General features: G+C 36.8%; 1 protein-coding gene across 1 annotated transcript; it reads right to left on the reverse strand.

Annotated features, from left to right (window-relative positions):
- Window positions 1-362: 362 nt before the first annotated feature.
- On the reverse strand, window positions 363-91,801 carry LOC762753 (collagen alpha-1(I) chain). Its single transcript, XM_030997448.1, has 47 exons — window positions 91,156-91,801; window positions 80,318-80,465; window positions 79,585-79,749; window positions 69,504-69,702; window positions 66,133-66,231; window positions 62,500-62,982; window positions 55,451-55,576; window positions 54,112-54,207; window positions 52,658-52,768; window positions 47,069-47,122; window positions 46,164-46,262; window positions 45,442-45,486; window positions 44,665-44,763; window positions 44,012-44,065; window positions 43,172-43,270; window positions 39,396-39,494; window positions 38,122-38,229; window positions 36,826-36,879; window positions 35,188-35,286; window positions 34,095-34,145; window positions 33,479-33,631; window positions 31,168-31,221; window positions 29,327-29,380; window positions 28,945-29,088; window positions 28,274-28,327; window positions 27,588-27,641; window positions 26,878-26,985; window positions 26,144-26,251; window positions 25,394-25,501; window positions 24,280-24,441; window positions 22,999-23,052; window positions 22,413-22,466; window positions 21,517-21,627; window positions 20,525-20,632; window positions 19,114-19,218; window positions 18,382-18,486; window positions 16,628-16,684; window positions 16,099-16,155; window positions 14,575-14,679; window positions 13,730-13,783; window positions 12,222-12,266; window positions 11,094-11,159; window positions 10,408-10,768; window positions 8,710-8,819; window positions 7,777-7,913; window positions 7,020-7,164; window positions 363-5,600 (listed from the first exon to the last, which is right to left on the reverse strand). The coding sequence occupies exons 1-47, from the start codon at window positions 91,304-91,306 to the stop codon at window positions 5,454-5,456; spliced, it is 5,259 nt and encodes a 1,752-aa protein (XP_030853308.1). The 5' UTR covers window positions 91,307-91,801; the 3' UTR covers window positions 363-5,453.
- Between the last annotated feature and the right edge of the window lie 10,365 nt (window positions 91,802-102,166).

Genomic DNA, 102,166 nt, shown 5'->3' on the forward strand with positions numbered 1-102,166 from the left:
TAGGAATAGCTCTGTGGTGACTCCTTGAGTAGGCAAATAGTTTGTCTCCAGCACAAGAGTTTAGATAGAGGTTCCAGGACTTTGTTTCACATCTTTAGTCCTGATAAGTACATAATCTTTATCCAAGTTTTCACATTATTCACATATTCAATATGAATGACAGGCCTAATGTTGATTTATTATCTCTTTGTAATACTATCCCTCCTTTTTGTTTATAATTTTTTACATTTTAACTACATGCACGATTTCTTATACAAACATTAAAAGTGGGTTGAATTTCTGAAGGCATTTAGCTACATTAGTACTTAGTCAACTCTTCATAATTATATTCCATTCAAATAAGACTCTTAATGCATTGCATGTACAATAAATCAAAATATATTTATTTTCCTTGAAACAGTGTACTGCATAAAGTGACTGACATTGTTCTTAATCGGTAACAAACATAGAAAGTAAATGCAAAAGAAGGCAATTCATTGGCAAGAACTTGGGGAAGGGGTTTGGATGCTGTACATAATTTAGGGTTATTTACCATTTTTACAATTCATAAAAAGGAGAATATAGATATGCACAGTAATTTTACATAACTTAGCACTATCGAAAAGCAACAATTTTCATATTCATTACAAGCTAAAAGAAATATTTCTACAAGAATTCACTATTACAGACCAATCTACCATGCATATGATTCACAAAGGTACCTTTTTATCACAGGACTAATATTACAGTATATACACACATATACATGTCAAATGTTCATCATCTTATGCTACTGCTAAATTTAGAAACTAGTCTACATCATACCCATAGCCAAACAAAAAGAACAACTTCAAAATTACACAAAATTTGAGCACCGAATATAATCTTATTTTTTCTTTTACGGCTATAAATAAACATTTAGAAGTACACAGACTTGGTGTTTTCGGCACTCGGCAGTTTATGGCAAAACAAAAGTTTTTAAGTAGTTTTACCATTTAAAGCAGTCTGTTTGTGAACTTTCTCTCTATCCTCCATAAGGACAAGAAGCATGCTGACATGATAATGAACAAGGAATCACTTTACCAGAGTGGGATTACTTTCTTCTTTCCTACAGAATTTCATTTTGGTTTAAAATATCATGAACAGTACATTTTGAAACCAGTAAAGCCAATCAAATTTCAATCAAATTGTGTTTAAATCAAGCAATTTTAACTCAAATGATCATTTTAACCCACAATGGGATGATTTTCAAAATGCTCATTTTAAAACAATGTAGAAATAAATCCTGCAAATATTCCTCACCTCACTAGCCACCTGTGGAAGCTATTAATATGTATCCATTTTTTAACCATAACATCTCCTCTTTTTCTACATCAAATTTTGATTCAATTTCTTCCTTCTTTTAAACATCATGAAAACAACGAGATGGCACAACATCAGGTGAATTCCTTTATGTTACTGATTCCATATTTGGATAAGGACTAGAAAAAACGATCTCAATCTATATAGTTTCTTACATGTGCTAAACAAGTGAAGTGGGTACTGACCAGTATTACAATGTATTGAATTGTCCATAATAATAAGTCAATGTGGTATAATATACTTTGAACCTACCGGTAATATCTATGACTGCTGATCCAAAGACTCACTTCAGTTTTTTTTAAATGTCATACTTGGGACAAAATTTACTTTCACATTTCGTCAATATATTGTATTCTCTTTTAGCGGAGTTATCGTATGTAGTATGTAAAACAAATGAAATGGCAAACATATTACACGTATGTCTGAAAGAGAAGGCCATATTTTCAATGAATGTATTTAAAACTATTTCTGTGGAAATCACTTGAAAAGGATTTTCATTTCATGGAAGACACAAATGAAAACCACAGCTATACATACATGTATGTTCTGGTATTTCATCACTGATGACCGCATGGGGATTCCCCCAATCAAACTATTTCTTCACAGAGGTCAAAGTTCTCAGCGATATTATTTCCTTTTCTGCTTTAAAGGTAATGTTACATTTTTGGAATTTACTGTACTTAAAGTAGACATTCAAAGAAAATCACAAATACGGGCCATAGTGAATCACAAGAAACTAAGGCCTGGGAATATACGTGCGCTTCTTCTTCAGAAGAAAAAATTGCAATTTTTTTTATCAGGCACCCATCCTCCATAAGCAAACAACATCCTAGAACTAATGAACAGATTTTCAGTGCAATTATTTCTCGATAATAAGAGTTTGATTGATTTGAAACATGAATATATTTCACACTATTTTAAAAGGGAAGTGATGCTGATTCTGATAACCTTTTGCTAAGAAACATTCAGGGCAAGGATAAATGATTGAACAATAAACTTGGAACTTGAATTAAAGCCCACTGAACGTTTGAAATGCTAAGCACGCGTTAGTATATGCAGCTGAATGTACAATGGCGTCTTTCGTACAAGCCATAGTGAAGCTATAACTGATTCCTTTATTTTTATATAACGCTGCAGTTTTCATCAAAATAAAACCATGTTGAAATTTATAGTGAGGGAACAGATCAAACAGTTACATGTTATGACGCTGACGAAGTAAGAGAAATAGGTGAAGAGGAGATGACGAAATAGGCACTGAAAATGTGTGCATTATTATGGGACATTGTCTGCTTATGCTAATTTGGTCCATTACGTGACATCACAAATGATCAGAGAGCTCTTCAAGTGTGAAAGTGGGTGGAATTTGTTTAAATTGATAATCAATATTCGGTAGTTTGAATGTTTCAGTCGGGGAATTTGTATAACCTTGTTCAATCTAATCTTCCTGTATGCAATGATACAAATTAAATCAATATTTAAAATCAATAAATGTCTTCTTTAAAAAAGAGAGGAAATAATCAATTAGGAAATGTTCACTGAGCACTGCGTATGAATCATAGTATTATATGGGTACGTTTTGACCTGCAAATCTAAACAAAATAACGAAAACTTACTCAAAACCACATACTGCATATTGAAATGGACCAATACAACTATTTATGCACAAAATACTGAAGACGGCACAGTCATAATTGATCTTAAATCCTGAAAAATAAATATGATTGGCCTGATCTATCAAAATTGGAAATGAAACAGTCTTTTGTGTGTGTGGTTGGGGGGGGGGGGGGGGGGGAGGGGGGTGAGAATGAAGTTTTGAAAATGGAAACTTGTTATTTTCACTGAAACCGACAAGTGCTTTATTTGCCGCTGTTTTTCTTTCTTCTTCTGAAATAGAATGTACAATGTAAATAATGTCAACAATGCCGCTACAATCAATATGAAGCATGATATATCCTGAAAGAAATATTTATTCTGACCTTTGCAACATAAAAAGAGTAAAACAAGGATCATATACCTGAATGAAACTTCAGCCAAGCAAATCTTTTACATTCATGATCTACAAGTAGCGTGTACTCTGAATATCAATCGTTGATGCACAAGATGAAACACAAGTGAAAGAAGGCTAGTATCTGGTCTGGAATCAACAAACATCCTGGTTTGAAAAATAATTGAAAATGAAATGTTTAGAAAAAGTAGAGAATACTGGTAAAAACCCAAGGAATGTGATCAAACAATAGTTCTAGTCTGAAAATTATAACCAATATATAATTACAAAGTAATTTTCATGTACATATAGTATAAAAATTATGTATATAACAAGTATGAGTTACTACTACAATAGCAGAACATTTTTGTTCTGTTTGAAGAAAACATTAAAGAAAAATATTTAAGTAGCGGTTTCGTCTTTATACAAGCTAGAGACTGAATGGGGCAGATGAGGGAGAAAGGGGTAGCACTTTACATGCATTTTATTTCATTTGAAAGCTCTTCACATTTTTATTTAATTTGAAGGATCTACACACACAACTAATGCTATGTGCACATCAATTCCTTTAAATGTTTATGTGTGCGATTTGATTTGTTCATATAACAATATATTTGTTATACTGTATATTAGTGAAATATGTATCTTTATTTTGCCCTGCGTCTACCAGTAATTTGGCTTTGTCCTGGACCATCGTGGCTCTGTTGTTGAACACGATTCACCAATAAAGTGATGTGTGAGAAAATTATTAAAATACAGGATTTTGGCTAAGTGAACAATACATGTAATTCTGGTCAATAGATTCCCATGATAATTCTACCACCGGGCACAAAAATAACAGATACAAATCAAAATCAATCAGATAAATTGGCACAAAGGGTGCAGGCCGGATCAAAAAATGATTTTTGTTCCCAGGATTTAAAGAACAGTCAATACTACGGTAAGTGAGATCTATCATCTTGGCATTGGAATTTATAAGTATTTGTTTTAATTTTTAGCCAGAGCTCTTTTAGAATTTCCCAGGGCTTATCACCATTCCCAAGTTTCTGGGAATGTTTCTCAATTTGTTTTTTGTTAAAAACATTAATCAAAGTTTGTAAAACATGTTCACATGTCCACTATGTAGATGTAAGTGGGTATTTATTTCTTCACCTTGCTCATTCACTTTACAGTGATCCTATCCTCTCTCCCTTTAATCTTGATTCGTTCCCCTTTCCTTCTCTTCCCTCTATCCACACTTTCTCTATGACCTTTGCCCTCTTCCACTCTTTTGTGTTTTACAGTCAAGATATATGAGTAGACTTCTTCAAATAATGCAGTTGAATAGTCAAGATCTTTTAAAAATCTTTAATTTTGATTCCTTGTTTTTACACTAAATTGTTTTTGTTCATGCTTTTCATATTTCACATGTTCAATCGGTGAGTCAGTGGAATTATGTAATTTTATGTTATTAAAAGTCACACTGTCTAACATAATTATGACAATTTTTGTATTTTAAATGTGTCGTTGAGGTATGAAAGAGTTTGTTGATACATCTTTAGGCAATTATACAAAATTATAAAGTATATGTTGCTCTTTATCTGTTTTGTTGTTGTTGTTGTATATATCTACAAATATGAGCTTGGCTTTGGCACACTGAAATATTCCTTTGTAGTTTACACTGCTGCACAGATAAGAAGGATTGGGGTTTCAATCGATGACATTTATCATAAAATACAATACACAGAAGAAGAAACACAATCTCATACAAACACATTCACAAGATATCTCCTACATTTAAAATATACAAATAAAACATTAACATGACACTCCTCAAGTCCAGGATTTCAACTACAAAGATAATCTTAAGATGACAACAAGATTTTTTAAAGCTGAGCCAAAATTTTATCCCGATGAAAAGAAATGAATTCCTCTTCAGACCAATGCATGACGAAATTTCACTCCTCCAAAAACATCAGTACGTCAGTCATTCATGAGGTATAAAGTCAGCTGAAATGTTTGTAGCTAAGGTCCAGTCACATAGATTGTTCCATAAGAGCACACCAATGCGATCCATCTTAAAACTCTGGTGAATTTAATCTGCCAGGAAAGTCAGTTCTTCTTTGGGTGTGGTCCATAGTGACCTTGCTCATAAGAAACATACCGGTCCCACAGTAAACCCGAATCTCTGGCCACGCCCTCCATATCCTCGAGGAGCAAAATCTTTGATGGGTAGCTGCGAGGGGTCACTGGACCTCAGAGTGAAAATGGACTTCTTCAGCTTTTTGAATAGTGACTGGAATGAGATAATAACAAGGGAAACAATAAGAAAACGTTTATTATATAGCGCACAACACAATATGATATAATGTCCCCCTATGTGCTTCCAAACACATTTGGACATAACCACCCTTTAGCTCCAAATAGCCATAATCAGCAAACAGTGCATTTCAATGAGTAAACCCAGCCAGGTACCCATTTTACAGTTGGCTTGTTTGGTCTGCTAAGATATAAACTAAATGACACTTAAAGTAGATATTCATTGATTTTAAAAACTAACTTTATTTTCATTATTGCAAAGTTGAAACTTTGATTCGACAATGTTATCAAAATTCAATGCTTGGAAACATTCAAAGTATTGATTATTATAAATTACAAAACGCTTAGGCGAGGCGTCAAAAATATCGATACCAGCAGGCTGCCGCCTCACGTATTGGCGCATCGAGGCTGCAATTACGGCCGAAGCCTGGCTGGGGCAATTATTTTTCTTTTGTTAGCCCAGCCGGCTTGCGCCAGGCTGGGATCTGAGGCTCGGTTTCCATTCGAAAGGCGGCAGCCGGCGTATGCTTTTGAACGCCATTTCCTACCGCCAGCGGTAGCCGGCTGAACTAATTTTAAAAATGCAGCCAGGACGCACAAGTGCAGTTAGCTGCCGCTGGCTGGTATATTTATTTTTGACGCCTCGCCTTAAATACAGCCCCGGCATAGCACCTGAAGAGCTCTCTGAACGCTGCTGAGATGTGTGAGATCACAGTATGGACATGACTTGCACAAGCAGACGATGTCCCATGACATCTCACACATTTTCAGTGCCTGTGTATTCATCTTCTCTCGAGTTCCTCCTCTTACTTCACTACCGTCACGATAAATGTATAATCTATTACCTCACTCTAATCCCCGCGCATGGTTTTATTTTGATGACAAATGCAGCGATACAAAAATAAAGGAATGTGTCGCTTGTAAACAAAATAAGACACCATTGTATATTCAGCTGCACACACCGGGGCATGTTCGGCGTTTCAAGAGGGAACAAATGCCGTCCTTAAAATGATTCCGGGGGTTTTCAATTTGAAAGTCTGGTTTCTTTGATTGTTAATTAACCCCTCTCCTGTGTATTTACAAGCAAAAGATTTTAAATGACACTTGCTTGAAATCTTTATCACTGAACAGTATACAACTCACATTTGCACACAAGAAAAAGCATGTTATAAAAGTAGCGGAGATAGTTGATAGTGAAGAACCACAGCCTACTAAATTCTAAAGTTTGATAGAAGCCTAACTACATGTCATCTGATTGAAGCCAGAAGAGCATTAACTCATATACTTCAATGATGAGTTAACACCATTCTGCCTCCAAACAGATGATGTTATGATTACCCCAACCAATCAAAGTTTTCAGTATCACAAAATAATTTGTTTCACTTTAGAATCTTACCTTACATCCATCTTTGGGCACGACATATCCCGGCATACCATGTTCTATTATATCATCATTCTGACCTCTGAACTGTATCGAGTCGTCATAGTTACGAGCCTTATCATTGTAGTATGCAGGAACTCTAAGGCAGTTGAACGTGAATCTGAAATTGATGTGTAAATGTAGATGAAAAAATATCAGCAAATTTCTATTTATCTATATATATCTATATATTTTTCTATCTATCTACCTATAATAATACAAAATAATAATAATACATTACATTTATAATGTTTTAATACCAATGTTTCTAAGCGCAAGAAAAAGAAGAAAAGAAAAGGAAGGAAAGTGAAAGACATACCAAAGTAACATATTGAATTACAATCTATCTATCTATCTATCTATATCAATGTCCCATAGCTTGGGAGCTGATGGGGTGATAGTGTGATAGGATCTTGAGACACAAGTTCTTTAGCTGCTCTCATTAGCTGCTGCTCATGGTCCACAATCTAAAGATAGTAATTGCATTATATTTAACTCTCTTTTAAATATCAACAGCTACTTTCTTTAATTTCTTTTCAATAAACTTAAACAAAAAATATCCAACATGTCTTTTTCAACATAAGATAAAGCATAACCCAGTTACTGACAAAGACACTATTGGTACAAATAAAAGTAATACCAAGGAGAATCAGTAGTCAAACTTTAGTACAGATTCACTATCAATGGCTAAGATATTTTGGAAGTGTGCTAAATCCTCTACTTCATGACTTACAGTTGTGTTGCTGTGTTACTCTTCATATGTAAGAATCTTAGCTGGACAACGCTGGCTTCATATTCTATCTCAAAGCCAGCATTCCAGTCTGAGAACCAGTCGCTGTCGGGGGAAGCCACCCAACTAGAAGGATCTGTCTGTCATGATCAGAAGAAGAAAATATTAAGCAAATTGATGTAATTGAGGAAGAATATAGAAAGGTAACGATACATAAAACAAAGACCTGGTCAAAAACAGGTGTAAATAAATAAAATAAGCACGATAGATTTTCTTCATCATGAGCAAGACGCAAAAAATTGTTATTGATATGATGAAACTCAGGTTTTAAGAAGAATAGATTAAAAAATAACAAGATGGGTAGAAGGGATGATGACACAATGGAAATACATGAGTAAAACAACAGACAATGAAAAGATAAGGAAAAGATGAAGGACAAATGATGAATGAATAAGAAACGAAAAAGCTAATTAATGTCATGTTAAATTTCATGTTATTTGTGAAGTTTTAGTGCCACCTTGTGACGTCCACTCGTTGGGTCAATCCTTTTTGTGTGGCTATGTTCAGCCTTCGTTTTCATTAGCACTCTCCTACCCTGGTTCTTTGATTTGTCTAAATTAAAGAGCTTTAAGGTTTACTTAGGCTGGCGTAATCTCCTTACATGCGAGGTAGCAACATTATGGAAGAAGGGATGAATAAAAGAAGAAAAGATGGATGGACTTCACATGACAAATTTATGACAATCGACAAGGGTTTCATGCTATTACAAAGAGAAGATGAAAATTTCATGGAGAATAGATAAAAAATAGATGAATAAAAGATCAATGGTAGACAAAGAATGGAATTAAAAACTCTATGATAAAAAGAGAATCTTTAAACTGAAACATGTTTTTAAAAGTCTCTACAGAGTAAGATAAACATGTGAGGTTGACTTACTGCAGCTGCAGCTGTAGCGTTGAGACAGGTCAGCCCACCTTGCACAAACTTACAGTTGGCTTGGAATTTATCGTTTGGTGCACCTCCATTCGTGTCTAACCAGTACAAACCTGTATCACAGATAAACAGTCATTTCATAATGATAATACTACTAACTAGCACTTAGTGCCCTCTAAATAGTACAACTATAGCACAGCATTTACAAAATAAATAATATGTGATATTTAGTTTAACTTAAAATAAGTACAAATTAAAGGAATTAAATTAAAAAAAGGGGTTTAACTTCTCTGGGAAGAGATAGATCTGTTTTCAAGACTGTCTTCAATTGGTCTGTGGAGTTTGATGACGTGATGAAAGAATGGATATTATACAGTAGGCTTACGGTTGCACCATGTGAGAGAGAGAGGGGGGGGGGGGATTGGGGAGTCCTGAAGAGGACCATCAGTAATCTTTCTTTCTTGAGTGTGTGTGTAATCCTGAAAAGGACTGTTGATAGTCGCACCGGTTGGAGAGGATGGGAAGTAGGAATGGCTCGAAATTTTGAAGAGGTTGACTATCCATCATCAGGATAGCAGCCAGCATCTAAGAATGGATATTGTTCTATTCGTAGGATGCTCTTAGTGTTACAGTATATGTGCAATCCCCAGCTTTGCTACTGGTCTTTGGAAGGATAAGGAGTCTTAGAAGAGTGGAGATGTACGGCAATCTTCTTCACGCACGCCAGCTATTCTCCACTCCTGATGCCGGATAGTCAACCAGTTCTCCTTAGAACTATAAGCTAAGAAAGATAACCAACAGTCTTTTTCAAGACTACACAAACAGTCCTTTTCAGGACTACACACCCTCAAGAAATATTACAGTCCTTTTCAGGACTCCTTAATCAAGCCAAAGCCTACTGTATATCTACATCACCATGCAAGCCGACACTTACAAGCAGCATCTAATCTTCAATCTATACTAGCATTCGATCATGGAAGGCTTTAATAACAAAGAGTAGGATTTTGAAGAGAATTCTTGAGGGTTAAATGTCATATATCAGGCATTTGTTTTCCACTATCCATATTTGTTAGGATTATCATACCTCAAACAAAATCATGTAGAAACAGGATGTGGAACAAAGCAGTTCATGGAATTTTTTAAAGTAAGATAATTTTCATTGAAGATAAACTTGTATAAGGTAACAATGACAGAATATTTTTGAGGTTATGCAAAGATATCTTTAAAAATCCTATCAAAACAGTGATTCAAAATTTGTTTTGGGGTAATTTGGTCAAAGGATAGAGTTGAGTACAAGATTGTAGTTTGGAATTATATTTGTTTTAGAATTGATGGCAGAGATGGAATGTGAGATTTCATGGATGCAGTTCTACATGGGTGTGGTCATGTTTTGGATCCAATTAACATCTAGCAAATATTGGCAATACTAGCAGAAGTAGGAAATAGGAGCAATGTACATAATTGTGTTTGAAGCACTTGCATGAAGATATCAACTTGGAGTCGGACAAAGATTTAGATTGAATGTAGGCCAGATAAACAATTAGCCCATGATCTGCAATCCAAAAAACATAACAGGTCCATTTCAGGCAAACAAAAGGGGAAAGAGAAGAATCAAACAGAATGTGGGGGAGAGACAGAGAGAGAGACAGACAGGGAAAGAGGAAGACTGAGAGAGGACTAAGGAGTGACAACATCATTTACCATCTTCTGAATCTGGATAATCCATCAGGATTTCTTTGCATGAGACTGCAGGTGCATTCCTGGTACCCCTTGGCGCCTCAATCTCTTCCTCAATCTCCCTAATGATATCAGTGATCACTTCAGGGGTAGGCGTAGGTGCCTGGGTGGTTGGGGGTAACGGGGTGGTAGGTGCTGGAGTCGTGGTCAGGGGTAATGTAGTAGGGGCAGCAGTGGTGGTTGTAGTCTTCTTTTTCTTCTTTTTCTTTTTCACTGTAGTTGTCTCTCTCATTGTTGTTGTGGGTGGAGTCGTCGTAGGGGGTGGCGTTGTTGTCGTGGTGCGTCGCTTCTTTTTAACTGTCGTGGATTCCCGAGTGGTAGGAGCCTTTAAGAGAATAAAAATGAAATGATTAAGGAACATATGTGAACCGTACCTAATACCCTGGCTATGTACATTTAGATGATGACATGGAACCTTTCCTTCATGATGGCAATATAGTTCATATCTTGGAAAATTGATAAAAGACAACAGTAAACATATATCACCTCTCTTGTTTCTACATAAACACTAAGGGCTTCAAAAAGTTTGATGGCATACTACTATATCTCAAAATATCTGTATGCTACTGCTGCTACATACGATCAAGAGATGAAACCACTTATAAACCAGAAATGAATAGAAAGACACGCAGGGAGAGGGTTCTACTCACCAATGTTGGAGGAGGAGCACGAGTAGGGGCAGCTGGACCCGGTGGGCCTGGGGGACCAGGAGGGCCCTGATAGAAAGAGAAAGTGCAAAGATAAATTTACTAACGTAATAATAATAATAATATTTCGTCCTTATATAGCGCATTTCAGGACCGCAGGCCCTCTCAATGCGCTTTACAGATATATATTATTACCCCGGTCATCGGATTCAAGCTTACTCGCACCAAGGTATGCACATTCTCCACTCCCTGGTGAGCATTCCAGCCAGTCGCCATTTTACAAGCGCCATTGCTTATCAAACCACATTAGCTTTCGCATCCTACCAAGTACCCATTTAACACCTAGGTGGAGAGTGGCAAATGTAGATCGATGTCTTGCCAAAGGATATTAGTGCCGCAGTGGGACTTGAACCATGGACCTTGTGATCCACAGTTCGCAGACATATCCACTCGACCACGACACCTCTACTAATGACAAAATACATCAAACCTTGCCTGATTTCTGCTGGAAAGGATGTAGGTAACTGGTGGATGGAAAACAATATTCTAAAATATACTTAAATGTATGCTATAATGTTTCTAAATTGGTATAATCTTTGGTGTTTTGATATATTTCATCATGTAATTTTCTACAAATTCAGGAATTTCTTTCTTACAAATATAAAGCAAATTTAATATTGCTCGAATCAAATTTCTGTCAAGTTTCTTATTACACAAGACGAGCTGTCATTAACCTTGAATAGAGTGTTCTTTCAGATAATATTATTTAAAATGTTGTGAACTCATGATCATATTATGTCAGAAAATATTTCTTCTAAAAAAACTAGCGTGATAATCATTTGCACTTTGATGACTTTAGGCAGTGAAACAGGATCAATTTACTTTGTTTCTCAATATCTAAGGGCTGTGAGATTTATCTCTTAAAGGCACTATGTTCCATTTAGTGAAGAACAAAATATGGTGAAATCTATGTAAAAAACAGGAAAAGGGAAAGTTCCCTTGTAATAAGTGGAGCCCTGTTTTACCTAAGTTTGTAATTTTGTGGTTATTCAATTGTTTTGCAATATCAAGGTATTGCCCTCAATAATCCCTGTAAAAACATCACAAACTGATTTGTTTGTTTTCACTTACTGTTCTTCCTTTTGGTCCCAAAGCACCTTTGTATCCTTTTGGCCCCTAAAAGATATGATGTAGTCACAAAAATCATTAAAATACAGGCAATACTGAAAATTATACAATAACACTGACCTTCATTTAGATTCTGTCTTTACATAATATACAGTTGAAGACTATAACCAAAAATAGAAATAATAATAATAATAACAATAATAATGATAATAATAATAATAATAATAATAATAATATTAATAATAATAATAGCCTAATAGTCCACTCCAAATTTTATTAAACCGAAACGGAAATTCTTTTTTGCCCAATTGATCGTGAGCCCGGCAGCCATTGAGCAGCGCCAGATCGACGTTGCTCTATCCCTTACTGTTGAACGCCTAACAAGGTAGCAACAACTCCCATCTTTTAACGTCGTTTGGTATGACGCGGCCGAGGTTCGAACCCACGACCTCCCGGTTGTGAGGCGGACGCTCTACTGACTGAGCCAACACTCCGAATAGATAACACAAAATAAAAATACACAAGGCAACAAAAACTGCAGTTTTCTTTGTGGATTTCTTTTTTTTTTCTCCCTCCTTTTCAATTTCTGTAACTCTGTTAGATCTTCTTAAAAACATCAATGCAGAAGGCATTTTAGACTATCCTATCCAAAATCTATAACCAGTCAAGCGTAGAGAATGTGTGGGATAATACTGTTATTATTTTCAGTTTATCATTCATAAGATATTGTGATAACAAATACTTTACCTCTAGCTCCCTCCACATTATATAACACATTATCATTATGTTTTGTATATCCTGTCCATTTTATATTAATATATGTACCTTTAAAAGAAGGGCTACTCTGATTAATTCAGTTCAATTCATTTTATTTTGCAATATAAAAATCAAAATATACAAAGTAACAGTAACTATATTTACAAAGGTTATTATGTGGGGCTTTCCATGAGGGTTGCAAAAAACCTGTGAATTTGGATCGCCCAATAGACTAAATTACAGCACTTTATCAATTTCCTACTGAAAATAATCAGGGTTACATAGAATTGCTGCATCAAAAATAAGTATACTTTCAGTACATGGAGCTTTATAGGTAGAAAAAGTTTGACTCCTTCAAAACATCATAATTTACGAAAATTAAATAATTGGGCTACAAATTATTAATATACCAGTATATTTTTTCAGCACATAAATCAATTCATGAAAGGATGAGATCATTACCTCCATCTTACATACGACATCACACAGAAACTAGCTGGAGATAGGACTTTCACTATAACTGCATCTAAATATTGAAATAGGCTACCTTTAATACTCAGGCAATCACAATCTGTCTCTTCTTTCAAAAAGGGACTTTAAAACATTTCTTTTTTGTAATCCAGATTTTTAGGATTCTGTAAGTTTCATTTTCATTTTCATTTTTTTGCAGGATTCTTCTTGTTGTAAGCGCTTTGGGCCACTCTGGGAAAAGCGCAGTATATAAATAATAACAATAATAATAATAATTAACTCACCCTTCGACCATCTCTTCCTGGTTTACCTCTGGGTCCTGCATTACTCTGGCTACCCTGCACATTCAAGCATCAAGAAGGTCATCTTATTACATAGTTTTAACACTTTGGTTGCTTTCCTCGCCTCTATGCACAGTTGCTCATTTGCCACACATGCCTTTATGCACAATACACCATGCACCGATTGAAGGAAGGATTGCTTTGTGCAACACAATGGCTTTGATAAACTTCCCATTTCAGTCTTGATTAGCTCCATGACAATCTTTTTAATACTGGTATAGATTAATCTTGCACTGGAAACATTTAAATGATCTTTAAACCTTAGGTTTTACATGATTAATACAATGTGGCACAGGGAGGAAATTTGTGTGGCATATAAAGATTTAAGCTATTTTAGTTCTATACATGTCGACTGCTTTTGTCAGGAAAACACTATAGTAAAATTCCAATGTATCCTCCTATCATGCATCTCACAACAGTTATGAAAACAGTAAATACCTTTAAAGTAAGATCAATGTTACAGGCTGGTACAATTAAACCTGTATAAAAGACCACTCCAAGGAGACAAGAAAAGTGGTCTTTATAGGCAGGTGGTCTTTACATACAGGTTCCTTTATTATAATTGTTTCAATGAGAAACTATGCTCAAGTGAAATGAAAAATATGGTCTTCATAGACAGGTGGTCTTTCTATACAGGTGTATGCTACATGCATTGCATGTTTGACTGTAGTTTTCCTGGAAGCATCAGTTATCTGTGTTGAAGATACTTACATGCACCAGGCCTATCATCTACTCAACAAACAATAATAGGCATTTAATGAGATGAGGAACATCAAGAAGAGACTTACCTTTTCTCCTTTGATACCATCAATGCCAATGCTTCCCTTGAACCCTTGTGAACCTTTGGGGCCCTGTGGGCCTGGTGTAGGGGGTCCTGGGTCACCTCTCTCACCCTGTTAGGAAAGAAGCAAAAGACAGATCATAATCAAATTTGCATTAACACAATAATGATGGATCATTATAATAATGAATACATAGCACCATACCATGATATTTCCATCAGATATTACATAAAACTTGACTTCCTACATGTAGCGTCATTCAAGGATAGGAATAGAATATTACATCATTTTCTATGCATACTACATAATATAGTATAACTCTGAATATTTATATAATACAGACTGGCCTTGAGGGAGATACCACATATATTTCCCAAACTAGACTCATATTGCCCCTAGTCAAAGACGAGGGCAATATGGGTCTTGTGAGGGAAATATATGTGGTATCTCCCGAAAGTTAAGCCAGTCAATATTGTTATTATTATCTAAATCAGACATCAGCAAATACATACATGACAATCTCATAGAACTGAACAAACTTTGTCAAACCAGCACTGTGCATCCAGCTGCTTGATAAATTTTTTGATACACTGCAAACAGTGTACCCAATTTGGTGTGATTATTACGTCACAATAGAGTGCGCGCAAAGTGTGCCGGTTCTCGTACGCATAATAGATGCGCAATGAAAATGACAAAATACGGCGCGGTGAATATGGCCTTATATTTCATGCTTTTTTAACGCGTAAAGTCCATAGGCTTTTTCATGAAAGGTAAATATGGTCTCATATTCCCCGATTAGCCCTTTTATGATTACAAACGAGTGTAATATGATTTTGTAAAACCACTGCTCAGATGTCTGATCTGGGTAATAATTATATAATATTGACTGGCCTTGAGGGAGATACCACATATATTACCCAAACTAGACTTATATTGCCCAGAGTCAAAGACGAGGGCAATATAGGTCTTGTGAGGGCAATATATATGGTATGTCCCGAAAGTTAAGCTAGTCAATATTGTTATTGTTATCTAAATCAGACATCTAGAGCAAATATATAAATCAACCATGACAATCTCAAAGAACTGAACAAACTTTGTCAAACCAGCACTGTGCATCCAGTGCTTGACAAAATTTTCAATACACTGCAAACAGTGTGCGCGCAAAGTGTGCAGGTTCTCGTACGCATAATAGATGTGTAATGAAAATGACAAAATACTGCGCGGTCAATATGAGACTATATTTACTTTTTTTAAGAGTAATGTCCATAGGCTTTTTTATGGGAGGGTAATATGGTCTTATATGTACTGATTAGCTCTTTAAGATTATAACAAGTGTAAATTGATTTTGTAAAACCAGATGTTTGATACAGGTAATAATTGTCCTTATTTGGTGGCAGCAGTGGGATATTACTTCTGAAGATAAGAAGCCGACTAATATTAAAAGGAAATTGACTGCACAGCAATTGTCACAACAACATGTGTCATACAACCCAATTTGGCCCAGCTACCTTACTTCTTCTTCCGCCTTACCTTGACTGTGCCTGGTGGGCCAGGGGGACCTGGGGGTCCAGGAGGACCAGGAGGACCCTGAATAATGGAGTGTGAACAAAGCATTCATACTATTAAAAATAAACTAGAAGAAATTGTGGAAATGGTTATGAGATCTATATCAGGGCTCCATTTTAAAACTTACTTTGTGGAATCTGAAGCACAAAATTGGACATATGCAAGCACCGGAAGTTATAATTTGTAATCATTACTACTAGTATACACACTATATTTTGTTATTTTCCATTGTTATCATTTGTCCTGATTTATGTTTGTTGAGAATGTGACATATTAAAGCTTACATCTAAAAGTATTCAACAAAGGCCCTAATTCAACCAGTCCATCTTTCATTCTTGATATACAAAAAACGAATAAAACACATCAAATTTACAAGGGGTATGCTCAATTTGGTGTTTAACTGAAGATGTATTTCTTGTAAAGTACACAGATTTATGAAACCAATCAACTGCAGTTCACAAAAGAAAAGCTTCAAAAACTGAAAAAGTATTACCAGTGGTCCTGTTCTTTTGCCTGGTGGTCCTGGTCTACCTGGTGAGCCTGGAGGTCCCTACACACACAAAAAAAAAGGAAAATCAAGATGAAATAAAATTATAATCAGTGTCAAAATTAAATTTATGATGCATTTTTTCTTCTGTAGCTTTATCGTCAGATTATCAGGCAGGTGTAACAGAGGGTCATTCTGCTGAAGAATCTACTTCACATGTCGCTAGGTTCTCTGAAATTGACAACATTTCTGAAGATGGGGTCTGAAATTTGATTTATATGTCATATCCAAACAAATTCTGCTTGCGTGACTATCTTCCAGTGTGGTTACTGTAGGAGATCATCAACACATTTCTGCTCTATATCGTTCCCTACGTGCCTTAAAGATACTATGTCCCTTTTGCAGCCAACATCAAATTATGTAGAACTTTGTAGGAATTACGAATATGTCATGTATGTCTTATCTGTGAAATTTAAATGTTAGCAGTGTCCTAATATTGAAATTATGCGAGGAAACCAGTTTACTTACTAGACTTCACTGTCAGACACTATTGAGTGACTGACTGGCTTTTTTCTTCTTTGGTAACAACATACATAAAATGAGCTGTAAACGGTACATGAGCAATTGCCAACATCAATAACCCACTTCTTGTAATGGCCAAAATAAAACTGATTGAATCTTTGCGCAGCACAAAACGTACGACCCTTTGGTTCGATGGTCTGAAAATCAGACTATTATTTACTGGCTCTATAGCTCTTAAGTCGATTCGACAACTAATAGTTGTTTTTTCCCACTTTAAGACATTTTCAAGTTCTAAATTAGTATTATCTTTCAAATGCCGTTGGAATTTAACCTTTTCATTTTTTGGGCCTGTAAAAGGGACACAGTACCTTTAAGGTGGCTATTGTCACGCGCCTAATCAAAGCATCTAACTTGGATCGAGATAACTTAAAGAACTATCAACCCGTGTTCAATCTACCTTTCCTGTCGAAGTTAATTAAAAAAGCTGATTTTCAGTCATCTTATCAACATCATAGCACCGAGACTAAATGCACTGTTAAAAGTCACAAAAATAATATCCTACAGGCTATGGACAGGAGACATGGTGAATTTATCTGGATCTCTTAGCCATGTTTGATGCAAAGTAGATGCAAAGTAGCATGTAAACTATCAACTCCACGGTCCTATGATTACATTGTTCTGCAAGGGTCCGTGGTAGGGCGACGTCTCTTTTGCATGTACACTTATTCAATACCAGATGTAATCAAGCAGTAGATGGTTATGTGCATTTTCATTCATATGCAGAAGATGTGACACTCTCAAGTTTTGCAGATCCTAAAATGATGGGATCTGCGAGCCAAGCTCTTCTTTCACTATCAAGATGAAACGGATGGTTTGGGATGATTACCATTGCTATTATAATTTTGAAATCCCCTCTTGTCATTGGTGAGAACCCTGATGAGCATTATACCTAACCCTAAACCCTTATCACAAAAATAAAGCCCACAGCATAGGTTGGCGGTGGTGTACCAGATAATCTCTCCTCTTTTTCACCCCTTTGAACCCTGAATCTGGCTACTGAGGAGCCAGCCAGGGGGCCAGGGAGTCTTTGTTCTCTCTTGCAAGGTCCCATGTTTTCCTACAAATAAGAGTAACTGATCAGCAATGGTGTATCTTAATCTATTGCTTACAAGAACCAGGTGGTCCCTGTATCAATCACATGGCAATAAGAAGATTCAGTAGTCAATGGGTTAACTTACCTGCAGTCCATTATCTCCTCTATCGCCCCTATAGCCCCTAGATCCAGGCACTGACGGTCCAGGGGGTCCAAAGGGTCCTTGTTCCCCCCGGGGTCCCATGTTTCCCTACGGATGATAAGACAATAGGAACAGGTGTTTTTAAAGAATGTAAACAGTTAACATATTTGTTCACTGACAAGTAAAAAAAAACAGTATAATTATAGCTAGTTTTGTTATTCAGATATTTCAGTGGCAAAATTTGGAAGACAAAAAAAATGAAACCTAAAACAAGGAACAAATATGTCTTTCAGAACATTTTCCCATTGCAGCTACTTATTTGCTCAATTGTTTCCCCAAGCATTTTATGACAGATTTATGTCTTGTATAAATATTTTTTGATGAAAAGTTGTATCCAAGGGTCTCTTTCACCCTCATATAAAATAAAAGTGATTTCTGAGTAGACTAGTACTAGACTATTGGTACGCATTGGTATGCATAGAATAAGGTTTGCATGGTATCCAAGTTCGACTGTGGTTACGTGCGTAGGGTTTTCCGTTATTTGTTATTTTCTTCATACTCTTTGACCATTAAATGCATAGAATGCCAAGTAAACGCTTTTTAAGGTTGATTTTATTTCATTCATCATAAAACTATACACAAAAGTTTGTTGTTGTTGATTATAGTAACCTTTAAAGCCCAAACACAGAATCACTGCACATACAAGAAAGAAGAAGATAAAGGAAATCTTTAAACCTTTTCTCCTTTAAATCCATCAATACCAGGAGGGCCGGGTGTTCCATCGAATGCATCATCAGTCTCACCCCTAGGACCACGTTCACCTGGTATACCTTGTAAGCCCTGCCATGGAAAGATTACAATCACAATAATAATAATAAGAAGAAGAAGAATATTTAGCTTTTATATAGCGCTTAATACAAATGTCTCTAAGTGCTTTACAAATATATTATTACAATAAAATCAGCAACTACCAAAAAGTGGTATCAAAAAGAACTAAGAACTCTGGGTCAGTGTACAATAAGTGGATTTACCGAATAAATGTTTGATTCAATATTATTGTACTGCTAAAGTCTAACAAATTAATCGTCAGATTTTTTAAATTTCAAAGTCATATATAAAACTTTGAACCTCTTACATATACTTCACAAAGATATTGTCTATATCAGGTATATTCCATTTATATATTTTGGTTGGGTGATGGTTTGCAAATGCCTGACACTAAATATATCTCACAATTCTTCTTACCTAGTCTCCCCATAAATCTACCGAACTACTATGTAAGACTTTTGTCTTTCCAAAATATGCTTGACTCTATTGGAACTATAAAGTCCCTTTACTTGGTCTCTTAAAGTCTTAACAATTGTTTTGTAAGACAGTCATATCTTTTTAAAAACTAAGAAAATACTTCTGAACAACTATTCCACAGAGGTTTCATCTTCCTCAGGTTAACAAATTTTATTTTGCATTTGTTGGGGTATGGCTTTCAGAAGAATGCTGAGGGATTCCATGGACCAATAGAGTGAGAATAAAGTGAGTTAATGTGAAAAGAAGATTGATCCTCAAGATATGGATTAAGCATATAGGAATTGTGGGACATCTGATACAAAGGAGGTTAGAGAATCTGCACAAGAAAGATCACAGGAAAGAGACATTAAGGAAGATGAGTTATATATGTATGCTGCATCGTCTGCAGAGACAGCTTGAGGACAACTATAGAGGAGTGAAAGACCAGGGGGCTGTTTCACAAAGACTAAGATCGACTTTAAGTTGGACTTAACTACAGTATGGCAGGCCATCATTCATTCCACTGGTTGCTCTAATGGTCTCTCAATTATGATCTTTAGATAATATTTTTCATTCAATAATGAACTATCAAAAAAGGTAAATTCTGTAGATTTGTGACCACGATTTGTACGTCCCTTGAGAAAAAAATGCCAGCAAATGGTGAGAGCAAACAGTGGCATAAACGGCCTGACCTAAAGTTGATTTTAGTCTTTGTGAAACACTCCCCTGAGAATGGAGCTCCTGGTGAAGGCTGGAAACAGAGAGTTGCAGAATAACATGATCACTAAAGTCAACAGATATGGCATCTAGAAAGAAGGTAATGGTTTGCATATGTCTGATGATATGTTAAAACTCTTCCTACCTGGTCTCCTTTTTCACCTTTGGCACCATCTGCTCCAACCCCTCCTTTCTCCCCATCTACACCCGGCACTCCCTGCACTCCACGGCGACCTCGAAAGCCCCGCAGTCCCTGCCTCCAAGAAAAAACAACATTTGCCTTGAACTAATCAAATCAACATCATCAAGGCACATAGAGAGACTATAGCTCATGATTCATTGTAGAAATTCATCTTTAATCTTATAATCATCATTATTACATAACACACAATATAACCTTTCCACTATAAATTTAATGATTGTCTTTCTCTTTCATCAGGTTCCAATCACTTGGGGGGGGGGGGGGGAAGGGGTGAAATAAAATACAAGAAAACTTGATAAATTGTAAATGGGGGAACTGCATCTTACAATTCCGGTGTGAAATATTTGGGAAGAAAACAAGGATATAAGATGGCGTAATATGTAATTATGGCAGGGACGGCACTTACACTTACCCATGCAGCCTGGATCCCCCACTGAACAGTGTTACTACACATTTGGGACCAGTTTCACACAGCCTTTTTTCAATGACAAATGACAAAAATCAGTGACAAATTTGCTTATAACCAATCAGAAGCAAGGATTTCAGTAGCTTATAACAAAAACTGTCATTTGTCACTGATGACAAGTTTCTGTGAAACGCCCCCCGGATCTGCTTCCTTAGCCGGGATGATATCAAACCTTCACATCATACTAACCAAAGGGCCTCTATCGCCCCTTCTACCAGGGTATCAAACCTTCACATCATACTAACCAAAGGGCCTCTGTTACCCCTTCTACCAGGGTATCAAACCTTCACATTATACTAACCAAAGGGCCTCTATTGCCCCTTCTACCTGGGTATCAAACCTTCACATTATACTAACCAAAGGGCCTCTATTGCCCCTTCTCCCAGGGTATCAAACCTTCACATTATACTAACCAAAGGGCCTCTATTGCCCCTTCCACCTGGGTATCAAACCTTCACATTATACTAACCAAAGGGCCTCTATTGCCCCTTCTCCCAGGGTATCCATAGGCTCCAGGCTTGCCAGGTGTGCCCTTGTCTCCCTTGTCCCCTTTCTCTCCTGTTCTACCCCTTTTCCTTCCCTGCAAAACAAGTTGAAAATAACAAATTTTGAAGATGCTTTTTTGTGTGGGTAATACATGTACTATAGATACATAAATGTTAGATGTAGGAACCTATACAATAGATAATTCTCTCAGTCCTCTCCTTAAAATTCCTCTTAAAAATAAACAGATTTTGATGATTATCTTTTTTGTAATACGAACTGTTACATAAAGGAAGAATTACAGGAGAGAATTATGTCAGTTCACCTAAATCTGATTTATATACACGGGCCTGTAAACTACTCAAATTTAATTCTGATGCTGGGCTTAAGCTTTTGTGAAAAAATAGGTGTATCGAAGGACGTTATTCTTAGGTTTTCGACCAAGGGTTGGTTTAACCGAATTAGTAGAATGCAGATCATAGTCCCTAGAAGGATGATGGCTTTAAATGTTATGAAGTTTCATGGTAAAGATATTTCTCAGGAAATAAGTTTTTGCTCTCACTCTAAAACTTTGAGATAATGAAACAAATGAGTCAGAAATATGTCTGAATCAAAAGGGATATTAACTTTCCACATCTGCTTCAATCCAGGGTTGGATCCCTGCTCAGGGCATTATTAATTACGTCCATTAGCAAGGTGTGTTACCCAAATGTATCCCTCTCAATCCAGGTGTGCCTAGAGTCATCAGGAAAAGCAGACTTCATACTCATGAGGCTACCCTAGGTAGACAAGACCATACCAGTATATCATCATCATCATTATTCATTACAGAATTGTAGAATCTGAGAAAAATCAGATTTCTTTAAGAAAACAAGTACTTACTCTTAGTCCCAGTGCTCCAGGCCTGCCAGGAAGACCTAGTTCACCATCTTCACCCTGAAAAAAAAAAACATCATTTTTTTTCAAATCTCTTCTTTACTACCAACTCCAAACAGCCGGATACCAGACATAAATCTGACCAAACAAAAATTGCTGTACCCCAATGGCAGAGTTGGTTTGACATGTAACTGAGGTATTACAAGGAAGACTTGCATTCTAAGCATCATGAACATATAGAGTTGAATTCCTTTCATTTAGCTCACAGTATCTTCTTTCATTTAACAGATCTTCTTTCATCCACTTTTGAAAGTTCACTTCATGATTATAGTATGATTATTTTTTATTATTTAGATGTAGTATATCACTGCATATAATTTCATTGTCTTTCATTTAGTATGATCATATTTACTTCATTTCATGATAATTCTTTTCACCCTGTCTTATTGATCATTTTTATGCAATACTATATTAAACCAAACTAATTTCAATTTCATTTTATTATCATTCTGCCCTGTCCCATCCAGCTAGATCCAGTCTTGTCTAGTTTTAATTCAGTAAAATTCAGCCACATAAAAAAAAGAGCATTCACCTTGTATCCAGCGATACCATTTAGTCCAGGATTTCCATCAATGCCAGGTTCTCCCTTGAAATATATAAAGAAACGAAGATAATCAAATGAAGTAATTTATCCTAGTAATCTTACATATTAGCACCAAACCATATTTACCGAATATGATTTCAAAGAAAACTATATCAATGTGGTCTTTTCTTACTGGTTATCTTACACAATTTGCTACAAACAAGCACTATTCCATCACTACTGTTCCATCTCTATTTAAAAGAAAACTATATCATTGTGGTGTTATAAACAATAACAAGAAATACATCCAAATCAAAATATAATCAAAGTTTCGGTTCAGTATAAAGGTTCACAAATTTTATAGAAAAGTATACAGAAAAAGCCACTCTCACATGACCATTTTGACTTAAGTCATTAATACAAATGTAGATTCACAAATTACTTTTGAGTAAATTGAAAATTAATTAATTATTTCACTTCTGACAAAATGGTCTGGTCTTGTTCCTTACTTATTCAAAGCTGTGTGGAAAAATTCATGGTGATCAATTGCTCTGTAACTGAAATGTTGAGGAGGAAGCCAATCCCCGTCCACAACAAAAATCTCAATAAAAGTCTCAAGGTTAAAGTTTGATATCAGGAATACATTAGGCCTGTTTTCATTAGCTCAAGATTGCCAAATAACCTGCTATTTCCAGACTCGAGATATAATACCAAAGCTCAAAATTGCGTCTTCACCAGACCAATATGCTCATCACAAACTAGCTCGAAAAATAAACCCAAGATTGGCACATACGCACTTCAGAGACCGATTGTATGACCAGCACGCAGAATTAGCATTTTACCCGTGCTGTAAAAGATGTGTACAAGTACATGCGGCAGACCGCATGTGCTACGCGTCCCATCGTACACACATGTACAGTTTATTTACAAACACGGAAAACCGAAAATCATTGTGCATAGTGGGATCAAGAAATTGACTCCGTACTTCGGTCCGATGAAGATGGGTGCAAATTAGCCAGCTATTTTGGAAACAAGACCAAGATTTCTCGGGATATTATCTTGACCAAATATTCCGTTAAGGGATAGTTAAAATAGTGGGTTATTTGCCAATCTCGAGCTGATGATGACAGGCCTATTGTATAAGACAAAGAAGTCTGAAAATGGCAGCAAAAAAGAGCAGCCTAATCTTATACATTGCACGAAGTTTCCTGCAGGTTCCCTGCAGTAAGTTAGTAGACTGTGCTAGTACTGGTGGTACAAGCTAGAGCAGATGAAGAGAAACTGACTCACCAGTTCACCTTTGGGTCCTTGAGGGCCCTCCTCTCCCAGAAAGCCCTCCTCTCCTCCTATACCTACATCTCCTTTGGGCCCTCGAGGACCTGGTGGCCCAGGATAGCCTGGGACCCCCTGTGGTCCAGGGTAACCTTCATAGCCATCTGGACCCATCCTGCCCTTCAGAAATGTAAACATGGGATATGCATAGCAACATTGAAAGAAAAAAATACAATTGTAAGCTAGTTAGAGCCACAAAAAGGAGCTGAGCTTTGAAAGGAGATAAGTGACAGAATCTCATATTCACACAACAGATTAACCTGCATTAGCTGAGACACAAATAGGGATTTTCAATAAAACTGACTTTCCAACCTCCATCATATTACAGCTTTTCTGCATCATCGACATGTATGGAGATTAGTCAAAAGAAAATTCTCACAATCAACAGTTGCCCAGGTGTCATTTACCCTTTCTGTTGGGCAATGCTATTGGGCAACCCCAAATTTATGCCATTTGTAGTCCAATTTGTCGCTGTTTTCATGAAGTGACGGTAGTGAAAAAAATTGCATTCACTTTGCATTATGATTTTCCTCGCTACCGTCACTTCGTGAAAACAAGGACGAATTGATAACTAATAGAGTTTTTAAAACAGACAATGCCATTCATTGTTCTGTGAGTACTATCTCAATACCTTTTTAAGGACTAATGAAAATTGAATTTGACAATCTTATAAATTATCAACTTGTCCATGTAGCAATAAACATGATTGAAAGAAAGTTGAGCTGATGATCTGGTTAATCAGTATTAAGGCCCATAAGTAGGTTAACAGGTGAGTAAAACAAGTAAATGCAATTTCATGCATCTGTTTGTATGTTGTTTTTATTTCCGTATAATAAAATCTGATACAAATACATATAAAATAATCATACAGAGAAAAAGGGACCGTATACGGCTGGTAGCCCATATATGTATAAAAATGGGTGTGAAACACAAAGTTCACTTCCCTTCACACAAGGAGTAAGGGTGAGCAAAAGTAAAATGTGCTTGCCATTATGGGACTAAATTGCCTATGGTAAAGAGAGATTTAATTTCAAACAAGGATTTGAGATGAACAAGGTAATAGATATTTCACCTTAGGTCCCTCGGGCCCTTCAGGTCCATATGGTCCAGGGTAGCCCAAGAAGCCCTTCTTTCCCACAGCTCCAGGTGCCCCTATCTCTCCTTGGATGCCCCTTTTGCCCTGTGGAGAGAAAAGAACATAATATGCTTTGCATCTTTGCGTCAGCCAGGGTTCTACAAAAAATGCTACCAAAACATTAGCTCTGCAGTCATTTCCATCACTAAACTCATTCTAAATTTGTCATCCCTGGAATGGCTTTAATATCTAATTCTAAAGCTAAACACAATAATAAGTAGATACATTGATTTATTGAGGTAAATCGTAATCTAAAAACCAATCACAATATTAAACCTTTGCCTTTGGCAAATCTCCAGCCCTCAGCTGTAGAATTATCTCATTCTGTCATTAGTCATTGTAGTTCTGTTAAAAGCAGGAAAACTGTATGAAAATACAGAATTATTATTATTATAATTATCGTTAAGTATTGGCATCACCTGCGCCTGGGGGGGGGGGGGGGGCGAAAAGCAACTTGCATCTCATTGCGTAAACTTAATTCTAAATTAGCTTTGTTATGTCACATTATCAACAAAATGGAGATACCCATGTCATTCTGAGAAAATATACGTTATGCTATGTTTATACTCTCTCATACACTAGCTTCGGTGGGGAATCTTGTAGATTAATAGGCAAAAATACAATACATCTCTCAGAAAACTACAGTTATTTCGAGGGTGAGGTTTCTTTTAAGGAGTCAATTCTTACTCTTGGGCCTCTTTCTCCCAGAGGACCTGCTGGCCCTATTGGTCCAAGGCTGCCCTTTTCACCTTTCGGCCCCTCTGGTCCCGGTAGTCCTCTGAAGCCAAATCTACCCTGGAAAATAAGTAGAACAGAAGTGAAAATGAAATTCATCTGCTATACCTCAGAACCAAATACATGGGCTCAGCTTGACCTGGCAATTTTCTAAACTTTCATCATACACACACTCATACATGTACGTATGGTGAGCACATGGTTACAACATAGTTTCTTGACCTCCCACTGAGGTGCATGCATGTGTGGTCACCAAACTACATGCTGGTATCAAACTCCACCCACAAAGCTAGAGAAACTTTCTGATTGGTCACTGATTTTGATCAGCTCATCTTTGCTTTGTTTCCATGAGTGTGTGTGTGTTACACAAATCCACATTCATACGACAATGATAAATGCAAAGGCATGTTTAAACTTTAAACACGTCACAAATCAAGCCATTTTCACCGCAACTTGACCTCAATTGTTTACGGTTACTATGGCAGGTTTGTCATGATATCAGATGAGGAACAATAAGATATTTTGATGCTGTTTGTTACCGGTCCCTGTTTACTGAGTTGACCCGATTTGTGCCATAGTCCGGCTTGCAATGTACTCTGCTCTTAACTTATATTCCCAGTAGCTATTCTAAAATCTGCAAAAATCAGTAGAACTTGGGAAATAAGAGAGAATATGCTCTGACTTACCCTTCCTCCAGCTCTGCCCCCAAGGCCAAAGGTTCCATTCCCACCTAAGCCTCCTGAGGTTCCTTGAATTCCCACAGATCCAAGCATCCCTCTCCTTCCTCGCAAACCCTTGATGGGAAATTTTAATACAATTATGAAATTACTGAGAGTATATAGGGAAAAGAGAAAATTATTTGGTTATTTTTCTAAAAAAAAATTCTTCAAATTTGAGCATTTCATCTATTATCATACTACAAGATGTGATACATACATCTACTACAAAATCATTATAAGTATGACATACATGTACCGGTATGTATAAAACTAAAAACTTTTGCATTGGTGTATGGTGCAGGTCGTGGTTTTGTGATGCCCGGGATCTGTGACAATCAGAAAAAATTTGGAGAGGCATAAATCACAAAGAAGGAAAGAGGGAAAAAAGTAAATAAAGAATTGAGCAATCATGACATGAAAATTAGGTACAAAATGACGAATTAATTAGCTTGCGAAAACATTCACATTTTCTGTCGAACATCCGAACCAGGCCTTTGCGTTCGGTTTGGTTCGGCTTGATTCGAAAGTGCTATGTTCTGCGAACTTCCGTTGGTTCGGCGGATCGGCTACAGCACTAGGATTAGGTTTGGGATTAGATCCAGGATTGTAGTTAGCATCTGATTCTTGGTCAACATAATACCATCAACATCCTCATCACCATGACAACTGGCACTTACCCTGGTACCCAGCTCACCAGCAGGGCCTGGAGATCCTTCATCACCTTTAGGTCCCTAGTAACAATGAACATCACATAAAAACATCATTCAGTCAATAATAAGAATATCATGATTACAAGCTATTTTTCATATACATGTACGACCCTTTGATCTTTGACCTCATGACCCCAAAATCATATCACTTCATTGGCCTAGCAAGATACATAAATGCCTTGAGTTTGATGGTAATGCGTCTATTGGTTCTAATGATAATGTGGATCACAAGCTATTTTTGCACACATAATGAGCTCTGCGACCTTTGACCTCAAAATCTAATCCGTTCATTGGCTTTGCAAGACACATACATGACCCAAGTTTGGCGGGAATCCATCAATCGGTTCTTCATTGTAGAGGCATAAAAAGTCTTTGTAGCCAGGTGCATGATCTTTGATCTCTATGCACAAGTTTTATTTGATATATGGATGTCAAGACTTAGAGACTATTTTCTTGCAAAGAATATTAATTGAGATATGTGTCTATAGATGAACTTTATATAATAGGGAACCATTTCATAAAATTTACTTAGATTAACAACTGCTAGAATTCTATTTATGAAATCCAATCCATGTGTATGTTACAGTGAATAAATCAAATACAAATTGCAATAACTCTGCTCAGTGCCAATCAAATTAGGCTAATTGACATACCGGTAATCCACGGGATCCGGGGTCTCCAATTGTTCCATCATTTCCTGCATCTCCCTGAAAGGAAAAGAGATTGAGAGAGAAAGAGAAAGAGAAAAGTGACAAGATCAAATAGCTAATGAACAAGGGCAATAGCAACCCCATCATTCGCCCTTAGATCAGTCATAGGTCACATGATGCTATACTCCATGATAATCTGAATTTTATTTTCTCATTACTCTGAATTTATGACTAGGTGCTTGTACAACGAAAGCTTCTCTTATGAAGCTCTTCCTTGTTTGTTCACAACATTGCATGTTATGTTTAAAAGTGTGCATAATTCAATTCAATTCAATTCACTCCAAATATATTCGGCAAAAGATAAAAATCAAAATGAAATCATTATAAATACCGGGATTGCTAAAATAAGTTAAAAACTTGTAAACAAGCAACCCCAAACATAAAAACATACAGATACAATACAATACAATAATAAAAACATGACTATTTGAAAGGGGTGTACTTTCCAAAGAACAAATGTCCTTTGTTAAGACATCTTTACCCAGGTATAGCTAAATGGGTATGTGGTAAGAAGAAATTCCTTTAATACTGGCACGTCTCATCATGGTAGCTCAGCCAGGGTAATAAAAGGTATACCCTTGGTAAACAAGACATTATTCTATTTGTATTATTACCTTCACTCCATTGCCGCCTCTTTCCCCCTTGAGGCCCATTTCACCCGACGGTCCCTGAAAGCCAATATCTCCTGGTGGTCCCCGAGGGCCAAGGGGTCCTGGAATGCCTGCCTCCCCTTGCTCCCCTGTTTCTCCTTTAGGACCCTGTGTACAGAAACATACTCACATTATTAATAGGTCTTTGGAATCACCTATACCTGGGAGGGAGAAAGCAAAATGAATCACTGTGTCTCTCCTCCAAGTACGAAAATTAGTCACTTTATAATAAGAGATGAAACACAACTAGATGAAATGAATACAAGCTGTTTTTTCTTGAAATGTAATTCTATTCATAAGAACTCACGATTAGTTTGAAATAAAATGATCATAATATCAGACTCACTGCCAATCCAGTAACTCCCCGCTCTCCAATGGGTCCAGGGTCACCTTTCCTTCCCTGAAAGAATTCGAAAAATAGCAAGAAGCAAAAGTAAGAATAAAGAAATATACTTGGAGAAGTTTACAATTGGAAATATCACACTACAAATAGAATATTCAAAGTGTTGCAGGCATATGAAATGTGTTTAATCATTATAAATTTTTCTAAAGTTTTATTTACTCTGTGCATATGATATTTTCTATTTTATCTCCTATTGATATTATAAGAAATTTGAGAGTCCTGAATATAACAAGAAAAGCGATAAGCTGTTGTAGTTTCTGCCGGTTAATTCATATGTCAAAAGTGGTCATTTCAGACTTCATACGAGACTAGCAGCACCAATTTGTCAAAGATGGCATTAAAAAAGCACACAACTAAAGATGCATGATAATCACCATTTACTAGAGTCATCCTACATATAAACATGACATTGTGGCAGCGGTGGGATATATAATAATAACCATTTACTAGTGTCATCCTACATATAAGCATGACATTGTGGCAGCGGTGGGATATATAATAATAACCATTTACTAGTGTCATCCTACATATAAGCATGACATTGTGGCAGCGGTTGGATATATAATAATAACCATTTACTAGTGTCATCCTACATATAAACATGACATTGTGGCAGCGTGGGATATATAATAATAACCATTTACTAGTGTCATCCTACATATAAACATGACATTGTGGCAGCGGTGGGATATATAATAATAACCATTTACTAGTGTCATCCTACATATGAACACGACATTGTGGCAGCGGTGGGATGTATAATAATAACCATTTACTAGTGTCATCCTACATATAAACATGACATTGTGGCAGTGGTGGGATGTATAATAATAACCATTTACTAGTGTCATCCTACATATGAACACGACATTGTGGCAGCGGTGGGATGTATAATAATAACCATTTACTAGTGTCATCCTACATATGAACACGACATTGTGGCAGTGGTGGGATGTATAATAATAACCATTTACTAGTGTCATCCTACATATAAACATGACATTGTGGCAGTGGTGGGATGTATAATAATAACCATTTACTAGTGTCATCCTACATATAAACATGACATTGTGGCAGTGGTGGGATGTATAATAATAACCATTTACTAGTGTCATCCTACATATAAACATGATATCGTGGCAGCGGTGGGATATATAATAATCATCATTTACTAGTGTCATCCTACATATAAACACGACATTGTGGCAGTGGTGGGATATATAATAATAACCATTTACTAGTGTCATCCTACATATAAACATGACATTGTGGCAGCAGTGGGATATATAATAATAACCATTTACTAGTGTCATCCTACATATAAACATGACATTGTGGCAGCGGTGGGATATATAATAATTGTCATTTACTAGTGTCATTCTTAATCTGAACATAACATGTGGCAGTCATGGGATGTGTACTATTTGTCATTTACCAATGCCATATTCTTCATAGAAACATAACAAGATGGCAGCTATACTTAATATTGTCATCCTTCATCTAATCACATGGTGGCAGTGTTGGAATGTCAAATAATTGTCACCTTATTCATTAAATACTGATTTGTCTCATTCCCATAAGATTTTTTCCAGGTTTCAGTGTAATCCTACTTCAAAACATAGCACGGTGCCAGCAGTGTATACTAATTGTCGTTTACCAGTGTCATCCTACATCCAAACATAACCTGGTGGCAGAAGTAGGATGTATAGTAACAACTGTTTGTTATCAGTTGCATCCCCTATTTAGGCATGACACATGGCAGAAGTTAAATTATGAAAGCTTACCTGTAGTCCAGGAGGTCCCGGGATTCCTGCAGCTCCACCAGCTGCCTCAACCCCCTGGGAAAAAAAAACACAAAAGAGGACAAACTACATCAACCTCATCCTTTTTTTTAGGAATTGGCTCACACAGATCGACAGTCAAAGAATTCAACTCAATAAAAAGGTTGTTTGCAAATCAATCAGAACTGTTAATTTGTAAATTTGTTTATTTCAAAATATCAACACTATCAATTCATCAGGTCCATCATGATCGTGATAGCCGCATCAGAGGAGGTGTGGCACTCTTTGTTTGTGACGATATGAATGCTACTCGAGTCTTTGATGACATTGTACCACCACACCTTGAAGTTCTGTGAGTCGAGGTTGAAGTCATCTTCAAGGGAACCATGGAAAAGTAATATTTTTGCTGGTGTTGTTTACTGTCCGCCAAGATCTCCTTACCAAGAGGAACTTTGTACTCACATCATCAACTTGGTTGATACGATCTGCATGATGTTAGACAGTGCCACTTTCCTAATAATGGGAGACGTCAATGACCTCAAGACTCCGCTTATTGAGCATGCATACTTTACTACGCCAGATAGTTACTAAACCCACCAGAGGAAATGCAGTTCTGGACAAAGTTCTTACAGACATGGAGGTGACTATCACGACCCTGTGATGAAGGGCGATCAGATGGTTATTTCGCTAAAACCAAGAAAAGGTCACAGCACGTGACATACAAATTTCCATTGTCCGTCAACGAAATGATAAAGAATGGGTCAAAAATTATATAAAAATTGGCCCTGTTATCTTGCTGATCATGATCAACGACGCTGCCTTAACTACAGAGAAAAAATGAAAGCATGTTGATGACTTGACTATCGCTTAATAAGTTGTCCACAAATCAGACTCGGGTCATCTTCAATCTTGTGTAGATGCATCAGAATGGAGCCTGTTTAATTCAATGAAAACAAAGGCTGAAAAATGCAAAGTGATGCATGTCAGTTTCCTACGTAATGGCCCACCTCCACCCTTGATTACCAAAGTTCTTGAATCTGTATCATCACTCCACCTCCTCAGTGTTACCATTCAGTCAAACCTTAAGTGGGATGTGTAAGTTGAACAACTCATCCAACGTGCATCCGGACACCTCTACAACTTTTGTAAATTGAAAAGGAATGAGTATCAAACACTGATCTTGTGCTCATGTTAACCATGTTTATCCGGCCTTTGATGGAATTTTGTGCACTGGTTTGGAGCAGTGGCTTGAAAACTTATCAGTCCAACAATATAGAGCAAGAACAATGTAGGGCGCTTAGGATGATCTCGTACCCTGATCAGCATCACTATAAGAAATGGGAAGCATGATCTTTAGCATTCCATTCCTAATTACTACACATAGGAAATGACTTATTCACTACCTTCGCGAAACCAATCCATGTCTCATTGCACCATCAAGACTTGCTCCCAACTGAATGGCAACATCTTTCGTGACCTGGACTTAGAAATTCTCATCTCATACACATTCCGCAAGCAAGTCAACGATATAAACAATCAAATGTCCCAACTCTTGCCAAACTTATTAATTCCATGTCACAGTGCCATTTATTGCCATTGGTATTATACTCATTGTTTTATATATGTTAAAGGTTCCTTTTTTGTTATCATTATTTTAACAATGGATATGTTACAAAATTGATATGCTCTGCTTCTGTAATCAAATGCTCTGTTTCTGCTAATGTGAAAATTAATGAATAAATAATGGAATTTGTGCAATATAGGTCGATATAAGACATGCATACATTTTCTCACTTAAACAATTTTGTTAAGACTTCTAAGATCCAATAGATTCCCATAATATATATTTTACTACCAATTGGTCATTTACTCTTAATATCACAAGTTTCCTTTATGATTGTATTACAAAACATATAGTTTCTGTCTCATTTCTCTTTAATCCAACATTGCGCTTTGATTGGCAAATAGTTATGTATCTTGGAATTTTCAGTTTAAAAAAATATCTTTTGCTTCTGTTTTGCAAAATCGTTTTGTTGACTTGTATGAATGTGTGTTCAGTTTTTGAGGTGTAATGACTGCGTAATTTAACTTCTTCTTGATTTTCTTGGTTTTTTAATCGATGATCCTATTTTATAGCCATTTTTACATGGTAGAGTACTTTGTGCAATTAGTCCCTGGACAACTACTTTGTATTCTTAATAAACCCCATGGAATTGAATAGAACATTATGTGGTGAAGTGTACCACTGCATTCAAAGCCAAAATTGTCTCAATTACATATTTTGCAATATAATGTGAAGTACAGCCCAACTTACCAATACTCCGGATGATCCATTCCTTCCAGGTTGTCCTGGTGTACCTGGTTCACCTGGTAAGCCCCTAGGCCCAGTCGGCGCCCTTTCACCATCTTCCCCTGCTGGTCCTCGCTGTCCTGGCTCTCCAATTAATCCCTTAGGCCCCGGAGGACCCTGGTATAAACACAAGTAAAGTCATAAGCATCTTTGAAACAGTCGCCTTTGCATTAAGTCTGACAGATGTCTTTTAAGAAAGTCTGTCCTGAAAATATCACAAGTTTGGTTCATAAAATCTGTCAAAAAAAACCCCATCATAATGACAATATTACAGCTACACAGACGTATGTTTAATTAAACTCTTGGTAAACTGAAAAGCACCTTGAAGGGAGTAGACTATCTATCCAATAAAGAGAATAGGGCATGCAAGGAACCCAAGTCCAACTTGGATTCCTTGTACTGAGTTTTATGTTACCCTTTCCTTCATACTCATTTACAATTAATCAGTATAAGGTTAATTTTTGCCTGGACTGATTTCACACATTCTACATCTATATGCACATAAATCATATTTTATATGATTAGTACCCTTCAACTTATAAGAACACATTAAAGACTTCAATCACTACCATGCACATACCGGTGGTCCTATGGCTGCAGCTCCTGGCTGTCCTGGAATACCTACATATCCCTAAAATGAAGCAAAAAAGAAAAGAAACGATGAAATATAAATATATCTCGGGTGGAAACCTGTTATTCCACACAAAAAAGCAATGGCCGATCCAAGATTCTTGGGTAGGAGGGGCACAAGTTTGGAAATTCTCTGATGAGCAACAACAACAAATGGGTCGTCATATTTCATGGGCGCCATTTCCCACTAATCCACAACAATCCCTGGATCTGACAATGAGATATTTTATTAAGATGCGACATAATGTGTCAAACAATGATCTAGCAATCTAGTAAAGCACATTATACGGACGTCAGTGTGTCCACTGTTGTAGACATTTGCAATTCTCTATTTGTTTTCGTTGTCTCTTACTATCCTCCTTTTAAATGTCGAAAAAACAGGATAGTGTGAATAAATGCTGTGAGCCCTGCATTTATATATGAAACGATATATGGAAATTTGCACAATAATTAATCAGCTACAGGACAGGTACTTGTGGGTACTACACGTAGAACTGTTCTTTTGCGAATGTCATTGGGCAAAATGTAGTGCAACAAAACATCATGTAGAGATATGTAGGTTGGGCATTATTGTGAAAGAAAGCTTGAGAAATGCAGAATCGGGATCGAATGATCATGGTATGGTATGAGGTTCATACACAAAAAGGCACTTCTCTAAAAGCAAGTTCTTACACTGCTATTTAAAGGATATGTCTCTTATATAGTGGGCTTGCGGATGCACCACGTGAGAGAGAGGGAAGATTGAGTCCTGCAAAAGAACTCTCAGTAATCTTTCTCGAGGGTGTGTAGTCCTGAAAAGGACTGTTGGTGTAGACTTGAAAAAGACTGTAAGTTATCTTTCTTATTATATAGTTCTAAGGAGAACTATAGCGCTTGGAGAGGATGGGTGGCAGGAGTGGCTCGACGTTTTGTATGTCTCTTTTGTGCACTCCACCTTCACTTACATATATTCATGGTAAGTGTTTCTTCATACACTTCTTTATATTAGTTTTACATAAATATAAAAAGAATTTAAGTTGATTCCATCTCCTAATCTGACTCACCGGTAGACCTGGGGATCCTCCCATGCCAGGTAAGCCGGGGAATCCCATATCACCATCTTGTCCAGGATGACCTGTCTGTCCATCATCGCCTGTATCACCCTAGTCAAAAGAGACAAAATACAGTTAAACCTGTCATAGTGGCCACCTCTGTATGAACATCCCCTGTCTAAAAGGGTAACCCATATTGGCTCTGACAGATGAGAGATGGAAAATAAAACAATAGGAAATACAGTCCAACCTGCATTGGACGCTATCAGTCTCCGAAAAAAGACCACCTGTCTATAGATGATGATTGTGCTAACAGCGGTGCAGTCAGCTTTCTGTCATAGAGTGGTGAAGTGTGACGTCATCAAAAATCTATTTTTAGAATTTCTCAAATTTTTCTTCATATTCCGAAAGAACACCAAAAATAATGTCCAAATGTAGAAAACCAATTGAATATGTTAAATATTGGCTGAGTTATGACCATCCGAATGAATATATGTCCTATGGGAACTCAGTGTTATATGGTCTGGCTCCTAACCATTAGGAGCCAGAACATATAACACTGAGTTCCTATGGGGAGTATCTTTATTCAGATGGTCATATCTCAGCCAATATTTAACATATTCAATTGGTTTTCGACATTTGGTCATTATTTTTGATGTTCTTTCGGAAAATGAAGAAAAAATTGAGAAATTCTAAAAATAGATTTTTATGACGTCACAGCTTCGGTACTCTATTGCCTAAAAACTACTGCAATATGGTTCGAAACCTATGGATGGCCATACTAGAGGCCAGTTCAAAAACATGAATAATCATATAGTGAATGACAAACACACACCCAAACACAGTGGTCACTTTATTTATATTGTATCTATTGGAGGTAGTACAGTTATCTGTCACAGTGGCCACATGTCTGCCGAAGGTCAACCATATTGTCTTCCTCTAGTATAGAATAGAGTAAATTCTGTCTTGGTGTCCACCTCTATATTAAGACCACTGTACTAAAGTGGTCATCTGTAGTCTCCTCTAAAAAGTAATTTTGATTTGTGTACATGTACAGCGCTTTGAAACTTTTGTCACAAGCGCTATATAAATTTGTCATATTATTATTTAGATGTATTGGGTAAAATCTGTCTTAGTGTCCACCTCTATATTAAGACCACTGTACTATAGTGGTCATCTGTAGTCTCCTCTAAGATGTATTGGCTAAAATCTGTCATAGTGGCCAACTCTATATTAATACCACCTGTATCCACCGTGTGGCCAACTCTACATAAAGACCACCTGTCTGTAGTGGTCATCCTCTAGGAGGAATGGAGTCAAATCTGTCATAGTGGTCATAGTGGTCATTTTAATAGTTAGTCATAGTTAGTCATAAAATTTAATTGAATACCAAAGTTGTCTGAACTATGTTATCTGAGCTAAAGACTGAGTAATATACAGTCAAACCTGCTTTAGTGACCACTTGTCTAAAAAGACCACCTGTCTACAAAGGCCACATTTGTTGTTTCCCTTGAAAATGGTTTCTCATTTATTCATGTACTAGAGGAGCCTGTCTACAAAGGCCACTTCTTGGGCAGTCGCTATAGACAGGTTTGACTGTACCAAGATTAAAGTACTAAATTGAATACTGGGTCTGGATTCCAACTTTACCTTTGGTCCAACTGTTCCTGCTCTTCCTCCGTCTCCTTCTTCCCCTTGCATTCCCTGTCAGGTGAGAAAATAGAAACTGAGCTTCAACATTCACAATACATATACCGCCTCATCTGTTGACCACTTCAAGAAATTACTCAAGTCACATATATTCTGCTAGAAAATACTTTAGCCTACATATATATATACTTAACTGATCTCTGAGAAGTGAATAACTTTTTGTTATAAGTGGCCCAAACATTGTGGAGCGGTGTGTGCAGCGCTTTGTAACCGCAAGGAAAAGGTGCGATGTCACATATCTTTTAGATTGGATATAGCAGAGGTGAAGTGGATTTATCATCTCAAGATTATGGACCTCTTCTCTATTCTAATCAACCTCCACAAGTCATTTTGCCCTGGTTCATCCAATAAATCTACGTACTCTACCTGTACCTAAAACAAAATGATCATTGGGAAATCAGTGGGAGCATTAATGTCTACAACTCCCTGGTTGTGGACTAGATTCCAGAAATCAATGAAAGATTGTGAGACTGTAGACGACTTTTATGAAAAAACTGAATTTCAAGAGTTTTCTCCTAAATATGTTTATATATGTATTATTGTATCACCTTCAGAGTATAGTTTTTTGGTCAAGAATCTATTAATTGTACAGGCATTGAGCACTATTTGGGTGGATATCTGGAAGGAAGAAATGTATTGAATGCAAGAGCGGCCCATATCACATATCATATGTAAATATAGCAACTAAAAGACACATTGCAGAATCACAATTATAAAACAATAGATCCAAGATTATAAACAGATAGTCTAGGTTAAATCGTCATAGATATTGCTATTATATCCAACTCTTTGGAACTTAAAACTATCTGTGTGGAAGTAAGTTGTAACATGGGTAAACCTCTTCATTGCATCTGTAACAAATATTTCAAACTTACTTATTGATGCATTACTCATTTTGGCAACATATAGCACAGTAGAACATTTTATTTAAAGATGAAATAAAACTAATGAGAACACTGGTGGCTCCAGCTTGGCAGATTGGGTATGGAAACAGCTAACTAATGTTACGGTCACAAAGGTTCGTACGAACGATAATATCATACGAATCTCCCTGTTTTTCCATTGTCTTTCCCGAATTTCCATTGTCTGAAAATTGTTTGTACGGCGTTCGTAGCAGTTCGTAATAGCATTAGTGACCTAGGCTTTAATGACCATAACCAGTAGGTACATGACTTCCTCCCCAATTAACCAAGCTTGCACAGCCAGGATAGAAATTGAACTGAAACAATAACTTACGTGATAACCTTTAGGTCCAGCAGGTCCACCGGTCCCTGGAAACCCCCTATGGCCAGCTTCTCCTATCGTACCCCTACTACCAGATCTACCTTTCGGGCCTAAATCACCCTGAGAGAGAGAAGCAACATCAAATCAATATTTAAATCATTCATGGGAAACAGTGATAGAAATAAAAATTACATAATTTCTAGACTAAGCCATGCAAACTGCAAGTCATGCATAACAAGAGGATGAATTATCTTTAAACGTTTTATATCTATGTAAACAGACTAGGGACCCGTTTCACAAAGCCTTTTTTCAATGACAAATGACAAAAATCAATGACAAATCTGCTGATAACCAATCAGAAGCAAGGATTTCAGTAGCTTATAACAAATAATGTCATTTGTCACTGATGACCAGTTTTGTGAAACGCCCCCAGGATTAAAAACTCATCTCCCTACTTTGGACCAAGAGTAAACAATCTTCTGTCCTGAAGTCTGGGGCCGTATTCTTAAAATGATGCTGTCTTCTATGTACATTGTCAGGACAAGTTGAAACTGTATGGAATAGCACTTATTGGTGCTTGTGCGAATGTCTTTCTTCTGTACATGCATGCACAAAGGCAGCTCAGTACAGAAATTTAATCAATGACCACCAGTACTCACCATACCTGGGACTACCAAACATGACGAGGGGCAAATAAGCTATAGTTCAATTATCTACACCAGGTAAACCCAAGTTAGTATTATGTTATAATTAACATTGTTATAACATGAGATATATTGTCTATTTGAGCCTCATGGCATATAAACTATGTCTAAAATAATATGAGTTGACACCCTTCTGGCTCCAACCAGACAATCCTAAGGCCTGTTTTCATCAGCTCGAGACTGCCAAACACCCCGCTATTTGAACTATCCCGATCGCAAATTATCCAGTTAATTTGCATCTTCATCAGCCCCAAAATGCAATTAGCGAGATATATTTGGTCAAGATAATCATCCCAAGATATCTTAGACTAGTTTGCAAAATATCCCGCTATTTGTCTGGTGCGTCTTCACCATGCAGCCCGAAGACTCGCATTATGCGAAAATGGTGAGCAAAATATCTCGAGCTAATTTCTCGAGCTCAAGGTTCAAGTTTCAAGGTCAAGTCTCGAGCTGATGAAGACGCGATATGAAACTTTGGGATTATTTCCAAAATCAGAAATAGCGGGCTATTTTGCAATCTCGAGCTAGCGAAGTCAGGCCTATAGATACAGAATACTAACTCCAATAGCAGCTTTTACTTACCGGCATTCCCAACAAACCCCTGATCCCGGGAGGGCCTCTGTTTCCATCCTCTCCTCTCTCCCCTTTGGATCCTGTATCTCCTGGGAGGCCCATCCTACCCTGAGGAGTAGACAGCCCTCATTATAACAGTTGGAGTCAAGCAACCAATTTTGTGTTGGTGGGGTGAAAACAAATTGTGACTTAAAGACCCACTGCACTACTTACAGCTACTTGCGCCCTTCATATATCAAACAATGCCTAATCGGTGCCTGTTGGTCCCCCATGATCCTCTTTTTCTTCTGTTAACTGAGAGCTGATTTGAGGAGATAACCACCTCACTGCCTCAGTGCCAGTGACTGGCATAGAGGTCTAATTTCCATGCCAAACTAGTTCAAAGGGGCTTTAAATGTTTTCATTTTCATGACAGCTACGTTTCAACATAAAAATCTTGTAACTCAAAATTTGTAACTAAAAAATTTAAATTTTACCAGACCTATATCAGTTTGGAACATAGTAAGAGCATTGACAATTTTGCGAAACTGTTAGCTTGCGACATTATTTTTGCTGACAAGAATTGCATGGGTTGCACATCAAATTTGTCCTGGCTATAAAATTATGAAAAAGATATTGAGTTACAAAGTTTTTATCACCACACTGACGATTTCCTAACAATATTATAATCAGTCAAACCTACCAAAGTATCCATCGATTTATAGAGGTGTGCTGTTTACAACAGTTACTAACAGGTTGAGCAAAAAGAGCTCTGCGTGCAATACAGATGAATTTAAATTAGTGCTGTAGCCGAACCGCCGAACCGAACGGAAGTTCGCCGAACATGGCACTTCCGAACCGAACCGAACCGAACCGAACACAAAGGCCTGGTTCGGATGTTCGGCAGAAAAATGTAAATGTTTTTGCAAGCTAATAAACTTGTCATTTTGTACCTAATTTTCATGTCATGATTGCTCATTTTGTATTTACTTTTTTCCCATTTTCCGCCTTTGTGATTTATGCCTATCCGGTGGTGGGCGCGACTTCACTAGCGCCATTTAAATCCCAAATCCTGACCACGCTACGTCGCGATCGCAAGTCATAAACATGTTCGTGATCAAAACAACCTCAGCTCAAATCCATTCAACAACAAAATTATATTTTAATTGTAACAATATCGGACAAATTTTACAATATAAATAATGAAATAAATATATATTATAGTATGGTATTTATTTATTCAGGAAAAATCAGGATTTTATATTTTTCCTATTGAAAATAAAAACTTATAAAAAACAGTTATTGACGAGCCTGCATGAGTCTCTATTCGAGATGGCAGCTTTCATGACTGTAATATTAGACAACAACCATCTCGGAAAATCTCTACAAAATATCATTTATTGACAAATTGAAAACATGATTCTTTTAAACTTGAAAATAAAACACGATTCAAGACGGAAATACGAACGTAAGTAGTATTTTTCTTCACAAATAATTACGTTTAGAGCAGTTTTTAATGTGAAATTCATGCTGGTCGGAAGCAGTGTGCAGAAGTCCTCCGTGCTGGTCGGGCCCGGCAGGCAGGCCGGCCCACCCAGTGCCGACCGCCGTGGCTATAACGCTGCTTGCTATTATATTACCGAACCCCGAACCGAACCAAGTTCGGGTGAAAAATTGCCGAACTCTGCCGAACCGAACCGGACACGAACATAGCGTCTGACTTACAGCACTAATTTAAATTCTAACACTAATCAACTTCAACCTTGGACAAAAAAATATTCCTATCACTAACCTCTAAAACAAACTTGAAATATAAAAACTGTAACACACACTCTTATTCATATCTCTGATGAATTTTGCTTCAGCTTCTGAATTATTAGCTTTAAAAAACTTTAATATATATATTCATTGACAATAAAAACATCTCGGAAGTGTTAAATAGTTATTTTACCTTAAACATGTACTAAAGGTAAACATTGTAAACATTTTAAACCCTGACGTATTCTAGGCTCATATGCAACAGCATTTTCAATAGTTTTATTGTATTATTACATGAGGAATGTTGAGCCGTACTATTTTCCGATTCCAAATGCCCTTTTTTACCGTGCCTCTGAAGTTTATTATATAAAGTTGAGAACCAACTATCTATGGTCTAGGCCCTTTAATGTAAAGAGTAACAATTAATTGTATTTCCCCATCTCCTTCAATTATTGTAAATTTACAATCAAATCTAAGTTTATGTTACAAATTCATATACATAGCATTGTTAGTTACATTCATGCTAAATCCCTGAAAATATCATTGATTAGAAGATTTGTAACTAATTCTCCGATAGAAAGTTTCACTTTTCACATGTTCAATTCATTCTTGCCCCAAACCTATTTTTTCACCTGTATATGGGCTCACATTATTTTAGAAAATTAGCAGACTTGACTCCAAATCCATTTTGGAAAGAGGTCCTTTTCGCTTGGTCAGACTTGGTCAAACTTCTTATTGACGACATTGCAAGTCAACCTCTCTGGAATAACCCCCACATTAAAATAAATGACAAAGTGGTATTTTGGGGGGCTTGGAATTTACGAGGAATACGTTTTGTGAATGACATCCTAAAAATAGATGGTTCTTTTTGTTCATATTTTGAGTTTCAACAGAGATTTGACATACAAACAAATTTCCTCCAGTACTATGGTCTTTGTAATGCAATTCGGTCAGGTTTTAAAATGACTACACATGTAGCTCCTAGTAAGGCCTTAGAACCTATCATTCCCGAAGCCGTGCACCTTGTGGTGAAAACAAATGTTGGTTGTTCACATATTTATCAGTCTTTGCTAAAAAACAAAGTAAAAGAATGTAAAGCCCTTACAAAGTGGAAAAGTTTTTTAGATTTTCAAGATGTACTTTGGGGTTCGTACTGTCAAATTCCATTTCAGTCAACAATAGATATCAACATGAGGTGGTTTCAAATCAAGATTTTAAATAGAATATTATATAGGAAGGACAGTTTGTTAAGATTTGGTGTAGTGGCTGACAAGAAGTGTACTTTTTGTAGTAACAATGATGAAACTATCATACATGTTTTTTGCTTTTGTAACTATTCTAATGAAGTATGGTCGAAGTTAGAGTTCTGGATATTTCGTAATACGGGGGAAAGGATCAAATTTACAAATCAAAATAAATTGTTTGGATTTTGCGGTAGCAACAATAATGCACTCAACTGTGTTCTGATGGTTGTAAGACAAGAAATATTTTCAGCTAAATTACGAAATCAACTACCATCATTTGATATAATTTTATCAGCTGTAAAACGTTATTATGAAATGGAAAAATATATATACCAAACAAATCTCAGAGAGAATAAACTGAAAAAGAAATGGTTTCACTTTAGAAAATATTTTGAGAGTGTTGGAAATGTGCTAACATAAACATGATCATGTATTTTATGTTTTTTTTTTTTTTTTTTTAATTATATATTTAAAGTACTAATTTTGTCATTTGTTTGTTTTTATCTGCCACAAAAGTTTTTGGCTGTGACGATTATTATCTGTGTCAAGCCATTATGTATGGAAATTATTTCTTTAGTTATTTGTATATGATATATGGATGTTCTGTATATGATGAAATTTGTTTTGAAAATAAAGAACCCTGTGGAAGGGGAAAAAAAAAATTTAAAAACAAATAAAAAATTGTTAGATACAATTAACTTCTGCAAGATTGGAGTAACAACAGATTTTAATGATTGATGATGAAGATGATCTTTGTGTTACGGGGCTCTTGCACGTTAAGTAGGGGGATGGGAGAATACTGACCGGGTTTCCTGGTCTACCGCCCTCTCCTGGAGGTCCGTCGTCTCCTGGTGGACCCTCAGGACCTCGGTCACCAGGCTGACCGTCCGATCCATTCCGACCCTATAGGAAAATATACACAAGGTGGACTGAGTTAATACCTCCATCACAGTTATGAAACTGACAATAGCCTGACTGATTCACGCAGCACCAAAAGTCTGGTACTTAATTCCATTCCAATTCTAACAAAATAGTCCCATAGGATTGTATTCATATAGGTGGACTAAGTTAGACTTGGATAAATTTTGTAGTCCACTGATTTATGGAACACCAAGTATCAGGTTCTTTATTCTTTTCTGACCCTAAAAGAAATATTCACATAGGGATATATTCATGAAGAGCCTAGAACTGAGTTAATAATTCTGACAACAGACCAACAACACATCAACCAAACAATTATGTTAACTCCAATGGCTAAATTTAGTGGTCATGTTGGTAGTTAGACTTAATAGGTTAATACCTGTATTACCTTAGACCCTGATGTATTGAGTGCCAAGTGTGAGGCACTTTATGTCACTCTAACATTAAAGGAAAAATCCCACAGGCTTGTATTCATAAAGGTGGGCTAAGTTTAGACCTTAATCAGGTTAGTCCACTGTTCATGAAAGGCCAAGAGTCAGGAATTGAACAAATTACTCTCATTAAGTAATGAAATTAAATAACATGGCTTTTTGTTGTTCACGTTTTGTAGTTATGGTAAGGTAGCTTAGTGAAATGTAGTAGAAGGTAAGACCATATGCCTTCCAACGCCCCCACAATGGATGGACTTGCATTACACCACTGGCTCAATTGTAGCAAACTTACTGGTGCACCAGGTCTTCCATCTGGACCAGGTAGGCCACCCTCTCCAGGCGGTCCCTGAAATAAGGCAGACAAACACACGCCCAAGTTACATAATAAATTCTGTACTAATAAGCTACCACAAATAAATAATTTGACATTGTCTTTCAACGATTCACATTTTCCTGAACTTGTTCTTGCTTATAAACAGAAATTCATAAATACCACATCTTGCAAAGATTTACATCTAATAAACTTTATGAAAACAGGTTCCTATTATAATTATCTACCACACGATCTCTTCCGTAAAGGTGTCATGATCGAGTGGATATGTCACCAGGCTGTGGATCATAAGGTCCGCAGTTCAAGTCCCGCCGCGGCACTAATGTCCTTTGGCAAGACATTGATCTACATTCCACTCTCCACCCAGATGCTAAATGGGTACCCGGTAGGATGCGAAAGCTAATGCGGTTAGATTAGCAATTGTGCGCTTGTAAAAATGACGCCTGGCTGGAATGCTCCCCAGGGAGTGGAGAATGTGCATACGTCGTTTGCGGGTGAGCCTGAATCCCATCACTGGGGTAATAATATATATCTGTAAAGCACTTTGAGAGGGCCTTCGGTCCTGAAAAGCGCTATATAAGAACAAACTGTTATTATTATTAAAAGAAACTTACAAAGACACCAGCTAGCCCTAATCCTCCTGGCTGTCCTGTATCCCCCATTTCTCCTGGTGGACCAGGGACTCCAGGTACGGCTCCTTCACCACTAGGACCCTGCATGAAGTACAATTCATGGAACAAAATCAATGCCAGTCTATTCAGGACCATACGAGTTGAACACGAAATATTATAAAGCAAAAGTAATACCATACTTTCTGATGGTTAGATCACCTATCCCACTGCTGCCACCACTTTAAAAGAAAAAATCATGTTCTGGTAAAGGTGAAGAAAAAAAAAAGCATTCTCATTATGTCATGGAGAAAGGCTTTTACAATTATACCAAGAAATAGAAATTTTAGACCCAAGTTTTGGTAGCTATATACCCAAATTTGTGTGTGATTTACAGCAAGATTCAAGTCAATTTGATTTTGTTTAATTCACAAAGAAAAAAGTTTGTCTTACGTGCCTTATTCATTTCTAATATTTTTTTGGTAAAAGCTTGCAACAAGATGGATGTTGCGAATGAGAAAAAGTTGGTTTTAGCCTGCCATCATATTTCATCAGAAAGGGCACATTAAGATTTTTATAAACACATATTTAAAACAATAACTATTTAAACAATATTTATATCTACTATGTGTCTTTTCTGTCGAAAAATTATTGAATAACCATCTGTCCTCACAATCAAATCATTTCTTTGGAGCAAGAAGGGCATTACATGATATGGGTTAATGCGTTTGCAGCTCCAAACAGATGATAATAATGTAACACAGTATTCACAATCTTGCTTACCATCGGACCAGGTGGTCCCCAGGCACCATGATCCCCTGGCATACCCTGCAGGTAGGTCAAAGGTTATTCATATAAGAGGAAAATACAGAGGATTTTAAGACTGACTGGACTCATCAAAATACAATACTACTGAATACATTTTTTTTTCTCCAAATTTTGTCTATATTTGGCATTAAATCTATTTTTTCTTCCAAATTTTGTCTATATAATACATAACATCTTTGTTTTCCCTCTATCACTGTATCTCATTAAATATCACTTATAATTTTGAGCGACAGCTTTCAACATATTCTTCTATTTAGAGGAAAGAATTCACAAATTTTTAAATAGTAGAAAACATAAAGAAATTAAAAAATGAACTGTTATATCTTTCCGTACAATGTATTATTCGACTTGATTTTACAGATTTCTTCCAAAATCTGTCAATGTAAAAATAAGAATGAGAACTTTTGTCATAAAGGATGGGAGCATCTTTTACATAGTAGAAGAAATAAAAGTATTTAATTAACACTTTGGTCAGTTAATGGTAAAGTGCTATAAATATGCATAAAATATTAATAATGGAAAGAAAATAATCTGTTAACAGTTATTAAGAAAAATAGAGCAACTACATACAGCAGTAAAATGGACAAGAAGGAAGAGAAAGAAGGGAGGAAGAACAAAGAAAGGAAAGAAAAAGAGAAGGAGGGCAAAATGGACTGAAAGAGGATCTCAGGAGTTACCGTTTGTCCTTGGAGGCCAATCTGTCCTCCCCCGCCTGGGTCACCTACAGGGCCTGGTGGTCCAGGGGGTCCAAGCTCTCCCTTCCATCCATCAAAGCCCTACAGGATCAGAAATTAAAATTGTGTAAAATATGGTATCAGAAGAAGAGAGATGTCTATCAAAGCTCATGCATAAAGTCTCAATTGTAACTCCTATAATGCTGTGCATTGTTTCTATCTGCCCAAATTGAAACATGGTATCTGATAACGGGAAACACAAACCAGTATAATTAGGTACTACTCAGAAAGCTCCTCCTCGATGACCCGTCACTAGGGGCACACAGAGTGTATTATATATTCTTCAAATTTTATTTTATATATTTATATATTCTTTCTGCAAGATGATTATAGACTCAGTTTGATCAACAATCTATGGCACTGCTTGCAAAAGATGTACACTACCTTCAAAAGGGGAAGGAATATCTTTTGTACTTCACTGATGTGCAAACCAGTTCTTATCTCCTATGTCTAGATTTCGATTACTTTTTCTCTCCCTCTACATCTGTATCCATTATTTCATTTTCCCATTTCCCTTTTTATTTTATTTCTCTCTCTCTGTCTCTACATTTCTATTTCTACTCTCTCTGTCTCTATCTCTTCATTTCTATTTATATTTCTCTCTATTTCTCTCTCTCTCTCTCTGTCTCTCTCTCTCTCTCTCTCCTTTTCTCTATTTTCTATTGCTATCTCTCTGTCTCTCTCCTTTTCTCCATTTTCTATTTCTATCTCTCTGTCTCTAAAACCATCAATTTCCTATTTCCAAACCCATTGCTTTATTGACTCAGTAGCTCCTGTAAAAAGCCTATAGGGGTGAGAGAATTCAGTAGCCATTAGGTTAAAGCTAGGAAGAGTCTCACTTTACTTACATCTGATCCTGGATTGCCATCATCTCCCCTTGGCCCTGGGGCTCCATCCCTTCCCTGTTCATACCAAGCAAAAATAAAAAATATTATGATGATGATGATTCACAGTATTCATATGTCACTTTATCTAAGGTCATTTTTACCCAAGCAAATTGAAAGTTAAGCAAAGTGGTAAAAGACAATGAAAAGGCCCACCGACCATCGATAACTTTTGTTCTGATAGACAAATAAAAACTGGCTTTCTAGTCCGACACAAAAATTTGAAAGGGGAAAACAAGATCAATTAATGTTTGTTTCATTGATGCAGCGAGAAATAATTGGAAGTAGAAATCACAATTACTTTTCCCTGCCTGTATAATTTTGAATTGTTATAATTGCAAATTTGAACCTTCAACATGCCCATAAGAGAATTTGTAAGTCATCCTGATCAAAAATTTAGTATATGAAGATAAGTGAAGCAGAGAAGATTATTCTTACTATTAAATGTCCTGTATTCACTGCATGATTGTTATTCAAAATCTATAGGAGGATTTATCTTTCAATTGGGTACTCCTGAAGAATATTGTTAACTATGCTAGGTACATGTAATACGTTATGATTACCTGAAATATTCAATTTCTTTCCTAGTCTAATGTTAATACAATTAATTTAACTAGAATGGCATTCAGTGTATGATGAGTGAGTTTGTGTCTGGTAACCATTACAAAATATTAGTCAGAGATTAAAAAAAAATATATAAAAAAATAATAATAAATAAAAGGTTAGAAATTTTATAGTGACTATCGGTTGAAGAGTGGGTATCCACATGCAACTGAGCACATAAGTATAAACAAAAAGAAAATATTGCATGCATTGTTATGCATTCATTCTAACAATTAAATAAATACATTAGATTACACTACAATCCTATGGTACTATAGCATTAAAAAGCTGTATTTCTAGTGCAATTTATGTGAAGAAACTGTTGGATAAGGTTTCTCTCTACTACATAAAACAACAAATTATAAGTGTCCATTTGACAAACTTGGGCGAGTATATAGTGCACTGTTTACTTTTCACATATTGGGTAAAAAACAGGTTTTACATCTCTTTATGTATTTTGAAATACAATGCACTCCTTCTCCAGAAAAAGATGTATTGCACGGCTGTCCTTGTTTTGGATCTATCAGAGACATGATAGAACTGTTAACTTTACCAGTCGTTGATGTAACAAAGCTAGAGAATGGTCAGAATGATTATGTACCTCAAAACAAAAATAGAAAATGCACAAGGTTAGAAACAATGTTATTGGTTATCTGAGAAGCACATCTGTATTCCTCTCAACTGCTTTAGATTATGAAGTAAAAGACGAAAGCTAGATGTTCATTCCAACCTCTGTCCTCTGATTCTAACCAAGTTTCAATACAATTACTTTTTGCTGTTCATACAGTGAGAGATCTCATCAAACCAGCAGATGGTAGATCGAGAGGATGTTCGCTCTCCGTAAAATAAGACACATTAAGATGTATTCACATATGCCACAGCAAACCACAGTGGTTTACCACAGTGGTTTACCACAGTGGTTTACCACAGGCTTTTAAAAAATACTTAAATGTACCACACTAAACATTTTTGTATCTTATAACGCACAGTTAAGTGAGTATACATAGGACAAATGTTGCGTGCAGCTACTTTTTTAAATCCCCACATGCCTTTCACTTACCACACAAACATACTATTACGGTATGTGAACAACCCTATACAGTGTCATATGAAACATGGTGAGAGATCTTGTATGTATGGACAGCAAAAAAGTAATCAAACTGAATCCTGTTTAATATCAGACTGTCTGAGGCTCCACAAACATAGCGCAAGGTTAGCACTGAGCAAGTGAACACAGACTTTGCCACTCTATAGAGTTCCCGCTACACAGCAAAGAAATATACTGTCCGTCCCATTAAATCATGTCATACTAATGATTTAAGACCTCCACATATTCCAGAATATAATTTGATTTCCAAGAAAGAAATAAGAAAAAATGCAAACATAGGTGGATAATGGAATGTGTCTTATATATGGATTTTTTTTAAAAATTAATAATTTTCAGATGTTTTCAGGTAATGTATACATAATTTTTTCAAATATTTCCCAAAAATTGAATGTGTCGAAAGGTAGAAATATGTAATAATCTTTTCATGTTTTTCAATTTAAAGGAAAATCATTACAAGAATAAATGGCAATAGTTTGCTTCTTAATGTGGGAAAGAAAAAAATATTTATACTATAAACATGGTTGAATATATGTTTACATATATTGAAGCAAATACCTGGTTAATGAACTAAAATATATTTTCTACGAGTAAATAAAGTATAGCACTACTACCATCCCCACTTCAACGTAAGAACTCCCAGTGGCAAAGTCCATGCAAGGGCTAAAAGTGAGCAAGCTATCTTCATTTCAAAGTAATACCACTTTCTGGCATTTTAATCTATATATCGCTAAACTCTCTGGGTTTAGAGGATGCATTTAAAACTGTTAAAAGCGTCTATGCCTGTCTCTGCAGTCACAAAAAGCCTTTTATGTCAACAACCAGATAAAACAACAACAAAAAGAGAAAAAATATAAATACTAACGAAACATGGATGACAGAATAAAGTGTACCATTTTTGTGTGTATGATCACAAATGAAATGTCTTCAAGTGTTATATAAGGGTCATACCTAAGCAGAGAATTTGAGCTTGTCTCAGCATTAGTATTTTTTGCAAGCTAATTAGAGAGATATTATATAACTATAGATCCAGAAGTCAGTAAGAAATGATCTTTTAATATAAGAGAGTTGCTCACTTCTATTCCTTCTTCACCTTTTTGCCCCCTTTCTCCTCTCATTCCTCTTAGGCCCTAGAAAAGAACAGAAAATCCATCTTACTGATTTCTGGTGTATTTCTAGATAATTGGAATAAATCATCATAATACCCCCCAAAAAGGATACAAAATAAGACCCTTACTACTCCAAGTAACTTCAGACAGACTTCATCACAGGGTATTTTTGAACCATTGGTCCAAATTAGGTCAGTCACTCTCAACTCCTCTTAACAAAAAGGAAAACAGATTTTGCAGTATGATCAAAAATAAAGTAAAGAGTTAAATCACAAACATTTTCACATCCTTGAAATTAAATAATTGTCTACCCAAGTAACATTAATTGTAAACCCTCTACAATAGGCATACAAATTCATTATAAGGTTAGGATACCGTAGGACAATATATATTTGTTGGAGATAAACTATATCAGTTCCTGCTACAGAAAAAAAATTACTTGTTTGTTGTCAAAATACAATGTATACAGCATGATCATTTGGGGGCATTTATATAAATAGCCACACTAATTCATCTCAAAGAGAATTTCCCCCTCATATATTTTCTATAAATGATAAAGGAAGAGTATCATGATATTTTCATCTGACGACGCCTCCATTTTCTACAATCTTCCCAACAGTGTTCTATTCCTTACCTTCACACTGACTTCAACATGAAATCGTACCTATGACATGGCAAGATTTTTTCTTCACATTACACACCTCTACTGTAAACAAAAATTCCCTGAAGGTCAAATAATGGGTTGACCTTTTGTCCTTCATGGTAAAAAATGAGCAGGTTCTGAGAGATCACTTTCATGCATACAGCTGCCCCAAGAATGTACAAGCGTATGTGCAATTATAACTGAAGATGCATATTACATCTTCCCTTTCTCTACTTTTAAACAAGGTTGAATAAATGTAAATCAAAATCTTTAATTATAGAAAAAAGGCCCAAATTCAAACACTTAGTCATGCTAGCTGCATGAGCAAATTTTGTATTCCTAATAGTACAACATTTTATTCACATAGATTATACAAGGGCAGTATCATAAAAACATTTTCTTATGATTGCGAGCAACTGAACACATTTGTCAAATGAAAAAATGGTTTTCCAATGAGTTGAAAGCAAACAAGTTCTATATTTGTTTACTTCCAGTTTATATTCCACTACACAGCATGAATGTTGCAGTAAATAAGACATAATATGACCCTCTTGGGGGTATACTTATTAGATCAACATGAAGGAAATGAAGTTCAAACAAATCATGGAAACTATGACTCACTGCATTCCTCACAATTGAGATCAAGACTACTTTTAAATGGCTGGATTTGTAACATTTTTCACCAATTTTGCAATAAATAACTATGTTCTGCATTTAAGCTACACCTTAATTTGTTTTCTTTTAAAATACTGATAGATAATAGAACACTATATGGTTGTCACCAACATGGTTTTATATCAAACCTGAAATCTCCACTTGAAAGAAATTGGGAAAAAATATAAACATTAAGGGCCTATTATTACACTGCACTTCCTAACCTTGTAACAAATTCCACAGAGTGCCAAGTTTGACTGTTTCCTTGCCCTGCATTGGATTCTATGCATAGAGTGACAATTTTGTTTGTTTCACCTTTCCCAACCTTGTAAAGGGTTCTGTAAAGTGCTATTTACATTTTTGTATACTTAACTTGTCATGGAGTAGCATTGAGAAATCATGACCATGGTCAAATCACCGTAAACACTCAAATTCCATCAAGTAGATTTCAAAACATCAGGTTGAATTTTGAGTCGACATAAATCTAATCAAGGTAAAAGGAATCGACGCATATCTGTATATGCACATCTTCCCATGCATCAGAATGCATCGATCCCTATCTCGCAACAAAATCATAAAGATAAGATATCTCCTCGACATAATTCTTTGGTCCACTGTTTCGGGCAGTATCTAGAAATTTCCTCATACTGCTGATGCCTGCTCTCTCACTCTCTCTCTCTCTCTCATGGATCCATGCTAAATCTGCTTTGTCATCCAGGTCCGGGTCTAGTTGGGAAGCAACAGCGCGGCTCTCTCGGGGGGTGGCCGGCTCGTTGCTTGCTCAATGGGATGACTTGTTGAATCCATTCACATGAAGATGGGGGAAGGATGGCTTGGATCAAGGGCCTGAATAATTCAGTCGCCCTCCTCTGCCGGGTTGGGCAGTGAAGAGGGGGCGATATCAGTGCCTCCCTAACACAGCTCTTTCTTGAAGGGGTTGGTGCATCACGGACATGAGAGGATTATCTTTACTTTTCTCTTTGGATTCTCAGGTCTTTCCCTTTCTCGGCTTGGCATTGGCCATGGGTGTATTTATATTGGGCCCTTTGTTTGACTTCAGCTTTGCATTTGCCGACTCGTCCTTCAAATTTGGCTTTTCATTCACCAAATTCTTCCCTTTTGAAGTCATTTTGGGTGTTGGAATAAAAAGGAAAAAGTCTGGAACTACACCACAGTAACATTACTGATTCAGCCAATTTGAAGTTCCCATATAAATGTATAGTGATTATAGATTGTAAAAAAATCATGACTTTCTTATTTTTTGTCCAATTTCGTTCATAGTTTGACCATTCTGCTTCACTCGTTTTCTCTTGAGGTTGGATTTCACTTTAACAAAAACATATTTTTACACTGATTTCTACACAACTCAAATGTGATCTGGAGTCAAAACTTCCTAAACCAGGTTTTAAGGTACAGCCTTTGAATAATGGACAACTTACCTGATTGCCCTGAGGTCCAGGAGCACCTATGTCCCCTTCAGGTCCAGGCTTGCCAGGTGGACCGGCTTCTCCTGGAGGACCAAGGGCCCCTGGTAGTCCAATACTTGCCATCTTGGTAGTTGGAAAAGAAAGGAACTATTGCAAACATTACCATTGTATTATCTTTCTCTATCCTACGACCGAGTGGGGGGGGGGGATGCCACACAATTTCATAAGAGTGAACTAGCTGTGCCCCTTTTAGACTATAATCCTGCTCGTTTTCAAAGCTTTCAAATGTTTCTTCTCTATACTTATGTACATGTAAGTCAGTTTAGAAGTTTGCACTTTTTACATTAAATGCTTGCCCTCTTGAACGACCATGACACATTTTACTCAACTGCTAAAATATGCATCTTGCAACTTCTCATCTTTTAAACCCCATGCACTTTTGAACTACATAGAATACCAAGCAAATCAACTGCCCTTCGTTCAAGAGTATGAAAGTTCAAACAATGAAGGAGTTTTCAAACTCAAGACCACTACATTTAAATTGCCAAAGGAAATGGTCCAATATATCGCCCCCGTAACAATTGCAGCACGACTACAAGCGGCCGCTCTCTCCTAGCCTAGTATTCATTGTGTGTATTTCTTGGTCACCGCGCAAGTGCGCAATGAATCTCTGTGTTAAATCCACACCTACCAACATTTAAAAATAAGAATTAGGAATTTCTAGCACGGTATGCCTTCGAAAATAAGAAATGTGTACAGCATTCGCACATGCAGCGGCAGTGTAACTGGCAATATGCGTTAAATCTGTTCAAAAAAGCGAAAACAAATTCGCTGCTCGATCATGCAAGCAATGCAGTAATTCAACGCACGCGATACTTGAACTCTCATATCGTGGCACATGATAAAACAAGCTCAATTTGGCTTTAGCAACAAAAAAAACAAAAAAAATGAAATTTCGAAAAATATTAACATTCTGAATTTTTAGGTCTTAAAAATCCGGAAAATCAGAATATTCCGGATTATTCTGAAGGGTTGGCAGGTATGTAAATCGTATACACAAATTCAGTCATAAATAACTAGATCCATATACTTTACAATGTCGTAAACACCCGAAAAATTTTCGGGTGCGAAACGGAGCCTAGGGACCATGTTTTTTGGGGTCGATTTTGTTTGGATGGATCATTAGCTGAAACTAGACGATTCACTTAACAATAGTGAAACATCATGAAACTTGTGAAATTGCAATCTATTTCCATTATGATTGCCACTATTTTTATTTTGTTTTCATTATGAAATAAAAGCTTATTTTGTGATTATTCTGGCCATGTTAACTGAATTTCGGAATATGAAAATTGTATAAGGAGCCCTTATTTTTTCACTGCACCAAATGACAAAATAACATAAGGTACGTTGCTAGGATTTGTCTCTAAAATAGTTCTTCTAATACAAAGATGTAGTGGTCTTACCCCACCAGCAATACCCTTTGGTCCCTCTGGTCCAGCTGGTCCAGGTACTCCTGGTCTTCCTGGTTCTCCACGTTGGCCAGGCAAACCTTTTATCGTCTGCAAAAAAATGAATGAATACATTCTCCTATATTCCTCCGCTCTAAATTCAGTATAGGGAATGGATGGAATTATTTGTGAAATATCACAATGACAACAGAAACCCTATAATTAAATGTCAACTAATAACTATGATCTTGACCTCTGTGACCTTTAATCTTTGACATATTTACTCCAAAATCCAATCAGATTGTCTTTCTATGATGGTGCATACCCGTACTATCATCAAGTTTAAAGTCTATATCTCAAGTGGCTCTCGATATTGCAATAATGATAAATGAGCGGGATGGACAAACAACTCCCCCCCCCCCCAAAAAAAAAAAAAAAACTCACAAAAAATATTGTCCTGTCTTGATTTTGGCAATGCCCTCCTAATCAATCTACCCCAGAATCTTCTGTCCAAACTCCAGAAGCTTCAAAACGCTGCAGCTCGTATTGTTTCTCTGACCACCAAGCGTACCCACATTTCCCCAGTTTTGCAGTTGCTACACTGGCTCCCAGTAAAAGATCGCATTGTTTTCAAAATTTTGTTGCTCACCTTTCATTGCGTTCACGGCTCTGCTCCTCAATACCTTATCTCTCTAATCCAAAACTACACTCCTGCAAGACCAGCTCTTCGCTCATCCACTTCCAATTTTCTTGTAACCCCCAAAATTACCAAAACGTGGGGGGAAAGATCATTTGCATACTCTAGTCCTAAATTATGGAATGGCCTTCCTGAAGACATCAAAAAATGTTTATCTTCTGATTCTTTCAAAACTCATCTCAAAACATTCCTTTTCAAGTCTTGATCGTTTTTCCTGTTTACACGCGCCTTGAGCACTCCACAGAGTGGATTTGGCGCGATATAAGTCACATTATTATTATTATTATTATTATTGTCTGCTGAGAGTGACAAAGGCATCAGCTTATATTCTTTAACAGAGTTTACACTATTCTGCCTCTCTATAATATATAGAGCTCTATCTATCCCGTTGTGACACTCAAGACGATTTGATACTGTATAAACCCCACTTTTTGCTGAGCCGCCAAGGCACGTATTTCCACCTGGCTGGAGAGTGGCAAATTTAGATAAACGTCTAGCCAAATGTCATTAGTGCCGGTCTGGGATTCAAGCCCCATATCTTGCCATCTACAGTACGTCCAGTGACTTATCCACTTGACAGCTACATCTCTTTGACATCGCCTAAGATGTTTGGTACACATGCGTTTAAAGGGACATATCAAACATTTGTGTACTCACTGGATATTCATCCCTGAGCTGCTCAAGAAGAAAGACCACAACCTCATTGTCATCGTTGTTCTGGAGGTAATCGATGAGACCATCAGGAACGCCAGGGAATCCCGTTTCTAAAATGGATATTCGATCCTTTCAGTCAAATGTAAGAGGAAGAGAGAGGATATAAACATAGAGAAGAAGAACAAAAATAGCATTATAACTTTCTTCCAGAACAACTCTTGTCTCTAACATGGCCATTCAGTCCTTTTAATAAAAGGTAAGAAGGGGAGAGAGAGATAGGGGGAGGGAGGCAAAAGAGATAGGGAGAGAGAGGGACAGCAATGGACAGAGAGAGTGTACGAAAAATTATCAGTTCCACTTACAGACATTCTTAACTCATCCTTCCAACAATCTAAGGTCCCATTCCAATTTAAGTACCTGTGCCTAAGTTATACCCACCTAGCATCTTGGATCTATGGCTAATAGCCATTACATGTTATTTTGCCAAGATAGCAGAATCTTTTATAGCCAAGTGGTTGTTAGAGCACAGCTATAGAGCTTAATTGCAATCAGTATGAAAATTCAAAAGGCTTTATCCACAATGGATTACCTCATTGGCTTGATTCATCTGAGGACTAGAGGACATTTCAAACATCTTGATGGCAATCAGTATGGAAATCAAAAAGGATTTATTGAGCTAGCATTCTTCATTCATGCATTCAAGTTTCATATATCAGTCAGACGAAATGACTATGTCAGAGAGCAATGTATACAGTGCGTCCCAGAAAAAATTTCTTTCATTTGATGCCACTCACATGGTGCATATTTCATGCGTGATTGATTAAAAGCAATTTGAAGAAAGGGTACCAAAAAGTCATTTGGCAAACGGTATCTGAATTTCAAAATCACATTTCCAGAAAGTTCATTTCTGCCCTTTCATATGACACCTCAATCAAGAACAAGGGAAACGCTCTCGACGGTCTCGTCTGCATTACGCAATTTGATATGATGAAAAATTGAGGTTGGAACATTATTTATAGGCAGGGTGGCCCATTAACAGGCCCCAAAAAATGAAATCCTCTGAATATAATCAGCATTTTGAAGTGAATATTGACCAAGAATCATCAGAAGAATATTTACTATTAATTGTACCAGGATTGATAACTTGAATGAAATATGAACAAATTAATACAAAAATAAAAAATTATTAATTCTCATATTAAGTTGTGAAAACATAATTCAAGTCTACTGACCTAAAATGACCTTTGACCTTGTGACCTGGAATCTGTTTCATATGATTTGTGATACTTGATAACCCTTGGGTACAAGTTTCATGGAATTTGAACAAAACTATTTTGAAAATATGCTAAAAATTTAAAATCTTGATGTTGATGCTACAACAAAGTCTAAGTTTGTTGACCTTAAATGACCTTTGAACTTAACTTAGTGACCTGAAATTCTACTCACATGATTTAGGATACTTGATAACCCTATAGCCTAAGTTTCATTGTCTAAGAACTCATACTTTAAAAATTATTCAAAAATTCAAAAGCTTAACCTTAGGTTAAGTTGCCGTCGCCATCACCGGAAAAGCGGCGCATATGTCTCGCTTTTTGCTACGCAGGCGAGACAAAAATATGCCAGGAATAACAAATTTCTGTTTGTTTTAAGTAATGCTTGCATTTCCATTATTTTATTAAATGAATTCGTTTTCACTGGCTGCCTGCCGTAGCAACAAACAACAAACTCTGTTTTGCTGACGATCAGCCATGCATGAAGTCTTTTGTCTTCTTTGTTGTTAGTGCAGACAGCCAGTGGAACAGATTTTTAATAAAATAAGTTTACCGGTATTCAGACTTCAACGTCTATTTCTGTTTTAACTAGTCAAATAATCATTGTATGTCCTTGTAGTATTTATAAATATTTTCTTATGTTCATTAGATGTGTGTATATTTATATAATGTGTTTGTAAAATACTGTGACACAGTTACTCTGGAATGTCATAAACACCCCAGATTTTTGCTCCCAGTGTAGGTGGCCCAATGACACTATTTGATGATTCCTGACCGTAGGGAAAATCCCCTATTATCCTTCAGATGGTATTCTTGTAAAAGTTAAAAGTCTTCAGAATTCAATTCCTAAGAGTACAGTACCCTTTGGCCCCGAATTAAACAGTAAACCTCGGCTTAAACTGGCTCTCAGTCTTTCTTGAACCAATGCTCTGTCTCCATTTTAAGTTCTATTGAATAGGTCGATTTTTACAAAAGCGATTTAAACAGATGTCTTGTTTGCTTTTTTACTAAATGCAAATGAATCTGACCACGGAGTAATTTCTGGTTAAAATTAGATTCGCCAGGAGACAGGGATAGGGACACTTTAACTCCATAACACAGAAAATTTTCAGTGCTTCACTTATTTTGCGTGTGGGGATTTCTAGGACAGAATGGGATAAGTTGCAGTAATCATAAAATCATGATACAGTGTGTATTTCATTGTTATCATACATCTTAACTTCCAACTATTTCCGGAAGTAACCAGTGAGGAAAATGCCATTTCTTTGGAAATGTCAAGGCAGGGGGTCATTGAAATCAGAGTACATGTACTCTGTGAGTTTAAAATTGGAAGGCTTGAATATTTTTGGGGGAGGGGGCTTGTGCCCTCAAACTCTTCTAGTGCAGCATTGACCTTAGGCAGATCTTTTATCTTAGTTTTGCTCGTTTCTTTCCGGGCTGATTTACGATGGTTATGCACACGCACTGCCAACAGATAGCTAATGGCTGCCCCAGCCCAAAAGGGACGCATCCATCATGAGGGAAACAGATGGAAGAGGGGTACGAAGGGGCCTGCCCTGAGCAAGAAAGGACTCGCTTTTCAAGGGGCGAGAAGACGCAAGAATTCCTTCTGTAATGGAATCCATGCTCGGCCTAAAGAACTTCACGAGGTGCCTCTGAAATGGCCACATCAGAAGTCTGCAATCTGGAAATACCTCCACCAGACTGGTGAAGTTGCCTAGAAACTTAAGCCAGCACTTAGCTCTCACTCTGCGAGAAAGACGCAGGGACCATGCAGCCAAGGAAATCGCTGGTAAAGTTTTAGGAGTGATGTCATGATGTCACTCTGAGACTTGTCGTGGCTCGGGCGAGCAACCTGGTTCGGGATGTATATCTCCGCACCCAAATACACTGGGGTACGGGTGGGGGACAGCTCTGATTTCTCCCATTAGACTATAAAACCTAGCTCCTGTGTATTCGGGAGCACCAGGTGCAACTGATTCTGAAGGACCGTCCCCAAATTCGCTATCAAGAGCCAGTCGTCTAGGTAAACAAGGAGACAGAGGCCGTGATTCCTCAGGAAAGGGACCAAAGCCGACACTATTTGGGTGAAAACCTGGGGGACCAGTCTAAGCCTGAAAGGCAGGGCATGAAACCTGAAGGTCTCGCCTTGGAAGGTGAGTCCCAGAATCCCGCGAGTGTGGATGGATTGGGATGTAAAAGTAAGCGTCCTTCAAATCAAGCGAGATGGCCCAGTCTGTTTGCTTGATTGTTGGCAGGATGGATATTAGTGTCTCCATTTGGAAGTGTTCCTGGGGGATGTAGGTATTGATGACTGACCTTCATGTTCAGGATCATCCTTAATTTCCCTAAGCGTTTGAGAATCACAAAAATCAGGGACAGGCACGTACAGATGAGAGTGGTTGTGCCGGAGGGGCTCTGGAAGACTTATGCAGAAGCCATCTCGCATAACGGTAACAGCTTCCCTAGCGGGAAGGTTAAACCGAGGCCACCTGCCTACTTTGTGTTCCACCGCTCAAGGCGGGCCATTAAAAGGCCTGTTTGGGTCTGGCCGGAGCGCCCCCCTCCCCCAACGTCTGAAGGAGAAACTACCGCAAGCAGGCCAATGGCCACCCCTGGGCTGTGAAGTGGTAGGTGCCGCCACAAGAGGTGCGGTTTGCAAGGATGAAGTTGCTTCGCCATCTCCGTCGCCTGTTTTCGCGAGTCAATCTTGCGCTGTAGGACAGTGGCGAAATGGCTCCCAAACAGATGCTCCCCCAAGTGGGGATAATATCCTGTCAAAAGGGAGGGGATATCCCTTTCAAGAACTCCTAAGGAGGAAAGTGCAAATTCTCTCCTGGAGTACATGGTCTCGATGATGGGCATCGAGCTGGGACTACAGAGTGGGTCTCAAAGTCACGCATCTGTCTGTCCTTGACCGTGTAGCCTCGGTGACGAAGTCTCAAACCCACATCGGAAATGTCAGGCAAGAATGAATTCGGTCAGAAAGCGTACTCCTTTGCAAAAGGAACGCTTCCTAGCAGCCCCATCAGATGTAGACGACTGTTCAGCTACGCCCTCGTAGGTAAGCTTGAAGTCGTCTGTCAGGGGGATTCTCATGGAGGGAGCCCCTTGTGTGAAGAGAAGGAAAGCTTCTCTCCTTACAGGAATTTATCTCTGCAATATAACTGAATTCTGTTTATTTGTATGAATATTTGGTATTTTTTAATGTTGATTTTTTATATATGTGCTTTTGAATATCAGACGACACGTAAGCAAATGTTATTAATATTTAAGCGAATTTATAAAGAACATGAAATGAAATGTTAATGTATATTTATGTACCTCCTTTCATTTGTAAGTTCTGGTATTTGAATATTCATTATTTACAGTTGCAACACATGTAAAAAATAACAATAGTATCATAAAAAATATATCATGAAAAGTATATGATATTATTACTACAATTAATTATTATTTACATGTAAACATATATCTAAAAATAAACCAGAGGTTGAGAAATTTGCATAATCTCAGGCGGTTCATCTCGGCAGGCAAGCAAAGAGTAGACACATCTGTTTTCTCGCTCAAGGCAAGTTATTGTCACGCCTAATTTCAGCTCCACAGGCCAACCTACATTAGGGAATATTTGGCAGTACCCGATTGGTTGATGGCAATTTCTGGAAAGTTCTGTGCCATGAGGCAGTGGCTACTATATTTTTTATTTTTCATCACAGTAGGATACAAACAAGAAATTGTCTATCAAAACAGATTTTATTCACTGAAACCCACCAAGAATGCAACATCAACTCTTTTGTGCAAAATCCTAAAAAAAAGGAGTCATATTTACTCATCCATATTGTTGCAAACTTGGCTACTCTGTTATTTGAAGGTCTCGGCAATAACAGTTATTTTCTAGGTGATTTAGAATTGATGAACTTTAAGGAGATTGTCCACTTTATCAAATGCATACAAATGCAACTTTCCCAAGGTATTAAATAGCTTCTAAACTTTAAAAACTATTCTGCTCTATTTTATACCTATTTTATATTTTTACTTAAATTCAGTTTCAAAGCACTGAAAATTGAAAATTTAGATGAAGTCAAGCCAAACTTCACTAAAATAATACATTATCTGCAATAATGAGAAATCCCACATAGGAAATAAAAAAGGAAAAATATAGATAATAATGAATGAGAAAGAAGCAAAAGCCAACGGATTCTAGAACGTACAAGAGTAACAAATCAATGTGAACTCAGGAAATTGGATACTTCACTGAATTTGAATGGCTAATGGACAAAGCTTCACTGAATCTGATTGGCTAATAGACATAGCTTCACTTTGCAGAGTTGTATATCTCACAGCAGGATCAAAATAATATCAAATCAGATCAACTTTTTTTCCTCCACAGAAATTTTGTCAACTACTATCTCAATTGTTTTTACAGGGCTTGATTCATAATTGCTGAATCAGGCAAATGGGTGTAAATTCAATGGGGACAAATTATTACATAGGAATGATTTTTATTTTCTTAGAAGAAGAAAAAACATTGGTAACTTTCATAAAAAAATAGAAAGAACATACCCATTAATTCCCCAATTCTCCTTAATCAGTATTCTGCCAGTTAACATTCCCATTCACAATTTGATGAACAAATTATGTGCATTTACATGTATATCTCCATGTATACTAGAATCTGTGGGAATAGACACTATATGACTAGATAGTTGCTGGGTATTGACATTGTAAGGTATTTCCTCTGAATAGAATGTAAGAGAACTGAGCAAGAGCAGGGATTGTGATTCTGAAGGGAATGACATTTGACACCATCACCTTGGTTAATAATCTGATTGACTTTTCTCAAGATTCTGGAAAACTCTTCAAGGAAGGGACCCCAGCTGTTATCGAACTGAATCACTGTAACCCTCGTGTCTCTCCTCCCGGTATAACTGATTGGGGGTGTACAGGTGGACCACTACAGACTTGGATTCCGTGAGAGCAATATATTCAAAAATATGATTGGGGTTTAAAGTTATCTTTATTTTCTTCATAATCCCTAACTGTTTACCTATATAATGGCAGGTTAAGTTTTTTTAGGTTAATTTTAGACATTCTAGCAAAACTCAAATTATTTCTTTTATTCAGGTGATTAGTATGACACTTTAAGACAAGGCAGAGATTCTAATTTTTTCTAAGAAAATGCATTCAAATGAAAAGCTCTTTTACAATTGTTTCTATCATTTTTCAAGTGGTAAATATCTTCCAGTTTTGATTTCTAAAATGATACCATTGTTTATCTAATGATGGATGGAAAGTAATTTTTTTTTGAAGATCAACCATACAATTAATATATGACCCTACTTAAAAATTTCACTAAGTGGCAAATCTCTTTATGAAATCCCTTTAAATCAGTGGAATTCATATCAGATTAAAAATTGATTCAATTAAAACCCACCAGCGAAATATTCTTCTTCTTTAAGTAATACACTGAAGAGAAATTGTACTTTACGGCTGTCATACTGACTTCTAATTATATTCGATATTGAATTGAAATGAACTATTTATTGCAGTACCAACTGGATCAAAATGAAATAAATTGAATTAAAATGAAACTCAATATCAAGAAAAGAAATCGCAAGTGAAATAAATTTCTTTTGAAAAAAAGAACAACAATAAACCTATTGATCAAAGATTTAGGGCAGAAATTATAGCATAAGTTCCTTGGGGGAGGGTAAAGTTGAAAAGTAATTTGCAATGGTATACCAGGGAGATGACTCCTCTCATCACCATGGGTATACTTACCGAAGTCATTGTCCCAGTGATAGGCAAAACAGGCATCGTCGTGGTGAAAATATCCTTTATATCCATTGTAACATCTTTTCCTGGTTCCGGTGTCAATTCTTTATCCACTATGGCGGTGGTCATGAAAGGCTTTGAGGTAGGCGTGTAGTAAGGTTCTATCACGGTGACAAGGACAGGTCCCACCGTGGGCTTTGCGGAAGGTTTCACCTCAGAATCTTTGGGAGTCGTAGGCTTCTCCTCTTCAGGCTCTAATGTTGTGGATTGCAATTCTGGCTTTAAGGAGACTTTAACGCCAGTGCTCTGTGTTGGTGTTGTCTTTTCTTCTGGTGTTTCAGGGGTTGGTAGTGGCTCTGGCTTCTTTGGTGTTGGTGCTGGTGTTGGGAGCTTAGGCTCTGTAGGTGTTGGGGTTGTTGGTTCAGATGTTGTAGGTTCTGGTGTTGTAGATACTGGTGTGGTCTCCACCTTCACAGTTGATGGTGGTGCCTGCATCATTGAATTGAAATGGTAATAAATAATCTTTGATCATAGTTCATACTTTACTAAAGTCCTAACTTTTCTATAGTACTCAATTTGACAAAAAGGTAGTTCTACTAGATCGAAAAAAAGAAGGTTTTGTGACATCAAAAGTCCAGGACAGGGGAGATCCAGAATCCTCTTTAACCCACACATAGCAGTTAAGTGTCACCTTTTAGTGACATTTCAGTTTTATCTTTTGATCCAGAATGCGCTGAATAACAAATTGAACATGAATGAAAAGTACAAAATCACTGAAAAGGTCGAGTCCACTTCTCTTGCAGTTCATTGTACCATTCCTGAATCTGAGCAAATTCAATTGACATAATCATTGAAGTCTCTAAACTGGCAATGGAGAAACAAATTTTAAGACTATTTTGGGGTACAAATTGGCATATTTGTTCTTGATTTTTTATATTTTTCATGCACATTGTATTCTGTAACGTACATTTTTTTATCTCAAAATATTGCATTATTTTCATATTTTCAATCGAGTTCACTGGACTGCAGCAGACACAGCGTAAAAAACAGCTGATCAAAGACGCATTTTACATTGGGAAGACTGCATGTGCGCATTACCAACCAAAACACGCCAAAACATCACTGAGCTTTTCAATCGGTGATGTTTCCGCACAAGTGAAAATGGGAGCGCAAAACATCTCAATTTGTTTAATGAGGTATTTGACAATATAAATGCGCCTTATATGTCATATTATATGATCTTATAAACCAACAGAAGTGTTAGAGTCATGGTGTATTGGTCTCATGGAGTCTTGATCAACTGGATAATGCCTGATTAAATTATCCTGATTAGAATATTTACTGACAGATTATACTTTTTCCAATTTCCTTTCAATATTTGACCCTATATCTGATCACATCATATTAAAATCTAGTGCTGCTCAGATTCAAATTGAATGTCACTAATTACATGTCATTCTTGACATATATCACACAAAACAGATGGCTTGTTATGGTATTTTAGCTATTAAAGGGGAGGAAACCAAGAGCAATCTACCTTTTCCTGGCCCCTGACATATAAATTGATGCTGACACGTAATATCTGAACATAACAATAGGTCAAAATTCTATTTGAGCTGCCTTAATTGAGTAGATCATTGCTTTCTCGTTCCATATGTTAATAATCATGCCACATAGAGTCGATTGAGCCTGGTTTACATATTAGTGTCAACATAGATAAAAGTCATTGTCTCCAAATGACTTCCACATAAGGCTGGAATATTTTTATTAACGACAGGGGTAGAATAAAGCACTGGTAAAGCAAAGAAATTGTGAGAAAAAATATTCAGGGGGGAGGCAGCAACACAATACATACTGGCACTGATTTAAAGGTATTTGTCTCAAGGGAAGATAAAATGCATTTTAAGAGCTATTGATATATGAGGTTTTGTTCTCTATCAATTGTTAAGGTTTTTGATTGATCTCTTTTCATCCATCTACATTTATGCCCTATATCTATTATTGTCTCCTTTCAAATTTTCTTCTTCATTTGGATTATCTTCATGTTCTTTTCATATTGGATAATTTTTATATATATGTAAATATTTGTTTCAAATATAATGCTTTCATGAAAATGTGGAAATATAAAACTTTTTACTGAATTGTGAACTCAAGTCAGCATGAAAGTTAGAAAATGTGAACAAGAAAAGAGGTAGCAAAACAATTCATTTACATAAAAATCAAATAACACTGAACCTGAATATTTCCTACACTAAGACCCCAGGCATTACTTCATATACTTAAAATAGATTTAATGCTCTTCTAGGTCTCAGCAGAGGTTAGCAAGTGTGATCAATGCATGATGACACTAAAGATCGTCTTCATCCTTCATATCAAATAGAATAATTACTTGTGCCAGGACTCAGAAAGTCAAAGAAATGAAATCATCAAATGTCCTTCTTTAAGACATCATTTAACATTAACAAGAAATTGATAGGAGCCAGATGGAAAATGACTAATATCTTTCATTAACATGGTAAATACTAAATACCCATCCACCTCTAAATACATTTTAAGTGACTTTTAAAATACATGTCATAAAACTGTTGACATTTTGTTCTCTTTCTCTTTGTTTCCTATTTCTTTCCCTTGAAGTTTCTCAATCTAACTGTCTCTCTTCCCATCTGTCCCTTCATACTATAATACTATATATATATATATATATATGCCTTCCTATATCTTTATGCATGTCCCTCTTTCTCTTTCTCTTTCTCTCTCTCTCTTCCTTCCACTCTCTGAACTATCTCTGGCTATCTATCTCATTGTCTGCCTCTATGTCAGTCTCTGTCTCTCTTTCACTACTGCCCTTTCATTTATGTAATATTCTCCATTCATGTCATCAAACATTATTTGAATCTGTCATGTAACTGTGGAATAGTTGATTTTCAATTTTTTTTCTACACCCATCATTTATCTACAATTTCAATTTTCTTAAGAAACATTTCACGGTTAGGATAATTATGTTTGGTAAAATTTATTACCGGTAAAATCAGCTAAGACGGATTTTCAATTGTCATTTTAACAGTACTTTAATTACTTGAAGGCTTTTGAAGCCCGTCAAAAATTCCACCCCTTTCAACTAACTGTATCATATCATCAAATCACTCTTTAACTAATGTTGTTATTGTTGTTGTTTTAGTTTTTATTGGTGTGTATCATTCATTTATGAATATTTACAAGCTCCCTTAGTCTGCCAATCAGACTTGCTTGTCAGATGACTTGTTTTAATAGCAACAACTTGTAAATTTAAATTCACATTAGCATGCTTAAATTTCCTTCTATTTCTCCACACTGATTTATATCATAATTATATTTGTATTGGACCCCATGCCCCCCAAAATTGTTGTTTCACTGAGAGTATCCCTCCCATGATATATGATTGGTGGGATTAAACATTGCCAATGGAAGTCCAAATGACAGGTAATAATTACATAATCCCTTTAATAGGGAGATTAGTCTGTAATACCAATGACCTTATTGGAAACCTACAGAGTCATGGTTTTAATGTCATGCACACATCCTAATTTTCATTTCTTGTTTTCATTCCCCTGCACACATGGACATGGGCAGAAGTCATAGAAATAATGAAATAATACTTACAGATGTTACTAGCTGTCCGTCTCTGTAGCATGGATAATCAAATTCACAGTCCTTAACAGCTTTGAAATCATCAGAAAATATCACATTTTGGACGTCCCCCTGGAATAAACATGAAAAGAATGAGATTTTATTTGACTTTTGGCAAGACTGGAAAATATAAACATGAAATTAACCTAATTCCATCGCGTCTCTACCCTCTGCCCTATCCAAGCTGGCCAACAGGTCTCCGACGAGTCCTTAGACATGCTTTGAATATCTTGTACCGTTGTACGTAACAAATGAGAACAAACCAAGACATTCCTATACATACATGCATAGTGTATGAACATTGTGTTTGTAGGAGAGTTTTTTTTCTCCTGTGTAGCACTGGCATCCTTCGTTCATAAATTATTATTTTCATCATTAAGTTCATTTCAAAGATGAAAAATCAAGCAATAATTTATAGAGTCATTACATGGGCTAGAGGTGTCATGGTCGAGCGGATAGGTCACTGGACTGTGGATCACAAGGTCCGCAGTTCAAGTCCCGCCGCGGCACTAATGTCCTTTGGCAAGACGTTGATCTACATTTGCCACTCTCCAACCAGGTGTTACATGGGTACCCAGTAGGATGGGAAAGTTAGTGTGGTTTAGATGAGCAAGTGTTCGCTTGTAAAAATGATGTCTGGCCAGAATGCTCCCCAAGGAGTGGAGAATGTGCATACATTACGTGCGAGTAAGCCTTTATCTGATGGCCGGGGTAATATTATATATGTAAAGTGCTTTGAGAGGGCCTGCGGTCCTGCAAAGCACTATAAAAGAATGAGCTATTATTATTATTATTATTATTATGTAGTCTTCATGCATGTCCCATACCACATACATGTACTGTACACTAAACCACCCACGGCCTGCAATCATCCCAATACGGTACATGTATGTTTCTCATCACCTAGCGGCCCCCTCTAGGGTTTATGACAGATCAAGATGCTCTCCAATCATCTTCTTCCTCCGCCAAGTTAAGCAGATCGACCCGTATTCATCAAATTTCACTCTTTCTAAGATGATGTCTTTCTCATGGTTATATCTCTTCTCTGCTGAGAATTATTATTGACGTTATTACGCCATTTGGCTATAACTAAGAAGTTGATTTGTTGTAAGTTTTGTTCTAACTTGTTAAATCTTATAGTCTGCAATAAAGGGTAGGGCATAAAGGGTTTAGAAAGGACAATTTTTGAGATAATATGTTTTGAAAGAGAGGAAATCATATACAAGAGGGTGAAATAAGAAAATAGACAAGAGAGATAAAGGGAAGGAGACAGATTTGGAAAAGAAAGAGCTACACAAATGACAGGAGAAATTTGTGTGTATGTGATCTCACTAGTGTAAATTTGTAATGAATGTCACAGAGCTGTACTTATAAAAATATGACATATATTGCAAAGAATGGTATATATATAGAGAGAGAGAGAGAGAGAGAGAGAGAGAGAGAGAGAGAGAGAGAGAGAGAGGGCAAAAATGGAAAATTACACAAAGGTGGGAGAGAGAGAACAAAGAAAATGAATGAACAAAGAAAGAGAGACAAAGAAAGATATCTATTTAAAGACAGTACAAGAGACAAAATTATAGAACGACAGAGAGTGAGAGGAAAACAGACACTTTTTCAAAAGGAAAGAACAAAAAATAGAGGCCTACGTAATAAAGAGAAGTGTGAGAGAGGTGTGGAAGCGGGGATTTGAGGTGGATTGAGAAAAAAATATCACTTGGCAACAGTTTTTAGTTTGGGGTCAACTGAGGTCAACTACATTAAGATACACAGTTGGGCATTGTTACTTATTTGATGATTTCATGATGTTTCACAGCTTTTTGCCACACTGAAAATGTAAGGTGACCTACTTGTAGTTTTCATACATTATGCCTTGATTTGCCTTGATGGGTAATTTCTGGAAAGAGGTATGTGTTACCAGCAGTCTCCTGCCAAAGGGCATGATTCCTACTGTGAAGCTGTGACCGATGCAGCAAACATGGCAAGGAATTTATCCTAATATGGAAGTCTTTGGATATTATACAGGTAATAGTAGTTACTGTCCTCTGTTTGGTTCAGTACGATCTTCTCATGAACAAGCCATGCATTCCCAGTGTGAAGTTGGCTAAACAGTTTATATCAAGAATTACAATTCTGTCTTCTCATTTTCTTTTTCAACATGTATCAATCACAGCTGACGACATTCTAAACTGACTTTTTAAAATCAAAATACATAAATGATAATAAAACATCATGAGCATCGTAATAAAATCATCTCTTGTATAAATTATATCAGTGCATTCACTTTCTTTCTTCCCATTATCTACATAAGACAAGACATAAAACAAAACTGAAAACTTGAAAGTGACTTGAACATTTATACAGTATTACAAGCCTCATATTAATTAAATAAAACTTGAACTTGAACTTGAACAAGCCTCATATTAATGGCAGAGGTAAATTTTACATGTTTCTTCCCTTTTCCTATTTATTAAGCAAATAAAATCTGTAAAGTTTTAAATAAACTCTGTCATCAAAATGTTTTGAAGTGGTTCACTTGTCTTTCGATTCCTAGAAATCATTACCAGAAATATCACAAATGGTATGTCTTCATCAGGTCCAGATTGCCAAATAGCCCAATATTTCTGATTTGGTAAATAAGCCCCAAGTTACAACTGGTCTTCATCAGCTAGAGACTCGACCACGAAACTCAAGCTCCAGAAATTGGCTCAAGATATTTTGCTCAGCGTTTGTGCATAGTGTGCGTCTTCGGGCTGGTGAAGACGCACTGGACAAATAGCGGGATATTTTGCAAACTAGCCCAAAATATCCCGCTAATTGCAACTGTGGGCTGATAAAGAAGCAAATTAGCTGGGTAAGTTGTGATCGGGATAGTTAAAATAGCGTTTTGGGGGCAATCTTGAGCTGATGAGAACATGCCTAAGGTGAATCCATTAATATGAAAGGAGTTAATCCTACTACCACAGGACCAATAAAGGGGTTGAGGGTTCAGATCCCAGCCTATAGCACTAATATCCTTTTGCAAGATTCAACATTACCCCCTCTCAACCAACCCATTACCTGATATATAATGGCTGCTTCGCTGTTTCCTCATGACACAGGCATATTAAAGCACCATAGGCTATAAGAATCAACTAGTGCCATTTTTATTTTCATTTCAGTTGACTAAATAAATATTTATTTATCAATAGATTAAATAAAAAAGAAGCATCTTTCTGGCCTTGTTTAATTTTGAGATCGATCACACTACAGGAATATCCCAAGTAATTTTCAGCCTCATTGGCTGAGAATAGATAATTGTTGTGATTAAAACCCATTTCATCAATATGTTGCAAAACTGTACTTACCTTAAATGGAACATCATTTTCATTATAATGTCCTCCCACCACAAACTTTCCTGCTGTAGTGAAATCTATCCTTGCATTTCCAGCTCTTGTTGGTAGCGTCGCAACCTCAGCGCAATCCATGTAAACTTTTATCTGGTTCTTATTGATGCCAACAGCCACCTTGTGCCATTTATTATCTGCAAAATCTTCTGCAACAAATCTGAAAGGAAAAAAAGAGAAGAGAGAGGTAAAATACAATGAAATTGAATTTATGCTATCTGTGCATTGGTGGGTAACTTGAGTTCAAAGTTTTAATCAAAACTATAAACTCAAAAAAGATGTTGAAGGACACTTTTTCCTATGAAAATTGCTCTACAACTAACCGAATTCCTAACTTAAACTCTGGACTCAAAGCTAGACCTAACCCTTCCGCTTTCTCTATAAACCTAACCTAATACCCAATTGTAAGTCCAACATTAACCCTAACCCTAACTTTTATACTTTCGGTGAAATGAAGCCGAGAACGATATTGTTGTCACCAAGGCAAATGTCGAGCACTCAAAAATCCTCAGCAGTCAAATCCTTGTTAAGTAAAAGAACTTCCAAGTAAAAGTTACTAGTATAAACAGAATTCAAGGACTGACCAGTTATATGATGATGTCAGCTACAGCAGAAGTAATTCAGAAAATCTTATCTGGATGAGGGTTACATATCCAAGGAAAGGTGTGGGTGCGGATGTGGGTGCAGGTGGGGGAGTGTGTAGGTTTTTTCAATTTACATCAAGGATCAAACATTAAAATTGCCATCCAACAAACAAAGATCAAATGATTGTGACAATAGGCCTGTCCTCATCAGACTGAAGTTTCAAAATATCCAGCGTTTCAGACTCGGGATTCAGGAAATTTTCCCTAAGCTTGAAATTGCATCTTTACCAGACCGATACGCTCATCACAAACTAGCTCAGACGGGCGCAAATAAGTCCGCTTTTTCCAAAACAGCAGGCTATTTTGGAAACAAGACCAAGATTTCTTGGGATATTTTGGCGACCAAATAGCCCGCTAATTGCAACTGTGGGCTGATGAAGTTGCAAAGTAGCTGGCTAATTTGAGATCAGGCTAGTAAAAATAGCAGGTTATTTTGCAACTTCAGTCTGATGAAGACAGGCCTATAGTGATTTGTTATTGATAGAAAAAGTGTATATCTTCTCAGGACTTTATTGATTGATAATGATTACAGTCTACAAAGTAGACACTAAAAGCTATTTTGACCTAGAGGGCTAATAGTTCACTTGAAACCAAACTAACTAAAACATTAGCTGCATTTACACTGCAAGCAAGAATCATTGATCTTTCTTAAATTCCAGAGTTTCTTCGTCAGTTGCAACACGACAGGGAAAAAGAAAATGGAAAATCCACCTCTGGAGTTGTTTTCATAGACGCGTCCTTAACAATTTTTGCAGTTTTAATGCCTGCTCCCTAATGGTTGGTACGATTCCGGGTTTTGGTCACGTGACTCTCTTTGCTTCCATGAGAAGCAGCGACAAGTTGAGCACTTACGCCCACTACTCACCAAAATCTTAATGAGGAAACATCAAAAAAAATTAATGGTTTTTTGACTTTTTTCCAACAATTTTCCAAAATGGTGTTTGGGCTGTGTAAATGGGCTTATTGATGATCTCATATTTGCCTTTGGTATATAGATAAAATCCTGCAAATGTAGCAATGCACGATTCAGGGGCAAAATCCACAGGGTTCCCTGTGATCGGCAAAGAAATTCCCAACAAATATTGCAGGGTCATAGTCATGATAACTGCTACTTCAAGAACAGAAGTTCCTTCAGAATACATCATGTGAGCATTTTGGAATACGTGTACAACAACAACTTTTGTAATTTGGCACGCTCGATCACTTCCTGGTGATTTGTGAATAAAAAAAAAAATTAAATTTGATACCTAGTACATATTTAACTCTTTCAGTCATTAAAATAGGAACCCGATGATGTATGGCGTATTTTATTAGCGATAATGTTAAAAAGCATGCCTTTATCCAACAGGTCAAGTCAGAAGAAGAAAAAAATTGGTGAATCCCATTTCATCAAGGTATGCCCACTGACTGCTAATCGACCAGGCAAGAGACTGAAAAATCCTGACTTTGGAAATTGGCCCAAAGCTCTTGTGGGAATCCAGATGAAAGATTACCCCTCATGCATTCAAAATATTTGGTAGGAGTTATTTTCATTTCTTCTTGAACTTTCTGTCCTGCCCTTAAAGGGGAAGTCCATCCTGATATTAATTTGGTTTTAATCGAAGCATAAAAGTGAGAGGAAAAAGTTGATCAGTGCAAGTTTGAGAAAAATATGATTAAAAAGAAGAAAGTTATGAGTTTTTGAAGCTGTGATTAATCAAACACAATTGGCAACTCTGTGACGTAGCTCCCCTCCCAATTGCCCTGTACAGAAAATTACATGAACTTCCATTTTTCTTGGTTATAGATGACGATATATATTTGATTCATACAGGGGTTGAATAAAAACATATTTGCAATAATTATATTCAGGGTAAATGTATAATTTAACATTTTTTTAACAGAAAATAAAGACATTTCTGAATTTCTAGTATACGGCAAGTGGGAGCAGAGCTTGCAAGATACGTCAAAGATTCGCCAATTTGTGTTTAATTGATCGCAACTTCAAACTTTTTGCTTCTATAAAACCAACTTAATATCAGGGTGGACTTCTCCTTTAAAGAGGTATAAGTAACGAATACCAGTCAAGGGCTGGTTGTACAGCCTAGTAGATCCTGCTTGGTCCCTTGACTCCTTCACGAGTATGGGGTATTGAGTGATTTGCAGGATAAAACCCACAAACAGTAAACCTCTCAAAATCAAGCTGTCAGATTAACTAGATTTTTGTTGATAAGTAGTACTTTAGATATGAAATATTACAATTCCAACAGCTGCAATGGAAATTAGAAGTGAAAATGATTTGTGTCACCTAGAAGCATTACAAAATAGATTTTACATTCCTATATTTTTGCAATTCCCGTCATATATTTCCCCTGGGTTTCAATAACATCTATGCCCATACCTTGTATGCCTGTATGCTATCAGTTTCCAAAACCACACTTTCTTAATGAAGTACTGTTACCTGACCTAATACCAGCCACAAATTGCAGAGGAGATTTTCCTACCAAACTGGTGTTTTTAAGTTAAAAACTATGTTTTAATTTGAAGGACATCCTATACCTTCTTCTTCTTCTTCTTCTTCTTCAAGATAATCTGCCTCCTTCAATACTGAAGATTCTTGCAGATGCTGTATACTCGGCCTGATTGGTGTGTGCAGGTGGACCATTACACCGGAGTTTCCCCCTACTCTTATACGAATAGTGCAATGGGTTCTTAACGTGCAAGGGTGGTGACTCTCCTGTACACGGGCCCTCCATTTAACGTCCTATCCGAGGGACGGAGTGTTTTCCACTTGACATAACCTGCGTCTATGAACAAGGGAAGGGGTACGTTAACACACAATGCAGACTTCAGTCATCCGCCTGGTTGGGAGTCGAACCCAGGATCTTTGGTTCGACAGGCAGATGCTTTACCGACTGAGCCAACTCGCCTGTAAGGCCTCAACCTCACAGTAGGATATAGGAAGATTCTGCAATGGTGTTTAGCATGGTTGGTGCAATTCAGGTGCAATTCAGGTGCAATTCAGACGCTTTACCGACTGAGCCAACTCCCCTGTAAGGCCTCAACCTCACAGTAGGATATAGGAAGATTCTGCAATGGTGTTTAGCATGGTTGGTGCAATTCAGGCTGAGAAAATATGACGATACATATACATGGATATATCAATTTAAATGGTACATATTATGAAGAGAGCCTCCATTAGCAGGAATCCCTGTGCAATACTGGCAGTGGCAGCACCAAGACTCTGAAAGTTTGTGAAGGCTAGCCAAGGAGATTGTTAGATGTTAGGGTGGGCAGAGAGTTTAAATCATGGACCTAGTAGGTCCGTGGTTAAATTAAGCCTCAATTCTTTTGTACATAGGCTGGCTCGTGAGAGGGGATATAAGGATTGAAGACATTCTGCCCCCCCCCCCTCCCAACCCCACCCACCCTTATCCTCTGGCATCGTCATTGGCAAATGGGTATTCAAATATAAAATTGCCTTTGGCTAGCTGGGTGAGCACAGCAATTTATTTCTGCTGTGTAAATAGGGAAATGTGAAATAAGTATTTGGGAAGGGCTCTAGATTTCTTACATCTTCACTGTGAATTAGTAAAGTATGATAACACATGATGAAATTTCCACAGCGTATCAATGTCTTATCCATCTACATCCATGGAATTTATCTCTATTGGAGTGAACTTGGGGGAACAAACAAAAAGTTCAATAAATCTCACTTCACAAGGTCCAATCTGGTCTAAGGACTCTGTCAATACTGTGCCCTTCTGACATGAAGGATCCATAAATCATATGGCCTCTTAAATCCTAATCACTTGCACTAGGCAAAAAGCAGACAAGAGCTGCATTTACACTGCAAGCAAAAATCATCAATATTTCTCACATTCCTGTGTTTCATCAAAGAGATCCTCCTTGGTTTCATGGAAGCTGGGAAGCAACTACCAGTAAACACAACAAAAGAACCACCTCTGGAATGAGTTTGATATGCCAACAGAACCTTCACCAGTTCTTGCAGTATTATTGCTCAAACAAATCAAGTTTTTGGTCACATAACTCACCCAGTAGTGTAAATGCAGTCGAAAACCTGATGGTTTTTCAAAATGATTTTAGGGCTGTGTAAATGACCTGAGGGACGGTCAAATAAGCTATCAAAAAGTTTACCAAGGATGGTTGAGGTGAAGTGGGCGGGCCACTGTTGGAGATGTTATTTGTTGGTAAATTCTTTGGCATCTAGTGGCAATATAGCCATGGATTTGTGCAAGAGAGATATTGGGGAAGATGTCATATTTATGGATTGAATATGACAGCTTAGTTTCAATCTCCTTCATTCCCACTGAAATGAAATATGAGTCATTTTCTTTCCTCCTTGAAAAAAAGAAATATATATATGCTCAAAACACTCAAGATCAAAAAGACTGCAGAACATAAAGATGTCAAATTAAACTTGTCAGCAAATGTCAACAATGGACCATTTTGAGATAAACTTATGAATTTGAAGCAATATTGTGCGTACCAAGGTCTGATGAAAAAAGGTGAGAGATCGTGAATAGGAACTGACTAATAAGAACTAAGGGCAAAATTAGACCTGTGTAATGATTGTCACTCCCTCAAAACTACTCCCCACCCCAACACCCTACCAACTATCCCCCTACCCCCCCCCCCCCACACACACACACACAACTAATGCCTCAACAACTTGAAATAACCCTCACACTATGGGGGTTGTTGCCTAAGGGTAATGGTTCTTGGGGGTAGTTTTAGTTTTCATGGGATGTGTTGTTGGCAGTCTATTCCAGGCATTTGCAATCAAGGCTTTCCATCTCCTTCTATCTCTGGTTCTTTGTAATGTGACGTTTCTAAGGGTACGTTTATGCTCAATTTTGAAGGCAGAATGAGCGATTTGAAATGCTCATCGTAAATGCTCATCGTAATCGCAGTTCCACGGTGTACTGTTTATGCTCACTTCTCTGGCTCCTCCAGGCATGATTCTGGCTCAGAGTCAGAATCATGCTTGGAGGAGCCAGAGAAGTGCAGTGCTTAGTCTGCAGTAGACGTCAGTGCGTTTACAAATGATCGTTCTTTTTCTTCCCCAGAATCGCTGATTTTGCAGAAATCGCCGATCCAAAACGCACCTTTTTGTGAGTTTACGATCGGCGATTATAATCACTGTTTTTCTGTGATTCTACAAAAATGAGAAAGGCGCAACCGTGTTTTTAACTAAACGCGTAACAAATGCCTCGTTCTGGCCAGAAAAAGGTGAGCATAAACGTACCCTAAGCCCAATGAACTTATCTATGTTTTTGATGTGCTATCTCCCTCTGCTTCCTTCCCTTTCCCTCAATTTTTCCTGTCAGTATCCTGTTTTCTGTGCCTTCTCTTCTCTTATTAACATGCCCAACAAACTGAAGTTGTCTTTTCCTTATGATAAGGGATCCCTCGACGCATGCCTTATTGAGCACTTATTAGTTTGATATTTTGTCAGTCTAAGCATTCTTCTTATGAACTGCATTTCCGCTGCTTGAATTCTGTTGTCCAGGGATTTATTCAACGTCCAGCTCTCACTGCTATACAGGAGGATGGACCATGCATACATCATGCATTTCAGTACCCAATAGACTTGACTCCGTTTCGTTGACAATCAGCCATGCATGAAGTCTTTCGTCTATGTCTGATCATCAACAAAACGGAGTTAAGTCTTTTGTCAATTCTGTTTGTTGCTACGGCAGGCAACCAGTGAAAACAAATTTGTTTAATGATATTATGGAAATGCAAGCATCACTTTAAACAAACAGAACTTTGTTATTCCTGGCTCATTTTTCCTGATTTAGGTGTCATATGAAAGAGCAGAAACTCAACTTTCTAGAAATGTGATTTTCTCTTTGAAATTCAGATACCGCCCACCAAATGACTTTTTGGTTTCCTCTTTTTAAATTCATTTTAATCACTCATGCGTGAAATATGCATTATATGAGTTGCATCAAATGAAAGAAGATGGTCTAAGCTTTCCAAATATGTGTCATTTTCCAATTATAATTGTGATTAAGTAATGATAAAACATCGATAAATCTCGGTTTCGTTTTTTCTGGGACGCACTGTATAGAGCAAAGAAAAGAGCTAGCAGGCTGCTTTCAAAAGGCTAGGAAGTCTGTGCATAGAAAATTAGAATGATAGACCTACCTGTTGTCACCTGACTAATCATATGATAAGAGGGTGCTTTCAAATGTGTGTTTACAGAGGAAACAAGGTGGGTTAGGTCAATAATGTGAGGGAAGCTTTAAAGGTACTATGGCAAATTTGCAGCCAGCATCAAATTCTGTAGAACTGTGCAGAAATTTTGTCATATCTGTGCAATGTATAAGTTAGCAGTGTCCTAGTATTCAAATTATGCAAGGAAACCCGTTTACTTTCTAGACTTCACTGTCAGACATTATTGAGTGACTGAAAGACTTTCTTTTTTTTCTTTGGTAATAACATACATAAAAATGAGCTGTAACAGGTATATCAACCACCCACTTCGAGTAATTGCCAAAATTAATAATAATAATAATAATAATAATCTGTTTTTTTATATAGCGCTTAATACACCGATCCAACGATGTGCCTAAGCGCTTTACAGATATATTAAACTGATTGAATCTTTGCGCAGCAGAAAACGTACGACCATTCGGTACAAGTGTCTGAAAATTAGACTATTTACTAAAAGGATTACAACTAATGGTAGTTATTTTCCCACAAAAAGACATTTTCAAGCCCTTTCGTTTTGAGGGAAGTTCTAAATTAGTATCATCTTTCAAATGCCGATGGAATTTAACCTTTTCATTTCTTTGGCTGCAAATGGGACCTACAGCCTTTTCAAAAACAGCTAAATTTCATTGTATCTAGAGCTGATTAGTTTAAAGCTGTTTAACTCAACAGTTTATACGATGTTCAGATAGATACAAAGTCGCAATTCATACACCCCTCAAAGCAGGCTGCAGATACGAAGTTCGTATCTAGAGAGCTTGACATTTTGTGTGTGAACGGTTATACGTGTTTAAACTGGATGGAGCATGAACTTTGTTTGATATGTCCTGACCTTCATTGCACAATGGCACCACTGTGCATTTTAATCACGAAACGATTAACGATCGCACCAAAAGTTCTGTGTGTGAATGATGTCGTACGTCAAGCTGATTAGTTTAAAACTTAAAGCGCTTTAAACTAATCAGCTTTAAAGAATTTTACTTGTGTGTGAAAAGGCTGATAGTACCTTTTAAGTGCTCTGATATCAAGAGGTGTGAATTCCTTGATTATCAAACATGTGCTTTCAGCGTTGATCTCTGATCTTATTCCTTACTTTGACTCCTCCAATTAAACGGGTGGACGCACTCCTCCAAAACAACAACCTTTCATCAAGGAGACATCACTCATCACATGGACTATGTCTTACATAGGGCAGTCAACTTTAAACACTATTCACACTTCAATATTGACATTTGTTTTATGGAAAGAGAAATTACAGATTTACTTGCAGGCTTATACTGATTGATAGCAAAATATCTTTAATCCACTCTTCCTACACATATTTTGGGGAAAACACCAAGTATTTGCCATGCTAAGTTTGATATCATATCTTTATGTGGCAATGACAAGCCTTTATTTTTTTTTTTTTTTTGGGGGGGGGGGGTTGGGGGAGGGGCACGCTCAGAAACTGTCCAGCCCCTACACTGTATAAACATAAACATGGTTAGTAAAAAGATAATGTAATGTATAAATCACAAAACAAACAAGTTTGAATTGTGATCATATTATCAAGAAGGCTTTAAATTAGACTAAACTGTGAACCTGAAACTATGGACACTTTGTGTAACTGAAGAATTATGGAAAATGCATTTTTGTCATAGACTGCAAATCTTATGTTAGAAATAGAGATTAATATGTTACATATTATCCTATACTTCTGACATGAGATTTACAGTATTTGCTATGGGGAACTCACATTTTTGTCATTCATTGTAAGGAATCGTTCCTCTCAAATACCCAAGGAAATTCCTAAAAACATTTTTTCATGATGAAGATCACATTTCTCCAAGCTACTCTCTTAGTAGACAATACAAGGTCAATAACTGTCTGGCAATATTACCAAGTCTGGTTCAGAAATTAGTCATTATGCCTTGGAAATGAGATCATTCACACTTCCAAATTTGGTGTTAATAATTCAAAGATATTGTTGCATCACCACTACCAACTCAATTTTATTTGTTTTACCGTAACCATTATGAAATTTTAACATGATTTAAACAAAATCATATATTTCTTGAGACATAATTTGTATCAGAGAGCATTTCATCATTGGTTATCTTGAATTGATGCAAATTTTGTTGCAGGGTAACTTAAAAATAACTAGAGTCCTAGACCACAATTTTAATTTCTTTTAGAGGACATAATTTTCTTTGTCCAAGAATATCATTTTCTACATCAACATTTGGGCACCTGAATAACATGAGGGCAACATGTCTAGTAAATCTCTTGTGTACTGTGTCACTTATTATCGTTGGTATAAAATGAGTGGTATACTTGGCGCAGTCAATAGGCATACAGTTCACCAGCAATAGTGATGACATAACAGAGCAACACATTTGCGAGATTTTTTTCTTAGGGCAACTGAACTGAGTAACTGAGAACTGTAGGTAGGAGGAATATTAAATTGAAGTGCCATGTCAGATCAAATTTATTCATGTTTTCAGATTAGTTTGACATTTCAAGCACATAATTTTAGTAAGTTGAGACTTGATATAAATATTTACAGAGCGGCCTCAGTTTCTAATGTTAGGTTTTTGGTGAAATACATAAAATAAACAACAGATTGGCATATTTCATAAAATTCATATGAGGCATGATGACAAAAAGTTTCACATGGCTTTTAATAATTTCTTGGACTATGCTGGTAGAGAAATATTCCTTCATTACTCTCTCTCCTCCAAATAGGCTTGCTATTTTATTTCGCAAACTTACAGACTCTTATCTGTTTATTACAAAGTTGCGATTGATATAAAGTTGTGGCAGCGTTGGGATAGGCTATCCCACCCGAAGTTACAAGCTCTAGACTTGACCTCAAAACTAAACAAATTAGCTTGAGATATTTTACTCAACGTTTGCGCTTAGTGCAAGTCTTCGGGCTGGTGAAAACACACCGGACAAATAGTGGAATATTTTGCAAACTAGCCCAAGATATCTTGGGATGATTATCTTGACCAAATATCCCGCTAAAATGCGGGCTGATGCAGACGCAAATTAGCTGGATAATTTGCGATCGGGATAGTTAAAATAGCAGGTTATTTGACAATCTCGAACAGATGAAAACAGGTCTTTTGTCTCTAAACGGATGAAAAACAAAATTAATCACACCCAAATTGAAAAGATAAGGATGAACTAGAACATACCTGTATGATGTTAATCTCTGTATCCTGACTTGTACTTCAAAAATACTGTATCCCATTCTTAACCTCAGTAGAATATTATTGTTGGCATCTACAACTGTGACTATATCTCCCAGATCTTCTTGGCTGTACTGCATGTTCATCAATACACTAAAGCTACTTGGGAAGCTGCAAGATACAAGGGATAAATAATAGAAAGAAGCATTTAATACAGAAAAGTCCATGATACAGCACAAGAAAAGATGAAGCCTGCATTTGCAGACATTGGTATGCCCCTAAATAGGCAAGTCCAAGTGATGTCCCACACAGACACTTTACGAAGTATTATTACATTATGGAAAATGTGATCATAAATTGACATAAGAATATGATTTTATTTGGTCCTTTATCTGATTCAAGCTCTATGGGAAAAACAGCTTGCACTATCCCACAGAAAACTTTTAAATAACTTCATTTTCTTCACTCTTGTTAAGAATTCACTGTAGATTTCAAATAAGGTGGCCTTTCAGTATATTTGCACATTCATATCAAGGAGTCTTTTTATAGGTTCTCTACAAGTAACCAGACCAGCAATGAGCAATGACATATACTCCATATCCCATACACAATACAGTATGATTATATCCAATCTAACATTTATCAGTAAATAAGGACTAATTTCTAGATTTTCAAACAGGCTCCTGACCTGTACACACAAATACATTTTTCACCAAGCAATATGAAGATTACCGTGTACCTTGTACCAACTACATTGGCTGTTGGAAAAGTACTATTTCCCTGTGGTTTGAATCTGTATACGAGGCATCCATTCTCTCCTTCTATTTCTTTTATCCTCCCTGCTTTAGGTGCTTTATTTCTCAGATCATGCAGAAGGTCCACACCACCTGAACAAGAAGAAGACAAAAAAGAAAGGAGATGAGATAAACAGTGATCAATCAGGAAGCTAATACTGCTTTCAAACTGGCTTCTATCGGAGTCACACCGATGAAAATACCGTTTGAATTTTCCTTATGTAAACAAAGGTGAAACCGCCGTTTTCTCCCTGTCGTTTTCATACTGCCGGTAAAATTCACTCACTGTGGCGAGCCCTTGCCGGAAGTAAAGAATTATTGCGTAATTATTAAAGGTAATACAAAGTTTTGGTATGGGGTCATGAATTTGGTTTAAATTAACATATTGGAAGCATATGCGACCCTACAATATGCAGTGATCGTTGTCGCGGTTGAAATCGATTCTAAAGTTATGAAATTATAAATAATAAACTTTTTATGTTGTATAGCTCCCTCTCAAGGTCAAGATATTAACTAAGCTATAAAACAATGTTTCTTGACTAAAATTGACCGATTAGCTATTCCCGTTTGGAAATTATATATCACAACTACATATTCTGAAATTTTCATGGCGCAGCTACCATTGTACGGCCGTACGGCGCTATTTAAAATTTATCAGAATTTACCGGGAGCACCGGTAAATTTTAATATTCAATTTTTCTCGAAAGCAGAAGTGTTTTAGGGGCTAAATTTTCTAGTGCTTATATTACATCCACAGGGACATCCAAATATATCAAAAGTGAAAAGAATCACCATCATCCAATTTTCAAAAATTCCCAAAACTTTGTATTATCTTTAAGACCGCGCATGCACAGCTAGCATGCAGCATGTTCAACCATAAGTTAACAAACACAGCTGGTTACAATGGAAGCGTATACTGCAACCTTTGACCATTTGAATCGCTGTTTTAATCGCCTTTTTCTCCCGAACGCTTTCATACTGGCCGTTTCATCGGTGTCACACCGATAGAATGAGAATTTAATCGCCTATTTCTCTTCTTTTTATCGGCTATTTAATCGCCTTTTTCTCCTCAGTTGCTGGCCGTTTCATCATATGCGTCCGGATGCCTCCGTTGAAAATCAGGCCAGTTAGAAAAGGGTATAAGATAGAATCTTGAGTAATACAAAAGATATTTAGACAATTAAGACAGAACTTGCCTAAAAAATGCTCAATATGTTTGCATTTTTAAGTTTTGTGCCATTTACGGTGCGAGTCAAAAAAAGTTTACACCTAGAAAATTGCTAATTATTTTATAAATTATCTATGAACAGTAAATTATTATACATCTTATGAAAGAGTGCTTTATCCAAAATCAATTGGTATCATTTGTGTGTGGTATGTGTTCACGCTTGGATGAACAGGAGGCATTGTTTAAGAGCGTGAAAAAATCAACTTGCGCCAGTAATGCTTATGTGATATTTGAATAAAACAATTGGGATTTGGGTATGGATTCGGTCTTTGCAGATCCAAATAACATCCCTAACAAAATTAATCATGCCACACATATCAAATATCAAAAGAGCATTTGGGCGCACGTGGGCATGTGTGTGTGTGTGTGTTTGTGACTTTCTGCAAAAAGCATATGCAATGCATCTCATTTGATACATTTAATTCATTCTCTCACTTTGATACTTTTGCGAAAGTTGATTTTTGCACTCTCGCAAACAATGCATCCTATTCATCCAAGCGTGAACACATACCACACAAAATTTACTCATGAAACACAGAAGGACCATTTACGCATCCCATACACCATTTTGGAAAACCATCAATTTTTTGGACCACCATCTACACTTCTGGAAATACCCACAAAAATCTGTTGATCATACCGATTTGTTGGTGATTAGTGTGACCCCAAAATGTCCTTATTAGGCGCATTTATACTGTCAAATACCTCATTTTGAAAAGTCGCGATGTTTCGCGCACCCGTTTACACTTGTGCGGAAACATCACCGACTGAAAAGCTCAGTGATGTTTTGGCGTGTTTCAGTTGGTAATGCGCATGCGCGGCACTCCGATGCAAACACTTTCCTCTTTCTATCTTTCCTTGTTATTCTTTGTTTTTTCCTTCTATCACCTTCTCTTATGTTATTCTTTGTTTCTTCCTTCTATCACTTTATCTTTCTGTGTTTCCTTATGTTATTCTTTATTTATTCCTTTTATCACCTTCTCTTATGTTATTCTTTGTTTTTTTAATCATTCTATCACTTTCTCTTTCTGTCTTTCCTTATGTTATTCTTTGTTTTTATCATTCTATCACTTTCTCTTTCTGTCTTTCCTTATGTTATTCTTTGTTTTTATCATTCTATCACTTTCTCTTTCTGTCTTTCCTTATGGTATTCCTTATGTTAATCTCTGTTTCTTCCTTCTATCACTTTCTCTTTCTGTCTTTCCTTATGTTATTCCTTATGTTATTATTTGTTTCTTCCTTCTATCACCTTCTCTTATGTTATTCTTTGTATATATCGTTCTATCATTTTCTTTAAGGACGACATCTAGCTCCACTCCTAAAGTTACGTCACCTAACATCGCGATGTTACAACTGCGAGCGTTTATACTTGCGAAACACGCCAAAACACGCCAAAACACGCCAAAACATGCCAAAAGATCACACTTCGATTTGGAATGTTTTGGAATTGGCATTTCTGCCTGTAATGCGTAGTTGCCCTTGGTAACATCGCGTCCAGGCTCCGGTTTGGCATTTTTTGGCGTGTTTGGATGACAGTGTAAATGCCCCTATTAAGAAAGAGGGCAAATGCATACAGACCCTCCAATGTAATCTAGACCCCATTTGATAAAATCTATTATGGTCGATGAAGCGCTTTTTAAGGTCAATAGGTGCTTTTAAATCTCAAATTAAGACTGCATTGACCATTGTATTCCCTTGTACAGGATGGAACATTACCCTTGAACTTTACACTATTTCCAATAACCATAAAACACAAGCAATGTGGTAAATGTTGAGGTAATTAAGAAAAGCAAGCATTCAGGGTGATCCATGGTTTGACGCACTATCAGACTTTGGTACTGGTAGTGTACCAACTTCATAACTTAAATGATGTACATGTAGGGTGATCTGCGATTTACTCCTGGCTTTATTTCATCAAAAGTAAAGGGCTAGGTTTAAGGATGCCATTGGGTTTTGGTAAAGTTTAAGATTAGAGTATAGTGTTGGGTCGAGGGTTGAAGTTAGGAATTAGATTATCACAGATAATTAGGCAATTAAAAAAAATATACATGTTTAGCACCCCCGCCCGCTTCCTTTTGGGGCCGCCTCCTATTTTTATTTTTTTTTGAATTTTTTTTTTTAAAGTAAAAAAAAACATGAAAAACACTGCTAAAATGGATCTATTTCTGTTTTTTAAAAGAATAAATTTTAAAAAATATGTTGGCGGCCATCTTGCAAAAATAGCCTGACTGTCAGGGAAAATGTACCGAGCGGCCATTTTGAAGAGAAAAAAAGAAGAAAAAAAGGGCCTCCTCCCTATTTTTCAAGAAAGCAGGACGATAAACATGTTGTTTTTTATTTGGCCTTTTATACTGCAGAGCATCTGCTGCTGGGCATATGTTCTACAACCACAACAGTAATAGCTAGAGTGGAGAAAAATAGTAAAGAGGGAAGGGAAGGAAGGAGAAGGGACAAAGAGAGTGAAGAAGAGAAGGAAAAGAGAAAGAAAAAAAGGTGAAGCAAGAGATAAAGGTGAGGAGAAACAGGAAGTTCAACACTCAGTTCTAAATACAGGTACGGTATATTTTGTCATTAGAACTGTCCCTCCAACTCCCAACATTCCCATCAATTTTCTTCATATAATAGCAGACTTTAATATATCATTTTCTATACTTCTATAAAAAGCATACAATAGCTGAAATGGGAATGAATGGATTTTGCACTTGTGAATTGGTTTCCCACCTGATACAAGCATTCAGTAACGTCAAAATTCAAAGTACCAAGGGCAGTGCCAATGTCCTGCTTACACTTCTGTAACAAGACACAAATTACTGGTCTTGTTTTTATTCGTGTTGATCAATTCCAATGTGCATCTTCTTCAATCACTCTTCTTCAGCATCAATAAAAACAGGAAATTGTTTCAATTGATGGTTGGTGTATTTTCCATCTGTAAGACTTCTTGTTTAGTAAGACGTGTGATGAATATATTGTCAACTGGTCATGCACCTTCACTGTTAAAACAAAGGGACTTGTGCACTTTTCAACAGGGGTGTTATGGTATGAGACTGGAGTTAATGGAAAGGAATTCCAATCTATTGATTTTCCAATTCTTAGTAGAAATCATAGAACTTCTGTAAAATCCTTGATAATAATAATAATAATTATAATAATAGCTCACATTTATAATGCGCCTAATACTTTTTTTCTAGGCGCAGGACATATTATTATCCCGGTCATCGGATTCAGGCTTACTGCACACAATGTAGGCACATTCGCCACTCCCAGGGTAACATTGTGTTGGAAAAGGGGTATTAATCCCCTGAAACTTACCCTCCCCCCTGATCTTCCCTACCATTTCCTTAGATATTTGGTAATTTATAAGAAAGTCTTGACAGCTCCTGAATTGAAAAACCAGATAATCAAATCAGATACATGTAACATGGAAAAGGTTGTACTAGAAAGTACAAATCAAGTTCACACTTTTGATGCAATGTCAAAGGTTTCTTTGTTTGCTACAATTTTACGAATTTCAATGTAAATCAAATCAACTTCTACAAAACATTGAAAACCCGAATAGATACCGGTACTGTCTGTTTGGAGCCAGATGGCCATTAACTCTGTGTTATCAAGAATATGGGCCCTTGTGGCTCTCAACAGACTAAGGGCACGTTCATGCTTCACTTTTTCTGGCCAGAATCAGGCATCTGTTACGCGTTTAGTTTAAAACACGGTTGCGTTCATGCTCACTTTTGTAGAATCACCGAAAAACGGTGATCACGATCGCCGATCGTAAACTCACAAAAAGATGCGTTTACAATTTGTAAACGCGTTTAAATGGGGTCAACGCACTGACCTCTAGTGGGTCTACGTAGCATGCACACACAGGTTTGCGAATCCAGCTGAAGGCCACCCAAGGAGAATTGCCTGGAGAAGTGAGCATGAACGGTGCACCGTGGAACTGCGATTACGATGAGCGTTTACGATGAGCATTACAAATCGCTCATTCTGCCTTCAAAATCAAGCATTTAGAAAAGAAGGAAAAGGCATACTAGGTGAACTGATGGCCTTCTTGTTTGCAATTTTATAAACAGACATGTCACTACAGTAGTGTCTTAGATGCTGGTACATGCTGCCCAACTGGCTGGATCTGAAAAATGGGAAGAGGGAACATTTGATTGGTCAGGAGCATCCTACTTTGAACATGGACCTGCTTTGAAAGCTGTAAGAAAAACACAACAGAGGTTTTGCTGATGCCTTTATAGAATTTTCTTTTACTTCGATGTCCAAACCTTCTGACTGAACCAGTGATCATGATTTGTTTAGATAATGATGGATAAATAACTTGTGAAATACTATTAATGAAATAATAATGGTTTGCGTCCCTGTTATTCACCATTTTGTCTAAAAATACATTTTGAGGTGACACACATAGAAGAACTCAGAAAATCGATAAAAAACATATGCTAATCCTTTTTAGGTAAAGACATAAATTTGAAGTACAAAGCAGTATTTTATGAACCTGTTGTATCAACAGCTAGCTGATCTGTCAGTTACCCAGGTCTAATTATGTTTTGATAGAAAAAACGAACATCTGGTCACTGTAGCTATTTCCTTCCCGGAAACAACCATGTTCAATGCTAACAGATTAATTCCTGATTTTATTCCTCATATTAACTGATGGACAGGGTAAATCACTGCATACTACCAGTATGTCAGGAGTAGAAGTTTATTAACAAGGCTCAAAAAGGTTGATAGACTGATACACATGGACACACCAATTGGCATCAAACACCTGCACATGAACCTTAAATGGTTTGATCAGGAGTCAGGATCCCATGAAAATAATTAGTGTGGATCCCTAAATATATGAAGATTTATCAATCATCAATTAACTTGAAAAAGACATGCCGGTAAGCAAAAACATGGCTTTACATTTAAGAGCACAAATCCCCAAATGTCACAGAATAGGCTCAGAGGATTTTTTTAAATCTCTCTCCAACTCTCTATCTCTCTCTCATCCCTGCCAGCCTCCTATTGTAACAACGAGGTGTTAGCAGCCTAATTCCAACTGCATAAAACTATTGGTATTTTTATACATAACTTTATTACATACATGTACAGTATGATGAATTGAATATTTTTGTTTTGACAAAAACAATAACTGTAATAGATATCTACACCTGAAAGTAACACAATCATACAGTTATGCTATTGTATAATTCCTTTGATCTTCTGTAGAGTAACAGCAGAGCATAAATTTTAATTAAAGAAGGTTATGGACCACTAGTCACAGCTTCATGAACTTTCACGATTCCTACATCAAATTTGAGAAAATTCACTATTTCCAGGATACCTTTAGAATTGTGTAACCATTCCAAGTATCCTAAAAAACAAAGAAGTCAATATGATATCCACTTGTTTAGCAAACAAGTACTTTCGTTATGCCCTCCACAACTTTGATAACTTTTTGATGACTTTCATTGACTTAATTCCCATTTCCATGAACTTGTTGTGATACTTCCTATGACCTAGTGCCCCCTATGGCTAATTCATTTCAGGAAAATAAAATTGAATGAAGTCAATTTAATTGCAAAAAAAGTCAAAGTCATTTTGTAGCCCAATTCAGCAACTGTTATAAAACTGCAAATTAGAGAGTTTGAAGAATTACGTGCTTCCCAAAAAGGGTTTCTTCGTATCCATATTCTCAGAAGTCTAACCCTCCAAAGATGGTACTTGTCCTGCTTGTCTTCATGAGGCAATTTCCAGTCTTATCTCTTATCTTTTATCTCCTATCTTTTTGATGAATTTGACTATTTCAACATATGCGTTTTCCTGCAAAGGTCATTATCAAACTCTCAATTGCACATGTTGTTAAATCATGCTATTGTTTGGCAGGTCACAAGTAACATGGCCTTTAAACTATTTTTCCTTCTTGCAGGGAAGGTACAAGTATTCATGATGTTCAAGGATTTATCATTGCTGTTTCCCCAATGATACATTAAGATGTGTCTCATATTTAAAGGGACTTGGTAACATTGTTCAGATGAGAGTAAATGGGAATAAGGTAGTGACTTCAATGCTAGATGTACAATTACTGACAATCTGAAAGTTTGAGTGAAAAAGGACCATTATTAATGATGAAAATTTGGAAAACTGATCTGATCGATCAAAGAAAACCATAAATATCTTTGTGGTTTGAGAATTTTTTCAGGAATTTTTGCATATTAAAGGACTAGTACAGTAGAAGGAATATAATAAGTAATTTCATACAAAAATTACGCAGTTTTTCATCAACCTTCAACAATGTTACTGAGTCACATTGAAGCACTTTCCCAATTTGCAATATAAACTGTATTTAATTTTGCAAATGAGGAAATATATTTTGTTTTGTGTGTTTGATTGGTTTGTTTTTAGTTCTTCTAAATACATGTATGAGACATATCTTAATGTATTCTTGTGAAAAACAGCAAAGATAAATCCTTGAACATCTTGAACACTAAACCCTAAGATAACTCAGACTAGAATCTATGGAAAAAGTGTCATACCAAACTCAAATATAAATAAATAAATAAACTCAAAGTAAACAGGGTTGCTTTTAGTCAAACGTAATTATACATGAAGATTATTCATAATATTATGCACTTATAATCTCTTCCTCCACCCCTTCCAATCAAAGTTCCCTTCTTCCTCCTTCCCTCCTTCAGTCTCCCTCCTCTCTAATAGCCTCACTCCCTCCATCTATCCCTCCTATGACATAGATCTATGAAGTCTTTACCATGTTCAAGATACTATAAAAATGTTGGCTTTGTGAAAATATCAATCCAGAGTTTGGTGCATGAATAATAACCAATTAAGTGTCTAAAAAATAATAGTAACTGGCCCTTTGCATACAAATTTATTACAAAAAGTGACATCTGACAATAAAGATGTAGGCCTACCTTAGGCAAAACAAAATTATTGTAATAAACACTAAACAACAACTTATTCCACTGAAACTTATGCATTTTAAATCCCTTTTCGATAGATCTATGCTCAGTTCATCCATGGACCACAATAATTTTGAACAACAGCATATCTACATCTGTTTCCATTCCACCTAGATGCCTTCTTAATTCCATCACCACTATTTGCTGCACTACATGCAAACACTTGCAGATTAAATTCTACATAGCATGAACACAGGATTCCTTGTAGAAGTGAAGTCATGGAATGCCTCTTATAAGCCTCAATAAGCTGCATCAGTGGAAGTGAGTTCAAGAGATCATATCAATTTGGTTTCCCAGTAGACCCCTCACTGCACCTGTGCAGCCCCACTGTGCATGACTCCAACTTCGCTTGCATTTGGGTTGCAAACCCTGCAAGAAACCTGAGAGATATCTCCATCCAACCTGCCACAGCACATATCTTGTCCTTGCATTCTACTTCACCACGACAACGCATCATCCCAACGGTTTATTGGATGCGACAATTCCCTGCCAAACCCCCATCGTGTGGAAAATTCGGCAGAACCAAGGAGAGAAGGAAGAAAAGATTTTATTCACTCATGGGGCCTATAATTCCAAGAGGTGACAAAGAGATGGCATGCTTTCCCCTCAAAATCGGAAGAAAATCAAACGATTTAACTGATACAGAAACGTCTGTAAGGTGAAGAAAAAAGGAGCAGTGACCTTACGTTGGGCATCACAAGCCCTTCGTTTGCCACAGAGAGCCATTCTACTTCCCACTTGGAACATTAACTTGATTGTAAATTTCTTTGAATTCTTCTTCTCTCAAATTCTTGTCCACTAAAAATTTGTATCTGTGGGAAAGACTTGGAGATGGTCATGGCACAGAAAGACACCTATGGTTTAGGAGACAGACACCCTGCCTACATGGATGGAATCTTTAATGGACTTGTTTCTCCTTGAGAAAAATGCCTATGTTGTGCAAGCGATCAAACCGCAAGGACAGACGGAAGAAAAAGAGGTTAAACAGTTTGGCTAACCTTGCATATTTTGGTGTACAATACAGAACAAAGATGATTATTTCACTTTACATAATCTGGACAATTTAGAGCTGAAAGTAAATTAGATGAGTCTGCAATATACACATTGACTTGCTAAGAAGGAAAAGATAAACCCCTGCAGAATTGTATAACAAAATCAAATTACCTGTTCATCATTCAATAATTAAAATCATAAAAGCATTCTTAATTGTTCATGAATACAAAGGTGTTTGGGAATTCTGCATTCTGCTGTTTAAAATTTTGTTAAAAACAAAGATCTGTAGCTAAGGCAATTAATTAAGTACAGTTATATCAAAACAAATATGGAACCACGAGAGAAAAATTAACAAATGATAAAATTAGGTAAGATATATAGCTACACATTTGACAGAAAATGTATTAATAAGCAAATATATTTTGAAGTCGTTTCCACAGACTCAATGAAAATCTAGTCCGTCTTCAATGACTTTAAAAAAAGAAATTTTACAAAATTTTTTGTAAAGAGCAGATTGGAGAGAAGCTCACAAGAAACGTCACAATGTTGCCAATTTGTGTTCCACATCATATAGCGATTTTAAAAATTCATTACTTTCCTATTGGATATCGCATTTAAACCTTCACTGATTTGGTTCTCTCATTTTTCTGCTTTTATTTAAAAGGGTGGACTTCCCCTTTAAAGATAAGATTTATTTTTAAGTTCCACAAAGTGTTTGGAATGTATATTTAGGTCTGGATATTCAAAGGGGATTCCATTTCTTTGCGATTTAGTGCTAATTTTCACTATTAAATTACTTACAATGTGCAAGTCTTCCATATAATGATATAGCGGACTTGCCCTGCTAATAATATTAGTAAATCCCACTTTTTATCTAAAAAGTGAAATATAAGATACTTGTTTAAAAAAAAAACTTTTATTCTCTTTAACCAAATTTTGTCTACAAAGTAAGTTGATTTAGTCTCACTAATACACTTATCTCTATCCCCATTCTTTTTATCTCTGACTTGTTTTGTTAAGTTTTGGGGGACCCATTCATTAATTTTTCTTGCTATGCATGAGAAGTTGAGAACTATTTTTTTTAAAGCCTGGGACTGCAATGTCCTATTCACATTTCACAATATTATTTTCCAATTTTAGAGTGTTTCCATCTCACAATGAATATAGCCCATTCAATTCAGCCAAGCAATGAGACCAAACCAGTCAAAAAATATTACTAACCTTGTAGTTGTACGAGTAACAAAACCCAATCATACTGTACATCATGCTTCAATCTTTCTCTATTCCCTATTCACCATCACATTTTCCAAAGTGAGAGTTTGACCCGTCTCACAACAATACAGAGCCTGTCTGAGCCAAATCCAAACCGCAATATATTTTATAAACAAAATAAAATAATGTTAATAACTTTGTTAGAGAGACAAAACCCGATCATGGTGTCTGTAAATCAAACAACAACACTCTCTAACTCTATGATATCACCCCGTTATATCCAGATAGTAAAAAGGAAGAAAAACAAGTCAGAATTCCTTCCTGTGGAGAATTAAGCAAGTGATCTCATATAACTGTTAGAATCTCGTTGGACAAGGTTGCTTACCACGCAATTCTTGGGTACCCCGCTCCTGACGGCTTCTCCGCTTTATCTCCGTTCCTTCTGCAGACGACGACAAGCGTTGATGAGGAGTCTCGCTCCAGCTCTCCACTCCAAAAATTGCAAGCAAAAATAAAATAATCGTTCTTACTTCCATGATTAAATCCTTTGATGAAACTCAAAAGTCATGATCCGATTGCAGATAGTATTTTGTTAAGCCAAATAGTTTTCCACAGGCTTGGACGATATAGCAACAAGAAGATCCAATTTTTGATAAATTTCTGTTTTTCCTCCAAAGATCCCGAGCCAGTGTTTCTTGCTCGCTCCGAGACGAGAGGCTAGGCGCGGAGGACGTCTGCCAAAGTAGTTTGATTCAATTACAGTCGACTTAACTCTTCGATATCATACGTAGCTAGTTTTGATCATTCAGTGACAAGGCACAGGTGTTCGCGGTTTAGTTGGTATCAACAACAAATAAATTTATTTCTAAGATGAATGAAAAAGTGCGAGGGCTAGGGTTTCTCCTTGAGCTCGCTCGGTTAACCTCACATAGCAGAGCGCGCGTCGGATGAAGAATGCTGCTATGAGTATGATGACCTAAATGACGAAAGTAAAAAAATTATGTGGAATTGGTAGGTAGCTGTCCGGTCGTAGACGTTTTCACAGTCGTATGTCAAGTCGATATTTCGTACATTTCTGTTATAACAAGCCTGATCAAGTTAAAAGAAATACATAGAGCGGCTGGGGCATCAGGTAAAATTGTCTTGAACATTTTTGACCGTTTCATCATGACTTTGCACAATTCTTGAGGATTAGCGGATTTATTTTCTTTCGCCTAATGTGCAAATTAGTGTGCTATGGTTTCAGTATTTTGGATCTCTAGAATGATGTAGAACTTTTAACCACACGGTAGACCACATCATCTGTCATTTCTATACATATATCCATCAATCCATCTATCCGCCTTTCTTTCTTACTCTTGGATTTAATTTTGTTCCTGGACACAGCTTCTAATTATTGTGACTGTCAAAACGAGATGTGTAAAGATATTAATGCAGGTAGCAGCTAGGAGGTGGGTGGGGGAGGGGGGAGGGGCACGGGATTGAGCTAGAATATAGTGATACTCCCCATTTGCACACATGGCACGTCATATTAAAAGATAATGAGAAAACTTTTGCCCAATGAGCTTCGTGTAATGTCCAGGCACGACAGGTGTTATCGTGACGTCACAATAGTGAACATATGGGTGTCGATCCCGGCGGGGGGGGGGGGGGGGGGGGGGGGGATATATCCCCCCCCCCCCCCAATAATTCACCCTCAAAAAAAAAATAATAATAATAATGATGAGAGTCCGATGAGGTAGTTAATGGATATTACTCGCAAGATGACCGTCAATATACACATTTTGTTATCTCATTTTCATAATACAAGTAAATGAGACAACCGTATATGAGACAAGAATAAATTGAAGTCTCGTTCATACGGCTTCATCAGGAATTTATGAATTTATTCACTTTGTTCAATCAACAGCATCATAGAAATGCAGTGCGCCAGATGCAAAGACGCAGCGTTAAAAAGCAACGAGCTAAATGTTAAGCGCGAAGCGCAAAAGTAGCAATCTGCAACATCAGACAATCCTGGACAGTGTAAACATAAATGAACTCTGTGACAAATTCGTGATGAGATCGGAGACGAGGAGAAAGATTTTCGGACATTAGTATGGCTTATAAGATAGTTCACTAGTTGTTATGTTGTTTCCGTTCACCCTTTTAAAAAAAAATCACTCATTTTATTTCCTGATATTTCCTTTTAAAAATTCATTTTTGGAGAAATATTATTATGTCACAACTTATTTTTGTTATATTGAAAAGGCGTATATCATACAAGTGATTTATAAATGTTCGTGATATCACATGATTTTCAACAAAATTCGCGTTTCTCCATTTCTGTTGCAAACTGACACATTACCAAATAGCCAGGAAGAGCATATATTTTATATAGTCACTAATGGGCCTAAAAAGTGGCCGTTAACACTAACAGTACTATACAATTCCTTTCCAGAAGCTATTGCGACAAGCACTGCCGGGGAATAACATGCTACCATCCACTCGGGCTGTGCATGCAAAGATTTGCGAACGAAAGTTCCATACGTACATCATGTGGGGGAAACTGAAATCAGACAAGGATTAATATAGAGAACAGTATAACAAATCGTCTTCTTTCTCTAATATTTTAGTGAAACGGCAAAGCTTCCGCGCTTCGCTCGGGAGGGGGGCAACTGAATTCAGACTAGAATTAAGAGTTATAATTAAATGAAACGTCAAAGAACACGATACAACGAATCATCTTCTTTTTCTAATAATTTAATGAAACGTGAAAGCTTCCGCGCTACGCGCGGGATGGGCGAAAGTGATTTCAAACTTGGATTAAGAGTAATAAACAAATGAAACGTCAAAGCTTCCGCGCTTCGCGCGGTAGGGGAAAAACTGAATTCAGACAAGGACACGATACAACTAATCGTCTTCCTTCTCTAATAGTTTATTGAAACGCCAAAGCTTCCGCGCTAAGCGCGGGAGCGAATTGTACTCAGACAAGGACACGGTACAACGAATCGTCTTCCTTCTCTAATAATTTATTGAAACGTCAAAGCTTCCGCGCGGGAGGGCGGGAGCGAATTGCACTCAGACATGGACACTATACAACGAATCGTCTTCCTTCTCTAATAATTTAATGAAACGTCAAAGCTTCCGCGCGGGAGGGGGAAAACTGAATTCAGACAGGGATTAACAGTCGAGAATGGTACATCGAATCGGCTTCTTTCTTTAATAATCTAATGAAACATCAGAGCTTCCGCGCTACGCGCGGAGGAAGGGGAGCTTGATTCAAACATTAAGGATTAAGAGTCGAGAATGGTACATGAAATCGTTCCCTTTCTTCAATAATCTAATGAAACGTCAGAGCTTCCGCGCTACGCGCGGAGGAAGGGGAACTTGATTCAAACAAGGATTAAGCGTCGAGAACGCTCCAACGAATCGTCTTCTTTCTCTAATAAGTTAATGAAACGTCAAAGCTTCCGCGCTTCGCGCGCTCTGTAACTCTCCTGGCTACGCCCTTGGGGAGGGGTGCAACCTGCCACACGCTTCTACCTCTTGATTGCTTTTGGCACCTATCATCCCCCAACCACGGATACAAATCGACACCCTTGCCAGACAGGTACAAAATACTGCATGTAACGTATGCAATTGAAGTTTAACACCAGTATTCAGCAGCTTGCTGTACATTGGTACTTTTTCGACTAAAACGAGAGAACGTAAAGATTTTCCTCTTCCTAAAGGTTAATTCGGCGCTATACTGCTAGTTTATTGCGATTGCCAAACGAATATATAAATGAAGCTAGAAATTTGACATCCATATTAATTCATCTTTATCATGGTTTATAAATTCTTTTTTTTGAATAAATTTACTTCGAAAGCTTGTATTGATTAATTAGCTTGCTGACTACATTTTCAGGTTGGTGCAGGGTCGGATCCAGACGGCGGCGAGGGAGGGGCCCCAAGTCGCTACAAAATATTTAGCGGTGACTCAGTCGACTGGCCGAATAAGCGGGAGGGGGGTTGTTATCGAGCTCTATTTCTTTTTACTCAACCCCCCCCCCCCCCCCGGGTTGGTGTACGCTTACATTGCAGGTTATATGTACTTCGTGTAAATGGCTGCTTTCCAGTGTAGTTCAACTTTGACTGATTTCGACTCTTCGTTCAACGATGGCATCTCATGTGTATAATTTACGGAGGGGATGCCCCACACTCCGTCGTTTGAGGAACATACTTAATAACGATTCCATGAAAAATGCGCCACTTCAACTGTCGATAAGCCTATTGTAAGTAAACGGCAGTTTCCGTTGAAAGGAACTTTTGCAAATAGCAATCGTTTAATATTGCTTTAGGTTTGATCCGGTTATTTCGCAACACCATAGGCATTAATCCTCATTACCAGGTCCTTCGGAGAGGACATAAAGCCGTCGGCCGTCTGGTTGCTTACTTACAAGCATTTTGTGCTTTCTTAGCAGTCAGGTAAAAAAAACCACCACCGCCAACATAAATTTATCTCAAATCCGAATAGGCCTATATCGCAAAAGTTTCATAGAAATTCATACAAGCTATATTTGAGGGTTTGGAATGAACTTGCAACTGATGATCAATGTATTGCACGCGGGCCAAGCTAAGCTATTAGGAGATGCCCTGTCCTATCCCTTCTCAGCCCCCCCCCCCCCCCTCCCCACACACTCTGTCCAAAGAAGAGAAAACAAAATTTGTCTTCTTTTTTTCTTTTCTTTCTATTATACATAACTGATTTTTACCCTACATTCAATCAGGCCTTTCTCTGTTCCGCAAATGATTTCATGAATGCACAAGGGGGGGGGGGGGGGGGGGGGGGGGGTTAAGAGCACATTTTATTATTATTTTTGTCCCGAAATTTGAACATTTGACCGATCGACATTTCGTTCCGTTGGGGGGGGGGGGGGGGGGGGGTAAGGTTACCTTTACTATTATTTTTGTCCCGAAATTTGAACATTTGACCGATCGACATTTCGTTCCGTGGGGGGGGGGGGTAAGGTCACCTTTTTAGGTCACCTATATTAGCTTCTTTTTTTTTTTTTTTTTTTTTTTTTTTTAAGTGAGGGGGGGGGGTTTCTTCACACAAACACACAACAACAAAAATTGAGGCGTACGCGCCTGGGTACAGCAGTATCTTTTATTAGTGAGGGAGGGTTGTTCCACAGTCTTGGAAAGCGGCGAGATGGAGTACGGAAAAGTGCCTGTGTCCGAGAAGGAAGGTGACGGAATGTAAGTACCTCTTGCCGCCTTGAATTAATCTAGGTGCATTCGGTAAGAGCCTCAAAAAGCGTGAGCCCACAAAGGCATTTGACTAGAAGTCAAAATTACCAATATTTAGGGGAATTGTCATCTCATGTTGCATCATATCTTGTGATTCTCATTTCTTCTCTGGCTTTATTTTGTTGTCAAAATTACTGTGTTGTTAAATTGTCAGACGAATCAGTATATTCGCATAGCACGATATAAAAAGTCATACCGGGGGGGGGGGGGATGTTTCATCAACTAGAATTGATATCGATTTTAAGATCGATTTTAAGGCTTGATGAAACACCCCCTTGGTATTCACAGGCTTTTTTCAACAGCAAATTTTATTTATCAACAGTTTTCTCACAAAATTTAGCAACTGAACAGTAAATACACCTAAAAACAATGTTACAATTTCAATAAAAATAGAAATCTACCTCTACATAATCATAATAATATATATATATTTTTTTTAAATCCCTAAACTATGGTTGGAAGGATTTGATACTGCGACCAAGGAATTTTATAGTGTCATTTTTGACAAGCTTAAACGGACGCGCAAAATTCCAAAACATTCTTATTCAATTATGCTTGAATAAGGCATCCCTGATACTCGTATTTCATTCTGGAAAGCAGTTATTATAATCACCGAAATTGTGAACTGGGAAAAGATTCATTTGATGAACTTTAAATGTATATTTATACTCGCCTTCGCTCATTACAAGATATTTTATGATGCAATCGCTTTAATGATATCTTATTCAAAATTAAAAAGATTGCTTTTCAGTAACGAATTTCCAGCAACCATTTTAGTGATTGCCCCAATTTGGGATGAAATTATAAGCATTATTGATTTTTAAAAAAAGAGAATAAGAATATAATATATGCCCATTTGAAAAAGTATTTTGGTAAAAGATGATATATTTCTTAACTTGTGTCTTTTTGCTGATCAAATATTATGTCTGATATTGCAGATTCAGAGGAATCTCCTCTATGGTTTTAATGAACTCTAACAATGATTTAGAGTACTAATAGCCAAGTATAAGGACAGAATTGCTTTTCACTTTCGAAAGAGGAGGATAGACTTTAACTGATGTTCGTGATGTATCAACAATTGGAAGACCTGTTATTATAGCAGTTTCAGTGACTTTGTTAACATATTTATTTCTCCATTGCCACCTGCCTTTACTACCTTGTGCATTGGGATTTTTCTTTGATTTTCATAAATTAAAACTGTAAAAAATAAATAAATAATAAGTAATAACAACAACAATTTATATATACTGTATATACAAAAATACTCATAAAACTCACTATATACTGGTGGTTTACAAAATATTGTACCATGTTGATAATGAAATTAATCAAGTGGACTACCCCCCCCCCCCCCCGATTCATTTCTTGCGTTTATTTTGTTGATGCATACGCGGGGAAACCTAGTCATACGGTGATGTTTTTTAGATCTGGCAACAGCCAGATAGATTAAAGCATATTGCTTAATGAGAGAGAAGGGGGGAGTGTGATATTATTATAAAAGAGCGGGCAGGGCAAAATGGAAATTTAATATAAAAATGGTCACTCTGTGAAATTGATTTCGTGACAGAATCAGTCCGAAACATTGATTTCGTGACAAAATCATATTGTGAGATTGCTGGCTTTGATTGTTTGATTGAGTATTCAATGGCTTTAGAACTGTTTCTTGATTTGATTCTCTCTTTCGCAGGTTCACGGAAGTTCACGGACTTTGGTTATATACTTGTGCTGATATAGAGGATGTCTCTTTATTTTTTTAAGGTTATCATCAAAGTGATGAAGATTTCAAAACGGGGCATGAACAATAACAAAACTTAACTAAAATCACTAAATAATGATATAGGATATTTAGTTAAATTATTATATAAATGTGAAATTCGAAACACTGTAGGGACAGAATAGACCTAAATTTAAATTAAGGCACTTTTTCAAGGTAGTCAGTTCACAATTAAAAAAAAAGTTTATACATCTGTACATGATATTTAATAAACTTCAAAAATTAATCAGTCTATTGTCATAAATTGATAATACACCATTTTGTTCGCCCGCTCAGTTCTTTATTTTAGAAACTGGAAAGTTGTTAAACAAGAGATCTAGACGGCAACCCCCCTCCCCCCCTTCCAGGATGAAAATGCCTCTTACGTCCATGCATACATTAGTCATCAAATGACTTTAAAATTGAGAAAGATTTAACTCTTTACAGAGATATCCCTGCTCTGATATAATTTATATAGTTTTTAATATCACATACCAGTAAAGATTTACCAGCAGATAATAGTTGGCATGATATGTTCTTAGTGCGTGCATTAATTCGAGAGAGGGCGTTTTGAATGAATAAACTTCAACGTCTTTGATCCATTCCGATGCAGTGAGGTACATACCGGTACGTATTTTGCGGAGTTATGTTTCGCATTGAACATATTTCGAGATAACTCAACCACGTTTTTGAATTGTTTAATGTGGTATAAAGAGGCAGATCCTTTAACAATAATAAATGATATCTCTGCCACTGATATAATCATCTTTTTTTCTGTCATAATTTTCTTATTTTCATATTCTATTCTGTAGCAATATATATATTGCCTTCTTCCCATTAAATTCGGTCTTCATCTTTTCGTTATACTCTTCCTTCATTAAACTTCAAAATCGAGGGGTGCAGTGACACAAAGACGTAACTCCGTTTTGGCCATTTTTAGAAAAAGTGGTTTAAAGATAGAGGTCCACTATGTTTCACTAGCCATTGACATCAATGGGGTGTTGGGTGGAGTTACGTCTTTGTGTTTCCTGGAAAGCCCACATTTTTCTCAACATTTTGATATCAAATACTCATTTTTCACAAAATATGGAGTTACGTCTTTGTGTGACTGAACCCTCAATATCTTTCTATCATGCTACTGTTGGACATATTGATTTGTAGAAGGCATTTTTAAATCTTTGAGTTGACAAATTGTATGTCTATTTTGAAACAGCATTGTAGACAGCCCAAAGGCAAACAGATTGTTTGTATAGTGTATAAAGATCATTATCCATACATATTCATTCATTCCTCTCAATCTCTCTTTCATCAAATCTTCTTTCATTTTCCAATACAAAGAGCAACACAATAAGAAATCCAACAAATAATTCAGATATTATAGTGTTAATATCTTTCTTTGTTCTCCCATATACAGGCAGATACATGTGCAACCATCTGGTTTCAATGTGCATTAATACAATCCATAATCATGGATTTCATTTGTTATCCTTTTTACATAAATTCAATTCATAGAGACATACATGGAATTCTGTACATTAACATGTTGAAATAACAAACTTATTACATAATACTATGAATCGGTAAACACAACCAACTTAATAGTACCAGATACAACAAGCTGACAACACAAATAGGTGATTAATCAGAACTGATTTCTCATTCAGCAGTATTTCTACAGTAAATTCTCTCTATACATGTATAAATTATCTATTGGCGATTGAGATATTTGAATTAAATAGAGTAATTCCGACTAAATTTAATGAGTTCGGCAATGTTAAATATTGTAAAACAAGCAGACCACTTTGTATTAATGACAAATAAGGAAATGCACCCAATTTTCAAATTGCGAAGATCCCTTTTATTACTAACAAATAAAAAGGTTAAACTTCTTCTATAGGGTCACCTTTTTACAACTTTTAAGGACTCCTGAAAATTCCTGACATAGCAACAATGTGATGAATGTCACCAACTAACTTAACAACCTCAGAAAAGACAAGGAACGAATAGAAGAGTATTAACTGATCCAAATCAATTGCAACTTAAAGATAAAGTTGAGTTCTGGTCATGCGATTGCATTGTGAAAGAAACGTTGTGGAATCGATCAGAAAAGGTTGATCATCTAGCATATAAGTATTGGTGTGTACTGCAAGGTTAAGGTATCATCAAAATGATAAGAAATTTGGCCCAGTCTTGGTAAAGTTACAAGCACTGTACACAGAAAGATGTATATGGGACTACACGAACATGTGGCATAAAAATCTGTCCCCATTTTCATAATGTTGCATGCCATACTTAAAATACTAAGGCAGTTGAAGAGCCATGCTTTTCAGGGAACATTTTTTATCTGATGTTCTTCCACACTTGCATAAGACAATGATAATGCTCACAAATTATTTTTAACCACTTCCCAGCACTCAACCTTCTCTTTAACTTGAGTTTGAAATCGATCAAAATAGTTGATTGAGAGGCTGATTTATGATTGAATTGATTGAATCTTATCAATCAAAACTCTTCATAAAATGGGGCTTAGACTGTGATAAGGGTCACATATCATCAGATGGAATAAAATCTGGGATTCCTTTTTAGATAATTTCCATGCAGATAACAATTCCAAAAAAAAAAGGAGAGGATTTCTTGGGTAGGACATGTGCTCAAAAAATAATATCTCTGTTTGTACAACTTGAAATAAGAAATTGATCAAACCTACATAAAGCGCAGGGCAAAATCAACAATAGTAATATGCAAGCACCTTTGATAAATCATCAGTGAGAAAACATTGAGATGAACCACTATTCAATATAAAGATACTGATATGTAAATAAATATCAATGAGCAGTTTGAACATACTTATATAACATAGTCTGTGGATTGGTAAACATAACTCTAACTACACATCAGTAAAAAGATCAAGAAAAGAAAATACATGTTTTAGATGCATTGGATTGATCAGAGATTCATTACAATGTGTCATTCAGGAAGCCCCACATGTTAAATTACTTGCAAGCAAGCAGCCCGTGCCCCCCCCCCCCCCCATGATAATGCCCTGTGAATGAACTCTCTGCCACCAATTTTTCTATTATATCAAATGGATTGAAGATCATCAAATAGGTATACAACCTTGAAGCTCAATTATACAGATAATGCCCCCCCCCCCTCTCAAAAAAAAAAGAAAGAAAGAAAATTAGAAACAGGTGGATAAAGTAAATATTTGAAAAATTGATTCTTGGATAACATACTTTTTGATGGACTGAGTTTGAATTTAACAATCTGAAAACCATCGTTACACTTACAACTAGCCTACACCTGAATTTTGACTGAAAATGAATAGGATAAGATTTTGGACTCAATAATGATTTAAATTCTTCCTGATCATGAGTAATAGCATTGCTATTACAGGGTGTTGGGAGTTTTGCAGCTGGAGAAAAGGAAAAGTCATATCCTTTCTTGTGATCTCCTAGCCAAACTCTTGGAACAGGGTTGCCAGTTAGAATTCATGAGTAGGCCTGATGGTCTTTTAACACTTTCTATTTTGTACACAAAAAGCCTGAAATGTGGCTGAATAATAAACTGCTAGGGGCTGAATTCAGGCTTTTTTCCAGAAAACGGGTGTTCCTGTAATAATAATTACGCATATCACATTATATAAATTACATATGCGTTTCCAAAGAGCTTTGGAAATTAATACCCTAGCTTTAGCTCTGGCAGCTGTTATTAGTGCACAGTGCATTTCAAGGAATAATCCTACCAGGTACCCATTTACCTCACCTGGGCCGAGTGTGGGCAAACTTAGATTAATGTCTTGCCAAAGGACATTAGTGCCGCGGCAGGATTTGAACCGCGGACCTTGTGGTCCACAGTCCGGTGACATATCCACTTGACCACGAGACCTCTACATATAGGAATTAAAAGCTTAATATAATAGTCTTGACTACATCAAAAATAGAGTAAATGGGAATACTTGTATACATCACTGGCTACAGACCATTGCAGAAAATAGGTGGACACACACACATATAAGATAATTCTTCACCTTTGGTTTTCTACCATTTGCATTTGATGCAAAAAAAGACATTTCACAACATATAAAAATATTGTCAACAGCTAGCAATACATTCAAAAGATGAAACTATTCCATTAGTAGTGAATTTCCTCAAAGGAAGATTACCTTTAATTTGAATTTTTAAGATTATTTTGTTAAGGTTGGCGCATTGTCCTAGTACATAGAACTAGAAAGTAAATAAAAGCTTGTTCCTGGAATTAGTTGCAGTGGTAGTAGACTCTAGTGGATAACTTGTTAACCACAATGTCCCTAACCTCTTAGAGAGTAAGCAGCAGTGTTCTAATTTGATTTAAAATGGCAAACTGCAAT

Source organism: Strongylocentrotus purpuratus, unplaced genomic scaffold (genome assembly GCF_000002235.5).
Source record: "Strongylocentrotus purpuratus isolate Spur 01 unplaced genomic scaffold, Spur_5.0 spur5_scaffold_4, whole genome shotgun sequence".
Taxonomy (NCBI): domain Eukaryota; kingdom Metazoa; phylum Echinodermata; class Echinoidea; order Camarodonta; family Strongylocentrotidae; genus Strongylocentrotus; species Strongylocentrotus purpuratus.

Excerpts from the sequence above, each read along its gene's own strand:
- LOC762753 (XM_030997448.1), bottom strand. The coding sequence starts at position 91,306 with ATGGAAGTAAGAACGATTATTTTATTTTTGCTTGCAATTTTTGGAGTG. Across the intron at positions 44,764-45,441 it reads GGGGACCACCTGGTCCGATG|GGTCCTAGTGGTGAAGGAGC; the intron begins GTAAGCAAGATT and ends TACTTCATGCAG. Across the intron at positions 11,160-12,221 it reads TGGGACCAAAAGGAAGAACA|GGCCCTCCTGGTCCCCCAGG; the intron begins GTAAGTGAAAAC and ends TCTTTCTATCAG.